This window comes from Asterias rubens, chromosome 5 (genome assembly GCF_902459465.1).
Source record: "Asterias rubens chromosome 5, eAstRub1.3, whole genome shotgun sequence".
Taxonomy (NCBI): domain Eukaryota; kingdom Metazoa; phylum Echinodermata; class Asteroidea; order Forcipulatida; family Asteriidae; genus Asterias; species Asterias rubens.
Window position 1 is genome coordinate 8,776,755 of NC_047066.1, and position 118,859 is coordinate 8,895,613.

Genomic DNA, 118,859 nt, shown 5'->3' on the forward strand with positions numbered 1-118,859 from the left:
GCAAATGTAATTTTTTAAAGTAACGTGTAAATTGAAGTTATTATGTACTTTGTAGCCTTTATTTTGCAACTGGATTGTACACATACTTTTAAAATTTAGAACTTATCTAATAATGTGAACGGACAAGGACAAGTCGTTTATTAAGTAAAGATCCGGTGTGGCGGGAGATTCTGTCACCCATACGGCAAACTGTGTACACACTACTTCTGATAGCGCCCTCTTTTGAATAATCCTTCTACAACCCATGTTAATTCCCATGGGGACAGAATCCCCGGCGGACAGATTTCCCTTGGACACAGTGGTGTACGGTCTGAAGAGGCGACTAAGAATCTGAAAAGCCTTTGTCGATTGATTAAGTGGCTAACTTGAGTGGCTGATTTGAGGATTGATTATTAGGTTTGATTGGTAGATTGGTTAATATTAGTCGATTGTGGATTATATTTTGATTGACTGATTGATTGGTTAGATTGGTCATTCAACACAATTTAATTAAATTCAACATATAATCCTATGTTGCAAAATGTACGTAAGTAATTATAAAGACGGTCTATTAATCAAAGCTGTATATTAGAAAAATAAATATATGAGATATAACTAAGCAGAAGCAAACAATTATGAAATACCAAGCCTTGTAGAAAAAATGCCTTTATACAACAAGATACGCCTATACTTGACTCATAAACCTAAATTAACTGTGATAACCTATTCACGTTTAAATTACTTAAAATTGTTGTTGTAAAAATTTCAAGACAAGCTTTTGTCTAATGTATTTTTATGATTAAATTGTACATTGGTGTTGACAGGGCAACATTAAAAATTACAGATAAATGTAAGTGGATACATCGTTTCTAATCAAATGTGTGTTTTAAAGGCAGTGGACACTATTGATAATTGTCAAAGACTAGCCTTCACAGTTGGTGTATCTCAACATATGCATAAAATAACTAACCTGTGAAAATTTGAGCTTAATCGGTCATCAAAGTTGCAAGATAATAATGAGAGAAGAAAACATCCTTGTCACACGGAGTTGTGTGCGTTTAGATGTCGAGACCTCAAGTTCTAAATCTGAGGTCTCGAAATCAAGTTCGTGGACAATTACTTCTTTCTCAAAAACTATGGCACTTCAGAGGGAGCCGTTTCTCACAATGTTTTATACCATCAACCTCTCCCCATCGTTACCAAGTAAGGTTTCGTGATAATAATTATTTTGAGTAATTACCAATAGTGTCTACTGCCTTTAAAAACACTGGACACTTATTGGTAATATTGTCAAAGACCAGCCGTCGATTTCACCAAACTCTTCCTAGCTTAGGATTAATCTTAGGACTTATGTCGAGTTAAGTTCCGTATCCATCGATGTTAGGACGCATTGAACCCATCCTAAGTTAGGACGGGTTACTCGTCCTAACTCAAGATAGGATTAATCCTAGCGTTTTGTGTAATCAGCTGCATAAAATAGCAAACCTGTGCAAATTTGAGCTCAAATTGGTAGTCGAAGTTGCGAGATAATAATAAAAGAATAAACACCCTTTTGTGCTTTCGGATGCTTGATTTCGAGACCTCAAAATCTAATTCTGAGGTCTCGAAATCAAATTCGTGGAAAATTATATCTTTCTCGAAAACTACGTTACTTCAGAGGGGGCCGTTTCTCCCAATGTTTTTTACCATCAACCTCTCCCATTACTCGTTTACCAAGTAAGGTTGTATGCCAACAATTAGTTTTGAGTTATTACCAACAGTGTCCAGTGGCTATAACCTTGTGTTATAACTCCACCTCCCCTTTGCATGGAAAACCTGGATTGGAATTATAGTTCCTACAATGTCACCTTTTGCCAGAAAAGGAAAGGAAGTGAACATGATCTTGTACACCATTTTGATCAGCCGTAAATAATCTGTACCAGTAAATATACCTAGACAGTTTGCCATAGGGGGGAACAGAATCTCCGGTGGGGGGGGGGGGGTGGGGGTGGGGGGGGGGCAGAGTCTTCTGCCACACCTGCATCCCCAACCTAGTACCTGTGCCATCCTCGGGACCACACTAGCTACATTTCGTTTGCTGGTTGGCATGATATGATTAAGGGCCTCTCGCACGACGAGAACGGGACTCGAATCAAGTCTAACACTGTGCACAGAACACATTTTAAAGGAAATGAATGATACTATCGCATTACACTGACCTTCACTTTCTCAACCCATTCTACGTAAATATTTTTAATATTTATTCAAAACGTTTAGTGTGAAATGAGTTAGATAAAGAATTGGTACTTTTTGTTTATACGACGTCATTGCTGCAGACGGAACCCTTTATAAAAAAATTAATCCATTTATTTAAAATAGCACGCTGTTCTATTTTTATTTCATCAGGAGACTGATTGGAAACTGCAAAAACAAATTGGGGGATCGATCCCCCCCACACACAATGGAAGGTTTAATACAACATACCTATGTCTTTGGGTAGCTGGTATATAAAACTTAATCAACAGAAACAGACTATATTTTATGACAATTTTAATCTCAACAAATTATTCAACTCATCCAGTTTTGATCAAACTGTCTGGTTCTAAGTTAAGTCGCCACATATCTGCTTTACTTTCTCAACAAATACTATTTCGACAATCAGTATAATGCACCAATAATGTTAAACAAGAAAACGAAAACGAAAACGTGATGCAAAGAAAAACAACAACCACGTCTGGATGACTACAATGTCGGTTTCGTTTCCTCTGTTTCGATTTCCACGCAACTTATAAGGAAAGGGGTCACGTTTAATATAGTTCGGATAAGAAAATGTGTTTAACCGAAAGTCTTTTTGTTATGCAGAAGTGTCCCCCGTTTGTTAGAAACCATAAAAGTAGATGTCCACAAATAAAATCTCCAAAGATCGCCGCTAGGCGGCCTTTGGATTTTGTGGTGTCCGTTTGAATGCTGCCCTCAATACGGTCAGATAATGCGGTTGGCACCCGCTAACACCTCACACGTGGGCGGATACAGCAAGCTTGATGAAGTCCTTTCAGTTCTTCTGAAGACGAGCAGAGTATACTGTTCGAAACGTCGAGACCACACAGGCTCTGTTCAGGGCCAATTAAAACTTCCCTCGACAAGAATTATTACATGGTTGTACCTGCAAGTTTACTATTATTTACAGTTTATTCTTTGTACTTGTTGAATGTGACAGATTTTTGTTGCTATTTTCTCAAAAATATATACCTTGTTTTCAACTGAACAGTTCAGATGTGACTTTTACTGTGTCTTTCTTTGTTCAACCCAAAGTTAGTATATAATTAAGTTAAAATGAACTCAGTCTGTAATCTTTGTGGCTTATTACTGAGTAAGTTAATTTATCTTTAAAGGGACATAACAAAATTGCTTTTGCCAACAAAACAGTTGCTGGTATACTTAAACTGACAAACCTAAGATCGATCGGCCATCTGGGTCACGAGAAAATAGTGATCAACCGAATACACATGATAAATAAATGAATAACACGCTCTCTGAGTGATAAATGGTTTTATCAAATATGACATTTCAGACAAAAAAATTGTTGCAAGGGATGTTTTCTACTATCATCATCATCATTAAACCGTGTAATTTTATGCAAATCTGTGATCTTCGACGTTTTTGTTTCTCAACAATTAATTCTGTAACATTTCTTTAAATCAGCAGCATTACGTTGACAAAAAACCCAACGATGACCCATCTTTTAAAAATGATTTCGTAATTTGATCTGTCAGTCCGAAGGCTATGCGGAACTATTACTTTATTGCGTTATTTGTGCAAGAAATAAAGTGTTTTGTTTGTCAGCGTCGGTTTCCTTTTGGGAGAGTCCACTTGCCCCAGAAACAAAAACAGTTCACTGAAAGGGAAAGTTCATTTTAGGACTAAAATAATGGTCACGTTTTCGCAAAATAAAGATTATTGTTTTTTGAGGTTTTGTTTCCGCACCTTTTTGTGTCTAAACCTTTTTAACGGCAGGGTACGTTTTTGATGTTTGCCAGTGACAAGTATCCTCACTAACTGTATCCCAACACATTCATACAATAAAAAACGTATGGACATTCAGAATCAATTAGACTAAAAGTTTTAAAATGCACTGGACACTATATTCGGTATTAAAGTCAAATACAAGTCTTCTTACTTGGTGTATCTCAACATATGCATAAAATAACAAACCTGTGAAAATCTTTACTCAATTTGTCGACGCAGTTGCGAAAGAATAATGGAAGAAAAACACCCTTGTCGCACAAGTTGTGTGCTTTCAGATGTTTGAATTCGAGACCTAAGCTGAGGTCTCGAACACAATTCAAAAATTTTAGTGACAAAATAACTTCTTTCTGTTATTTCAGAGGGAGCCGTTTCTCATAATGTTTTGTACTATCAACAGCTGTCCATTGCTTTGTACCAATTAAGTTTTTATGCTAGCAACTATTAAGTAATTACCAATAATGTCCAGTGCCTTTACGGAAATAATAACAAAAATAAAACCCCATTGTTGCATAGAATTGTGTGCATTCAAAAACCTGAGATCTGCTTTATGCATAAAGCTGTTCTTAAATTCAAAATTATTTGGTCAAATTACCCTTTCTATAAAACGACATACCTTTAAAGACACTCACAAGGTTTTATATAGCTGGAACCCTTAACCGCATACATTCTGACTCGGTGGGTTTGTTTGCTCGTTTGCTCGTTTTTTTATTTCTATTCATACTTTCACACATACAAATAAAGATAAGTAATGAATAATGATCAATACAACAGGTAGTATGAGTTAATTGCATTTGTCGAGTGCATGCTCCTAGAACAATAACATGCAGGATCAAGTCCCCATCTGAAAAATTGTCAAGGGCGAAGAAATAGCCCCATGAGAACTCACTCCATTTGCCGTTAATTATTTCGCTTGCTGCCACCAAAATAAGCTTGCACTCGGAAAGTGCACACAATCCCTGATAAAACAATAAGGCAAATCGTGATGAGTTCTTTGCAACGTGACCTCGCGGAAATTTTCAAGGTTGTTGAGACATGTTGTGTTTGTGGAAAGTTACAAAATGGGAACTCCTCAAACAATCAAAGAGAAACTATTTTTGTTCAAAGTGACATTTCACTTTTTGGATAGAACTATAGCCTGGGCACAATTTCATGGTTCTGGTTACCGTAAGCAAAGAATCGGCGCTTGCAGAAGCAGGGAATTGTGCGCTTACGTCACCGTATTATTTACGGGTTAGCGAGGAATTATGGCTTATGCTCGTGCGCACACTCTATGTTACTATAGGCATTCTTCGCTTTATTACAAAGCTAGCGCAGAAATTCGGCACTTGCGTATAAGCAGAGAATGGTGACCGTAAGCGCAGAATTCGGTGGTAAGCAGAGCAATGGCATTGTGCACATAGCGCAAACAATCTGTGCTTTCACGTTAGCGGAGAACGGTGACCGTAAGCGCAGAATTCGGCGGTAAGCAGAGTCTTGACATTGTACCCTGGGCCCAATTTCATAGAGCTGCTTAAGCAAACATCCTGGCTTAGTAAAATCAGATTACCGGCCAAGACTCCACTCAATTGTTAGGCTAAGTAAACAACAGCTAAATACCAGTCACAAGCAATGTATATGGTATGAATTTTTGGCCAGTAACATGTGTAAAATAAGCAAGCTATTTTCGCGCTTAAGCACATTTTTTACTTAAGCAGCTCTATGAAATTGGCCCCAGATAGCAATCGGTGCTTGCACGTGAGCGGAGAATGGTGACCGTTAGCGCAGAGTTCGGCGGTAAGCAGAGCCATGACATTGTGCCCTAGTCTCAAACCCGGAAATAATATCAGATCTTTGGAGATTGCGACAGATGAAGTAAACAAAGTTTCCTGCATGGGTGTATGCCTTTCTGTTAGGTTTATAGCAGATCGAGTGACCTGAACACATCAGAATACTGATTGGTACTAGTTGATGGTGGGTGGTGTTTATTGTACGAAAAGTTTTAAATCAGTGAGCGGCGTATAACCGGTACCAAACAAAGACTTCACAGATATAATGACCATGGCGTGGACGGCACAAACGGGACTCGTACCGAGGATAGTCGTACTAAGTTTGAAAGTGTTCATTGTGCTGATGTTTTATACTCATGAACGACGTGGCATTTGTACTGCACAGCCGGGATCTGTACTTCCAGAAGCACTGCAGGAGAATCGTCATCAAATGATTGCGCATTTCTGTGGATCGGGGTAAGTCCTGAGAAGGCTAAGTGTAGTTGTTGTTGTCATAAACATACTAACAATGAGGACTTTATGATCTGACCGTAAAATCATTAAGATCATTCTTGACCGAACGGGATGGTGGCATATTGACGCATTTTTTTTTTTTTACAGCGTTGACAAATATTGTTCTTGAGTGCACAGAACAATATATTTTGCAAAGCCATAATATTTTGTTTATTTATTAAATCAAAGATGCTTATGGGAGTCATATACGATGGAGTTGGATAGTCTAAATTGTGAACATGCCCAACAGTCGCCAGTTTCCCTGTGCAGTCAGATCTGCCATGCTGAAGCATGCAACGTCCAATGCTGGAACACGGGTATGTTTATCAATTGATCAAAAAATCAAGCAATATTTATTTTGGTTTTACACATACACACTGATGTGTGTTAGCACTGGACGTATATTCTTTTTGAGTCATGTGAACAAAATTACAAGCATATTACTCGGGTGGGATTCGTACCCTTGGCCTTGTAATTTTCAAAGCAGTGTCATATCAATTAGACCGACAAGATTCGAATCCTGTGTTTCAGCAGCTGGTACTGCAAATCAAGCACAACATGAACAAATCTACCAATCAACCAGTCAACATATTCAGCAACTCAAAAAACAAGCCAATCAAACAACCAGTTTGTCTATCAATCAGCAAGCCAACCGAGATCAACCAATCAAACATTACATCAATTAGTCAATAAACAATGGCGCCATGTCATCATTATTACAGCGGTTTGTGATGATGATACACAGCAAAAGAAAGATTGCAACCATGATATGAAATTGCAATTTAAAACAACCAAGCATGCACTGTGGGTACATGTGTGATTTCAGATGCTTCTTGAAAATATGAAGTGAATCAGCAGGGCGCAGAGACGGGGGGGGGGGGGGGGGTTATTCTATTCAAAAGTTTAGGGGCAACAAAAGGGAAGTGTTTTTTTAACCGGTAAGTAAACCACCAAAACCGTTAAACCAATCGACAATGGCCTCTATAGTTCGTAGTTAACCCTATTGAAGGATTGGTGTGCTACTGGATTTTCTGATTGGTTGAATGGTTGTTGCTTTGAAAATAAGCTAACATGATTGGTAATTACCTATGTCATTATCAGGAACAATTTTAACACCACTGTTATCCATAAAATTTTCCCGCTCATATATATTCATGTGATGGATACCTAAACCTATGAGTGTACGAATTCGCATACAAAACTGTACAATGCAAGCCAAGATGGCCGCCGAAGTGGCCGCCAAGATGGCCGCCAACATGGCCGCCAAACTTTTTTTTTTTTTTTTTTTTGGGGGGGGGGTTAAACATAAAATGTCTTTATCTTGATGCCAAAAAGGATTGTAAAAGAAGTAAGTTAGAAAAAGGTATCCATGGAATGCATGTGACCCCCCCCCCCTTCTCACCTGAATATGCTGTTTTGGTCACATTGAATGAACATAGAAATTATACTCTGGTTGATAAGACACTGCTGTAGAGTTGCAAAGATCGTGGGATCGCATCCCACCCGAGTAATATGCCTGTGATTTTGTTTTCACAGAACTCGGGAAAATGCTGAATATACAGTGCTAACACACATCGGTGTACATGGGTGTTATAAATCAAAATGAATAATCGTATACTCACTCAATATTCTAATGTATTTCTGGATAAATTCACCCCCCAATAACAATGCATGTTTTAATTCCTTGTATAGCTACTTCCCTCTGCAGCGGAAATCAAACAAAAATCTGTGGTTACAGCAATGCCGACGTTTGCGAGGAAACCATTAATGGGGACAGAACAAGGATATGTGTGTACACCAGGGATGCCTTGCCAGTTTTCTGCATCTGTCAGAGTGGATCTGGTTCGCCGTATACCAGGTAAAAGCTAGACGTCAAATTTCCTCAGTAGTCAGTATAATTTGTGATTTGCTCTGACCGGTCGAGTCGGGGTGGCGCTGGTGTCCGGAACCGTTAAAGGGACATTGCAGGGAAAAAAATAATTTTGTTATGACTGAATAGTTCATTTTGTATGACTTTATATTAATTACCACCCAAAATTATACCGTTTATAAACCGATAAACATGATATGTATCACACAAGCATAACTTGTTTAAGTCCTATGACTTAATTTTTGTCAATGCATGCGGCGAATGCACATTTCTAGGACCTGCTAGTTTATATTGTTATACAAATAGTACCTCTATAGGGGCCTAAAGCAATGACATAACCCATTCAGCTAATTCTTAGTCAGGATCTATAAGTCATTAATGACTAGAACTTTATGCCTTTTTTTTCATTTCTCATTGCTGAATAATCAACTGATAATGTTTGGAAAAATGTATAGCTTTTTGATTGATTGAGCGACAATTAATTAAAAGGCAACATAAAGCTTTAAATTATGATTTTTTCCTAAAAGGTTTCCTTTTTAAGACAACCGTTTGGAGGGTTTTAAAAGCTACTATAGGTAGAGAAATTGAGACACATACTTAAAGTTCGGAGTTTTGTCTTTTTGTGTATCGTTAAGATGTGATCCACAAGCCACTACGCCACAAGCCACTACGCCACAAGCCACTACAGAAAGAGCCACTACATCACAAGCCACCACAGCACAAGTTACTACAATACAAGCCAGTGCAGCTGCAGCACCCATCTTTACGATTGATCAACCAAAGAACGTAGTAGGTATTGTCTTTGGGACTATGTTTGCTGTTCTACTCCTATTTGTGATCGTCGCTGCTGTGGTACTCTATCTCCACCTACAAGGGAGACTACCTTCTTTCGCGAAGCAAGCGTCGTAAGTTTAATTGACGTCTTCCACCTTTTCCTGGGTTATTTATACCAACACTATGAGATCAAGAATGTTGATTAAGGTTTGGTTGAGGATATTGTTATAAGAAAGATACGGAAAAGTATACGTAAAGAAAAACTAAAAAGAAAAGCAGCAACAGTAACAACAATAACAGAAGCAGAAGCAGGAACCTTTTACATCAACATCAACGAGGACGACGACGACGACGACGGCGACGGCGGCGACGGCGGCGACGCCGGCGGTGACGGCGATGGCGACGACAACGACAACGACAACGACAAAGACACGACAACGACAACACTAACGACAACGACAGCACTATACTATAGCAAACAAAGACTAACTTCCGATTAGGAATTGATCAGTTTTGAAACTGCTCGTGAATTCTATCTCACATCAAACGGATAAAACAGACCTCTCTTGAAAACGGATTGATTACAAGGAAAATGCGGAGATTTCACAAATGTCATGTTTACAGAAACAAGAATAAGAGAACGAAGTAATCATTATTAATAAATCAATGGACACCCAATATGCTCGCCAGAAGTCTGTTGAAACGTCTTTTTTGCCCATTTTCCCGAAACAATCCTGAGCATTTTTTGTCTGCACGAATTCATAACTCTGTCCTTGCATTTGTTCAAAGTCAAAGGTAGGGTCAAGCAATTGTTTGCGGAGCACTTTGATAAGCTAGTTTTACAGCAGGTGCATATGGCCCACAGAGGGCGCTCTGTTCAGTTGTTCAGTTGTTTATGGAAGGACTAAGTTAAATAATCTAGCACAAAGATACTAAAGTTTTTAATTATTTTGTTTTGTTTTAAGGAACCCAGATGATTTGTCAAGCGTCGAGTCAGAAACAAGTAAGTAGTGTGGATCTAGCTCACCAAATAGTTAACTATGAATGGTTGTTGCTAATGTCTTTTTACACGGAATCTGAGAAGTGTAATAGACTTTTGCGAAGAACATTGTGTAAAAGAATAGACCTACTGTGTAATGATGTCGAAATCCGTACCTGTATAATATTATGAAGTTTTTTCTAACCTTTTGTTATAAACTTTTGGTTCATGTTTGTTGTGTTGTCATTAAGCCTTCGAGAAAGACTCTGCTTTGGTCGAAGCGTTAGGATTTTAACAATGTTTTTGCATTGATATCATCGGTCCTTTTGGTTTCATGTTTGCAACAGCTAATTCTATTTTCTGATTTTTTAAATTATTATAATAGGCTGTACGAGAGTACTACCGCCTGAACCGCCGGTACGCAGCAGTAGCATGGATTATTTGTACGCACAAGACCACATACCAGCGATGCTTGGTGCAAGGGCAGATCCTGATGAAGATGGTCCAATTTACTGTTCCGTAGGTGAGGATACTCACAGAAAGGGGAACCCCCGCTATGTCTTTGACGGGCAAAGAAATATGCCAGCTACCAAGGAACCCGAGGTATCTATGGGCAATGCCAAAGACCAGCAATACTTTGTGCTCAATAGGAATGCAGGGGGCGATGAAGTGGGACGCTCAGATGGGGACGAGGTGACTGACTTGTCAACAGGAGCGCAGGCTACAGCGGACATCCTCAAGGAATACACTCCATTGGTGCTTACTGGAGACCCACGGTCACGATCTGAACCATTTAGAAACGAGGTTGCTGTGTCGTTCAAAGAAACTACCCCGATCGACTCGCCGACCAAAGGGGACCCCGGTACCTACTTTCCACTGATCCTTTTTGCAGAACCAAATTCCCCTGTGAAGCAATCTGGACACGAAGATGCAAATACATCCATTTCAACCTCGCCGACAGAGGCACAGTCTAAAAGCTATGACAATAACACCGACACCCCACTGATCCAAACTGCAGCCCCAAAATCCCCCGTGAAGCAATCTGGATACGAAGATGCAAAGATACGCACTTCAGAAAGTCACATCACAACCTCGCTGACAGGGGTGCAACCCGATAACACCTACACCCCATTGGTCCAACCCGTGGTGGAGCCCAAATCTCAAAAGGTACCCTCCGAGTACGAGGCTCCTGTAATAAACCAGTGTCCTGGTTTGGCAGCCGGCGGTGACGTCACGTCCCCCTCGCAGCCATACGACCACTTAGACAGAAAGGGAGAGAAAAGGTCAAAGGAGGGCGCCATGTCATCAACCGTGGCCCACGACGACTATCAGCAGTTGGTGAATAAAAAGTAGGGTCTCATGTAAACTCTAACAAACAATAACAAATCTAGCAAAACTCTTTTTTTTTTTTTTACAAACGATAGTTTCTGAAAGAACTACTGGTACACGAACAAAACCCATTAAGGCACTGGACATGTTTGGTAGATGTCAAAATCAACAATATGCATCAAATAACAAATCTGTAAAGTTGGGCTTCATTGGTTATCGAAGTTGCAAAAAATAAAATAAAAGAACCACGCCCGTATTGCGTAAGGTGTGTGCTTTTCGACGCATGAGAAATATCTCAGGCCGGAAGTCGTTCTCATAATAAAGTAACTTAGTGAGAAAGTACCCCTTTTTCAAAGAACTAGTTTACTTCAGAGGAGGTCGTTTAGCTCCTATGTTATACTAGTAAAAACTCCCCGTTGATTAATTGCATATAGTGTCCAGTGCCTTTACCACTAATAAAACCTTTAATATTATACTAACTGAAATCAACTGGCATTATCTTGCTTGATACATGTCTTGGACCCGCATTTTGGGAAGTTATATTCCTTGTATGTAAATACTGTGCAGCGTACATTTTCGCTTGGTTTGAAACATCTTGTGCACTAAATCCCCAATATAGACAGTTTACACGTGACGTCATTGACCACCATCTTTAAATGAAAGGTTATCGTTGGCTGAGCGTAGTGCACAGCGTGTTCACAAGCGCACTTTTACAATGCTTCTCATCAAAATGGCGGTCGATGACGCTTTGTGCAATCCATCTATACTTAGGCCGTGTCCGAAACGGCGACTTCGGCTACACCTCTGGCTACATCAGCGCTATCATTCAACACTGGTAGACGCGCTGATCTAGCCGTAGCTGTAGCCGAAGTCGCCGTTTCTGAGACGGCATCATCCAGATCATAAGCAGACCTTACCCGCGTGTGACGTCATGAGTGCAGGGAGTCCGTACAATCAGGCAGCGCGCTCTGACTATGTGCAATTTTACGTCATTCAAAAGTAAAACTGACAATCTCCTTTTATTTGGTGCAACTTCATAGGAGTTGGACAGAGTTCAAAGATGACACAATAATGCAGCTCGTTTGATATGTTCCACACCCTTGAGAGAACATATTAACCCCATCACTTCATTGGCTATCAATTAGAGAAGGAATCAATTTTAAGATTGCTCTTTCTCGTTTTTAAATGCTTTGACAAAACTACACCTCATTATATTTACTTTACTGTCACATTACACTCCTCCACGATTTCTTCGATCCACACTTGACATCACTCGCTTGAATGTTCCCCGCAAACAAAGTTCTAGGTCGGAAGGCTTTCAGTGTGGCTGGGCCCATGATTTGGAAAAATCGCCCAACTGCCATTAGGGAATCTAATACTCTATCTGCTTTTCGTAAAGTCTTAAGACTCACCTATTTCCAAGTTAATTTCTTTCTAGTGCGCTATGATCTTGATGGAATAGCGCCTTATAAATTGTAATTGTTATGTTATGTTTAGTCAGAAGAAAACTAATTTGGCTAGTCTTACTTACGGACAAATGCCACACGTTAAATTACCTTTGTCAAACAATTAGTAAGATGTGAAGCTTAGGCCTCTGAGGTAAAGTAAGAAAGTTATGTTACAACCATATGGGTAAAACGATTGTGTGTTTTTGGTACTACTTGCATCTACATTATCCAAAGATGAAAACAATTTGTTTCGAAACCATGCGAGTTTTTAGTTAATGCATGTTTAGTAAAAGAAAAAAATACTAACACCACTGGGAAATTTTAAAAGAGAAACTATCACGTTCCGCTGTCTACAAAATCAACAAATACACTGACGAACACATACTCCCTGCTTCAAAAAATACAGCTTCCTAAAACCACACTGTACATAGTACTTTCGATATTGGCCGATTTCTAAAACCACATTGTACATAGTACTTTCGATATTGGCTGATTTCTAAAACCACATTGTACATAGTATTTTCGATATTGGCTGATTTCTAAAACCACATTGTACATAGTATTTTCGATATTGGCTGATTTCTAAAACCACATTGTACATAGTACTTTCGATATTGGCTGATTTCTAAAACCACATTGTACACAGTACTTTCGATATTGGCTGATTTGTTAGTATTTTAAAGGGGCTATGTCGTCTGGATCACGTCGACTCTGTGGTGGCCAGATATTGAATTCTGAACTCTCATGGTTTAATAATAAACGCGCGCAATAACGATGGAACACTTTGACGCTTTTTGAATCCACGGCCTCGACTTTCGGCTTCAGGCTCCGTTCTCTCGTCTGAAGCCATATAAGCACGTACAAAAAAGCACGCGCAATGTTCAAAACAAGTGACCACGGGGCCAAGCTATCCTAAAGCCGATTCCAAAGCCGAAGCTGTCGTTTCGAAAAGGTCCTCTGAAGCTTTCAACTGAAGACGTCAACGCGCGCGCGTGTAGTTACAGGGTGAGAGGTCATGTTTCCAAGCCGAGACCCAAGTCATGATCACGACGAGACAGCCCCTTTAATGATTATTTTGCAGTTTTGTAAATAGTTATGTCTACTGCTACAGCTGGACGAACAAGTTTTTACTAGCATTTACTGCATTTTATTTTCAGGCATGTTTATTTTGAGTTTGTATATTATTTGTTTGTAAATATCTTCCCTTTAAAATAAAACTTAATTAGAACGGCTACAGGGAATTGCAATTTATTTATATTACCAAAAATAATAGTCAGTATAAGTTGCATTAAGTTATTGATAATAACAGTCAAACTTATAAAGTCAAAATAAAATATTATGATCAGTAATGCAAGAATTAAAATATTTAAAATTTACATTGCAGCTAGCTGGTGACATGCGACGATACTAGGGTAGAAGTTTGGTCCGTCCAATTTAAACTATAGTTTCCGTTTTAAATTTAATTATTAACAATAACCTTTTCAGCGCTCTTTTCATAAGATTGACTTCTTTTTGTATAAAGCCATAACATTTTAATTGTACGCGTGTAAATGAAAAAAACTTACAAAATGTAAGACCTGCTGCCGTCGATTTCACAAAACTCTTCCTAACTTAAGACTAATCTTAGGACTTAGGAAGAGTCACAACCCTGCACTGTAGCATGCAGACCTTAAGATTAATCCTAAGTTAGGACGAGTTACTCGGATGTCAAGAAAAAGGCCCCTGCACTGCAAAAACTGGGGTGTTAAGACATCTTGGGTGTGTGTCTCAAACCGAACAGAAAATCAGCATATAGTGTGTTAAACTAAAAAAAATTGATTGTTTTGCAGAAACTAGTGCTATTGTAACACCCTATGATGTAATTAGATTCTTCTGGCAACCAATACCCATGGTGTCATTTTAAATCAACAGGTTTGTTGCAGTGCAATTTTACATAAATAACATTGTAGTGTTTATTCTTCATAGAAATGCAACATCGTGACTGCGTACCGGTGTCGCATGCAATTATGTCCTCTATGCAATACTATCCACAGGACGTTTTTGCATATGCAATCGTGTCCGCCCGGACGCTGTTGCATAATGCAATTGTGTCCGCGCGCATACAACATTTGCATATGTAGTTGTGTCCGCCCCGTACAAAACCGTCCTTGCAGTAAGTTAAACGCCCTTGGTCGACGGAACACGTTCGCCATTTTTGTTTTACAAGCTAAGTGCATGTCATGAATGACATGGGAAATGTTCGGCCCTTGGGTATTCGCTGCAAATAATGCTGCATGTACGTAGGTTCAGTGCACGCACGCACGCTCGCTTACGCGCGCACATACATGTACAGATATGTACATGTCCTCCGGACGGTTTTTGCATAGCCCGGACACGATTGCATATGCAAAAGTGTCCGGAGCGGACAGTATTGCATGGCGGACACAATTGCATCTGACACCGGCGAATCAGTCCGACACTCAAATTGGTCGTTAAATTCCAAGATTTATAAGAAATTATCTCAGTGTTAAACATCGCCATTAAACATCGCCTATATAAGTTCATGTTGTCTACCCTAATTGTTTACAAAATTCGAAACAGGTTTCTGATAACGGCGAATCCTTTAAAAATGTAGTTGATAATTAAAAATTGAACTAAAAATAAAGCTGCATTATAGAACCCTATGCTTGCAAATCGAGTTGATTTCCTGTGTTGACTTCCTTATTAACGAGTTTTTCCCTAGTGGGAATAATTTATTATTGTATGTGTTATTATAGATTAATTTCGAAAGAATAGTTCCCGCTGTGCGTGCTTTTTGTTAGCTTCCATAAAAAAAGCACTGGGCGATATACACGTAGATATGCGTACACGTTTGTGTTTGTTGGTGTACGAGTTTGGGGCACACTGGTTGACCAATTGGCGTACAGGCTGTCATACTACACCTATCCTGGGTAGAAGGTAGGATATCGGCAGAGAATGTTACTTTCATTCTTCCACTTTTGTGGATCAAGGAGACAAGTCCTGTACTAAATGTTATGTTTCCCTGACATCGTCAACAAACATGGGTGCATTTGATTAGCTTCCCTGGGTCGACCCCGATGTGGCGTATTCTATTTTTTTTCCAGGACGAACGTGGGCACATAATTACCCCACGTCCGTCCTGGAAAAGTCGCCTATTTCGTTTTCCAGGACAAACGTGTGCAGATGTTTACCCACGCTCCACCTTGTATAAAAAACAGACACATCATCACGTGAGCCTTCCCGTGGTGACGTCAGTGCACCTCGGACCAGCCCCAATAGCCCCGCTTGTGGGTATGTTCCATGTACGCGTTTCCAAAACAATGATGACCCCCTCCCCCTTCTTATAAAGCAACCCTATGGTGAGTCTCCATCTCGCTCCTTAACAAAGCATTCAGTGAAGCGAGACGTGCTACACCCTTCGAGGATCCGGGTTTGGGCTGTCTTCATTTGTAAACCTGCTTAGAAAACACCGAGGGGTTTTCTATACAGTTTGGTGTATGACAACACGATTAGACCCTTAAAGACCTAGACACGTGTGGTCATAATTGGCAGAGACCAATATTCTCACTTAGTGTATGCCAACATTATGCAAAAATAACACATGTGTGAAAATGTGGGCTCTATTGGTCATTGAAGTTGCATAAGAATAATAAAAGAAAAAACACCATCGTTGCATTACGTTGTGTACTTTTATGTCACCACTAAAAGGTTTCAGCTAAAGTCTTTAAATTTATTATTTGAGTGAGAAATTACCCCTCCCTTTCTCAAAAACCATGTTACTTCAGAGGGAGTTGTTTCACAATGTTTTGAATGCCTATTAACCGCTATCCATTACTCGTTACCAAGAAAGTTTTTATATCTTAAAAATTATTTTTTGAGTAATTAACAATAGTGTTCAGTGCCTTTAAGTTAAGCCTTTCTTTCCTCATAATGGGTGACTGACCTTCTTCTTCCGGGTTGTCTGCCATCTTTGGACTGCGTCACATAAGATACAGACCGTGGAAGAGCTTTCACAAATCCATCCTCCAAAAGACTAGTTGGTCTTCAGAGAATCGCATGTTTACGACTGGGATATCTGTTGGTAACTTTCCAACCCCAAAGCAAGACATTTCTAAGACGCGTTTATACGATGGGAGGTTTGATAGTGTATGTTTTACCTCGTCGTTGTGTTTTGATGATGACGACACTGTTGTTGCTGAATACGATTGAACCACATACGGCTCAGCCTTCGGACATCTCGCCATTATTTCCCAGAGAGTTTGTCGATTTGATACGAGAAAAATTCTGCGAAGGGTAAGTGTTAAAGCACATAGCATATGGTAAGACATGTGCATGTGGTTTTAGAGGCACTGCCGTCGATTTCACAAAACTCTTCCTAACTTAGGATGAAACTTATGACTTAGGACGAGTCCCAACCCTGCGCTGTAGCATGCAGACCTTAAGATTAATCCTAAGTTAGGACGAGTTACCCGTCCTAACTCGAGATAAGACGAGTCATAATTCTTTGTGAAATCGACGGCTGGACTTTAACTGTTAGCATAAAAACTTACTTGGCATTACAAGCATTGGAGAGCTGTTGATAAAGCATTGTTAGAAACAGCTCCCTCTGAAGTAACGTAGTTTTTTAGAAAGAAGTTAATTTCCACTAAAATGTTTGAATTTGATTTCGAGACCTTAGAATTAGACTTTGAAGCCCCGAAATCACGCACCTGAAGGGCAGGCACACAACTTCGTGTGACAAGAGTGTTTTTTTTTACCCATTATTATCTCGCAACTTCGACGACCAATTAAGCTCAATGTTTACGCAGGTTTGTTATTTTGTGCTTATGTTGAGATACACCAAGTGAGAAGACTGGTCTTTGACAATTCCAGTGCCTGAACTCTTTACAAGAAATATTTTATTTCCAGTTATCTTGACTAGCCTTCTTCACCTTTTCATCCTTTACCTTTTCGAGTGTTATCCCCACAATGGGATACACTAATTAAAGCTGACAACAACCAATCTCTCTTATACAAACTTTGTTTAAACGTCTATGATTTATGACTTCTACAAATACTAGCCAGTGTAAAATCATCGGTTAGCTTGGGTAGGCTTCGAACCCACAACATTGTGATTGCAAGTCGTTAATAACTTCAGCACGGTAACCGTAGGTGACAACGTGCCCCTGGTGCTGACATTATGGTTTGGGTCGATAGCCCAAATTTAAATCAATTCGATTCAAAGTATCATTTATTACAACATTGACATGCATTTTTGTATTTGGAGGATACAATGATAAATCATGTTCCGAAAAAGTAGGGCTTGTCATAGAACAGCCTTCAGGACAGCAAAACCTGAAGTACTGACAACAAACAACAACTAGACATGGGTTGACCAAACAATGTGTATACATGTACTCGGTTAAACAAAGTAATAATAATTGAAATATGAATAGTAAATCAAGAAACAATAAAACGCTGTGAAACAAAAACCTCTGTAAGAAAAAGAACACGGTTAAGTTTAGCCCCAATTTGAAGTGTCAACCCGGCCGATGTTTTGAATCGGGCCCTTTTTATGCAAGTCGCCAGACACACAAGGCCTGAAGGCAATTTCAAGGAGTGGGCTACAATTATTTTTTTCAAGCGGCCGTTGCCACCTACTCTAAGAGCTGAAACAGGGTTACCCCTTTTACAGTCCATACAGATGTAAGCTTGGGTATCATCAGTCCGAAGCCTGGCCGGTAGAGCAGACAGCACTACCTCCCCCTTAAGTAACTAATCTTAATAATGTTCTCAATCTTCTCCTTTGTTATTTTACAGTTGCCCAACCAACGGGGCCCCGTGCATAAGCGGCCTGCAACCAACTCTCTGCCAACATGCATGTTAAAATGAAGGTTGCCTAGACGAGCAGTGTCCACATATCGACGGTACGGTACCTCGGCAAAAAAAAACATACTCAGACTAAAATGTTTCCAAAAAGGTTGAGGTTGAACTTATCTCACATACCTGATACTTTAACGGGGGCAAAGAAGGCGATTGCCTACATGCCCCCTGGTGATTGCCTTTGTGCCCTTGAGTGCTCAAGTAACAATTTCCCCTTCGGGTGCCCAGTGCACCTTGGAGAAATGCCTCGGTGCACTTAAAAAAAGAAGAAGCAGCAGGCTTGATCTTTATCTATAAGCACTTACTTAGTCATGATCTTTAATCATCTTTGAATCATAACTTTCAGTTCTTATCAGAGCTGAAACCACAATAACTGGAGTAAGTTGTCCATTATATCCCTAACTTTGATAATGTATTTTTTTTAGTATATTGTAAGATACTTGCGTAACAAAATATTGTACGAAAGCGTTATGATAAAAGTTTGCTTCTATTTTGATGTATTTTGTAAACATATTTGACGTTGCCATGTGCAATTAAGTTGTAAACTTTGATAATGCTTTAATAAACTATTTATGAATTGAATTGAATTCAGATGAATTGAATTGCATTTTGGATCTATGCTTGGTCTTCTCGTAGCGATTATGTTAAACAGTGAATGAGTAAGACACTACTGAAAATCACTAAAAGGCCACGAGTAGAACCATTTTACAAGACAATCAAGTTACCAATAGTAGCATTGTAATTTATGTCCCTTCGTCTTCACAGATTGGTCTATGGAATCAAACATCTCGTGTACATATTTCCAAGAAACCCTTTGCATCTTTGAAGACGCAGTCATCTGCCAAGACGCAGAGGATAAAGGCGTCTGTGTTTTTAAAAAGTTGGATGAATACGGAAATGTATCCTTCTGCAAATGTAAAAGCCAACCAGGGGCAGAGGATGATTACCTGCAGCTCTGGACAAATAGGTAAAGATAAACTCTTGGTGGCAGTAGACAGGGGCGGGGGGGGGGTTGTTCAGAGCTGTATATCGAAAGAGTATATCCAGAGAGTTGCGACCTTTAATCTCCAGTAATATACTAGAGATCAATGGCTACAAAAACGTGCGATTAGAAGCCATTTTAGGAGATGTATATCGAGAGAGTTGCGATCTTCGATCTCCATCAATATACTAGAGATCAATGGCTGCAAAAACGTGCGATTAGAAGCCATTTTTAGTTCTAAACAATGCATGTGCGCATATAGGGTGCCAGACTAGACTGCACAATGGGCTGTGCTGCAGTTGGACAGAAAGTGGCGTTCATCAACCAAGTGACCGGATACAATTTGTTTCACCATTTGTTAACTCTCTTAATACACAGCTCTGAGAAATAGTTGTTATTTTTATTACAAATCCAACATCACAATTATTCAATCAGGGGATGAATAGAAAGTGGAATGAATTTGTTCGTAGTTTTATATGATGTGAGGTAAACTCCACATTGAGAAAAACCACGTATCTTCAGAAAAAAACTAATAAAACCGGGGTCCGGTCCGCAGAGGTAACAAGGCTTGGTAAAGAAACCTCTAAGCCACACTTATATCTTGTATGTTTTGCTCTAACGCATATTAACTATTTCTGGTGATGAAACCAAGCGACCATCAATGTAAACCATAGAACTGACGATTTGTATGTAGGGAACGGGGAAGACATAATTCCGTTTTAAATGTGTGAGAAGAACACAAAAATGTCACGGCGTTATTTGATAACAACTACATTGACGTGATCTCTCTTAATGAAAAAGAACTTAAAATAACACTCGTTTTGTCCCCACCACTCTTGCAAAGAGCCATATAGCGGACAACTCTTTAAAGAGAAAACGGGTACATGTACTTTCATCACGATTTAGAGTGAAGTTCGTCTAATTTCACTATAAATTGCAATTGGCTTTCACTCTCAAAGGAGCAAAACTGACACCCCTTTGTGGATACTAATTTTTTGTGCATAGTAAACTTTGATATTATTTATTTTTTATCTCTTAAAATTTGGTCACTTAACTTGTTTTTTTCCCCTATCACTCGACATCAGTTGCAATGAAGATGAAGACAGACAGCCGTATGGAGGTGACAACCAAATTACTGAGCCTCCAAGCGATGGAAAACCAACTCGTCCAACGATCAAAGTACCACCGATGGATTCAAGTGGCGGGAAGATCAACATTGCAGTCCCTATTCTTTGTTCTCTGTTGGCCGTTGTGGTTGTCGTGCTTCTGGTGTTAGGTGTGAAGCTATGCAGGCAGAGAAGTGGAAACCCGGCTCTCTTGAACAAAAAAACTCCGTAAGTTTTAGTTAAAGGCAGTGGACACTATTGGTAATTGTCAAAGACTATCCTTCACAGTTGGTGTATCTCAACATATGCATAAAATAACAAACCTGTGAAAATTTGAGCTCAATCGGTCATCGAACTTGCGAGACAATAATGAAAGAAAAAAACACCCATGTCACACGAAGTTGTGTGCGTTTAGATGGTTGATTTCGAGACCTCAATTTCTAAATCTGAGTCAAATTCGTGGAAACTTACTTCTTTCTCGAAAACTATGGCACTTCAGAGGGAGCCGTTTCTCACAACATTTTATACCATCAACCTCTCCCCATTACTTGTCACCAAGAAAGGTTTTATGTTAATAATTATTTTGAGTAATTACCAACAGTGTCCACTGCCTTTAACGACTTTATTTAAAACTCGAGCTCTCAACCTTGACGTAATATGGGTGATTACGTAACGGAGATTTTCGCGAATCTCTCGAAAAGCGCTGGATAAGAGTATTCGAAATGAACAATTTTTTTTCCACAATTAAAATCTATTTATATTCATATGACTCGATTTCCTGATTGATTGAAAACATTTTAAATGAACTTCAGCAAAGTTCACGACTTGACATTTTCGTTCTAGCATCGTCTATTGGTGGTTTTAAAAACATGTATACACAAATTAATTTGAAAGTTTATTTTAATCCTCTTTGTGTTTTAACATCTCTAATAATCTTTTTACTCTGACTGCACGTACATTTTTAAGTAATGTTTTTCTTTATTGTAATTTTGAAAACACAGGACTTATAATAAAGATCTTGAAAACAGGTTAAATTAACGGCCAATTTAACCCCACAAAATTGAATAGATGTTAAATTGGCATCGGGGATAAAGAAAAAATTAACTTAGGTTTTACCCATATAAAACAGATGTGTGTTAGTACTGTATACTCTTTCGTGAACAAATTCGGAATCTCAAGTTCATCAGCCATGTACATTTTTTCATGTTTAACATGTATGATGTGTACTGTTTATCGCATAAGCTAAAGTTGTGTTTTTCTTTCTTTATCTATCTGTTACTAAAACGCTCAATCCATGTTCTTGTTAAAGAAAAGCAGAAAGGTATATTTATATGTAGAGATGCGGCACTTTGAGTAGATTGTATCACTCCAAATCGTTATGTGGAGTCACCTGGAAATATAATTTGTTTTTTCTTCAAACATTAGAGTATATGTTAATGAACAATAAAATAATTGTTTGAGTAATTGTTTGGAACGATTTATATGTTTAAAAAATAGATAGAGTTGTTTGGGGGGTGACTCCGCCTACCCCTTTTGTGACTTTACCTCGATCGAACATTGAACACACGTACGTGCAAGTACATGCAAGTCCTACACTTTGAGCCGCCGTGCTTCAAATATCGCGCCTCGATTGACGTCACGAAAAGCGTCCTCTCGGGTCGGGCCTACTTTTAAATTTGTTAATAAAATGGAAACTAATTTTTTAGAACTTTAGTTAACTGTTTATTCATATTCTACTCATCAAAACACATATTTTAGTGACAAAAGCTTTATCTTGACAAAATACCACTTCCAGGTGACTTTAAGCCTGATTAATTAATTATTTATTTGTATTTTGTGTGTGTGCAGGAATGGAACAAACAACTCAACAAGTGTAGCACTTGAACCAAATAGTAAGTTGTTGCAGAAACCACAATAGACCTTATGCATTGACGTCATCCAGCCGCCATCTTAGAGGAAAAACGGTGACGAAACAATCGAGACGCACAGATTTGTACGCGCGGCGCATAGTATTGGCCAATGAAAAACCTCCTTTTGACATCTAGGTGAGGGCGCCCTACTGAAATGACGTCATGTGCATAAGGTCTATAGCTCCTTAAAGGCACCGGACACTAGTGGTTATTGTCAAAGACCAGTCTTCTCACTTGGTGTATCTCAACATAATATGCACAGAAATTTGAACTCAATTGGTCGTCGAAGTGGCGAGATAATAATGTGTAAAAAAAAAAAAAAAAAAAACCCATTGTCACACGAAGTTGTGTGCTTTCAGATGCTTGATTTCGATACCCAAAATCTAGTTTTGAGGTCTCGAAATCAAATGTTGAGTGTTTACACTAACATTTTTACAAATACATGTATATCACTTCGGACAAGATGGTGAAACCTGTTTTAATTTCTCTTTACGTCAATATTGATACCCTCTACAGTATTCAAACGAGCATCTCAGGCTTTACCTCCGGTACCTAGCGAGTATCCACAGTCGTGCACGGACGACCACACGTATTACTCGTTAGATCATGACGTCAAAGATGAGGGGAACTCCCGCTACGTGGTCCACGAGAAAAATAGTGCGCCATCTCAGCCCGACAAAGTCGTAAGTACGGAGGATGCCGACCATGAGTATTCGGTGCTAGAGAAAACACAAAGTATTGAGAACATAGGAGTGAGCGACCCAGATTACACAACCTCTACAGCTGAATCGTTAATAGAGGCTCCTGTTGAAGCGGAAAGCGACCGTTCCCCAGTGCTGATGATGACTGAGGAGAGCGATACTCCACTCAAGCGGTCTGGATATGAGGTTGCCGTGGTTGCGCCACCGAAGGAAAACATTCGTTCTCCGGTGAACAAGCCTGCAGAGAGCGAGACCAATACCGTTCAATCTGGATTCGAGGTTGCCGTCGTTGCATCTTCAAAGGAAAACACTCGTTCTCCGTTGGATAGGCCTGCAGTGAGCGAGACCATTAATGTTCAATCTGGATACGAGGTTGCGGTCGTTGCACCTCCAAAAGTAAACAGTCGTTCTCCGGTGCACAAGCCGGCAGAGAACGAGACCGCTAGTGTTCAATCTGGATACGAGGTTGCGGTCGTTGCATCTTCAAAAGAAAACATTCGTTCTCCGGTGCACAAGCCTGCAGAGAGTGAGACCTCTAATGATCAATCTGGATACGAGGTTGCTGTCGTTGCAACTCCACCTGCCGACCCAAGCGACTCTGCCCTCTACGACCACTTCGACAGATCGACAAGCCGGCTGTCGAGTGTGGGCGACCCTCCTGATCAAGAGAACAGCGACTACCAACATCTAGTGAAGGTTTAAAAGTAAAAGTGGTCTCCAAATCTTGATCTTTTAAAACTTTAAATCGCCCATGTTTCATTGTATTCAAACTGCAGTCTCAACACAGGGCCCATCCCCAACTGCATAGAGCTGCTCAAGCACAACATATTGCTTATCAATTTTCTGCTAAGCAGAAATGAGCAGGCTACCAGTCCTACTTGTGACATGGTAGTTTGGTTGATAACCTTATTCCTGAGAGTGTATTTTGTTTATTTTTGTTCTTAGCAGCTCTGTGAAACCGGGCCCAGGTTCACTAGGCTCACCCATATAACTTGTTACATGATTGTATACATCGTTCCACACGCCAGTAGGATCGTAAGTCAGTCATTACCAACATTGAATATAAACCATGGTGTGGTTCTGATATGAACCATAGAGGGAGCCCTTTACATACACAACTCTGTGTACAGTCAACATGTGGACGCTCCTCTTTTTTATATGTACAAAGGCAAAATCGTATTTGTTAATAATGTAAATAACACTGTGTGGACGTGTATATTAGTCCACAGAGTTTTCCCAAGTCCTCAAGTTATGTGGACCTCTTTATAGTTCTCAGGTCCACACTTCGCATGTAGCATTTAAACACACGCACACGCGGTGGCCCACCAAGGGTTTCGAACCCTTAGGGGTGAGTTACGTATTTCTCTAATACAATATAACTGCTGCATATTGTGTTATACGATGGATCAGTACCATTTTCTTAACAGCAATAAAATGGTTCTAGGCCATGTCACGTAGTTGTGTACGCCTTTCATAAGATATAAATATGATATAACAACCCTCTTAAAGTGGTATTCAACATCAAACCTTGATGGTCCAAAGGTACCTACTATTGTTGTTGTTCATACAACTTCTTGCATTTTTGCAAACTTTTGTTTGTTAGTAATTGTTCACAAATTATTTAATCCAGAAGTAGTTGTCAAAAATCATGTTAGTTGAATCTCATACACGTACATGCACGAGCTGTAATATAAGACATGTAATACCAAAAATAAAATAAATAAATAAAATTGTTCAATTTCAGAAAGCTGACGTAGTTTGCTTCACAATATTTGTATTGTTTATGGTCTTTGTTTAGAGACTATGCACAATACTTGTATTGTTCATGGCCTTTGTCAAGAGACTATATGCACATTGCATGACCAAAGTATTGACAAAAACTGCACCTGCGTGTGGGCATGGTCTTGTCTGGGTGTACATGCAAACCATTATTTACACTTGGTATAAGAATAATGCAAGGACCGCTAAGCAATCATTATGTACGTACATCCATTGACGTAGGCACCGACCTTGGGGCGTAGGCATTCACGAATGTCACTGAAGCATGCCCAGCAACCCAAACGAAGGGCGTTTAGGTCCATGCAACTTTGAAGGTTGAAGACAATCAACCTTTAAAAGGTGTGATTTTTCCCAAATGTGGTATAGCTTGTTAATCCGACTGACTTACTTTAAAAAATGAAAGAGTTGAAGTTAAAGTTTAGTACCTATCGGTTGGAGGTGCCATCTTAACTGCTCAGAGAAATAAATAAATTAAATCTGAGTACAAGGGAAATAGAGCTTTATCACGCTGTCACCATTTAGGCTATGTTCTCTGTTTCCATAACAGTATTGAATTCTAACATTAATTGCTCAAACAGGGCATCAGACTATTATTAAGATGGCCTCACCGTAATATAGCACTATAGAGGCCTCGTTGGAGTTTAAAAGAGATCAGTGTTTACTAAGATTATGAAACAGTTCATTTCCATTATAAAAGGCACCGGATACTTAAAGTATTGTCTAAGACCATTTTTGTCACTTCGTGTTTATCCCAACACAATTTGTAATGCAAAAAATAACAAATCTGTGAAGATGTTGACTTAATTTTTCATTAAAGTTGCAAGAGAATAATATACATATAATAAGAAAAAAAAAAACCCACTATTGCACAAATTCGTTTCTTTTCACCTGCCTACTAAAAGGCTTCAGGCCTGAAGTCTTTTTAATATTTTGAGTGAGAATTTACCCCTCTCACAAAAACTTCTTTACTGCAGAGGGAGCTGTTTTCTCACAATGTTTTATAATATCAACAGTTCCCTAAATAGTCGTTACCAAGTAAGTTTGTATGCAGTCAATTATTTTGTGTAATTACAAAAAGTGCCCAGGGATGGATTTCACAAAGATAGTCCTAACTTAGGACTAGTCCTAGGCAATGCTAAGAGATAGGACCAGTCCTACGTTAGGATGAGTTACTGGTCCTAACTTAGGACCAGTCATATCTCTTAGCATTGCTTAGGACTAGTCCTAAGTTAGGACTACCTTTGTGAAATCGACCCCAGTGTCTTTAAAGTCTAAGTTTTAATCGGATATCCCTAAAGCAGTCAGTGAAAGGCTCACATATAAAGTCACATAGAAGAATTTAACTATTCCTTTTCGTCACGAGCTTAAAAAATTACACAAATTTAGCCATGTATTAATTTTTTAATCGTGTACTTCTAGTGTTCTGTATATCTTCCTGTAATTCGACGATTGGTCGCCATGGGAAATTAGCTTTTAAAGAATAAACTATGTAGTATTAAAGGCAGTGGACACTATTGGTAATTGCTCAAAATAATTATAAGCATACAACCTTTCTTGGTGACGAGTAATGGGGCGAGGATGATGGTATAAAACATTGTGAGAAACGGCTCTCTTTGAAGTGCCATAGTTTTCGAGAAAGTAATTTTCCACGAATTTGATTTCGAGACCTCAGATTTAGAACTTGAGGTCTCGAAATCAACCATCTAAACGCACACAGCTTCGTGTGACAAGGGTGTTTTTCTTTCATTATTATCTCGCAACTTCGAAGACCGATTGAGCTCAAATTTTCACAGGTTTGTTTTTTATGCATATGTTGAGATACACCAACTGTGAAGGCTAGTCTTTGACAATTACCAATAGTGTCCACTGCCTTTAACCGCATGTTTCTAATACGTAATTGGCTTCACAACCCTTTCCAGCTTCAGATTATTATGAATGAACTCATCATATGCTGTTTATAGTCAACAAACGTGTATGAAATGAAAGGTCCTTGAAAAGGCCTTGATTTAGATTCAATTTAATAACTTTCTATACTTAAAAAATAACAACAACAACAGGATGTCTCTTTAAAATTTCAAGTCCGGCCTTGACCATTGGATCTAAAAATAAAAATTGTAAAGACTCTACTTCATGTTGAACTCTTTTGTAGTCAGGCTACACCTTATATTCTTATTGTATATGCATTCATAACGAGTTGGTCATGCGTTGTTCATTCTGACGCTTACTGTGAGTCTATGGTTTAGGAATACGCTAGGGTGTGTCTACAAATCACAGTGAACTGGCAAGTGGAAACCATTTCAAGTTCGGGACACATAATGAGTCCATGACTGAGTTATACGCTAGGGTGTCTATACAGCTCGCAGTAAACGGCACAAGTGAAACTCATTTCAAGTTTATTAGCCATTAGGACACATATCGAGTCCACAGTAGACGAATACGCTGGAATTGTGTTTAGAAAGTGAAATCACTTCAAGTTTATAGCCAGTGGGACACAAACTGAGTCCGTGAGTGAGGGATACGCTGGGGTGTCTACAACTCGCAGTAAACGGCACAAGTGAAACTCATTTCAAGTTTATTAGCCTTTAAGACACATATCGAGTCCACAGTTGACGAATACGCTGGAATTGTGTTTAGAAATCGCAGTAAACGGCACAAGTGAAACTCATTTCAAGTTTATTAGCCGTTGAGACACAAAGTGAGTCCGTATTTTACAAATCGCAGTGAACGGTTCAAGTGAAACCCATTTCCAACTTAATTAGCCAGTGAGAACAGCTACTCTGCAGAATGGGTAGATCCACGCTAAGGATGTGGCATCTTGAAGAGTCGACACACAGATACTATGTAAATGCTATTTTCTATATCTGGCTTGGTGCTGGACTTCTAGCAACCAACAATTGTGTGGCACAGCAGACCACTCAGTCACTCAGCAGTAGCACACAAGTGACACCGAATAATGAAGAGGTAGACCTACCGACAGAATTTACAGAGCACTTAGTGAAACTGAAGAGCCACTTCTGCAGGTAATTATGGTAATGTTGATGTTTATAATTTACAAATTATTACATATCTTGGGGCGCATCGGAGCACCAAATATTGGTTTTTAACATGGTTATCAAAGCTGTTTGAAATGTGTCACCCACTAAAAGCACCTTCAAAACCCTGAGTGGTAAGGGTTTACAATGTGCTGTGTCGTTATCAGCCGCTACGGTTAAAAACTCCGCGTCGAATTTATTCTCTTCTTGAACACAACAACACTCGGGACACATGGCTTTGCGTCCACCACGAAGGACGGAACAGTAACTGGTAAAAGTATATCGCTCAAAGGCACCATGCATCTGCCACGGCCAGAACTCAAACCCACACTATATCACCAACCTGTAGATAACTTGTTTTCATTGTGTTAATTTGTAATGTATATACTTACAGTTTGTAAATTTTATATTCACATCTACTCTATTTTTATAATTTCGTAGTGTATACTTGCTGGTTTTTGATGTTTTAATGTATTTTTATATTGTAAACCTAAACACAATTCAGCCTTTTGGCTGCTACGTTTGATTTTTTTAAATAAACCAATAATAATAACACTGTTCTGACCTTGAAGGGTCTGTATATGTTTGGTAATGACTCTCACAATGGGAAACTTTAGACTATCTGCCAATCACCAAGAGAGGGCGCTCTTCACCAGGTAATGTCAACAACTTAGGAATAGGAGAAGCATGAGTAACGGTCACTGTCAGCAAATACCTTGTGTTTTGCGTGTTTTTGGTTTTGTATTTTAGATTTAGCCAAACTGTATTTTGTTTTTCATAACACATTGCCAGCATAAACCAAACTGTTCTGGAACAGGACGTACTGGACACGAGTTCCCCAAGGATAACAAGCGGTGTGCATGAGTTTTTGGGAGTGTTTCTTCATAGGGTAATTAGCAAAAAATCCAAAATGCTGACCTACCAAAAATTGAGAAGAAATCTGAAGTTTAGTTGTATGACAATGTATCTGATTTAACTTTCAAGAGGCTGAGAGACTTCTAAATATTTTTTGAGTATTTTTGAATTTTTAGCATTTACCATTGTTTGCCATAGGAGTTGTGCACCCTTACCTTGTAGGTCTGCTGCCCTCTAGTGGCAGAGCTTTCAAAAAGTCTCCCATTAATGGCAACAAAACGTGGTAAGAAGTATCAGAAGCTTTAGATATAAAAGGTTGAAATGAAAGGCCACTGGTTAAATTTATCAATTATACAACTACATTTTGATAGGATTCAAACAATCGAACGGTTCCAAAAAACCAAAGGTATACATAATAATAATAATAAATAATAAGACTTGTAATGCGCACATATCCACCCTGCTGGGTGTTCAAGGCGCGGTAAAGCCAAAAACAAAACAAAACACAAAACACAACACAAAGAAAAACACACACAACAAAATTAGTCATTGAAAATCTGTGACATAAGATAAGTTTTGAGAAGAGACTTGAATTTTGCGGTACAAAGACAAGATCGAAGATTAAGTTGCAGAGAGTTCCAGAAAAAAGAAGAAAAAGACTTGTCACCCCATGAGTGTCGAGACATGGGTTCAATGAGGAGAAGCATAGAACTTGCCTTTAAACATTACTGGAGCTTGGGTGCTTCGGTCTTGAATGCTCGGCCAAGACACGTCATTTGAACATTAGAATGAAGCTCGTTCTTTTAAAAATTATACATTCGCAAGGTATCCGAGTTTTCTGTTCTGAAACCAAAATAAACATCAAAACTTCACTATTACCATTATAGTTTTTTTTTTTTTTTTTTTTTTTTCATTCCCACTTTCTCAAACTTTAACACAAAACACCAAACCACCGATTGAATAAAACTTACTTCAGAGGGGTTCTCGCGAAACGAGAATACTAACGGTTAATGTACCCCGTTGACTTTGTTTTATTGACACCAAAGGCTCTTATCTGATGTTTCAGTCAATTTGAAATAGGATTATTTTCACCCCCCAAATTAACATGCTAATTATAAAGATACTTTCGAAAGCTGTTGTCAGCGAGTGAGTTTCTTTTATACGATGGTGATGTAAGATAACACTATTTAACGGCCATACTAACAGGCCGGGGCTATGCCTCCATTTTTTTTCTTTTTTTTCTTTCTTATATATATTTTTATATTAAACTTCACTTTCAGATTTTTCTCTTTTGTTTTGAAGACAAAAATAACGACAATTAAAAAGTGTTGAGCAACAATATCTCATCAGTTTGTCCATAAGATGACTTATTCATAAACCAATCTTCTTGTCCCACAGTTGCCCGGTAGCAAATGGTACCAATCCTCACAGCCTGTGTTATGGTTTGTGTTCCGACTCCGACTCCTCTACGGAAGAACTGGAATGTTTTGAAGGAGGTGAGATAAAGAAGATGGCTTCTAGACATTAATGAAATTATACGCCAACAGCATCGAGTACGGCGAACTTATGCTGCAACAATTTGGAAGTGGGTTGTGTGACATCAGTTATTATGTTTTTCTTTTTAGCAAAATAAAATGAAGTTGTTCTTATACTTTATGTTTAAGCCTTTTCTTCTTTGGGTCCACCATCTACTATAATCTTTGGCCAAGATTGTGTGCATCTCAAAGCCTTCCCGTTTGCTGCTTTCGAGTCTTCAAGGAAGCACTGCTCCTCAAGGGCTGAGTATCGTAGAAGGTGTAGCATATACTGGAGTTGATGAGCATTTGGTGATGTCATCATCGTCGGTAGGGCCTATGCCCCATTTATTTATTTTTGTCTTGCATCGTCCCACTAAACTATTGAAACCGTCAAACGCATACCAACCTGCAGTTACTGTTCGAGAGGTCACGCCGTTATTAATATAACCCACAATTTCTCTCCTTAAATGAATCACCCTTAGTGTATCAAATGAACCAAAGGAAACGATGTGGGATCTGGAGATATTGGTAGAACACTGGAAAGGATTATTATTATTTTTTTTTTTTAAGACACTGGACACGTTTGGTAATTATGAATGACCATGCTCTCATTTGTGTAGCCCAACAAATCTGTGAATGGTTGGGCTCGATTGGTCATCAAAGTTGCAAGAATAATGAATGAAAAAACACACTTGATGCACAACTTTGTGTGCTTTTAAATGCAAAACAAAAAACTATGTTACATCGCACTATTGACAGCTCTCATTGTTCGTTAACGAGTAAGTTTTTATGCAACTTTATGTATATTTGTTATAGTAGTTACCAATATTGTCCATCGCAAGTTTATTTAATAAACACAGCTAAATAAATCAATTAATTACACACAACCCTTTTCTGCCGTCACTGTTTCAGATCAACAGCAGTGGAAAACTTGCTGTATGTCACAGAGAGACACTTTGAAATTCGTCTGCGGATATCAAGATGCCATAGTGTGTGCTGATGAGGATCAGATATGTATGATGAATGCAACTCTTCAAGGCAAATTTAACCATTCATTCTGCGTCTGCAAGAAAGACAGTGCAGCAAACAATACCAATAAAGATGGCAGGTGAGAATTTATCTTCATTTATTGTCGATATCCAACAACGGATAGCCGCCACTTACCATTAAAAACTATACTCTTTCTTAATACACGATAAAATTCTGCTCATTCTCCTTAAGAAAAGCTGAGTGTACTGTCTAAAACGTCGAGACCGGCTCTAAAGGCCGAGACCACATCAGCTCTTTTCATAGCCAATATTTATAATTTATTCCTATGAACTCATGCAAAGCTTCGAACACTAAATTTAATATCAAAGTCTTATATAGCGAACGTATCTACCAACAAGGTACTCAAGGCGCTTAGTATCTACATTTATACAGAGAGATAGGTTGTTGAAGTGATGAATACTGAGACCCAATTATGAAGCATCTTATAAGGGTTTACAAGGTGCTACAACAGCGCATTCAGCAGCCACAGCCAGGAACACCAGGGCGAACCCCTTCTCTTTTCGATAAGTGCACTGGGTTCTTTTACATGCGTTACACAACACACGGTACCAGCGGCTTTACGCCCTATCCGAAGGACTCAGCAATGGTTAAGTGTCTTGCTTAAGGACACAAGTGTCACCGTGACGGCTTATGTTGTTTTAGACTGCTGGAGATCGTAGATTTAGTTCAACCACGAGGTGCACTATGCGAAAAGCAATGTAATGCTCTATAACCCTCAAGTGCGCAATAGACAATTTTGGGACCTTATAATGGGACGTTGTAATTTGACAAAGGCAAAATGCTTTAAGCTCAACCTAGGCATATACCGAGGGATATACTTTTCTGAAAGCAATCCCGCATTCTTCCTTATGGTTCAGAAATTGTAGCTCATGGTTCCAGGGGCGAACCCATAAATATTTGCAGGGGTGGGGTCTGCCGTCGATTTCACCAAACTCTTCCTAACTAAGGATTAATCTAAGGATTTTGGACGAGTAAAGTTTCGTATAAAACCTTAGACGTGAGGACGCATTGAACCCATTCTAAGTTTATAGGACGAGTTGATCATCGTAAGTTAGGATGAGTTTCTCGTCCAAACTCGGCTTAATTCTAAAGCGTTTCGTGACAACGGCTGCAGCCGTTGGACTCATCAACTTCTTCCTAACTTGAATTAATTTTAGGACTTAGGACGAGTTAAGTTCCGTACTCATAGACGTATCAGGATTAATCCTATAGCGTATCGTGACATCATCTGCATGCAGCCGTCGATTTCACAAAAATTCCACCTAACTTAGGATTGATCTTAGAATTTAGGATGAGTTCAGTTTCGTATGCAAAGACTTTCGGACGCATTGAACCCAGTTAGGACACAAAATAATTAATCCCAGCTAAATCGGCTGTTGGTGTGTCAAACAAATTTTTACTGCACGACAGACTTAAGGCTGTTTATACATTCCTCTAATACAGCTGCGTGGTGGATGAAGGCACATCACCCACTAATAATACTACAGTCCTGGTGATAGTGAGTTGTCTAGTGGTCGTTTTAGTCATTCTTGCCATCGTCTTGATCTGCTGCGTGTGTCGAAGGTGGGGGACGCGCTCCAAGAGACGATCGAGGTAAGTTGAGGACCACGTCTCGTCAATGCCAACCTGTTTGCTGGGGGGGGGGGGGGGGGGGTGGGGGGTCATCATTAGGCCCAGACTGATGTCAGTGAAATTTCTCCCCCGTTATAGGAAATTAAAGTGTTCCTAGGGAGGATGATTCAAAAGAGAGCGCTATCAGAAGTAATTGTACACAGTTCGTCGTATGTAGTATCCGGGGCACGGAATCTCCTGCCTTACCGGTGTCAGATGCAATTGATTGTGCCCGCCATGCAATACTGTCCGCTCCGGACACTTTTGCATAATTATGCAATCGTGTCCGGGGCTATGCAAAAACGGTCCGGCGGACATGTACATGACTGTACATGCATGTGCGCGCGTAAGCGAGTGTGCTGCACTGAACCTACCTAATGCAGCATGAATATTAACGTATTTTATGCAGCAGCGTCCGGGCGGACACAATTGCATATGCACAAACCGTCCGGTGGACATTATTGCATTAATGTCCTCCGGATAGCATTGCATAGAGGACATAATTGCATGCGACACCGGCGTCTCAGAGAATTGTGTCCGCCGGGGGGATTCTGTCCCTCATATGGGAAAACAACATGGGCTGAAGGTAGAGGATTCAAAAGAGGGCGCTATCAAAAGAAGTTTGTATACAGTTCGCCGTGTATGTAAGAACCAAATCGCCGGGGGACAGATTCTTCTGCCATACTAGACTGGCCCTTGTCAAGGATAAAGACAGGTACCTGCTACTCAGATCCAGTGATTCAATTGGATACAATGATATCATTGGATAAACGTGCAGTGACACGAGCTTTCCATGCCCAAACAGTACACTCCTGTCACGTCCGTATAATTAATTTGACTACGTATCTCTATGTGAAATGAATGAAGGTCAAAGGTGCTTGTACACGCCGGCTGGAGGTCGTTCTCTGGCGTTACTCACGAGCCTCGAATTGTAACGTCAGATGTTCAGGCTACCCACACTATTTTGTTGCCTATTAAAGTAAAACAAGCAACCATTGCCTAACCATCACCCATTTGTCCCCTCTCTAGAACTTCTACATTGAAGCTGGATAAACCAGAAGGTATGTGTTAAGCTTTTTCATTAAAAAATAATACTGGCAAGTTAAGCCATCATTACCACACGGAAAACGTTATAAAATATGGCCCGCTCTCGGTGCATCTCCAATGACGTTGAGCATTCCCACTGTATATAAAAATTATAGTAAAAGTGGGTTTCCTGTAGAGCTCAATCCGTCACTTAGCGCCGCTCAAGGTGCTTCAACATTCAGTATTTTCCTGCAAGGTATGCGGGACTACGTTTGGATTATAAAGCCTACTATTTACAAGCACCATGTAATGTTTTACAGGTTCTGTGGCGCACATATACAGCCAATCGTTTTAGTGGTAAAACATACTCGATTCATCACGAGTTTTCGTTAACTTAGTGATGAAGGCCGCCAAGAGTTGGTCACAACAACAGAAACTTTACAACCGTCAGAAGTTTTTATTTTTTGTTTTTTTACTTAAACCTTTTATGTTACCCGTTGTACAAATGGGGTAATTTTGGGACGCTAGGTGGTATCAGACTTTACAAAGTAAATCCATTTTTCTCGAAAGTGTGCACATGCTCAGAACTACGCAAACAACAGACCTTTTCGCAATATCCCCATTGCGCAAGCGCTAACTGTTGAAGGAGGTACATGCTGGTATAGCTAGATCAAACTTGATCAAACTTGACTCAAACCTCATTCCACGCCCAAAGCGCACGTACCGAGTATTTTAGATAAGGCCTAAGGAACTTTACCGGGTTAGTATGCCACCACTTAGCGTTTCAAAGACTCCCATTCAGTTGAAATTATAAGAGTTTCAGCCGTCTTTGCTCTACTTTTGGTGTCTTCACAGATCTTGAATACGCATACGCGTACGGTCACCGAGATCGACCACTAAGCGAGTTACAAGCGACAGATGACCCCGATCTCGATGCCGATCAAATTGACCATTACTACTGCCACCTTAAGCAAGAGGGACGGCCGAACGGACAGGGCAAAGGTCAAGACGACTCCGGACCCGGCCAGAAAGTTCTCACGCAAGACAGGGATGACAAAGAGTCTGATATTGCACACACGTATTTCGTGCGAGAGAAGATGTCAACTGATGAGCCTGCCGAGATGTGCGGTGATGTGGATGAGAAAATGTCACCAACTGTTGACGAAAATGACATTAGCCAGGGCTCATACAGGGAACAGTCACCGAAAACGGATTCTGGGTATGAGGTTGCTAAAATTATTGAACCGACAGACAAACCTAAAGCGCAACGGCACATCAAAAGTTCTGGGTATGAAGTTGCTAATGAGCAACGTCATGGTGACGTCACTACGACAGCATCCAATCAGGAGGAAGCACCCAAACAAAATCGTGACTCTGGGTACGAGGTTGCAACTGTGACGTCAACAGGAAATGGCGAAGAGGGAAGAAACGTCCCCGATCGTCACAGCTATGTCACATTAGAACCGCCGAACAGAGAACAATCACCGAATACGGATTCTGGGTATGAGGTTGCTAAAATTATCGAACCGGAACTTCAGGATGAATACGATCATCTTGAACGTAATGAACCTTTTAAACCAAGAGAGGGCGCGATTCCTTAAACAATAAAAAGAGTGGCAGAACATTAAGTTGGTAAACATAATGTAACAGCTTTGCACAAAATTGACTATAAAATTAATTGTCATTGTGACAAACAATATTTTTTGTTTTGAAATTACTGTTAAGAAACAATAATATTATAAAGGTTTGTTGTAACATTCCAAGTCACCATTAATGCTTTTATCGATTAGCCTAAAAATACCACGAGCACAACATCCTTGGCCCGTAAACGGAAATAGTTATTTTCATGAAGTTCCGAAAAACATTGAATTTATAGATGTACATAAATTTAAAGGTACAGGACACTATTGGTAATTACTCAAAATAACTGCTATCATAAAAACTTACACAGTAAAGAGCAACGAAGAGCTTTTGATTAACGGCTTTCGCTGAAGTAACGTAGTTTTTGAGAAAGAATTAATTTTTCAAAAAAATATTTGAATTGAAATCGAGACCTCATCAACTTCCATTTTTCTCTCGCAACTTCGACGACCGATTGGGTTCAAATTTGCACACGTTTTTATCTGATGCATATAAATATTGTTGAGATTCAAGTGAGAAGACTGGGCTTTGACAATTGCCAAAGATAGACACATAAGTTCTCCTGTTGTTTTCAATGTAAACAAAAACCACACAACCATGGAAGGAAGGCAACCAACCGTGTGTTACAAGAGAGAGAGAGAGAAAAAAAAACGATCAAGCAACTTTATCAGTGGTTTGATATGATTCTAAATGCACATGATACCCAATTGTATAAATGAAAACTGTTATATTACTTTGCGTTTCCATAAGACTATGGTGACGGGATAATTTGTGCTGTATAAAAAGGTTAGTACTGATGTACAATATAATTAAAGAACAGTTTCAAGGAAAGCAATTAAAAACACATCGACGCTGCAATAACAGTTACTTCTCATTCAACGGTCGAAACTCTCTACTCTTTGCAAAAAGTTACTTTTAGTTACATTGATAACAAGTTCATTTTGTTGTCCTCAGATCCAACGATTTCCACCAAAATGTTTAAGGACATTCTCTGATGTTTGCACTGAATAGTATAGATGACGTTGCATCACTTTTATTTAGGTAGGACTTTAAATACTTTAAGAGTTTGTGGAAACAGATTAGTCTTCAACCGGGGGCATATACTGATCACTCGACTAGGAAATGTGGTGTTTCATTCATTCAACTGAATATAAAATTGATAAACATTACTTTGTTCAGTTAGCTAAATAAACAAGCACGTGGCATAGGCTCTTTAACATTGGGGCCGTGAGTTAGAGCGTGCGATAGCCAATCCGCGGTCGCTCGCAGATAATAACTGCGATATCAGACTTGACATCAAGTCTAACCAGCAGACGCTGAGGTTTGAATGGGCTCGGTACTTGTTGTAACACAAAACACATGTCCACAGATTTACATTAAACTTACACAGTTTGAAGATAATGATATTAAAAAGCTTCCCTTCAAAATATTACTTGCTGAGGTCCTGTAGTTTTTGAGAAATGAGTAAAACAAATCCCGGCAATCAATGTAGCTTGTAAAACGTACTTTAGTGAAATTGTTTTACTAATAAAAAAAAATAAAAAAAAACCGGCACCTCAGCAAGTAATACGGGAAGCTAACTATTACAATTTTCTTCAAACTGTGTATTTTAATACACAGTTTGAAGATAATTGTAAAGCTTGTAAATCTGTGAACTTTGTGAAAGTACCCCTCCTTTAACAATACTAACTATTACGACTGTCAACTTTGTCATGAATCGGCTTGGTCATCGAGTGGGAGGTAAGGTTGGGGTTTCCTGCTTCTGGTTACTGGGTATAGCTCTACCATGGAGGAAGGAAATCATGGTTCTACCGAATTGAATGCAGTTTATCAGCCAAGAGTGACCCTTTCCTGTTTGTTATACTTGCATCAAGCTTGTATGTTAAAATCTAGTTCCTCATAACCTACATGTAACACTCAAATGTGTAAAAGCCTTGCTCTAAAAGTCACTCAAAACAAAACAAATTCTGACATGTTCGCATTATTGTTCCTTATTATCTGACTGGAAGTTCGTGAACCGTCTCTTTTTGGGGCACCGTATATGTGACGGATACACATAGTTGATTTACAGATTCGCCATTGCTAATTTTGGATATAGCTGCTGGTTACGGGTGTGCTGACGTATACTGTCTTTGAATCAAGGTAAGGTACAGTGCGTTGACCATGTCGACAATATTGTCATTACTGATATTAGTAATTTACTTTTGAAGGCACTGGACACCATTGGTAACTACAACATAAGTATACAAACTTAATTAATTGGTAACGAGCAATGGAGAGCTGTTGATATTAACTGTACAAAAATATTGTAGGAAACGGCTCTCTCTGAAACGTAGTTTTTTTTAAGGTAAATTCTCACTCAAATAATAAACTACTTCAGCTGAAGCCTTTTTTATGTACTGAAAGCACACAAATTGTGAAATAGGGTTCTTTTCTTTAATGATTTTTTTCTTGCAACTGCGAGGACCAATCGAGTCAAAATTTTCACAAGTTTTTAAAAATGTGTATGCATGTTGGGATACACCAAGTGGAATACTGGTCTTTGGCAAGTATTAAACGTGTCATGTGCCCTTAAAGGCAGTGGACACTATTGGTAATTACTCAACATAATTGTTAGCATAACACCTTACTTGGTAACGAGTAATGGGGAGAGGTTGATAGTATAAAACATTGTGAGAAACGGCTCCCTCTGAAGTACCATAGTTTTCGAGAAAGAAGTAAATTTCCACAAAATTGATTTCGAGACCTCAGATTTAGAACTTGAGGTCTCGAAATCGACCATCTAAACGATCACAACTTCGTGTGACAAGGGTGTTTTTTCTTTCATTATTATCTCGCAACTTCGATGACCAATTGAGCTCAAATGTTCACAGGTTTGTTATTTTATGCATATGTTGAGATACACCAAGTGAGAAGACTGGTCTTTGACAATTACCAATAGTGTCCACTGTCTTTAAAATACAAGAACAATAATATGTGTCTTGCTCCCAGACTCGTGAGGTGATGGTACAACAATACTGTTTACAGAAGAATTACAGAATATTATACAGAATACATGCAAGATGTAACAGGTCGTTCAGAATCCAGACCTAATAAAACTCTTCACCACAATATTTAATGAGGAAACAGTTTGACAAGTTGTACATGTTGGCTCATTTTGTGTGTTTCGTAAAAAGAGAGGATATTATTTTCTCCACCAGGAAGAAAATCGCCCATTATTTTTCTCGAAAATTATAGATACTTTTTCACCACAAGGACTTCATGTTTTGTTTTCAATTCTCATTTGACAAAACTATTGTTTCAGTTCTCCAAGTATCTTTACACATAGGGTCAGCGATGGCCAATATGACAATGAACATAAAGGCTTCATTGGGGTCACTTCAAGCAGCACGATTTGCTTGGTTTCTCATCCTCCTTCTCGGGGGACAATTGGTCCGATGCGAACATCACATGGGTACGAACGTGACCATTCCCTACGATTTGACAGACACTGCAGCGGAGTTAAAGGAATACTTTTGTAATATGTAAGTCTAACTTTCCATTCACGATTACTTGGTTTTTTCTCATCTGACTGGCCAAATTTCTGTTAGTGCCGAGTTACAAAATGTTCTGATCATAATTTGATTCCAGAATTTACTGCCATAATTATCCTGCTAATTGTAATGATACGTTATTTTTATTTGCTAGTTGATTTAACCGGATAGCCGTTAGTTATCTGTAATGCCTTCTTGTCATGCATCAACCTCATGTACTTAAACTTGTATCTCTACATTTTTGTTTGAATGTATTTCCCTTTGTCCACTTTGTTCTACCGTTATATATTTGGAGCTGCCAGTCTCCACGCCTTCGTTTACAGTTATTATGTTTGTATTCTACAATTAAGTGCTGTTTATCCTATGTTTTGTATTGTTGTAACGGGCACATACATCACAAGCTTTGGCTTTTAGGATGATGCCTCCACGTGCAATTGTGGAAAATATAAATGTTCCACTCGATTAAATTGAATTGAATTGATAGTCAGACCTAAACGTAGAGATATGCGTGTAACTGCTGCATACCCAAGGTTTTCACTACGTCCGGTGTACGTGCTATTGTTGTCTACCGGATCTCGTCTTCCTCCCATAATTCGACAAATTGTGTAGAAATTGCGTCTGTGAGCGCCCTCTTTTGACTTAACTTCCTTCATTCCACGTTAATTTCGTTGTGCGACACAATACTTGATCCCTGTCTTTATCCGCAGACGGGCACTGTTTTCCTAAACCAACTGCTCATTGGATACGATGATTTCATTGGATAAACGTGCAGTGACGTAAGCTTTCCATATCGGTGATTTGGTTGGTGGTGTTTGTCGGCTGCACTTTCGGTCGTGCAGCATACACATAATAACAACAAAATCAGCATACACATAATAACAACAAAACCCTCATAGGCTAAAAAAAAAAAAAAAAAACACCGAGAAAACAAAAACGAAACCCAAAGCAGAAAACGGAGCAAACAAAACTTATTGGTACTAAGTAGAATGCGTATGGCGATATCATAACATGTTTTAACTAGAGGACTCGAATCTTGTTCGGGTAATTAACATTCATTTTATACATCGTGTTTTTACCCAACCAAATTCTACTTTTCTTTGTCAGAATGAGTAAGTGAAATCTTATTCATTTTGTACATATTAAAGGCAGTGGAGTAACAAGTAATGGGGAGAGGTTGATAGTATACAACATTGTGAGAAACGGCTCCCTCTGAAGTAACGTGGTTTTCGAGAAAGAAGTAATTTTCCACGGACGAATTTGATTTCGAGACCTCAGAATTAGATAATGAGGTCCCGAAATCAATCATCTGAAAGCACACAACTTCCTGTGGCAAGGGTGTTTTTTCTTTCATTATTATCTCGCAACTTCAACGACCAATTGAGCGAAAATGTTCACAGGTTTCTTATTTTAGGCATATGTTGAGATACACCAAGAGAGAAGACTGGTCTTTGACAATTACCAACAATTTCAACCGACAGCTATCCAAATCAGTTAACAATAGTGTCCAGTGGCTTTAAATACAAATTTCAACTTTTATCATTTTAGCTGCAGCGACGTGATGGTGACACCATGTTTGCCTTTCGGAAGTGGGTGCACCTTTTGTCAGAAGCTATGTCAGCCGAACTGGGGTCAGAGAATGGAACTACCTGTATGTCAAAAGTACTATGATAGTCCAGAATGTAAGTGTGCCGTTATTATTCGGTTTTTCTCATGGGGGGTCAGAGACGAAAGATCTCCATTGAGGAGCCCTGAAAGAGGGATGACAAAATCAGATAACTGTCCATTATTTCCGTTATATTATGCTGAGCGTGCTTATAATCCCAAGAGTGTCTGTTAAAGGCACTGTACACTGTTGGTAATTACTCAAAATATATACTGGTAAAAAACTTACTTTGTAACGAGCAACGGAGATCTGTTGATGGTATACAGCATTTTGAGAAACGACTACCTCTGAAGTAACGTAGTTTTTGAGAAAGATGTAATTTCTCGCTAAAATCATATAAGACATTCTCCACAGAAGCATTTTTTTCTATCTGAAAGCACAGTAATTTGTACAATAAGGGTGTTTTTCCTTTTATTATTTTCTTGCAACTTCAATAACCATTCGATAATTTTTTTTTTACAGGCTTGTTATTTTATGCATAATTTTGATACACCAAGTGAGAATACTGGTCTGTCTTTGAAAATTACCAATCGTGTTCAGTGCCTTTAAGTCTGCTGCCACCTAGCATCACAAACCTCCCTAATATAGAATCAGTGATTTCATTGGAGACAATTATTTCATCGGATAACTGTGTAAAGTGACGTAAGCTTTCCATGTCTGTGTTTTGATTGGTCCAAGGTGATGTTTGACAGCAGCGTGCATTTGTTCTTTAATGTATACATACGCGTTGAAATTGACTGCGAATCTACATGTGAAAAGAATACAAGGTCAATGGTGCTTATGGACGAGGATTGACGTAGGCTCTAGGCAGATCTATAGCATAAGAGCCTCGGAATAAGACTTCATAATGTTCAGGCTACCCCAATTATTTCTTTGGCCGTTGTCTGGATTACTTAAAATGTCATGTTTGCGTTTAAAGACACTGGACACTATATTGGTAATTGTAAAGACCAGTCTTCTCACTTGGTGTATCTCAACATGCATAAAATAACAAACCTGTGAAAATTTGAGCTCAATTGGTCGTCGAAGTTGCGAGATATGAATGAAATTTAAAAAAACCTTGTCACACGAAGTTGTGTGCTTTCAGATGCTTGATTTCATGACCTCAAATTCTAAATCTGAGGTCTCGAAATCAAATTCCTGGGAAATTACTTCTTTCTCGAAAACTACATTACTTCAAAGGGAGTCGTTTCTCACAATGTTTTATACTATCAACCTCTCCCCATTACTCGTTACCAAGTAAGGTTTTATTAATTATTTTGAGTAATTAGCCTTTAATGTCTCTGTTATTGATACTTCTTTGTTATAGCTTTGTGTGATGATGATCAGTCGACGTACTGTACGTTCGGTTCAGAGGCTGAGGTGTGTATGCATGACGAGAGTAGGGAGCCATGCATGTATTACCGACGGTACCCCTCTGGTGACATCTACAGATATTGCGTATGCGGTTCGGTTGGAAGTAGGCTTCCAAGACTGGAAAGGAGGTAAACTCTTGTTTTGACTTAGACTGGCCCCCTGTCTTTATTCGTAAGGACAAATTAAGGATAAAGACGAACCATGACGCATAACTACCAGACTGGTGTGTGTTTCCATACAATCACTTTCCATTGTTGAGAATGTTGATATTTTCATTGTTGATAAAAACCAAGCTGGTTTCTGGCTACAAGGCTGACTGTTAATGAAACACTTAAACAGATATTTTAACCCAATTCAACATTTTTCGAACCCTTTGCTTGAATATTTGTGTAAAATTGTAACAAACAGTAATATCCGTTTTTGTTTTGGATTTATGGCTTTCCATAGTTTTCAAACCTCGGCAGTCAAAAACTCAGGCTGTGACGTTGCAACGGGAGACTTTTGGGCCGCTTGGGGGCAGCAGACTTACCAGTAAAAATCCATCATTCTCGATAATCTGCGCATGCTCATATTTACGTAAACAATGGAAATTTACCTGGTAAGTCTGCTGCCACCTAGTGTTCCAAAGTCTCTCTTCGAAAGGTCAAGGGTGTGCGATGGGTGGGATGGGGTTAGGGTCGTGCCCACAACATATTGTAAAACAACAACTTAGATATTTGATTTTTTCATTTATGACAATGCATTCATTTTGTACAGCTGTAGTAACCGAGATACGGACAGTACGACGGTACGAATGTCGACAGATATGCCGTCGACTCAGCCGCCCACTGTTGCGACAACAATGTACACTAGGGAGCCGCTCGCCTCTCCCCGTGTAGCGACAGCACCGCCGGGCGGGGAGCCTCTCGCCTCGGCCACTATAGCAGCCATCGTTCTGGGAACTGTTCTGGGGGTTCTTCTGATTGCAGTCGCTCTTGGATTACTCTGTCTATTCAGAATGAATAGATTAAAGTGTGGAGCGGGAACAGGGTAAGCTAGTCTTAGCATGGTAACAAAGTAACTTGGAATAAATAATCAAACTAATAAGTCGCCCCCTTCGATACGCAAGTTAAATCCGAACCCCATCTTGCAACTGAACAGCTTTCTATAATATGAAGAAACACAAATATGTACAGCCAATGCTCGTTGACTTTAATCTTCCATGACTTTTCTATTATATAACACAGTGTGGATCTTTTTCAGTAATTGCAGGCACACCCCTGATATTATAATTGTAGTTGTCATTTCAAAGTCATTTTAACAAAGTATATGCTTTCTTTATGTGTAGCGTGACCACTACTGATGCAGGTATCGAAATGGCACAAAATGGTAAGAGTATAGTTTTGTCGACTTTTCTTTTTCTGAGTTTTTACTTTTTTTGTGTACAAACACCACCACCATCACCACCAGAACCACGCCAGCAGCATCAGCAGTAACAACAACAGAAACAGCAGCATACATTATACGAAGCATCAGCATGAAACAACAGCAAACAACAGCAATATCAACTGCAAAAGCAGCTGCTGCTGCTGCTGCTGCTGCTGTTGCTGCTGTATCATCAACAGTTACAGCAAACAACAACATCAACAACTCAACCACCAAGAAGAATTTATGGAAGAAATCCGAAAAAACTTAAAACAGCAATACAGAAACAAACATAAGCAGAAGCAGCAGCCCATTACAAAACTAAAAGTACATCTAAAAGAAGTTTTAGCAAGTTTTAGCAAGTTGATCAGTTGATTTTGTTCGACAATGTATCTCCCGGTCTAAATTTGATAATCTATTGCTGTAACCATTTCTCTTCAACTTTTTTTCGCTATTTTGGCCGTTCAAATTCTTATAGTTTTAAACTTATTCAAAAAAAAGAATTTTATCATAATTTGATTAACCACTTATTTTCCACATCAGGCAATGGAAGCGTTCGAGGTCAAGGGTCAGTTGTTTCCACAAACGCCTATGAAGATACATCGACAAGAAGGGACGGCACATCTGAGCATGCGTACAAATCCTTACATCTGGATCACGAACAGAGTCATTACTACTCCCGGATCCCAGAGAAGAGTGGCACCCCCGGTGTTCGAACTACCCAAGAGGAGGTCACACCCTCAGCCCCGCCCATAGAAGGTCATGACCAAAATACGGAGGCTCAAGAAGGACATGAATATTTTGTCCTTGAGCGTGAGCCATCGAAACGATCATCAGAGACAGAAAACTCAAACCACGATTATTTTGTTCTAGAGAAAGACCAGGGGGAGGGTGGGGAAGATGGAGATACTCCTGGGAAGGAGGTTGACAGTGCCATTGTATCGAAACCGGCTGCCACACATGAAGGTTACGATCGCATAAAACTTTCACCACAACATAATACTGCTGAGAACACTTACAGTCATTTAAAACCTAACCCTGTGAAAGAGGTCGAGTATGACCATCTTGCTAGACCTGGACACACATGAGCGGTTGGGGGCGTCTTAGATCAAGAGAGAAGAGATTAAGGTCGTATTCGAATTGGCTATACGGCTACGATTGTTGCAAGAGATGTTTCTAAGGAAGCCCTAGACTTAAACGCATGATGACGCGGATGTCTAGCCGCAACCCTAGCTGTAGCCGCTAATTCGGACAAGGCCTATCACGTAGACCGTGTCTAAAATGGCGGATATGGCTACTCAAAAGTTTCTCAAAATGCATTATACTCTCAATTGCTACTGTACTTCCTATAGATAAAGTAAGTTTTTATTGCCATTAGGGGCCTAATGTTCAGATACATTAGCAAACGTAAACAGACGCCTTTAAAGGCAGTGGACACTATTGATAATTACTCAAAATAACGATCAGCATGAAACCTCACTTGGTGAGAAACGAGTATTGGGGAGAGGTTGATATAGTATAAAACATTGTGAGAAACAGCTCCCTCTGAAGTGACGTAGTTTTCGAGAAAGAAATAATTTTCCACAAATTTGATTTCGAGACCTCAAGTTTAGAATTTTGAGGTCTCGAAATCAAGCATCTGAAAGCACACAACTTCGTGTGACAAGGGTGTTTTTCTTTCATAGTTATCTCGCAACTCCGACGATCAATCGAGCTAAAATGTTCACAGGTTAGTTATTGTATGCATATGTTGAGGTACAGAAAGTGAGAAGACTGGTTCTTTGACAATTACCAATAGTTTCCAGTGTCTTTAAGTATTGAGTTTTCAAAATAATGTGGACATTGTGTTGAAAGTAATGGTCTGAATTCCAGATGAACATAAATCGAATTCTATAAAACGAAGAAGACTTTCAGTTTTTTTCAGAACCGAAAGTTTTGGAAGAAGTGACCAGTATACAGACAGATATCTTCAGTCTTTTGTAGAACATTATGGAGCTTATATACTGTAAATATTATCGATTTTTTTACTGCAATTCCTTGTAGTAATTTACTGTTATGGGCGTTCAAAAAAGGAAAAAGGGTAACAAAGAAATAATATATGATTTTAGGCGTTGCACAGTGAGGTATTAGAACATTGGTTTGCGGTAACACCATGTTGATACCGCAAACTAAATAAATAAAGAAACAATAAGAAGTAAAATTAATGTTTCTGTCAAAATTGATACTTTAGTACTTAATTAATTGATAAATTGATGTGTGAATTTGTGGTTTTCATTTCTGTATTACATAAAGAGTGTATATGTAAATGTAAAACATCGAGTTAGAACAGAATTTATATTTTATTAAAATAGCTGATAATGTATATAATTCCCCCCTCTGTTTTGTTTAGGGAATTTGTTCCTCGATGGAGTAAGCTGCAACCAAATTAAAACAACGAAATATTGGAAATTAAACGTGACAACACCTAGAACGTGTTAATTATTACATTTACTGCACTCTTGGTAAAACTAATGTAGCCGTGTTATCACATGAAGACGCCAGAAAGAATACTATTGACACAGTGAATTTGAAGTGCATTTCAGTGAAAGAGGACAACCAATGGGAGACAATTGAACGCTAGGTGGCAGCAGACATTTCAGATACATTTCCTAATATAGTTCTGAGCATGGTCACATTACCCAAGAGTTATGCATTAACCTGGTGAGTCTGACTACACCTTGATTCCCCAACAGTCTCCAATTCTGCTAAATCAATGATTTGGGAACAGATAATTGATTTCAGCCTCTTGGAGATAAAACAAATCAACTTAATAGACAACACCGTCCTAGAATTGCAAGTCATGGGTTCGAATCCCATCCGGGTAATATACCTGTGATTTTGTTCACGGAACTCGGGAAAGTAATGAGTATACAGTGCTAACACAAATCGGTGTGAATGGGTAAAATCAAAAATGAATATTCTTTGTCCTCGATGCAATTTAACAACTATTATAAGTAACGTGTTAATCGGGAGTTCTTCAAGTTAACACAGTACACAAAATACACACTTGTGACGTCCAAGTCTCTTACAAATTCTATTCCATTCTTATTCAATCTCAACATCATTGATATAAATGACATTGCAGTAAATCTTTATCCTTCAAACGAACCATTGATATAAGAAATAAAACGCCGCGATCAATATTTACACGGGAGCACTACGACCTTTATTATATATAAAAAAATCAGAAGACATTCCAAAGAAAACTATGGCAACTTGAGGAGCCGATTACTTAGTCCAATCGAACTTTGAGACCGGGAAAGGGCAGAGACTTCACCGAGCGCGAGTAGAGGGGTCGCCACACAGCCGTTGTGACGGCACACATATTCAGCTCAGAGAAGCGGACGTCCTCAGAGTCCACGCACGCCGACGGGTTGCATGCAGTGCTGATTAAAGTGACAGCTTGGCTTGGCTCGCTCGTTCCCCTAGCCTCTCAAGTCGGGTTGTACGTTAACCTTCTTGTTTGCTCAACTAATAAAACATGAAGGGTGTTTTTTTTCTGGAGATGACAATTCTGAGTAAAATTCTTTGCTGTTGTTAATTCTATCATGCACAAACCAACGCTTTTCCACTCCTCAGTCCACGTGCAATATGACGATGGCCAGCACTTTGATGTTTATCTGTGAACTTTGAATAGCGGTAATGGCATGATGTTTACGATTTTGGCAGTGAATCGAGTGTTTCTTCCCGGAATTGGAAGCATGTAATCACTTATCCCGGGTCCAGAATTAGTCTTAAAAATGCTTTGGTATATGTTGGCCACACATTATCTAAGGGTGCTTTAAAAAAAACTGCACGCTATTTCCAGTTTTCCAGTCAATGTTACCACACGTGCCACCCGCATGCGAAGCTTGGTTTTAGCAGAGTTTAGACTCCCTCAAGTTGAACCCCGATGACCAACTGCAGCATGAACGCTACATCTGATGACCAACTCTTGAGTTTTTCGACCGGGTCGACAACACCATGCGACCCGGGCCAGGACCAGGACATGGACGGTGAACTACCGTACCTCACCCCCGTGCAGGTCGCCGTACGCGTGACCACTCTCTCGGTCATCTGCATCGTTGGTGTCTCCTTCAACACCTTGAATGGGTTGATGCTGCTTAAGTCCAAGAAACCAAGATCCACGATGCACGTTCTGATGTTGAATCTGGTGTTGGCTGATCTAACCATCTCTCTTACGTGCATACCAATCTCTATCCTGTTTGAAGCTAGTAACGGAAACATCTACATACCCAGCGGACTCTGCAAGTTTTCTGGTGAGTGTCATAAGTCACCCTTTTGAATTTGGTGAGTGTCATAAAATAAATTTGGTGAGTGTCATAAAATCTCTCTTTTTGAATTCGGTGAGTGTCATAAAATCTCCCGTTTTTGAATTTGATGAGTGTCATAAAATCTCTCCCTTTTGAATTTGATGAGTGTCAAAAGATCACTCCCTTTTGAATTTGGTGAGTGTCATAAAATCACTCCCTTTTGAATTTGGTGAGTGTCATAAAATCTCCCCTTTTTGAATTTGGTGAGTGTCATAAAATCACTCCCTTTTGAACTTGGTGAGTGTCATAAAATCTCACCCTTTTTAATTTTAACTCAAACAATATCTTGTTTGCTCTATCTTCATCTTCGTTTACGGGTGTTTATTTACTTTCTTTAGTTTCAATGGGTGGAGTAGGTCCACAATAAGTACTTGAGAACACAGATTGTCACATTTCGTGATAGAGGCATTATTGAAGGTTGAGGTTTGTGTCTGGTTTTTTTGACGTCGTATGAAATTGAAATTTAAAAACACTGCATGGACACTATTGTCAATTGTAAAATACCAGTCTTGTCACTTGGTGTATCTCAACATACACATCAAAGAACAAACTTGTGAACATTTGAGCTCAATTGGTCGTCAAAGTTGCGAGATAAAAATGAAAGAAAAAACACCCTTGTCACACGAACTTGTGTGCTTTTAGATGGTTGATTTCGAGACCTCAAATTCTAAATCTGAGGTCTCGAAATAGAAACCTTGCTTGTTGCAAACTATAGCGAAATTATATGAATGTTCTCGTCCATTATTATTGCGTGTTTTTTATTCCTCGAAGTTATCAACTAGTGTCAGCAGTGAATGATGAACCAACACTTTAGATGAATAAATTAAAACAGAAAAACAGTATAATAAATCTCAATCAGGCCTACAATCAAATTACATTACAAACTCCGTAGAAAAAGTTCATTCTCCCAAGCCATGATGTTTTACCGTGGTAACTGCACGTTTTACCGAGGTTTCCCATCAATAATCCCGTCTAACTCAACTTCATCCGTCAGCTATTCAAACAACTTTTAGACGAATTGTGTGTGTTTTAGACGCTGGTGAAAGGCCTCATGCTTGAAGCCACTCTCAGATAAAAGTTTGGGTGAACAATTACCTCTTTCTCGAAAACTTCATAACACCAAAGGGTTCGTTAACATTGTTTTATAATAATATCAACAGCTCTCCAATGCTCATTACCGAGTAAGTTTTGAAGTTTGTTTCCGAGTAAGTTTTGAAGTTCGTTAAGTTGGTTGAGTACTAATACCAAAAGTACACACTGATTTAAAATCATGGTTATGGCTACCTCTTAATGGTGACACTTTAACGAGACCTTTTATGAATTCCGATGAACCACTATGCAGTCAGGTCACCAACATTTATTTCCTACCGCTCTAGACTTCTTAAGATATACGTTTAGGAAATATTACATTATAAGCAAAATAATAAGCACAGGCTGTCAGATTAAGCAATGGCTTGTAGAAGACAGCCTAGACGGACAAACTACTAACACTGAGACAAGACAAACAGGTAACAAGAATTGTTTTTACAAAAAACAGACTGGGTTGCTATGAGAGAAATATGTACAAGCTAGCAAGGTACAAGCAAAATAGCTAATGACATAATGTAGGAGCCAATTTCACAAAGCAATCAAATCCATCGCAAGACAAACTGTCAGTAATAACAAAAGTGATTTGTATTGTGACATCACAACTATACGATTGATTTGCAGTTATGATCAATATTAACTCTTTGTAAAATCGGCCCCAGAACTAAAAAATAAACATGACCAGTGATTATTTGTTGTTTTACACCAGGTTACCTGCTCCAGACCCTTCTCATCGCATCCCTCCTGACCCAGTCGGTCATCAGCGTCATCCGCACCGTGGCCGTTACCCTGTCCGAGGCCCTCAAACAACGCCTTCCTAAAATCGCAGCCTACAAAATCGTCATCTTTGTGTGGTTGCATGGTGTCCTGACACCACTGTTGCCTTTACTTAGTCACGGTAAGTGTGTGTGGAACAACCGTAAATCTGAACTCATATTAAAGGCACTGGACACGTTTGGTAATTGTCGAAAACCAGTATTCTCACTTGGTGTACCCCAGCATGTGCATAAAATAACAAATCTGCGAAAATTTTGACTCAATTGGGCATCGAAGTTGCAAGAGAACAATGAAAGAAAAAAAAAACACCCTTTGTTGCACAGATTGATGTGCATTCAGAAATCTACAACCAGTCTTTAAATTTTTAGTGAGAAATTGCCTCTTTCTCAAAAACTACGTTTCAGAGGGAACCATTTCTCAAAATGTGTTATACCATCAAAAGCTCTCCATTGCTTATTACCAAGTAAGTTTCTATGCTAACATTAATTATGTAAAATAATTACCAATAGAGGCCAGTGCTTTTTGAGTCAATTTTTTTTTCGAAGTAATGTGGTTTGTAAAAAAATATAAATCAATTTTATGCCCCAAAATATGACCACGAGAAGCGTTACTGTCAGTAACGTTTTTCATTTAGGGATTATTCTTCATGTGCGGGCATAACCGCTCAGGATTTTCGGCAATATCTAAAAATCGGGACCACTTTTGAGGGATTTATTCGTCTCAGGGATTGGCGGCAGCTTTGATGAAGCCCTTCCGGAGTGACACTATGACCAGTGGGACCTGGCGTGAGGGAGTGGTTAAACTTTAGCCAACGGTCACGATTACTCGTGTTGCCAAGATTAAAAAGTAACCTCCAGTTTACCATTGGTAAACAGTCCAGCTTCTTCTCCGTTAATATGGATTGCAAGATTAGAATCAAGAAACAGTGTAGACAATTTTTTTCTTTTATTGGGTTTGCGGTAACACCATACACATGTAATGATAACATTTAATTGATATTTAGTGGTTCTGAAAAGAACCGTAGGTTAAAATTTGAAGTTTTGATCAGTTTTCGAAACGGAGATGGGTATTTGATTCTTGAAAAAAAAGTCCAGAAATTTAGTTTATGATTTGAAAAGACAACAGCCTGCACTTCTTATTTTGCTTCATGATTTTTGTTTTGTTTTTTGTACAGACCACGGTTCAGAGGATCTGTTCATCTACCACCCCCGGTTTATCGCTTGTACAATTTCTGACATGCACACCACCCCTATGGGAGGTATGGTATACGGAGTGGCGGGCTTCCTGCTCCCCCTCTTGATCATCTGCATCAGCTACATCGTCCTCTATTTCTCCCTGAGGAGACACCTCCGGAAGACCCTCCTGGTCCAGGACAAGTGCAGCCGACACATGTACGCCGTCCAGATGAGAGTCCACGTCAAGGTGGGCTGCCTGGTCATGCTGGTAGTGTCCAGCGTGATCCTAATCTGGGTGCCGTTCTACATCGTCAGCAGCCTCTCCCTCTTCGACGACGTCCATGTGACGGCCTTGAAACGCAACGCGTCCGTCTGGCTCATCTACGGCGCCTCGTCGGTCAACCCCATCATGTATGGATTCATGAACAGCTCACTCCGCCAGGAGTTTAGGACTTACATGGGAGCGAAACATCCTAAGGTTGCCGAGCACTTCAGTCGGTTGAGCTGCTGTTGCTGCGGTAGGAAGAGAGCCAAACTAGATTCTGTCTTTGTCATCCCTGCAAAGCAACTCAATACTTCATGTCAAGACGCAGCGGTAAAGGGAAGCATCTCAGGTGGTCAGAAGGTAGTAGTTCAGATAAATCACGAAGTCAGCCTGAAACACCAGTCCGTGTTCTCAATAGAAAATGTAGTAGCAGAACCCTCGGTAGTCGCTGCTGCAACTAAAAATCAACCAAATAACCCAAAAGTGGCCCGAGACTCCGTGCCCCCACTTGTGAAGAGATGCTCCTGGTCCAAGTCACTGGCAAACAACGCGCGTCGGTTAAGCGACAAGGTGTCCAGGCGACGAAGCGGTTCTGAAGACTTGGACGGCCAGGCGCTGCGGCAGCTACCTCTGCTGGATCTGAACGCCGTCACCCAGCTCAGGGAGGAGAGCAGTCACGCTCCATCTCCCCGGGATTTCTGGACTCTCTCCGGGGATGAGCTTGAATTTGGATCTGATGAGGTCTTCGAAAACAACACAGAGGAGAGACTAACAAAGTACCATACACTCTCTGTCCCCTCACCGTCTCTGACCAGACACCGACTAGCGAGTGGAGATGGATCATCAGTCGTGACTGTCTCGACGTGCATTAAGACACAGCCAGCTTACAGGGATATTGTAAAAGTCAGACGGGTATTCATTGAGGAAGTAACGTTTGTAGCTGGTCTGCATGGTTCAAGTACACTCAGTACAAGTGAACAAGTCAGGTATCCAGCAGCAATGCACACGGGAGAACATGTTTCTTCAATCGGTTCCCAATGTGGCAGGACGATAGCGGCAGCCATGGACGATGTACAAGACACAATGGCAATGCAGCTGCCAGGATGTATACAGACAATGGCAGAAAGGTAGCAATCTTGGTTTTCCGTTAAAAAAACCCAAAAAAACATTTGATTGGTTTGTTTTAAAGCCAGTAAGATATTGACACCCGAACCGGTATCAGTTGAAATAAGCTTCTTTCTAAGTGTTTTCCCAAAATTTTCCAAAACTAGCTCAAATTTGAGGTTACTAAAAAGTATGTTTACAGCGGCTGTATATAATGCCGTTAAATTTGTGTCCAGGCTCCTTCTAACCAAATCGCTGTACCATGCTGATTGACACCCCTCTAGGACGTGTGGCATGGTCCATCGTAGGATATCGTGTCATATGAGCTCACCAGTGTGTATGATGTGGTAATACAGACAAGGGAATTATTCAACAATGTCAGCAAAATTATGCTGGCAGCAAGTTTTAACGAACGTGAATATTATGGAGTTCCACGAGTGTCATAGCAATTACCCCAAATATTAAATACCGCCCTAGGTCGACTTATGACTCTTCTGACCGTGATAGTTTTTATCTGCCAAGTCGACCCACGGTACATGAAAGGCCGAGCTGCCCTGAGTTCCCAAATGAAGTCGACTCAAAGAAATGCCACACCTTTTCCATAGGTCCGTAGGACTCGCAATCGTTTAAGGGTTGCACGTTTATTATAAATTCTCGTATGACGCAGAACATGAACAAATTACAGCTCTGCACAACCTACTCAGTGAGCACGAATCACAATTTTTAAGAAACAATTTAGGCCTTCTCCCGAACATCAATTTGCGACCACCAATTACCCACGAAAAGCACAAAACAAAACTAGGGCAAAAAAACACAACCAGAAAAACAAGTTAACTCATACATGGAGATATTACCCCGATTGCTGGTAAATATTAAACCATCTTCATGTATTGTTGATGCTGCATTTAATAGGAAACCGTTGATTTGTTTGTTTGGTATCTCTGGGAACGTGTTTAACCACCTCGTACGTTATAATATAACATGGCGTCAAGGTGGAGGTTTTGAACACACGTGTGCGGGCATAAATTTCAAAACCGACGGTTGAAAAATTGCTTCGGCCGAGATTTTACATTGAGTTCCAGATAAGATTGAAGTTAACAGGAGTGCGGTTTCTTTCTGAATGGTTAACGGGGATACCAAACAATTCAACCGGCTAGTAATGTCATATTGGTTGGTAAGGGATTGTTTACTTCTATTTCACAGCTGGTTATTTTAAAAAGAAAATCAAACTGTGTGATTATGCTTTTCCAGTGTATATTATGTTTTTGTTCTAAGTTAAATTCCTTTCCGTATGACTTATTCATTAACTGTAATTTATCCTTCCAATATTGTTACCCTCCCCAGGGTTATTGGGTCTGTTCCAGTTTGGAATAAAACATGATGCAATACAACACAATAAATCGTCTTCAAATCACGTAAATCATTGATTTTTTCAAATAAATTTAATTAATGACTGATTCATTTATTTTAGAATATTTTGACAAACTTTTTTTTTTTGGGTAGCATTCGAAAGTGCTGAATTGAGCAGAACAAGAAGAAGAAGAAAACACAAAGTATGCGCATTCGAAAGTGCTGAATTGAGCAGAACAAGAAGAAGAAGAAAACACAAAGTATGCGCATTCGAAGGTGCTGAATTGAGCAGAACAAGAAGAAGAAAACACAAAGTATGCAACCGGCAACTTTAGGAAAATAACGCCATGAGAAATGCCTTCCCTTAATGATGTGTCGATGAAAATAGCCGACCAGATTAATTTCTCAATAAATTCTTAACTCTGCTCCGGATACAAAAACAGTAAGCATACTTTAAAGAAAACGGCGTATAATCACTGTTTTAAGTTGATCTTCCGATCTTCCGATCTTCCGATCTTCCGATTTTTTTTTTTTTTTAATAAAAATAATATTGCATGAACAAATCTAGTTGGTTTCATGTCCATGTTTTGTGACGATTGTATCTTCGTTCAGTTAATAATTTTGAGTTTATTTCAACAAAATAATTACAACCAGTTTTTACGGAACGTTATACAATCTTATCTTTAAAGTGACACGTCTTTGAGCAAAACACCTCTCGCGGTTGTTTTTTACAATAAAACCGGGTCTTGTTTGGTTTAAACGCTGGTGACAAAAAAGGCTTTCCTTGATTGAAAAACATTTTACACCACGGTCGACTTAATTCAAGTTATAGGAAGCTCTTCACAAACAACTTTATAAAATATTGTTTTTTTTCACTAATCGGTGTAGGTAGCCTACTCAACTCAATAGTATAAAATAATGGTACATCGTATATTAGGTATGGCCTACTTTTGTTATAGACTGCTCCCTCTTGCACTTTTCAGAGGTGAGAGTCATTACTAACGACAAAGTTTGAAACATGGATACAAATTCGAAGGTAATGATGTCATTTCTACTGTTTGGTAACCCCTGGGGTTATAGATTCCGAGGAGCATTTGGAAACAGTATCCAAAGCACCAGAGAAGTAGACCAATGAGCAGGATTTCTTTATGTGTAGAATAAATATTGTCTGATTTTCTTCACTAGGCCGACATAAAAAGTCTGAATTCAGCCAAAAGTCTGAACAATATCTCATCCCTGACTTTTAATAATAAGTTTACGGGCAAGATTGGACTTCGGCCTCCCTGCGTTACTTCCTGTACGTAATAACCCACATCAAAACAAGTATGGACAACAGGCATGTTAATATAATTGCGTCCTTACCGAAAGGTTGGTCATTAATGAGCAGACGATACAAGCTGGGTACCCCGTCTATGGCCTAGGAATCTTTCATGATATCTTAACAGATTCCCAGTTCGTTGAATAAATTGGTCGTTTTGATAAAGTTATACTGTTGTGGACGTAGTCAATTGTAATTCTGCAATTTGCAAACTCTAATAAAATAATGTAAATTAATTTTAAAGACGAGAATATTCAGTTTAGCTGTTCCCAAACTGGTTACCGATCCGGCCTATGGTAAAAATGCACATTTAATGGTTTGACGTTTTCGACCGTAGAGTCGTTCTCAAAGGCTGAAGAAGACAACACAACATGAACCACAACCTTCATGTCTGCATTAAAGATGCTATGTCAGATTTTTGGCCCCAAACATTAAAAAATAGATTTATTTTGAGTGAATGGTATTTCAAAGAGTATCACCCGCTCTAACGAAAACAAAGTTTAACTTTTACTTTTAATGGTCAGGAACCATGACAAAAATTTAAAACGTTTCTTATAAAACACATAAGAATTGGTCACGTGATATATTATCGGGATCCCGACAAAAACTAATTTCGAGCACTTTATTTCACTGCTACTAATAATTGGCGGACTTTTTCGAGCAACGGCTCAAATGAAAGCTTGTAACTTTCTCGACCCACAAAATACCTATTGAATTTTAAATCGAAACTTTTAGGTCAAATCGACCAAAAATCTGACATAACCTTTTTGAGTAATTACCAATAGTGTCCACTGCCTTTAATCAACAGCTCTCCCACCGCTCGGTACCAATTTAGTTTCACTGCTAACAATTATTTGGAGTAATTATCAATAGCGTCCGGTGCTTTTAATAATAAAACACAGTTGTACGCGATTTGTAAGCAATGTTCTCATTTGGGCACCACTATAAAGGCAGTGACGTAATGCATAATGTGTGTATAGAGAGAGATAGGCCTATCAGGCATGTGAGTAATTATCCATGAAAAATGAGGGAAAGAGAAAACCGAGCGAGAAAAAAAGAGTAAAAAGGTATCATTCCTATACTTTTGGACACAGTATGTGAAGGAAAAAAGAGAGGAAATTAGCTAAAAAGAGGAAGTCTCACATGCCTGGCTTATAGTGCTGGTAAGTCCACACTGTATAGGCCTACCATACGAACGTGTGATACCTTTCAAGGTCAAAGTTTATCCACTAATAAAAGGCGGTTTCTGTGCCCCTGTACGAGCCAAAGAGAGACAAGCGTGCGCCATTTTGTTTTTAGGCTCCGCTAGCGTGAACATCTTTCTGACGTCACACTTCGAGGTTCGTGAATTACGGTGGAGATCTACCTTAAACCTACGTCAATCCCCGTCCATTGACCTCTCATTCATTTCGCATTGAGGTTCGCAGTTAAATCCTACGCACATGTCCACACATATTAAACAAAAGCACACTGCTTTCAGACGACCAAAAGGGCAGCTGCCAAACATCACATCGACCAATCAAAACACCGGAAAGGAAAACTGACGTATACGTCACAGCACGTTTATCCAATGAAACCATTGTATCCAGTGACATCACTGCGAACAAAGACAGGGGACCAGTCTATAGCTCCGCCCAACCATGCCATGTCGAGATGACCCATCAGTAGACATACATATGGTAAACGTGCCTTGCTTATTCAACTTGACGCACACACATCCTTAGTGATTAGTCAATATTCTACCCCCTCTGGTTAAATAAAGCTTTTGACAAATCTAACCTCATAAGAGTGAATGACATAGAAATGATCGTGAATGCACTTTACTACCTTCGAAATCAAGCAACGATTAATAACTGTTGTGATAACACCTCTCATCAAATCACGTACTTGCAGCTAGAATTGAATACACAAGTAATTTCATGTGATGGGCCTATAGTTAATCAAACTCAAAGTACATTGTCGCCTTTCTCCAAGGCGCATCAGAAGTTCATTTTTTTTTTTTCATAAACATAATTAATGACACCGGTTAGATTTTATAAAACCGCCAAGAACTGACAAGTACAACGATTGTAGACAAACATTTAATTTTGTTAATGAAAATAGTGTCAAAGTCAAAACAATTGCATTTAACAGGCATGTGAGTAACTATCCATGAAAAAAGAGGAAAAGTGAAACTGGACCAAAAAAAGAGGAAAAGATACTATTCCTATACTTTTGTACACAGAAAGTGACAAAAAAAGGAAAGTCAAAACCCCAAAAGAGGAAAATCAGCCGAAAAGAGGAAGTCTCACATGCCTGATTTAAGTTATTGTTATGTTTTCCTCTGCAATGTGAACTTTCATGATTGGGAGGAAACAAGAAGAAACACACATTTTATTGCAACCAAACAAATTTTCATTTATTAATTTTTATTTGCTTACATGTTCTTAAAAGGACTACATGTTTTAAATACATGTAACCTTGGGTTGTGACAATGAATGCCTATGTCTATACATGAAGACATACATACACAAATTAATTCAATATATCAAGGGTCAAAGTAGCGTCATAATTTATTCAATATTTATGTCATGCATAATACAAACATGACGTATTGATTCATACTTTACATGTAATTATACGACTTATGCTGTACACTATAGACAAACTTCTGTACGTAAACAATAAATATTTGTACACACTACATATCAATCTTGGCATTTCCTTAAAGGCAGTGGACACTATTGGTAATTGTCAAAGACTAGCCTTCACAGTGTATCTCAACATATGCATAAAATAACAAACCTGTGGAAATTTGAGCTCAATCGGTCATCAAAGTTGAGAGATAATAGTGAAAGAAGAAAACGCCCTTGTCACACGAAGTTGTGTGCGTTTAGATGGTTGATTTCGAGACCTCAAGTTCTAAACTTGAGGTCTCGAAATCAAATTCGTGGAAAATTACTTCTTTCTCCAAAACTATGGCACTTCAGAGGGAGCTATTTCTAACAATGTCTTATACCACCAACCTCTCCCCATTACTTGTCGCCAAGAAAGGTTTTATGCTAATAATTATTTTGAGTAATTACCAATAGTGTCCACTGCCTTTAAAGGGTTTTAACCCTAGGTTAGCATAAAGAGAGAAGAAATATGCATTAAAACCACCGACAATTTTCAGTTGTTTGGTCTTTTTTTTACCCAAAGGCACTTCTTCCTTTATTACTTAGCTAACTGACAAGCCCAGCAAAACCGAACCGTAGAGAATATGGCTTAGCAATTTCTGCTCAGCACAAATAAGCATTGATACCAACCCTAAACTGTACTTGTGAAATGCCAGTTTGGCTGGTAACTTTATGCTGGTAAGCCTAATTTTGTTATGCTTAGCTACTTTTCACGCTTAAGCAGCTCAATCAAATTGGGGAATTGGGCCCTGCACTACAGCCTTCTGACACACAATCATAAATATATTGTTAAAGGCACTGGACACCCTTGGTATTGTCAAAGACCAGTATTCTCACTTGGTGTATCCCAACATGTAAATAAAATATCAAACTTGTGAAAACTTGGGCTCAGTTGGTCAACGAATTCGTGAGAGAATAATGAAAGTAAAAACAACTTTGCTGCACAAGTAAGTCTGCTTAATAAAAGGCTGCAGGACTTAAGTCTTTTAATATTCAGTAAGAAATTACCTCTTTCTCAAAAACTAGATGTCTGTTACTTCAGAGGGAGCCATTTCTCACAATGTTTTATACTATGGGGAGCTCTCCATCGCTCGATACCAAGTAAGTTGTTATGCTAACAATTATTTTGAGAAATTACCAATGGTGTCTAGTGCCTTTAACGACAAATATTCCCACAGCATTGTTCCCCCACTTGTCATCTCGACCGATGGTTGTCTCCCGCCTCCATGCAATATCAGAACGACCAAGTCCTTCATCATTCGTCAACATTTCTTATCCAAGACGATCCTACCGTCCTTATCTTTGACTCGGATCCTGCCCGTGGAGTATCTCGTCTCTTGGCGGCCATCTGGGTAGACTGTCTTCACCGTACCGTCGGGGTACTCTCGTCTCTAAAACAAACAAACCCACGATAGCAAAATTAATAGCTGTAATGATTAAAAAGAAAAAAAGAAAAGAAAAAAAAAAGCAACAGAGAATCTGATAAAGATTTTAGAAAATACGTCACAACACGAAGCACTTGAATAGTGTTTTTGTGTTTTACCCTACATCAACTAGCCTACGTGTGGACAACAGTGTGCACCATAATAATCATAATATCGAAGCCTCATATAGCGCACGTATCTACCAAACAAGGTTATTCAAGGCGCTGAGTATATACAAACTTTCAGAAAGGTAGGTAATTGCAGTGATGAATTCTGAGACCCAGTTATTTAGCACCTTATAAGGGTTGACAAGGTGCTATGGCACACATACTAGTCACAGCCAGGAACACCGGGGTAAACCCCCTTCTCTTTTCGATAAGTGCACTGGGTTCTTTTACTTGCGCAACAGAACACATGGGACCAATGGCTTTACATCCCATTCGAAGGACGAAGCAATGGTTAAGTGTCTTGCTTAAGGACACAAGTGTCACGGCTGAGACTCAAACCCACACTCTGCTGATCAGAAACACCAAAGTTTGAACCCTATGGAAAAGAGCTAGTGTGGGATTTGAACCCAAGACCCCCGCCATTCTACAGCAGAGGTCCTACCAGGTGTTTGATAGTCAAGCCAACCCAGGGACAGGAAGTCAGTTCCAATCCTATATGTCAGGTTCGGTATAAACCATTTGTGTAGGGTAAAACTAAACACAACAATAATTTAACCTTGGATTACATTACATCCATTAACTAATTTGTTAACTTACTAATTATTACACTAATTAATTAACTAATTGATCAGCTTACTAATGAATAACAAATAAAGCACCAACAAAGCACTTATTACTTAGTTACTTAATTAATTAATTAACTAATGGAGCATTTTAGAAACTTAAGACTAGGCCTGGTTGCTTGTTTAAGGGTACACCATAGTAATTTATTGTATAGTAAAAAGGTCTAATAGTAGGCCTACAGTAATTATCACTGGTTTAAAATCGAATCTGCTCGTCCCTGGTTTTGTTCTGCCAATTGGCTCATAGAAAAACTCACTATTTCTAAGATCAAAGAACAGAGGGCTATACATGTACATGTATTTGTTTTGAAATAAGTTCAACAGGGATATTACAGGGAAGAAAATTATAACACAAACAAATTCATCATGATGTGTCACACATGGTATTTGTGTGTATCTCTTTGCTTTTTATAAAAGCCAGCAACATAAAACTTAAGGCCCCCAGGCCACAGTTATTAGGTTAACTTGATTATTTCCTTACAAGTGACTCTATTGTATGTTCTAGGGTAACTTTCATTTTTGTCTTGCTCTGTGTTGTTTGATTGCATTTTTGACTGAATGCCGAATAATTAAATAACAATAATAATAAAAAGATTTTTAAAAATTTTTTTTTACACAAACACAGCAAAAACAACACGACTCAACAGTCAATTTTAGCATGAGTGATTGTGTTCTTACATGTAATGTAGGTCATATTTATAAGAAGCAGATGGTTTTTGAGAAAAATAAAATGCTGTCTTCCGGGCAAAAAATCTAACATCTCCTGAATATCACTCAAGACGATGGTTCTCTGACACATTTATCAATTTTGCTTCTTGTTTGGACAGATAACCACTTATTCTTTATTGACATAAGCTTCTTCATGTTAAAGTTTTCTTGTCACTTATTAATGAAAGAAAATGTACTAATTGGATTAACTCGTTCTATGGCTTTAGAAGCCAGCTAAGAGGAGTACATGTAAACGAGGTAGTAAGACAGGACAGGGTTTGGTTTAAGGGCTGCTTGCTTGCTATTTATTCATATGTTCAAAGATTTGTGCTTTTGTTGCGTTGTTTATGTTGTGATATTTATTGTTTTTGTTGCGTTGTTTATGTTGTGATATTTATTGTTTTTGTTGCGTTGTTTATGTTGTGATATTTATTGTTTTTGTTGCGTTGTTTATGTTGTGATATTTATTGTTTTTGTTGCGTTGTTTATGTTGTGATATTTATTGTTTTTGTTGCGTTGTTTATGTTGTGATATTTATTGTTTTTGTTGCGTTGTTTATGTTGTGATATTTATTATTTTTGTTGCGTTGTTTATGTTGTGATATTTATTGTTTTTGTTGCGTTGTTTATGTTGTGATATTTATTGTTTTTGTTGCGTTGTTTATGTTGTGATATTTATTGTTTTTGTTGCTTTGTTTATGTTGTGATATTTATTGTTTTTGTTGCGTTGTTTATGTTGTGATATTTATTGTTTTTGTTGCGTTGTTTATGTTGTGATATTTATTGTTTTTGTTGCGTTGTTTATGTTGTGATATTTATTGTTTTTGTTGCGTTGTTTATGTTGTGATATTTATTATTTTTGTTGCGTTGTTTATGTTGTGATATTTATTGTTTTTGTTGCGTTGTTTATGTTGTGATATTTATTGTTTTTGTTGCGTTGTTTATGTTGTGATATTTATTGTTTTTGTTGCGTTGTTTATGTTGTGATATTTATTGTTTTTGTTGCGTTGTTTATGTTGTGATATTATTATTTTTGTTGCGTTGTTTATGTTGTGATATTTATTGTTTTTGTTGCGTTGTTTATGTTGTGATATTTATTGTTTTTGTTGCGTTGTTTATGTTGTGATATTTATTGTTTTTGTTGCGTTGTTTATGTTGTGATATTTATTGTTTTTGTTGCGTTGTTTATGTTGTGATATTTATTGTTTTTGTTGCGTTGTTTATGTTGTGATATTTATTGTTTTTGTTGCATTGTTTATGTTGTGATATTTATTGTTTTTTGTTGCGTTGTTTATGTTGTGATATTTATTGTTCACAGTCACCTACATTGTAATGTAATTGTACATAACCTGCACATGTCTTTGTAAAAACCACCATCATGAAATAAGCGTTTATTGATCTAAATTGAAGTCACAGATTAGGATTTAGGGGTTTAGTCCAGGGGGGTACGGACTCATCAATGCTCGACGATTTTTTTTTTACTTTTTGTTTTTTTTATTCTGTAAAAACTTTTTTTGTAACGAGATGAGGGGTATGTTAATTCTGCTTGTGTCAAACCCACATTCACTGCGACCATCAGCCAGTTTCTCCCCCACCCAACTCTATTCTTGTTGACCCCTCCTTGAGCTGGTAAAAGCCATTGCGGATCTGGGTTGGCACACCACCGGGCAAAGCATGGCAGATAGGTCTGCGCTCTATCAGTTTCTAGAGAACGTCCCAATCCTCGCTGTCTGTGCGGCATAGTGAAAATGGAAATCACACATTGCTACTAATTTAGGTTTCCCAGCAACTATGAAGAATGGGTTGTGTACCTGAGAAATGCTTTCTTTTGATTGAAGATGTTTCCATTAACCTCTTCTCTTCATTAAAGTCTCCTAAATGTCACAGGAAGGTGACTGGAAACTCTAGGCAGACAAACTACCTGACTCAGAATGGTACAACGGTGGTATGTTGAAACTGAACTTCATTCATTTCAAATTTTTATTACGTTGACGGTTTTAATTAATTCACATTCCCCCCCTTCTTTTTAACAGGGGAGCGAGCTCATTTTCCGTCTTTTTAGGGCAGAGGTTTCTGTGATTTGACCAATTTTTGTTGTTGGCTGGTACAGGTAGCAGGCTCTCCTGAGCCACACCTTTTGTCTGGGCTTAGCAGACAGTTGGCTTTAAGTAGTTATTAGTTCAGGCCTGATACTTCACAGAGGCAATGAAGGCGATTGCCTCCATGCCCCCTGGTCATTGCCTTGGTGCCCTTGAAATGCTTAGTAAAAACTTCAAATGTCCTCATAATAGAGTGCCCTTTAGCTTTACTCAGGCCTGATACTTCACAGAGGCAACGAAGGCGATTGCCTCCATGCCCCCTGGTCATTGCCTTGGTGCCCTTGAAATGGTCTAATAGAAATTTGTAATTACCCTCATAGGGTGTCCTTTACCAAGGAGAAAATGCCTCGGTGCCCTTGCTCTTTCAAAAATGAAGCAAACAGGGCTGTTAGTCCCTTTTATATTATCGCTAAGCTGCCTCTTGGAACTATGTGTAATCAATGGTGAAATGTGATATCAAAGATGTGTAAAAACGATACAGTTCCTGCAAAGAAAGTAGTACAGAACATGCAATCAAAATGCATCACACCAAAATATGATCAACTTGTAATGCACACAATGATATGAAGCACATTATTTCAAATAACAAAGTTCAAGTGGGTGTTGTGGCCAAATAATAACAAAACCAATAAAACAAGTGAACAGTAAAACAACATTGAAGGAAAGAGAATTAATGACAAAATAGCAGATACAGGAATATAATTAAAATGACACTGTCTACATGTACAATGGGTTTTAGCAAATCAAATATAGTATTCAGATTGTAAATTTGCACGAACAGAGGAAAATACCAACATTTCCCTCAAGTCTCTAAAAAGTATGCTGTTTTGGGACGCTCATTTTCCTTCTTTCAAAGGATTTGGGTACTTTTTGTAACACAAAATGCAATGTCAACAAATTTACATTAAACTTACACCGTTTGAAGATAATGATAGAAGAAAGCTTCCTTTAAAATAATACTGGCTGAGGTGCTGTAGTTTTTTTGAGAAATGAGTAGAACATCATCACAAAACTACATTTTACATGCTAGAATAATGTTCATCTTCAGAGACTTGTTTTACTAATTTCTTAAAAACTACAGCACCTCAGCAAGTAATATTTTAAGGGAAGCTTTCTACCATCATTATTTTCATTATTTTCAAACTGTGTGAGTGTAATCTGTGGACATTGTGTTTCGTGTCTTACAAAAAGTACCAAGACCCTTTAAAGGAGCTGTGTGGTTACAAATGTATGACCAAAGCACGCCTGTGTGGCTGTTCATAGAATTATGAGCGCACACCCTCAACAGTACGTGTGCTTATTTTTCACTTCCTTATGAAGACCAAGGTCAAAACAAAAAAGGGGAAAATAAAAGGACTCCATAAGGAAATTCTAAAGACATGGGTGCCCCACAAGGAGTTTCGTGTACAAAGTCTATGGGAAGATCTACAGTACAGGTAGAATGGAAAGAACAACAGGTGTTGCCACAGGGAGGCAAAAAAGGGAATGTGTGCGCCCTATGAAATTGGGCCCTGATTATTTTCGTTATGGTAAACTTACCTTATACTGGGCAGTATGAATTTCCCTCTGGCCGTTAGGGAACTCCATCGTTCTCTCTCCGTTGTTGTCGACTCGTAGCACCGTCCCGTCAGGGAAGATGCTCTCCTCGTTACCGTTGGGGAACAGATATTTAATGGTCTGATCGGGAAAAGTGATCTCTTTCGTTCCGTTGGGGTAGTGCTTCTCAGTTTGGTTGCTGGGGAAAAAGAAAAAGTTTTTTACAATTATTATTACAAGTTCTTTCGAGATATTGTGACAAAAGTAATTAAAAATCGTCGAGACGATGACTAGAACAAGCTAGTCAAAACGTTGAGACCAATATTAAGAACTTGCTCCGCGATAGTGAAGTTAATAACAAGAAGTCCCTTTGATCCAGTAAAGCTAAAGTAGTAGTCTTGGCCGATTTTCTACCTTCTGCCCAGGTAGTAGTTATAAAGCAGGGGCAGTTATTTTCAGAAATGAGAAGTCTCCCACATTCCGAAAATCTACTCTGCAACAGTCAATTAATATAAAACAAGACAACCTCTAAAAAACCCACAATCTACCTGCAAATAAGATACACACATGGAGTTACCGCAAACCAAAAACATATTGATACCTCACCATGCAATGCCTCAAATCCCATTTAATAATTCAACAGTTTAAATTGTGCCCCTTCATGTAGCATGATCACAAAACACTATGAAAAGACAAAACATTGATAAAGATCTAAGACGAAGCATTCACCAGGCTAGTTCCCAAATTGCAGTACCTTATTACTCAAAACATAGTCCTACATCACAGATCTTCTACAACAACGTAACATCAGACCAGGCCTTAGATTGTCATCATCATCACACATACTCTATGTTCCCAAAACTCGCTGGCAAGTTACAGAGACCGTGCCTTTTTCCAGCTGCGCACCGCATCTCTGGAATCCCTTGCCAAACACAACCTCAAGACTCATCTGTTCAATTTGTCGGCTTGCTAGCTTCCGGCGCCTTTGAGTGGTACCATTCAAGACACTGTGTGCCTTATACATTTTATATTATTACTATTATTATTAACCCTGCTTGCAAGAGCAAAGCTTGCAGCTTTTTCTGCAGGCAGATGCCCCTACACTGACAAAGGTAACTTATTAACTGCAAACTTTGTTTCATTCAGCAGCTGTCTGAAACAAATTTCTTGAGGTTAAAGGAACTTACTTGTTGAACTGTAGAATTTCCAGCCCATCCGGATAAGTGGTGTGCGTCGTCTGTGTTTCAGAGTAGTAATACATCTGGAAAGACAAAATGAGAAAGAGAGATTAAAATGTTATGGCAGGATAGTGAAAGCTGCTGTACGTCTAGCCAAGTTTATTTTTAATTATTGCCATTACCAAACGTATACCTTCCCTTTAAAATAAAAAGCAAAAGCAAATTTGTCAATTAGCTAGCCTGGTACTAAATAAATGTGACATAATACCATTATCTACAATAAGTAAAACAAAAAATAAACATGGTCATTATCAATTTCAATTTTCACTACTTGTTTAGAATTAGAATATTATGTAAACAAATTGTTACCACTCTTTGGTCCGGCATGATCTGTTTGATATCACCATTGAAGAATGTAACGATGACAGACTGACCATCGGCGCTGATCTCCTTTCGGGTCTGGTTGCCGTAGGTGATAACTCGGCTACCGTCACCACGAATCTCCTCAATCTATCAACAGTTTCAAAATAGCATCATCAGGGAAGATAATTTATATTTCTGGTGTATTTATCATTATCATCACTGAAAAAGGTGACCCAAAGACTAAAAAAAAATCATTAAAATATAACAAAATTAAAACAGTAGTACAAATCAGTGTAATACTGACAATAAAATAATGTGGATAATTTATTATTATAAAAGAGAAAACTATACAATATTAAAAGAAGAAAAAATCAGTGGGGAAAACAGAACAAAAACAGTGCATATCTTTGTCATGTGTAATCATTATCAAGAGGAATGAAAGATGCACACAACGAAAAATAAGAAAAAAAAAGAAAAAAAAATGCATTACAAATCTTTGTCTCACAAATAAGTTACTAAAATCAAACATGCACACAATAAACTGTACAAAAAAGATATCAGAAACATATGATGCACCGCAATTCTTTGTCAAACATGAACACAAAACAAAACTGTGGAAAAAGAGCATGTCATAAACAAATGCACTACAATTCTTTGTCAAACCAGAACACATAATAAACTGTGGAAAAAAGCATATCATTAACAAATGTACTACAATTCTTTGTCAAACATTAACACAATAAACTGGAGGGGGGGATTGAAATAGCATATCAGACATGTCAGAAACAAATGCACTAGAATTCTATGTTGAAAGACTGTTGAATATGAACACAGAAAACTGTGGAAGAAAGAGCAAATCAGGAACACAAGTGCTACAAATAATTATTTGACAAAGACTCATCAACGTGAAAAACAACATGTACATAACAAAGCACTGAATAAATATTTGACCAGCAAGCTTGAACCCAGTTTCATAAAGCCTGTAAGCACAAATACTTGCTAAGCACAGAAAAATATTGCTTAGCAAAAAAAAACAGATTACCAGCCAAAATAAAGTTTACACTTGGGCCCCACTCATCTTTTGCTAAGCAAAGAAATTTGTCTAGCAGTAATTTCTGCTTAACAGCTTCATAAAATTGGGCCTTGGTCTGTTTCTACAAACCAACCTTTCCATTCGGATGGTGAATCTCTTCCTCATCCTCCTCATTGTTATTATTGGACGACCGGTTTACCCCCAGGACTCCCATTCCGCTGGGACTGACCGCAGCCTGAAGCGATGTCGACGCCACCCCTCTAGATGCTTCCAAACGCCCCTCATCACCCCTGACTGGACTGAAGAGATCCATGGACTGGTCTGCCATCCCATTGTGGGGCTCATTCTTAGGGGAGTCTTCAAAGTCAAACCTCACGGAGCGCTTTCGCTGTGATGGTCTACGGGGCTTCGAGGAGAGTGGCATGTCATCATCGCTACTGCAAAATCAATATTGACCAAAGAACTACTCAAGGCTGAGCCTCACATTGCGTATCTGAAGACTTTATAAAGTCAAATTTGAGACCTTTTAAGACCTTTTTTAATGCCACCCTTAACAATGTTTAAGACTAAGCCAAATAAAGTAAATAAAGCAGGGTAAAACAACTTAATGCACTCACACTTTATGGTATTTGTTTACACGAAGGGTAATTGGGCTCTTTTTGAGCTGCAGGAAATTCATTACACGCTGCATCTATTTTTATTTAAGAATAACTTAATTTATAACTTTTAAATGCTTTTAATGCCCAAAATTTTAATAAATCAATTTTGGACTTTTCATTACTTTAAAGGATCCGTTCAAATTCTGTAACAGTGTCCATCACAAACACGTTAGCGAAAAATGTATCGTAGCAGAGTAACAATCCAAAAAGACATTCAATATCCGCATTTTTATTTTCATTTTAAATTTTACTGCATCTTGGAATGAACCCATTGGATGTTCAAAAGCAAGGCTAGGTATCCCGTAGATTCTAAGATACTGTGAAGCCTGCCCGTTCAAAATGGAACATTGCATAATCATCCTTAAAGACACTGGCGCCTTTGGTAATTGTCAAAGACCAGTCTCCTCACTTGGTGTAACTCAACATATTCATAAAATAACAAACCTGTGAAAATTTGCACTCAATTGTTTGTTGGAGTTGCAAGATAATAATGGAACAAAAAACACCCTTGTCACACAAAGTTGTCTGCTTTCAGATGCTTGCTTTCACACCTCAAAATTCTGAGGTCCAGAAATCAAGGTCTGAAATCGAGGTCTTCTTTCTCGAAAATTACGTTACTTCAGAGGGAGCCATTTCTCAGTGTTTTATACTATCAACAGCTCTCCATTGCTTGTTACCAAGTAAGTTTTTATGCTAACAATTATTTTGAGTCATTACCAATAGTGTCCAGGGCCTTTAATCAAGACCTCTCAAACACATGTACCTTGCTTCTACAGCTGGTTTTACGCTCATACTGTCCGACCCTAAGTTTGGGTGGGATGTCTTCAGGCCCTCATGGTCTGATCTTTGATGTGGGTGAGACATCTTCACCATCTGGCCATCTGATCTCGAAATGGACACCCCTCGGTGAGTCGACTTCAACCCTGGATCGCCAGACCGTGAATCCGATGATTTCACAGCAACACCATCTGATTTTGAGGTGAGAGGACGGGTTGTTGGAGCAGGGCCAGCTCTGGGGTGTTCTTTCAGAGAGTCTCCTCTTGGACGTGATGGATCCACGATGTCTTCCCCCTCTGATGGGTCCCCGATGATGGACAAGGGAGGCATCTTTTGTTTCATGATCACAGGAATCTGCTGCTTGGGCTTTTGAAGGTTTGCCTTGGCCTTCAATAACAGAAAAGATGGGCATAACAAATAATTTGTATGCAAATGTTCTGAAAAAATGCAACCGGCAAAAAGTGAAAATAACTAAAAGTGCGTTTCACTTTTCTGGATATTTCTTCCACATACAGAAACGAATACAGTATCTTTTGAGACATGCCAAAGTTTACCATAGTCACTAAAGAAACCAAATAGAACTTAAGTAGTGCGGTTGAAGGATTCTCAGATTTTCATCTGACAAGGACGGTAGGACCGCAACGACCTGGAAACCATGTACGACCTGGAAACCATGACCTGCCATGCTAGAGTCTGTGTGGGGCACTGAACGGGACTTGTGTAGTGACCCCATAAGAAGAAGAATGAAGAAACATTTTTGTCTTGGCCTCCAATTAATCCAAAAATGGGTAAATAGGACAGTTTTATTGCCGACACATTACACAAAATCCAGGCAAAAAATGCACAAGGCGTAGGATAAAAATCAACTGCCACCAAGGGCTCATTGCTACATACATGTAGGCTTTGGGCTGAAACAGGGTTACCCCCTTCACAGTCCATTAGGATGAAGGCATGGTTATCATCCACTAGAAGCTTGGCTGGTAGAGGAGCAGTATGCAATACTTTCCCTACTTTTTACCGAGCAATCATGGTTGCTTCAGGGCACAAGCTTGGAATCCAACTCACACTGGCAATGACTCCTCCAAAGGGAGTAAAAACACATCCTACAATACCTTGGCTCTCTCATCTTCTCTCTTCCATGCTTCAAGTCGCTGCTTTTCCAGCACCTTAACTTCCTCCCTCAGCTCTGTACTCTCATTCTCCAGGATGTCGATGCGATCTCTGAGACGAGTGGAAGACGCTGTCCATCTCGTCTCTCGTCTACTCATCTCTTCTTGGAGATCCGACAACTGCAGACATTGGGCCATGCCACAAAAATATTTTAGAACGAATGCTCAACCTAATTTGAATGTTGATAACGTGCCTGTGCTGATAGCGCTTTACATGTTTAAATTTATAGTTTTTTAAAACTGGTGGAAGCAAGATTTCGCGACGAATTAACCAGATCCATTTTAATGGGTTTTGATAATTTTTAGCCATGACATGACCCCACACTCACTGTGAATGAAGATGTGCATGTATGTATTCCTTGCAAGACAATTACAGGTTTATCTTTCTTGAATTGCGAGGTTGTTCTTTCTATCAATGGTCAGAAAAAGTAATCATAATTACTTGTCCTAACTTAGTACTAGCCTTAAGTTTTGAATAACCTCTAAAGAGTCATAGGACTAGTCGAAAGTTAGGACTATCTTTATGAAATTGACCCATGGTCTTGTTAAGAAAAAATAAAAGACACCTCCTTATAACTAAGAACAATCTTGTTGCAAAATAAAGGGAAAAAAGAAGAAGGTCTAAGGTTTACCTGATTCTTCAGCATCTCAATCTCCTCTCTATCTTTCTTGTCCGGAAGAGCTCTCGCAGCCTTCTGGTATTTCTCAAAAGTACGTTTTTCTTTCCTGCGGAAGAAGTTAAAGTTTCTCAAAATCAGTCCTTGAAACTAAATAGCTGAAATGCACAATATCTACTCCTGACAAGAAAAACCAACTGACAGCACTGAAAGTATGCAAATAAAACATGCATGCTTATTTATTATGCATGAATATTTAAATTAACTAAAGCAAAGAATTACCATGAAGTGCCATTTTACAGAAATTATCTCATGCAACGCGCTTCCCAGCCATCCTGCAAATCTAACTTAAACCTTTCACCCGCCTTGGGCTCAAATTAAGAAGCAAAAGCCAGGCAATGGGCCCCAGGCAATGGACCCAAGGCAAACCCATGTACACATCAAGCATGTGGATACATAGTTTACAAAACACTACATGATGTACACGTCACGTACACGTCAATGCATCCAGACGGTCGAAAGTGCAAGCTGATATGTACGTCACCTTGGACCAACCATAACACAGATATGGAAAGCATGAGTCACAGCACATTTATCCTATGAAACCATTGTATCCAATGAAGTCATTGAGCCTGTAAAGACCGAGTCACACTGCAGCGATAACGGAAACGATAACGATAACGACGCAAAGAGAACGCATTATATTGGTTGAATTGCTCCACGCAGCATACGCCCACGCTTATTCAACCAGTGGAGGGCGTGCATTTTTAATGTTCTCGTTTTCGTTCTCGTTATCGAGGCCTGAGTGACCTGGCCTTAAGACCAGTGCCTGTATTTATCCAAGACAGAGGACCAGTCTAGATTGTGGTCACCTATCACGCCTATAGGCAAAAAGGCCTCTTAAGGGAGCTGAGGGAGTTAATGCTGAATTTGCATACATGCACATCATAAAGTGACATCATGTTTACTACATGCATAGTTCAATAAAGAACATTCAAGACAAAACATAGAAGCAAACGATATACAATGGATCTATATAAATTACAAAATATGACCCACACACATTTGGGCATTTCTCGGAAATAGTTTCAGGCAAAAAGATGAAGATAACCGTAAAAAAAAGTTGTTTTTTTTTCACCATGAAAATAAAAACCAGTGAAAAGATCAGAAGCTGACAGCAAGTGAATGGTGACACAAACGACGAACCATAGAAACTTAGTGTTGTTCCAATTTAGGCGTTGAGTTTAAAGCTACTTACCATTTCTCATCTACGAAGTCATGTTTGTAAAAAGTTTAATAAAAACGATAACATTTTATAAGTTTTTATCTCTGATTAAAACAAAAATTCATAACAATATCTTTTAGGAGAAAAAAAAAGGAATTTTGGAGTGCCTTAACACTGGACACTATTGGTAATTGTCAAAGACCAGTCTTCTCACTTGGTGTATCTCAACATATGCACAAAATAACAAACCTGTGAAAATTTGAGCTCAATTGGTTGCGAGATAATAATGAAAGAAAAAACACCCTTGTCACACAAAGTTGTGTGCTTTCAGATGCTTGATTTCACACAGGGAGCCGTTTCTCACAATGTTTTATACTATCGACCTCTCCCTATTACTTGTTACCAAGTAAGGTTTTATGCTAATAGTTATTTTGAGTAATTACCAATAGTGTCCACTGTCTTTAAGCATCACTTAGTGACGCACATGAGCACTACGTGTATATCAAAAGTCATTATTACTATTATTATTGAAAACATATTCTCAAACAATTCTGGAACTTCAGACAAGAAAAACACTCCTCACCTCAATTTCTTCATTTCTTCGTCTTTGTATTCCTGGAGGCTGTTCAGCTCTTCCGCTTTTAATGTCTGAAAGTCAACGACCTCTTTATCCAAAGCGGCGAGTCCCTGACAAAAGAAATGGTGAGAGTTAGAGAAGCGGTTAGACACCATTGATTTTGTTTTTTTGTATTTCAAACCTCTTGTGGTTCAACCTGCCCCCTCCCTCTACGCCCTCATCGTGCCACAACCAGGACTCGAACCCACACTCTACTGATTATCGACATCACCAGATTAGTTGCCAGTTGTAATCGGGTTCAGATGTCTTAACTACTGAAGCCATCCGTAAGCTTGATTGGTAATGAGAAGCAAGCTTGGTTTAAAGGGTTTTTATACCTTTTGTAGATCGTAGATCCAAGTTTTGGCAATGACATGAATCCCTACTCATTGTGAATGGAGATGTATTCTAATAAAGTTTTTAAGTCGTCAACTAAAAAGAAAAATTTAAAATCAGAGAGTAATGTCTTATGAAGAGTCGCGTAAATACATTTGCACATGGTTAAATAAATTTTGTTTCCTGAGACGTAAACATATTTTTTGAGACTTTGTGTCTTGTGTTGTACAAAAAGTACCCAAACCCATTACGCGGACATCACTCTTGCATCTCTATTGTTGCTTTCTTACCTTCTCCCTCTCTTGCCTCAGCTTGGCCAAGGCTGCGTTCTCTCGACGGAATTTGGCAATCTCCGCCTCCAACTCGCAAAGTTTCTCCTTGAGGAGTTTTGACTGGAGTCCCTCAGACGGTGAGGGTTCTTGGGCTTTTGGCTTTGCCGTTACCTGCATTTAAGAAAAAAAAAAATAAAAAATTCAACGGAATCATGATATCCCACGACACCAACTGCAGTTTTTAAAATAATAGTGGCTTCTAATATACATGTACATGGAGAGCACATATCGGTCTCTCAGTGACGCTCCTAGCGTTGTAACATACAGTATTTCCTGCAAGGTATGTGGGACTACATTTTAATTATGAGTCCTAATCCTTAGCACCATGTTATGGTTTACAAGGTGCTTTGGCGCACTATAATGCCAATCAAACCAGGAACACCTGGCGAACCCCAGTGCACTGGGTTCACATCGGTTAACAAAGGCACCATTATAAGTGTGTTGTTAAGTATTCCACATTATAACACCCAAGCAGATCCTTGCCATTTGATTGGAGGATTGTCCGTCACTTGTTAGCAAATAAAAGTACTACTGCACGCTACGCCACTCAGGGTGCATTTTTCGTTCCATCCGAAAAGTACTATTAACATCACTGCGTGCTCGTGTCTTTGGTACGGCAGCAGTGTTACTACAAGGCACACACTAGGATTCGGCACCTGCGTGTCTCAAAATAGCTGTACAGAATGCACATTGTCAAACAGGCAGACCCCCAAAAGAAACGGGTGTAATTTTAATTTCACAATTAGAAATTGTAGGCCTACGCTTTGTTTATTTTGAAAGTTGTATCCTCCAATCAAAATGACAAACATCTACTTGGATGTTATATAAAACAAATAATGAATGTTATTTAATCGTGCAATAGTGCAAATATGTTCATTCATTGAAAGATGGAATGTTACATTCAACACGGCCTGAGCCTCGTTGAATAGAACATTCCATCTTTCAACTCATGAACACATTCGCACCATTGCACTCATGAACATTCATCATTTGTATACTAATCAGCCAATAAGTTTTGAAAACAAATTTTAAATCATTGGCCCCCCCCAAAAATGAAAACAACTAACAGAAACAAAGACATGTTGTTCCGTGGCCGACGTACCTTCTCCTGACTCTGCTTCTGTACTGGTTTGAGCTTTGGGAAGAGTTTGGACACCAGACTGGATGTTGGAGGAGAGGCCATAGCATCTTGATGTGACGTTTCTCCTGATGATTCTTTTCGTCCATCGAGAATAGACCTGTGCCCTAAATTTCACACAAACAACACACAAAGTTAATAATTTTCAAATTCATAACACACAAATAATTGTGGGAAACTATGTCAGTTTACAGAGCCTTTGTACAGCCACAATGAAAGCATGCCTCAACCACAATGCAAACAGCAAACCCGTAATATTAACGTAATAAAAACTGCTCATTTGGGGCACGGGTCTATTCATATGAAAAAATGCCTGACAAAATTTTGCACTTAAAAATCTCTTTCATCTCCTGAAACTGCCTCTATTGAAATGTTTATTGGTCCTGTGTGAAACCACGTTATTGACTTTTACTCTGTTAAATTTTCTGCAAACACATGTTTCTGTTTAGGGCTTCAAACTGTCAGGCAAACATCAATCGTATGCCAAAGCAAATTTGTTTTTTCCGTAAACAGAAGAAACTGACATTAAAGGCACTGAACACGTTTGGTAATTTTCAAAGACCAATCTTTTCACTTGATGTATCCCAAACATAAGCATAAAATAACAAACCTGTTAAAATTTGAGCTCAATTGGTCATCCAAGTTGCGAAAAAATGGTGAAAGAAAACACACCCTTGTTGGACGAATTTGTGTGCTTTCAGATAGGAATAAAAGATTTTTGGCTATTATTATTTTAGTGAGAAATTACCTCTTTTCAAAATCTAAGCAACTTAGCAGGGAGCCGTTTCTCACAATGTTTTATACTATTAACAGCTCTCCTATGCTTGTAACAAAGTCAGTTAATATTTGTTTTGAGTAAATATCAAATGTGTACCTTCCCTTAAAGTTTGCTGTCTTTTATGGTGTTACATATTATTCCCATGAGATAATTTCGAACCTTTTCTGAACACTGCTGGTGGGGGTGTAGATGTTGCTGAAGGTGCTCCTGCAAGAATGACGCTAGCATCATCATCCTCCTCTTCCTCCCCATCATCCGAGCTCTCAGACACAACCTCCCCAAAGTCTCCCCAACTCTCATCATCCTCAAAGTCTACATCAACTGCATGGGAGGAGGTGGCAGCTTTCCTCTGCATCTCTCGACTCGGTCTCTTGTCTTCATCCTCCATATCACTGTCTTCGTCTTCGCTGGCGTCTTCTCCGCCCTCTTCTGCAGCATCCCCTCGTTCTTCGTCTTTATCGCCGGTGTCAGCAGATTCCTCATCACCTTTAAGAATCTTCTCATCTTCATTTCCGGTTGCTGATTTTAACTGGTGTCCACCAGATGAACCTTGAGGGGCTAATCTGACATTTCCTTGTCTCTGAGACATTGCGTCAGGTATTTGCTCGATTTCGTCTGAGTCTTCTTCCGTTGCACTTCCACCCGTCTTCCATGTTTTTCCTTCCTTGACAGGATCTCTCTCTTCCAGGCTGTGTCTGCTGTCATTATCGGTTAGCGTGCGATCTGCGTCGGCATAACTTTCATCATCAACCTGGTCATGTGCCCTGTCAGTTGACACTGGTTGAGGCGTAGGAGCAGATTTTATCAAATTGGACGGTCTGATTGGTCTCTGATGGGAATAAATTCAGCAGTGTAGAAAACAAAATTACTTTCAATTACTAAATGGCCCGCTGCCAATGGCATAGTCTTGGTTCAAGACTGTCCAGTTTTTAATATCTCCCCATGATCAATTGCCACAAGAGGGCGCACTCTCACCATAGACAGCTAGGTTCTCGGAACAGGAGAATAGGGCCCTCTATTGGAGACGCTGTCAGCGACAGAAATTAACAGCGAGTGCCTTGAACCAAGACTACACATGGCAGTGAGGCTGAGAATAACTGACTAAGTTTTTGTCAAAAACTAATGAATAATCTTTTCTATTTCTCTGACCACAGACAACACGCTTCTTCATATGAAGAAAAGAAAGAAAGGATGTTCTGCTTTACCTCCTTTTGCCGGAAGACTTGCTGCAAGGTTTTGACAACGACAGACGCATCACTGAAGAAGGAAGCGTTCTCATCTGCCGCTTCCTCAAGTAACTCAAACAAGTCCAGCTCATCCTTCTCTACCTACCAAGCAAACCACAAGACATAAAATAGAACAAGAAACTATTAACGAGACAGTTTGATTAAAAAAAGTTTTAAATGGATGAGTTTAAAGACACTGGACAAAATTGGTAATTGTCAAAGACCAGTGCTCTCACTTGGTCAATCTCAACATATGCACAATAACAAACCTGTGAAAATTTGAGCTCAATTGGTCGTCCAAGTTGCGAGATAATAATGAAAGAAGAAAAAACCCTTGTCACATGAAGTTGTGTGTGTTTAGATGGTTGATTTCGAGACCTCAAGTTCTAAGTCTGAGGTCTCGAAATCAAATTCATGGAAAATAAAAAACTACGTCACTTCAGAGGGAGCCATTTCTCACAATTTTTTATACGATCAACCTCTCCCCATTACTCTTCACCAAGTAAGGTTTTATGATGATCATTATTTTGAGTAACTACCAATAGTGTCCACTGCCTTTAAATCATCTATCCAGGGGTACTTGAGCATCATTACCCCTAGTCATACAGCTATTTAAATTACAAGGACCATATCTGCTATCACTGACTCATACATCTAGCTGCATATTTATCCCTAGGTGAAGAGAAGCAATTATGGTTCATTATCTTGCTCATAAACACAAGTGTCATGACCGGGATTCAAACCCACATCCTGATGACTTAGCCACCAAAGCTCGTGTCAGATTAAACCGCTTGGCCATGACACGCCATAAGACAAAATCAAAGTTAGGTGCGTTTCAAGTAACTACAAAAGAAATCACTGATAAATGTGTGAGAGACAGATATAAAACATGCCTCCAGTAATTTTTGGTTTAATAAACTTCTTAGTCAATTCCTTTAACTAGATCTTTTGATATCTAAATGAAATTGAGTGCCATCCACGTCAGGTTTCCTGGCTCATTTTTTGTTTCAATTCAACTCAGTAACGTTTATTTCAATGCTCTCATCCGAAACAATAATGCAATTTTTTTTATAAATTACAAAATCAACATAGTTTGAGGTATGATTGATGAGGTACACAATGATTAAATAACCAGCAGCAATTTAATGACAACATTTAGGTAGAAAGGTTAAGCGAGATGCTCTTGATCCCTAACCTATGGACAGACAAACACTTAGTACAACTGTGGTAAAATATGGTAAACGTGGAGGTAGGACAAATGAAGCAGACAATAAAAGTGTGAAACAAGGCCAATAACTTAAAATACACCGAAGTTTATACTTCGAACAGATACATAGAAAAAAGAAGTTTACTGATCCTCAGTATCTAGGAGTGTCACATAAGAAACAAAGCTCATTGTTCGTTGTACAAAGTAAATAACTTTCTGAGAAAAAAAGATGTTTGAAAAAAAAATAGAACCCACCTCCTCATTGTGCTTCCGTTCCTGCATCCGTATCTGGAAGGACATCTCGATGGTATCGTCGTGGGCGGCGCCCTCTTTTGGCAAGTCGTGGTCAGGCATTTCCTCATTCGGCACTGCGTCCACTGTGATTGTAGGGTTGTTGCCTTGTCTTGCCATATCAGCAGAAGGCTTTGGCTGATTGGGTAGCTTTTCCCTGGACAAGGGATCGTGATGGCTGGTCTTTGAGGCTAAAGGAGGTTTAGAAGCCACTTTGCGTGCCATCTTAAAAAAACAAAGTGGAAACTTGTTCACCTTAACATCTTGTATGGCATTTATGATAAAATTGTTTTTAGCCAATATAGGCCTACACAAGTATTGTGTGCCACCATACGTGGGTAGGCACTATCCCATACATCTGAGGCTCATTTCTTTCACACATCACAAGTTTATGTTGACGCAACTTTGATGTACTCCCAGTGCACAAATACAGTGCCTAAGTTATATGCAAGCCAGTGCATGACACTTCTTTGATTAATTGTGCCCCAGCAATGAGAACGGAGGTAAAGGACATAATGACCTTTTAAAAACGGATAACAACCCATTTTTTGTAAGGTCTTTTTTTAATATTCGGCTACATGACTGTTTATGTTTTTGAAGGTTTTCATGATCAATAAATTATTACAAGTATTGTTATTTTTTTCATTTGTGGAAGGGTATCAAACACAGTAGTGATGTACACCGTTTTAACGTGAGATTACAGACTTCGAACTTGACCTTGACTTAACATGGTGTGCTATTACAAATCAATTTGCCTAAAATAAAGAGTATGAAAAATCAGCCATTTTAATCGGCCTTAGACACTGATCGATTCTGAATAATTATGAGAACAGTTTTCAAGAAGTCATTTTTAGGGAAACGTTTTTCACACTGCACAGGCTTGTACTTTTTATACTTTTTATAATTGCACATGTGACTCTTGCACTTTACTTTTATCATGCGAGCAACATTGAAGAATAGGTTTGGTTTCCTTTTCACATCCTCAGATACCTGGACAACCATCTTAACTCACCTGAGGTGGCTCTTCTTTCCTTTCTCTGGCGCTCCTCTTTTTCTTTTCATCACCCTTCTTCGTCTCCCGCGTCTCTGGCTTCAGCAAGGTCAACTTCTTTGAGACACCGGATGCCTGCTTCTGGCGACCCCCAGCCTCGACTGGCTTTGCAGACCATTCATCTCTACCATCAGTCTTAGAAGACTTATTACCGGGAGGCAATGATGATGGACCTCTTTGGGCCGTTCTTGAAGATGGAGGTCTGGGTGGTTTCTTTGAGACGACGCCAAAGCGGGCTGTGCCTGAGCCTTTGCGGAGGAACTCACGCCTGGGGCTGTCACATGGAGAATCTTGGGGATGATTTTGAACAGCAGGCTGATTCTGAAGGGAGAAGAATCAAATTTTTTGTTGTTTTAGAAATCTTGATGATTTTATTGTCATCATTGATAACCGCAAACCGACACAAATCTGTCTCTCAGGCAGTAAGCATGGTTCAAACATTTGTTGTGGGGTGTCCTGGTCGTGCAGGGGACTCAAGTTCAGTAGTTTAAAAGAATGTGGGTTCGAATCCTGGCCTGGTCAGTCACAACACCTGTGTTCTTGATAGCAATTTTATTTTATAATAATTGCATCCCTCCACTCAGGAGTACAAATGCATACCATCAAGAACTGGAAAGTAACCTGCAATGGATTGGCCATCCTGTCCAGGGGGAATAGACAAATATTTGGTTTGCGGTAACACCATGTGTGTATCTACTTTCCGGGTAGAGTTTGTTTTTAGAGAACTGTCTTTCTTTATTCTACGCCTGCAGAGTAGATTTATCAGATGCTCCGGAGACTTCTCAGTTCTGAAAAGGTATGGAAAATTGGCGGGACTACCACTTTAGCTTATAGGATCGTTATTAACTGCACTACCGCAAAGTGAGCACTACGTTGACAATAACTATAAATGGTGATCCTGCCTTTAACTGAAACACTAATGGAAGAAAAAGCTGAATAAATACCGTTGACTCTGATTCTGCCTTGAGCTTGAGTTCTAACAACTCCTCAAACGTCTTAGCTCTAGAGCCCAGTGCTGATTGAATTGGTCTGTCATCGAAATCTTCAGCTGCATCTTGTTGTTGACTCTTCGAGCTCAGCTTTGAAGAAAATTAAAAAAAGTTCATCTATGTAGCGCCAAAGAAAAAAAAAACACAGACAGACTTAAAGGCAGTGGACACTATTGGTAATTACTCAAAATAATTGTTAGCATAAAAACTTAATCAGTAACAAGCAATGGGGAGAGGTTGATAGTAAAAAACATTGGGAGAATTAGCTCCCTCTGAAGTAACGTAGTTTTTGAGAGAGAAGTAAATTTCCACGATTTTGATTTTGAGACCTCAGAATTAGATTTTGATGTCCCAAAATCAAGCATCTGAAAGCACACAACTTTGTGTGAAAAGGGTGTGTTTTCTTCCATTATTATCTCGCAACTTCGACAACCAATTGGGTTCAAATTTTCACCGGTTTGTTATTTTATGTATATGTTGAGATACACCAAGTGAGAAGACTGGTCTTTGACAATTACCAATAGTGTCCATCGCTTTAAAGGAAAGCTGCTGCCTGTGATACACTACTTGGTGATTCGTTTTTGCGTAGAGGGTGAACAATTACAAGCTGTTGAAACCACACCTTATTATTCAAGGAAGCAGCATCTTGTAAGCTGTCGTCTAAAGAAATCTCCTCCGTCTCAGTCTCGTCTTCCTGCTCCTCCTCCTCTTTATCTTCAAGCCTCGCTGCATCGTCTTGGTCCTCTATGTAGCCATAGCTGAGTTCAGAGGCTGTCTTGGGTAGAGGGTACACCCCCTCCTCTAAGACGGAGTTTGCCATCTCACTCAAGGAGTCCACATCTTGCTTCTGGTTTAGAAAAAAAAAAGTATTAAAGGCAGTGGACACTATTTGTAATTACTCAAAATAATTATAAGCATAAAACCTTACTTGGAAATGCATAATGGGGAGAGGTTGATAGTATAAAACATTGTGAGAAACTGCTCCCTCTGAAGTGAAGTTGTTTTTCGAGAAAGAAGTAGTTTGTCACAAATTTGATTTTGGACCTTAGAATTAGATTTTGAGGTCTCGAAATCAACTTTGTAACCATGGTGTGACAAGGGTGTTTTTTTCTTTCATTATTATCTCGCAATTTCGACGACCGATTGAGCTCAAATTTTTCTCTTGTTATTTTATGCATATGTTGATATACACCAACTGTGAAGACTCTTCTTTGACAATTACCAATAGTGTCAAGTGTCTTTAATGAAATTGGGCCCTGATGTCTTACGTTCCATGTCATAAGGCGTTCCTTATTGAGAAAACTTTCATAACTTAAAACACTTTGTAAACCATTCAATGGTGCACTGCACTGTACATGTTGTAAATAAATGGGACCAACAAAGCTCAGTTTTTTTGTTTTTGTTTGGTGCTTAAGGCCTGGGCCCAATTTCATGGCTCTGCTTACCGTAAAGGCGTAAGCACAGAATCGGCGCTTACGGAAGCAGAGAATTCTGTGCTTCTGGCAAGCATATTTCACGGGCTAGCGGCTAATTTTGGCTTCTGCGCGTGCGTACTTCACATTACTAGGTATTGTACGCTTACAAGGCTAGTGCAGAAATTTTGCGCTTGCACGTAAGCGGGGAATCGTGATCAGAAGCGTAGAATTCAGCGCTAAGCAGAGCCATGAAATTGGGCCCTGGTCACACAGTCCCGATAACGAGAACGATAAAAATGCACTCCCTCGATTGGTTGAAATGCTCCACGCAGAATACGCCCACGCTCATTCAACCAATCGAGGGCGTGCATTGTTATCGTTGTCGTTTACGTTATTGTGGCCTGTGTGACCGGGCCTTAATCCTTCAAAGAGAAAACTTACTGAATCAGGAGAGCTCGCATTATCCCTTTGTGCACTCAACAGCAGTGGATTGAGTACCATCGGGCCTGCCGTCTGGGATAGTGAAATGGGTGCTCTGGTGAGGGCGTCTCGAACACTTGACCCATGGGGGCTGGAGGGCGGACTCCTAGGTTGATGGAGACCAAGGCGAGGTCGAGGTGGCGACTGCTTCACCTGTTGAATTCCTTGGGTTGAAATTGGACAAAGCACTTGGTCATTATCTCCTCGTCAGATGGGTTGCACCAAGTGTCTTCGACCGCAGTATTTGATGATAAACGATAGCAAAAGTGCAGGCGTGTATGCGCGGCGCCCAACTCTCAGTTGACGATAGGCTTTAAACGCGTTCACGTTTCGTCAACGATGGTGGTCAATGACGTCGTGTGCAATCCATCAATTAAAGAGGGATTCCAAGGTCAAGTTCAGTTTTTTATGCACCCATTTTTTTAATTGATAAAATCCTTACGAGTGGAGACAAAATTACAAGTATTTATTTGATACTCTTTCGATGTCATGCAAAATGTGTAATTGTGATCCAGATGGCAGATCGCTCTTAAACTTCTACAGGTTTGGCATTTCATGTATATGGTGCACTACATAAAGTGCTTTAAACTGCCAGCACAATTCTGTAATGTTCCTTTCACTTTTTGTTGGATATTGTTGGAGAGAAAAAAGTAGCTGAAATCTTGTGTATATTTTGACCTTTACCTCCCCACTGCTTCTGCCGCTGTGCCACCAGTGTCTGCTCCACCCTCTGCTGTTCCAGCTGGAGCATCTGGAGCTGTTCTTGCTGTTGAAGCAGCAAACGTTCTTGCTGCTGGTGTTGCCATTGCTTGAGCTGTTGGAAGCGCTGCAGCAGTTTCGCCTGCTCCTTCGCTTGGTGGTGCTCTGCTTGATCAACAACGGCATCTGCTTATGGACATTTTTTTTTCAAAAGGAGAGTTCATTTGATTATTTCCCTCTATTGTTTGGTGCTGTTTTAATTTGCCAATGACCCGTCCCCATTTGCAAAATATTGGTTAGTTTGACACGGAAAGAACCAGCATGGATAAACGCATGCAATTTCCCTTCTCTCAAAAACCGAAATTCTAATTAATCTCAAATATTCTCATTACTAGAATAAAGTGGTCTTCATACTTATTAGTTTATTCTTGTCTTTTCATTGATACTTTTTATGTATTGCACCCATCCTTTTTTTTTTTTGGGGGGGGGAGGGGTGCTCTGTGTTTACTGCAATACCAAATAAAGTTTGGAACGACCCAACTTTAACACTCAAGTTGGGACCAGCCCAATACTTGTGGCAATGGTCAAGTTGGGGCGGAACTGAGTTCTACCATGTCTACTCTACACACTGAGGTGTGTGCCTCAAAATTACACTGTTGTGGCATACTGAGGTACATGTATGGGTTGATTGTCTCCAGAAACACACGGATAGTAAAAGGGTTAAATTGAATCGTTGAAACTTGTACAAGGCTCAATGTCAACTTACCATTTTGCAAAAGTGCATGTAGCTCGGGCGGCATCAGTAAATGTTCTTGTCTCGTTGGTGGTACATGTACCCCCGGCTGGTTTTGCTGGGCATGGTCTCCGAAGACAGGGTCTGGATCCAGAACCACTCCGGCTCGGTTCACCCAAGCATTGGTTCTTGAGGTTGCATCCGTCCTTGTATTGAATGTAAAGGGCTTCTCGGTTGCCATGTCTCAAGGCAGTGTGCGAAGGATGAACTGCAGCAGTGGACAAACAATCAATTTGTGATATTCTTAGCAACTTAAACTGAGCCTCATTTCTTCTTCTTCTTCTTCCTTATATAAAGTGCAGCCTTCAAATGGTTGAAGATGTACGCACTGCGTGTGAGCGCATGTGTTGACTTAGGCAACAGGAATTTGTGTCAGGTGCAGATAGAATTATGTACAGGTGCGAGTAAAAAGCTGGAGATGAGGTTTACTTCAGCCGGGGGTCCCTTAACGCCAGTTTGAAAGCATCATGGCTCTGCTTACCGCTGAATTATGCGCTTACGCGCAAGCGCAAAATTCCGATGCTAGCTGTGTAAGCATAACAAGAACATGCCACAATCTCTCGCAATGTAAGACCAAAACTGTTTAGATTTTAAAGCACAATGAAGTGCAATGCAATTGCAAGTGTTTTGTTGTAAAAAGTTTTGATACTGAAAAATAACTGATAGATAATAAAAAAAATAAAAAAAAAATTATCTAGGGACTGTTTACATCGCGCACAGAGGTAAAAGATTTACCACGATTTTAGGGACACCTCGAAAACAGGACCTCTGGACCTCCTATGATACAATAATAAACATAAACAGTCAACACGCGTAGATCGTAGGAGGTCCTATTTTCAAGGTGTCCCTAAAAATCGTGGCAAATCTTTTACCTCTCTGTGCGCGATGTAAACAGTCCCTAGATAAAAATTGTGTAGTTTTATTTGCCAAGCAAAGAGTCTCCTCTCCCTTGACCAAAACTTAGAAACACGTAAGGCTCCACTGGATATTTGCACTTGTAAATGCAAAAAGTTTGGTATTTTAGGCATTTCTACAAGGTACAAAAATATGTCATAATGTTGAGGCCATATAAAAATATTTGCCCACCGAAAAAGTTTCATCAAACACTATTTCAATTCACAAATCATGATGATCAAACCGTGTGACTGAATATTTTGATGAGCATTCTGGAAAAAAAATACAGAGGCTTAAAGAAGCCATGTGCCTTAAATCATTTTCTAATATTTTTTGAGATTTTTTTGTTTAACCCTCCGATCAATATTATTAATATTAACATTTAAACGATCATCTTGTTGATTCAATTATCACTGTTTATTTATACGCTTTATTATAAATTTTAAGAGAAAAAAAAGGGGGAAAAAATAAATAAAAATCAGATTTGAAAGCCAATGATTATTACCACTTTTTTTTTAATTACTTATTTTTGTTATTTTTTGCAAATTACCATGGTAATTTTAAAATTTCATTAAAAAATATTTGGGGATCTTTCCGTATGGCGCCACCACTTTTTCACTCATTTTTACAAAAAGGGATATATCAATCAGGTAAATAAGTTCCTATATTATTTTATATCGAATGAAAAAGTGGTGGCGCCATACGGAAACTTTTCCAAATATTTTGAATAAAACAAAGACAACTGCTGGCTATAGAGTAATACACAGAGTCTCAAAGAACACTTGTAGTCACTGTAGATGTTTCTTCCATGTATGGCTTCACCGGGAAACTATGCTTTCTTGTTTGCCGTGAAAACAGGAAAAACTCAAAACAAATGGGGCCAGTTGAAGTCATCGAAGATCGGTGTGTAGACTGTAGTGTGAACATTTCAACATGTTCAATGTTCATCAAGTTTTAATATATGTTTGCATACTTCATATTAACAAAAGAAGGTAATTAGGGCATCGGTTGATATAAGGCATCATTATTTTTTTCTCAATTCTAAGAAAAAGGCATAATAGCGTGAAAACTGGTAAGGGGAGGATACACGTACACGATCATCCATGGGGCACGGTGACTAAATGATAGATCTGAGAATCGACTTATAACGATAATACCGTATACGGATTTCTAGCATTATAATCGTAGTCCTACATATGATAAAAAAGTCTTACCTACGCAGGAAGGTTCACAAAACAGTCACCATCAAGTACTGACCAATAACACTAACACTCAGACACAGCATGAACAGTAAAACAAAAAACAAAAAAACCTAAACGTGAAACTGAAACACACACATCAACATGATGAACCGCGCCATTTTGTTCGAACTCAGTCCTCAACACCTCGTACTCAGATGTATGAATCCCCCTCGTATTCGAGTTAGTACGGGGTCGACTACATTGATTTGAGAATGAGAGGGTCTATGGTGGCCCCGAAGGGACGTCAAAAAAAATAATAAAATAAAAATTATCGGCTCAATGCACAAGCTTGCTCAGGGAACCATACCCTTACAACCCTTATTATTCATTTAATTAATCTTATCAAACAACTATTTATTTCTTTATTTCCAACTTACATTGCCTATGATTTGATACTGATTGTGATTTTGAAACTGTGGAAATAAACTGATTGATTGATTGATTAAACCAAAATCATAAAGAGTCCATCCATAGGTGGCGCTGTTCAAACACATCGCAGTCTTTGCAATTTGCGATGTCGCAATAATATCTTTGCAAATATCTCTGCAAATAATTATTTGCGATGTTTGCAAATATCTTTGCAAATTATTGCAATGTCGCAAATATCTTTGCAAAGCAACTAGATGTTTATCTTACTGCGACCGTAATTGCAAATTGTTTTGTAGAGATACTATTTTTGACATCGCAATTGCAAACATAATTATTGCGATATCCCTCATAAGAGGGACACAGTGAGGCATATCACTACGAAGGGTGGATTCGGACAGATTTAAGAGCCCCTCCCCCCGCCCCCCTAAAGAAAGAAAGGAAGAAAGAAGGGTTTAAGGAAAAAAAAAGTTCCCACAGTGACCTTGGAGTTACCAACTTGCTGTATTGGATGACACAAGGGACCCAACAAATAATAGTCCTAACAAAATTACTGAGAGGCTCCTACATTGACATTTCTCTAAATTGATGCTGCGGATCGCCGTTTGGGGAAAAAAAGTATTACGAAATTTAACGTTTCTCAAAATGCAAGATACTGTCCAAGCTGTTGTACTCCTCCATGTTCTTACCAAGTATGTTTTGTATTGCCATTAATTACCAAACGTCACTCAAACCCTTTAAATAATAGACAGAACTAAAGCGATAGTCAAGGTTAATGAGTTAAATTTTTAGGATAGCTTCAAATTAACCGTTAAGTCATTAGACTACTTTACGAACCTTGGCAACGACTAACAGAAAGGGTAAACAAAAAATGTTAAATTAAAATAAAACAACCACAAGTCACATCACTTTTTAATTGACGGCAAACAGCAGAGACCCATCTAGACTTGATGTCAAGTCTTAGATCTCATCTCAGCCACGAACCCCCCCCCTCCACAGCTGATATAGATATCATATTAGTATCACGCGCCTCTGTATAGGCTAATGACGGAGGTATAGTCTATAACAAGAGGGTGCCTATCGGGTAGACTAAAAGCCACGATCGCAGACTTGGAACCAAGTCTAAAACCCATCCGGTGTTTGTTCACTACGAGCTTGTCTCTTCGGGAGGAGAACATTTCCACACGGAGCTGTTGAAGATGGGGTGGTCACTATTTGAGCCTTGTGACGTTGTTCGTAGAGTACTCCAGTTGACGGTGATACTGGTATGCACCCTCCGATTTGTGCACAGTAAGCTGATAGGTAAGTCATTTTTTGCATCAATATCAATATTATTATTATTATCATTTTTTTTTTAATACTGTTTTACTTGTAAGTTCGGGTGAGATGCACCAATTTACACACAGGTATTCTTAAAAACATTACGCCCTCCACATTTTCAGTGAAACCATATGCAATGGATACTATTGGTAGTTTCTAAACATAATTGTTAGCATATACGAGCTTACTTTGTAGTGAGCCATGGAGAGCTGTTGATTTTGTAAAACATTGTCAGAAACGGCTCCCTCTGAAATAACGGGTGCGTTCGTTTAGCTGCCCTGGGTCTTCCCCGGTGTGTGGCGGTTTTTCTTTCCAGGACGAACGTGGGTAATTTTCTGCACACGTTCGTCCTGGAAAGAAAACACGCCACACGACGGGGTCGACCCAGGGAAGCTAAACGAACGCACCCAACGTAGTTTTTGAGAAAGAGGTAATTTCTCACTCAAACTAAAAACACTTCAGACACGAAAGCCCTAATGTTTCTAGGCATTTTCTCGGCGTGACGTGAAGCACGACATTTTGTGTAAAAGTGTGTTCTTTCTTTCATTAGTTTCACCAATTGAGTCCAATTGTTGACAGATTTGGTTTTTAGGAATTGTACGAGACTGATCGTTGACACCAAAGGTGTACAATGCTTTTATGCCCCTTCGGTTATGGGGGCTTCAAACAGAAGACAGACCCTCATCCTTATCAGAGGTCCGAGCGATGTTTTTGAGTAATTCTCAATGGGTGCATTCGATTAGCTTCCCTGGGAAAAAAATAAAATACGCCACATCGGGGTCGACCCAGGGAAGCTAATCGAATGCACCCATAGTTTAGATGAAGGTGACGTCATTGATCAAAGTGGCTATTTTGAAAAATGTGCTGTTGTTGGTTTTTTTTCTTGTCAGTTTTTGTATCAAAGAAATAAGTCGTTAAAGGGAGGGAATTCCTTTGGTAAGTTCTCTCAAAAATGAAGTACGATATAAATTGATTTCGTTGACGCACTGTGCAGCTGCTGATAATGTCTAACATTTTGATAAACTGTTCCTTTCTAAAAGAAGACGGTTTGGGAGAAAAGGTTTCCAAAGCACTTCAATCTGATAAAAGTTAATGCTAGCTTAAACAGTAACACGAAGTTTCGAGAAAATTTGCGTCGGAAACTTGTTTTCTCCCCCGGAAACTTATTTACCGTCCGCGCCGCACGTTCAGTTTGTAAATTAAATAGGCCACATAAATTTGCGTTCATTTCGGCGAAAGTACGGCGCAATTTTGGGATGATATTTGGCTTTGTTAATCAGCGTTTGGTTGACAATACGGGTTGCTTTTTAATAACAGAGCGTGATTTGCCGAACGGCTGCCGCTGGCCGTGGGGGCTCTTCTGGCCTGACGGCCCCCGGTGACAGTTCTGTGAGCACACACTGGACATGGACGGCGCACCCGCAGGTGTTCAGTGCGCCTGTGCAGTTGCCGGTACTCGTCAAAGCCTTTCAGCAAGAACGAGGTTTGGCTCAGTAATGTCTCAGTAATTAACGTGGCTAACGATTTTGATTGACCGTCTTTCTGTGGTATTTTTCATCATACTTTTCTGGTAATTGCGGTTGCGAAAATCATAAGCCCTGTCCATATCCTTTTTTTTCATCTGTGTGCTGAGTTTGCCTCAACTGGGTGCCGAGTTTGTATTTGTGCATGTGCCGAGTTTGTATTTTGTGCATGTGCCGAGTTTGTATTTGTGCATGTGCCGAGTTTATGGGTGCCGAGTTTGTAGGTGCCGAGGAAACTTGATCAAGTCCCGTTCTCTTGCGAGAGGACCCAACTAATCATGTCCTCAGTCAAAGGTCAGCTGTTGTGGTCCCACGACACAGACTGGGGGAGTTTTCAGATGATTAGGCAATGGGACTGAACATTACTATTACAGAACGGGGGTACGACGAGGTTAGTATGGCAGAAGGATACTCGTTTCCAAACGCGTGTAATTCAAATTCATCCTTCTCACAAACATATTTTTTTGATATTTTTTTTTGAAATTTTTGTGCCGTATTTTGTATATGTTCTAGTTTGATTTTTATTTCATCGTCTTTTCTCCCGTTGTTGTGTATGTATTTTTGACATGTTTTTTATCCTCACAAATTAAAATCAAATCAAATCAAATCAAATCTAATCTAATCAAACAAATCCTTCATTTAATTATGTGCCCACGGACCTCAACGAAATCCAATGGTCAGGTGTGGAGTATGGAGGGTGATTTGTTGACGAGTGATGAGCTGGGGAAACAGTTTGGATGCAGAGTTGTGAATACGCGGAGCTTGGTCAAGGATGTCTTCATAAAATAACATGTTAATGTAGTTTTTCTCTATCTTTAAAGCCCTGGATGTGTCTGGAAAATCAGCAACGCAGAGGAGTACTTATAGCGGTTACACAGCAGATCAATGCATTGACGGCAACGTAGAAACAGCTTGCGTGTGTAAGGTTCACAGACAGTTTATTGATGTCATGTTAAAGATGCTATGTCAGATTTTTTGCCCCAAACTTTATTTTTTTTTGAGTGAATGGTCTTTCAAAGAGTACGAGTATCACCCGCTCTAACGAAAACAAGTTTAACTTTTACTTTTAATGGTCTGGAACCATGACAACAATTTAAAACGTTTCTTATAACAACACATAAGAATTGGGGTCACGTGATATACTGTCGGGATCCGGGCCGACAAAAACTAATTTTGAGCACTTTATTGCACTGCTACTAATAATTGGCGGACTTTTTCGAGCAATGGCTCAAAAGAAACTTGTAACTTTGTCGACCCCCATCAAAATACCTATTGAATTTTAAATCAAAATGTTTTGGTCAAATCGGCCAAAAATCTGGCATAGCATCTTTAAAGGACTGGACACTGTAATCACTAAGAATAATTGTTAGCATAAAAGCTTACTCGGTAACGAGCAATGGAGAGCTGTTGATAGTATAAAACATTGTGAGAAACGGCCCCTTCTGAAGTAACGTAGTTTTCGAGAAAGAAGTAATTTTCCACTACAATATTATTTGAATTTCATTTCGAGACCTAGATTTTGAGATCCCGAAATTAAACATCTGAGAGCACAAAACTTCGTGTGATGACAAGGGCGTTTTTTTCTTCCATTATTATCTCGCAAATTCGACGACCAACTGAGTTCAAATTTTCACAGGTTTCTTATTTTATGCATACATTTATTATGCTGAGATACACCAATTGAGGAAACCGGTCTTTGTCACTTACCAAAGGTGTCCAGTGTCTTTAAAGGTATGGCCACCATTGGTAATTATTCAAAATTTGTTATTTGGTAACGAGCATGCATTGGAGAGCTTTTGAAAAAATAAAACATTGTGAGAAACGATTCCCTCTGAACATAGTTTTTGAGAAAGAGGTAATTTCTCACTCAAATAATAAAAGACTTCAGCCGAAGCCATGTATGCATCGGAAAGCACACAAAAGGAATGCAACAAGGGTATTTTTTATTTTCATAATTCTGATCCCAAATTTGCACAGGTTTGTTATTTTATGCATATGCTGGGATACACCAAGTGAGAATATACTGGCCTTAGACAATATCAAACGTGTGCATGAGAGCCTTTTTAAAGGATCACCGTGTCTTAAAATATTGTGGCCGTCTCCAGCTTAACCTATTTTCTGTTTCGGTCAGCACTTTACAGATCAAACAAACCGAGGACAACACAATAATGAATGTTGCATAAAAGAAAAAAATAAAAAAAATTCGCACGGCAAAAGTGCGACAATTAAAACGAATCGGACAAACGTCAATAGTTTGCCGCAATTGCCGTCAATTTTCAACACCCAAAAATAAAATGACGACGACACAATTAATATGCCTCGAAATTGCATGGTTTTCCTTATACGTCGTGAAAAAAAAAACCGTCATGCAATTTGTCCACAAAATAGCCGACCGTAATTGAGTTTAGAAGTAAAAGGAAAACCACGCAATTTGGGCATCATCGTTATATTCCACTTTTAAAACATGATCGTCATGTAAACCATGATCTTTCATAACAAACGGTTTCAAACACTTTGAATAGACAAGCTCGCCCAAATCCAAGGCAACGTATCCCTTTAATAAACTAACATTAATATAATTTGTTTTTAAATCACCTATTAATACAGTGCGAGCCGACAGGTATCCATGGTGGATGCTAGATTTGGGTGGCGAATACTGGATAGGGGAGATTACCATCACGACTAGGATCACAGACGGAGGGAAACTCACCTCTGCGATCATCAGGGCCGGCAACAACTCAAATTACAACGAGAACCAACAATGTGGTTCAACTGTCACATCGGCCCAGGCTGGGGACGGAGCAGTAATAGAGTTCCGGTGTGACCCGCCACTGCTGGCGCGATATATCACCGTGCAGAAACATTACTCCGTGCTCTCCGACCAGGCGATCCTGCAATTCGCCGAACTGACCCTTATGGAGTACGTGCCCGGCGAATGCGGTAAGATTCAAAAAGACCACAGAGTCTGGGTGGTGGCAGGAAGAATTCTATCTCCCCAAATGTAGCCTTTAGTCAAGGCGCTCGCGTCACCCCCAGCTGTCAGTCGCGACCCCAGCTTGTACGAAAAAAGACCAGCGCGAGCGGCGGAGCATCACGGCTTAGCCGCTCGCGCTGGTTTTTGTTTCGTGCGTGATGTCTGGGAGCCTCCGCCGCGAGCGCCTTGATTTAAGGCTACATGAAATATGAGTACAAACTGTTTTCTTCTAGCGCCCCCTTTGAATCGTCCTCCTCCATACCATCTTAAGATATTTGAAATAATCGCAAATAATTACTATTCGCAAAGATATTTGACTTTTGTGATAACATCCCTTCAGGGCCACCAGATTTATCTTATAATTGTTTATTTATAACCAAACATATTGTGAACACCCTTTTCCCGTGAGAAAAATGAAATGGGGACAACATTAACCCTCTAGTCACTGCACCGCCCGAGTTTCTGAAAACCAATTTTTCAAGATTCTTGCAGTAAACAACTGGAATCGTAGTTCAATTTTTAACAGATAGCTTAATATTTATGCACAATTTGTTACCCTTTCGGTAATGTTTTTATAAAAGTACAAGCTCCCATTGGGAACAATAGTCGGCTCTCGAATATTTTTTTTTTGGTACGGATAAAATGGACACAATAGCTTTTCAAGGCTTTTATCTGGCTCAATGCTCATACTAATTAAATGCGAAGGCGATAGTTTTCGACAATATCATCATTAATGATGAATAAATACAGTTTCCATTGTGTTTACTAATTGGTATGAGCTAAATTATTTCATCGAAGCTAATGACGATGAAATAATTTAGCTCATACCAATTAGTAAACACAAGGGAAACTGTATTTATTCATCATTATATCTTATAACTATATTATTACAGAAGGTCATCGTGCGGTAGATTCTGGGTTATTTAAAGTTCTCTGCAAGGGATACCTGTTTGTGAGCGACAACCTGGACACCAAGGTGGCGACATCTCTCCAGGAGTGTGCCATGTTCTGTGTCGGAAATACACGGTGCAGGGCCTTCGACTTTGGATCCCAGAACGGCATCTGCCATCTGCACACTTCAGTTGATGCTGAGTGTATTCTAAACTCCGAGTTTTTCGCATACAGGCGTTAAGCCACTTTGAGGTATAGTGGATACTATACTTGAACACAGGTTTGGGTAAATTTGTCTGTAAATACCCAAACCAACAGTGTACTTCTGTATTGTCAACCATTATTACCCCAAAATAGCCTTGCTCAAGACAGTTGAAGTATTCACTCCGAAAAAAGACTGCCGCTGTAAAAGCCCATCCCTATACACTGTGCGTAATGTGTCTACCGGTAACCACATCGCACGACACGACGCACTCCCCCCCCCCCGTATGCTATTCGCATGCGTCGGCCGTTAGCTAGCGGCCTCTGCATGCGGATATACGAGTGCGGATGGCTTGTGCACAGTAGTCGTACAGTGGGTGTCGAGCTAGCTATGTGACAGTGTATACGGTTGGGTGGTGCGGTGCGATTACAGTGATTACACGCTAAGCACAGTGTATACGGGTGGGTTTACAGCGGCGTCTTTTCGGAGTGAATAGTATGCGACTGCCTTGAGCAAGGCTAACCTCAAAAGGACCAATGAAGCCATTTTGCGTGTAAAAAAAACAATCATGCTACCGCCGTTGGCTGCCTCAAAGTTTGCCAGTAAAAAGTGCCTCATAATATTCATGCATGACGTCGCAATTCTAACCCAAATTGAGGCAATCGGCGCACGTCACGCCACCACCAGTACCAGCCACTCGATCCTAACCTCGTTCCCAGGGGGGAACGACCTCGCCGCGCCATTTTTTTCCAGCATGCCTTGCTGGCTCATAACGTTAGTGACGAGAGGTATCGATAAGGCGCGCTGCCCATGGTAGCGAGGCTGACTCATTCAATCCTACTGCACCGATGGCTCGTTTTGGGTTTTAGAATGGTGACGTCATGCATGAATATATAAAGAGGCGTATAAAACAAATATTGAGAGGACAGGGTCCGACTTGCAGGCTACGGCTACAGCTACGGCTATGGCTGCATCGCCACGTCATAGTGCTTTGAAGTATAGCACCTCCTTAGCAACAGTATAGTAGCCAGAGCCACAGGCTCTGATTCAACAGTTACTGTTTAAGCTTTGCAAACCACTTGGTTTTAATCTTAAAGATCGTATAAAGGGTCAGTATGTGTGGTTTTAACGACGAAATAAGTAGTAGTAGGCCTAACAGAATATTTTCACCCTTTCTAGACCGTAGGCACATGACTTCTTATGAATAGGGCGCTTTCGCCTAGAGGTCAAAGGCAGGTCATATTGGGCAAGTCTGCGCGCTGCGTGTACAAAACTGCGCATTTTCATTGTTTTGCTCTCTTAATGTAAAATAGTAAACATTTCACTCTCTTGTCCGAGTGGTGTCAGTTTTGCTCTTTTGAGTGAAAGCCAACACGTGTCACTCTTTTTTGAGGGAAATTGGAACAAACTTCACTCTAAATCGAGTTGAAAGTACCTGTTGTGTCTCTAAAGAGTTGTCCGCCATAATGGCTTTTTGCAAGAGTGGTCTTGGGGACAAAACGCGCGTTTTTTCTCTCACTCGTTTAAAGACAGCATCATCATTTTACAATTAGCGTAATTGTATGTTTATATTGTTTATGATCAATGTTGTTAGGCTAGTATTTGGTATCGACTTAGCTTGGGCTGAAATACGACTCCCTCGTTTTTGTACGTATCTTTTTTTTCTCTTGGTGTTTTAAAATAGATTTTAAGCATTTTTAAAGCAATTTGTAAGCAATGTTTTACTTTTTTGCAAGTATATTTAATCCAACCGTTTTTGTATGGTTGCAAAAACAACCTGCTATTCAAACTGGATGGATTCGAACGACATTTTCATTTTGGTAAGTAGTTTGCAAAAAGCTATCAACTCGTCACATTGCCAAGGTCTCATTCTGACAGTGTATATGATAACGAACTTCACTCTCAGCTCTCTGCCATACCCATGATAGTAATGGATAATTCATTTTTTATTTCAAGGCTGTAATTTTAGAAGACGTCTACTAAAACATCCATCAGATTAATTGCTTTAATAACAGACGGCACTTGGCGTTAATCCTCATGGAGTCTGTATTTGCGTTTGATAATTACTCTGACAATTAATGGCAATACAAACTTTGGTAAATACAGGACAGCGGCTTTTGATAGTTCCTCAATATATTTTGAGAAACATTTTCTTCCGAGTGCTACGGTTATAGATTACGATATCACTTTGACTCCCACAAAATTAATAAGAAGAATATTACACCAGTTCTTCGTTCTCTACACGGGCTACCTATTCTCAAGCGGATTCAGTTCAAAATTATTCTCCTTGTTTACAAGCAATACATTGCCTCGCTCCCACATGCATCAATAGTCTCATCCAACAAAAGTTGCCTTCTTCATCCATGAGCCTTCGATCAACATCCAACATCCATCTTCAACTTTCTAATGGTTCACGCACGAATACCCGGTAAAGCTTTCTCAGTAGCTGCACCAACTTGCTGTAACAAGCTCCCTCTTCACATCCGTGACTCATCCTCAATCAGCGCATTCAAGACTCGGTTAAAAACACATCTTTTTAGACAATGCTAAAGCGCTTTCAAACTCCTGTGGAAAGCGCTATACAAATGTTATTTATTATTATTATTATTATGATTATTATTTATTATCACCGCGGCACACTGTCTTATCAGATTGAGTACTCCTATAGGGATTATTCTTATTGCGTGACCATTATTCCTCGGCGATATCTAAAAAATGCGACCAATTTGAAATGGAATGTTCACAGGTTAATTTGATTGTATACAACTAAAAGAATTGTATCTCCCGAACGCAGGTATTTACCCGTGAACATAAAACGCCTTTCTTCAATCATATCTAAAACAATCGCACGGCTCCAACAACCAAAGGTAATCGATGCCTTTAAACAATTCTACAAGGATACCGAAGGGAAGCGGGCGGAAGGAGCTTTATGTTTACTGGTAAAAACACGTGTATGACAGACAAAATGTATTTTTTCGAATGGTCTAAACAAACAAATAGAAGTCCCTGCACACGAATACCGATCACTCTAGCAATTTACATATTGTTTTTTTTACTAATTAGTTTAAGTACTAGGCCTGAAGGGTTTAGACTGCACACTTTTTGTTTTCGTAAAGCTCATAACCCTCTAGTCCCTGCACCGCCCGAGTTTGCTGAAAACTAATACTTCAAGATTCTTGCAGTTAATTACTGGAATCGTAGTTCAAATTTTAAAAGATAGCCACAGCTTAATTATATGCACAATTTGAACCTTGATATTTGTATAAAAGTACAAGTTCGCATGAGAACAATAAATGTCTCTCGTTCAACGGCTACGGTAATTTCTATGGCGAATATTTGTTTGTAAGGATAAAATGGACACAATAGCTTTTCAATGCTTTTATCTGACTTAATGATTATACTGATTAAATGCGAAGGCGTGAGTTTTCGACAATATTATCATGAATGATAAATAAATACAGTTTCCTTTGTGTTTACTAATGAGCGTTTTGTTGGGGTAAGAGCTAAATTATTTCACCATCATTAGCTTCATTAGCTTAATAATGACTATCGAGGATTCTTTTGATGTTCCTTTTTTTCTACAAACACAAGCTAGCAAGGTTTCCTCCTACCACATACAGTATATCGATAGGCGGCTGGGCGGTCCAGTGGCTAAATGGTTAATAAGGGCATGGCTGAGCCTAAACTTCCCAAGGTCTGTAGGTGATCTCTGATTGAACCTATCCCCAAGGGTCACTATACTATCTCAAATAGGGGTGTTTATTGAAGTTCAAAATACATTTCAGTGGAATTGACTCATATTATTATATTGTAGTAATTACAGAATTATGAAACGTGTACTTCCCTCGCACCCTTGGTTTCCCCGAGTGTTTAAAAAAAAATAGGGTGCACCCCTATGGCGTTTGCCAACCAGTAGTGTCTATTATACGCATGCTTGAATGTAATTAGCACATTTCATGGGAAGGGGTAAATGCGGGTAAAGACAGGCGGCCAGTCAACGTTAGTAATTTCAGTGTCCACTTTATCGTAAAGCCTGACTGAGCGATGAAATTAGCATAGATGTGATCTGCTGCCACCTAGCGTTCGAAATTTATCCATTCTCAGAGACAAACAAAATGTATTTATATGATGTCATATCGGGCTTATCATAATTGCCGCAATCGGAAAGAAGCAAAGACGACATCGGTGTGCTCAAATGCTATTTCGAATTTGGCAGTATTTTAGACGGACATATTTCTCTGCTTCAGAGGATCAATCTGTAGAATCAAATGTGTAATCAGTAACGGCTTCAGAATGAAAGTAAACAATGTACCAATAATTTGACTATATCCTTTATGTGTTCAAATGTATTCAGTGAGGTGAAATTATTAAAATGTTTGATGACATACACCTTTAAGAAGTTTATGACGTGTGTTGTGCATTTAAGAAGACTTTCTTTCAGATCAACACCCCCACCCGCCGAAGATATACCACTTTCCCCCAGTTACTGTTTAAGCTTTGCAAACCACTTGGTTTTAATCTTAAAGATCGTATAAAGGGTCAGTATGTGTGGTTTTAACGACGAAATAAGTAGTAGTAGGCCTAACAGAATATTTTCACCCTTTCTAGACCGTAGGCACATGACTTCTTATGAATAGGGCGCTTTCGCCTAGAGGTCAAAGGCAGGTCATATTGGGCAAGTCTGCGCGCTGCGTGTACAAAACTGCGCATTTTCATTGTTTTGCTCTCTTAATGTAAAATAGTAAACATTTCACTCTCTTGTCCGAGTGGTGTCAGTTTTGCTCTTTTGAGTGAAAGCCAACACGTGTCACTCTTTTTTGAGGGAAATTGGAACAAACTTCACTCTAAATCGAGTTGAAAGTACCTGTTGTGTCTCTAAAGAGTTGTCCGCCATAATGGCTTTTTGCAAGAGTGGTCTTGGGGACAAAACGCGCGTTTTTTCTCTCACTCGTTTAAAGACAGCATCATCATTTTACAATTAGCGTAATTGTATGTTTATATTGTTTATGATCAATGTTGTTAGGCTAGTATTTGGTATCGACTTAGCTTGGGCTGAAATACGACTCCCTCGTTTTTGTACGTATCTTTTTTTTCTCTTGGTGTTTTAAAATAGATTTTAAGCATTTTTAAAGCAATTTGTAAGCAATGTTTTACTTTTTTGCAAGTATATTTAATCCAACCGTTTTTGTATGGTTGCAAAAACAACCTGCTATTCAAACTGGATGGATTCGAACGACATTTTCATTTTGGTAAGTAGTTTGCAAAAAGCTATCAACTCGTCACATTGCCAAGGTCTCATTCTGACAGTGTATATGATAACGAACTTCACTCTCAGCTCTCTGCCATACCCATGATAGTAATGGATAATTCATTTTTTATTTCAAGGCTGTAATTTTAGAAGACGTCTACTAAAACATCCATCAGATTAATTGCTTTAATAACAGACGGCACTTGGCGTTAATCCTCATGGAGTCTGTATTTGCGTTTGATAATTACTCTGACAATTAATGGCAATACAAACTTTGGTGAACACAGACAAATACTAATTAATAGAAATGGGTTACCAGTCAAAATTACATTAAGTTTACATTGTTGTGACGGGTGTCCCACTAAGTTTGTGCTGAACAAAACAATAATTGTGAAAGCATTACTTTCTGCTTGGGCCAAGGCTCAATTTCATGAACAAGGCTCATTTCATGGCTCTGCCTATAGTAGGCAAATAGTCGGCGCTTATTATAGAAACGGGGATTTATGTGCTTACGTCAATGCTTACTTCACGGCTTGCGCCTTCATCCCCAAATCTGTTGTCAAATAAATTTAATAAAAACACTTTGACAATCCCGAATGTTCTTGACAATCAAAGCTATATTATATATAACCCTTACATCACCGAAGTTCACACTAAAAGGAGAACAAGGCTAACAATTGATTTCTTTCGTTAGGAATGTGTTTTTCTATGAGGTCGCAGTATGGGCCAACTGATTTGAATAACAACGCTTATCTTCATGGAAGCATAAGTACTCACAGTCGGGGCGATGAACGCAGCATTTAAGCCACTGGACACATTTGGTTATTGTCAAATACCAGTCAATTCACTTACTATATCTCAACATAGGCATAAAATAACAAACCTGTGAAAATTTGAACTTAATTGGTCGTCGAAGTTGCAAAAGAACAATTTAAGAAAAAACCCTTGTCGCACAAGTTGTGTGCTTTCAGATGGTTGAATTCAGGTCTCGAACACTAATAATAATATTGAGTGAGAAATTACTTCTTTCTTAAAAACTACGTTGCTTCAGAGGGAGCCTTTCTTTCAATGTTTTGTACTATCAACAGATCTCCAAATAGGTCTTTGCTCGTTACCAAATAGGTTTTTATGCTAACAATTATTTTGAGTAATTACCAAAAGTGTTCAGAGCCTTTAAGTAAAAATTGCTTAGGGGGAACTTATATGAAAGGTTTCTGATAGGGTTGAATGTTTTTTTTCATTTTGCAAATTTTACCCTTTTGCGAGTTTTACCATACGACGCCATTCTCAGCCCAGATTGTGGCAAAAGGTTTCGCCACCATCGTCCCCGGAAGAAGCAACGGTACAGGGATCCTCCTCCACGGTCTCCCCCTCAGACCTCCCCGTCTCCGTCTCGGTGTTGCAGTCTGGGATTATTATCAGGCCTCGACGACAACACTGCTGCCTCAAACCGATCAACCAGACGTTGGCGGAGCGGAAGTGGATTTTCTGCCTGTGTCGATCAGTCTGCTTATACCAAGAATCAAGTCAGGAATGGCCGTGACCAACTTGCTAACTGTTGGAGTTCTCATCCTGATGTCTGCAAACCACGCTATTGCTCAAGGTAAAATTCCATCCGTGTATTATTTTTACGCATTGTGGCAAGAAATATCTTGTTATAAAATTGCATTTAATTGTACATTCCTAAATGAATAATCCATAAGTTAAAAAAAAGAAAAGTGTTCTCTATGGTTGAACAATTGAAACACGGAATAAACCAGTCAGGAATCTTGGAAACACGGAATACAACAATCAGGTTTTTCTTGGAAACTCTCAATCTAAGATAATAAGTCATCTTGGAAACTCGGAATTCTAAGACAGGGTATTTTGGCAACACGGAACTCAATGAAAGACATCTCGGAACTACGGGAATCGAAGGTTTCCCTTGAGACTCGGAATTCCGAAAGGTGTATTTAATGGAAATGCGGAATTCAATTTAGGTATCTCGAAAACTCGGGATTTAACGATCTCAGAAACACGAGGCACAACGATGACGTCTCTCGAAAAAGTTTGGGTCAACTCGGTCTGAAGTTTAATCGGTCTGAGGTCACGAGGTCAGCTCGGTCCAAAGTCATCTCGGTCCTAGGTCAAAAGGGTCAGCTCTGTCCAAGGTCATATGGTCAGCTCGGTCCATGGTCATCTCGATCCGAAGTCCAATGGTCAGCTTGTTTGTTTACTTACGTATTTAATTGTTTTTTTTATTCACTTAATTATTTTTTGAATATTATTGACTGACTGATTGTTTGTGTAAATAAATAACTTATTTATTGTTTTTTCAGTAATTTGTCTTTTTTGTTTACTCATAGTGTTTTGTTTTTTCCCCTGACATCGTTGCCTTGTATTTTCTGTACTTGGTCAGTGAAGTCATGTCCGTCTAAGGTCAGCTCGGTCCGAGGTCACAATGTCAGCTCGGTCCGAAGTCATCTCGGTCCAAGGTCAACACGGTCGAAGGTCATAAGGTCATAAGGTCAGCTTGGTCTGAAGTCATCTCTGTCCGAAGTCAAATCGGTCCGAAACGTGGTCCGAAGTCGATTCGGTCCGAAGTCAGAAAAGAGAGTCACATTATTTGTTTCGATGTGTTTCACATATACTTTAGAAAGTGCATGTTGTGAAACTAACATCGTTGTATGGATAAAACATTACTATTTTATAATTTAAATAGTCCTGGGTTTGAACAAAGAAAAATTGACTGAATACGGACTTGAGCCATTGACTTCCTAATTGACGCACCAACTCGCTCCAAATTTAGCTATCCAGCCATGCTGACCTTTCATGTCCTGACCACAACTATTTAAAATTCTTAAGCAAACAGAATTAGCTTTTGCTTCCTTCTTAAACAACTAAAATGCTTCCATTGACGTTTATTTTGTAGAACCGCTTGTTATTGTGTGCCCTGCAAGTAGGACTGTTGATGCTGCTGATAGTCAAAATATAAGACTAGCCGAACCAACCGTTACTGGCGCAGTTGGAACTGTGACCTTTACATACTTTGTAGTGGGCCCCTCCGGAAGTCTTGTACCAGTTAACAATCAAGTGCTAAGTACAACAGCTCCATCTGTGACAACCATCGTAACTATTGTAGCAGACCAGTCTGGGAGACAATCTGTGCTTTGTTCATATATGATCACTACCAATGCAGCAATAAGTAAGAATAACTCTAGAGCAAGATTTACTGTGCATTAATGAATGGCATCCCACTATAGTGTTCCGAGTCTGGACTTCCTGCAGGCACAAAGTGTACACGGAGTATTGTTATACCTCGGTAACAAACTGTGAAGTTTGATTGGTCGAGAACCAATCATGTGACGCGCAACAAAAACGCAAGTTATGCCAGGAGTCCACTGGGCCAGCGCCAGTTGGTGCCAGTCTGCGCCAATACAATTTACTGTGGCGCCTACTGTCGCCTAAAAGATGCCTAGTGGCGTGTAGTGGCTCAAACTGCCCCCCCCCCCCCAACTGGCTCGTGGTGGCCCATAACGGCATCAAATTTGAATGTGGCGGCAAGAAAATTTCAAAATGTTTGACATTTTCGTCGCGCCACTTGCATCGAGCAATCAGCGCCAAGTGTCTGCCAAGTGGCACCAAATGGCGCGAACATATCGCCCTTTGGCGCAAACAATCCGCCTATTGGAACCCACTGCGCCAAATAAATCCAACAGAGGCGGATAGCCCGCCAAAGCGCGCCAAATGGCACCCGATTGGTAACTACTTCGCGCCAAATGCCACCTGGTTGCCCGCCATTCGGCGCCACTTGCCGCCTATAAAAGCAGGGCGGCATCGCAGGACTTCCTCACACAACTTTCAAGATTCGACTCGACAACACCTCCAAACAGTTTTTCCTTCACAATTTCTACAAGATTTCACACAATTGTCAACGAAGATGCAGCTGAGGAGGGTCTGAACCAGAACGCCGATGGCCGGTATTTATATAGTCGGCAGGTAGCGCCAAGCAAGTTCAAACCAATTTGGCGACCTTTGGCACAAACTAATCACCAAGTGGCGCAAAGTAGCCGTCTATTTAGCGAGAATGGCGCCAACAGGGTGAATTTTGGAATCAAATGGCCGTGTAATGGCGCGAACTGGCGCAAACTGGCGCAACATTTTGGAGCAAGCCGGATGGCATTTGGCGCACTGAAGTCAAATAAAAAGCATAAGTTGTGATGCTAATCTGATCTACAGAAACTCATACATCTGTTTTGGGACAACTTTATTTCTTGGACTGAAAGTTACTTAAACTTAGAGATTTCATTGACATTACTTTCAACCATACTGAAGGCCAAGTCACACTGCTGATAACGAGAACGACAACGATATCGTCGAATAGAGAACGCATTGTATTGGTTGAATGGCTCCCATTGATTGCTCCACGCAGAATACGGCCAAGTTTATTCAACCAATCGAGGGAGTGCATTTTTATCGTCCATGACATGGGGTCTAAGTGCGATTGTCCATGTGTTTCAATGAAGGTGTATGTCAGCTTTCTGGCACTACGTTCACCTGCCAGTGCGCGACTGGATTCACTGGACAATTTTGTCAAACGGCTGTCAGTACGTATAACTTCAGTGGAAAGTTTACCATAAGTGCGTTGAATTAAGTTTTTTTATTTGGCTGTTCGACAGTTGCCTTTATGCCTAGTTAGGTACTTTTGTACAAGTCAAGAAATTAGTCAAATAAAAACCATAAGTTGTGATGCTAATCTGCTCTAGAGACTTTAAGAAACTTATCATATTTAAATAAATGTACACCTGTTTCCCTTTTTATCATCTTTATACACACAGCTGATGACCACCAGGCACCCAAAGTAATAGGCTGTCCTGATTCAATCAATGTCAACTTGGCACAAGGCAATAGTGATGTGGTTGTCACATGGACTGAGCCATCTACTTCTGAAACCATTGGAGTATCTATGACTAAGACTCACCAACCTGGATCAATATTCACCGATGGAGTTACTACAGTGCTATACACCTTCACTGATCAGGCTGGCAATTCAACAATATGTACATTCAATGTCACAGTGTCCAGTGAGTAAATGTACTTTGTTTTGTAATTAACAGTTTCACGTCAATTATAAATTTAGTCAAATGAAAAAACAAACGTTGTGATGCTATAGGCTGCTCCTACAAAAACTTATGCATTTGCTTTGAAACAATTATGTTTCTTAGATTGAAAGTTCCTTGAATTTTGATTTAGTTGAAGTTTTGTTAACATTACTTTCCAAATACGTACGCATGACACAGATCCATGTGCGAATATCAAGTGCTTTAAAAGAGCGGTGTGTCACATTGTGGGCAAACACTTCGAGTCATAGCGAATACTGATCATACTTTTAAATAGTATTTGGGTTGGAAGGGAGAGAGACATAGAGACATGACTGCAATAGTATGTAGGTTTCCCAAATAGATTTACACTCGTCATGGTGGATATGGGGAACTTATACTGAATCCTCTTTTATTTCACACAGCTGATGACCACCAGGCACCCAAAGTAATAGGTTGTCCTGATTCAATCAATGTCAACTTGCCACAAGGCAATAGTGATGTGGTTGTCACATGGACTGAGCCATCTACTTCTGAAACCATTGGAGTATCTATGACTAAGACTCACCAACCTGGATCAATATTCACCGATGGAGTTACTACAGTGCTATACACCTTCACTGATCAGGCTGGCAATTCAACAATCTGTACCTTCAATGTCACAGTGTCCAGTGAGTAAATGTACTTGTTTTCTCTTTTAATTAATGGCATTTTCTACAATTACATGGATTGTAGCCCTTATCTGGTAATAGTACAGTCATTGTTTTACTTTTTAGAGACTTTGATAAGTTTGTATTTTGTTGTGCCTCACACATCGCATTCTCTATAGCTCAAACTTCCAGCACCCCAGCCGTTGATTTCACCAAACTCTTCCTTACTTAGGAATAATCTTAGGACTTGGGACGAGTTCAGTTCCGCATCAGAAGACGTAGGGACGCATCGAACCCCTCCGAAGTTAGGACGGGTTACTCGTCCTAACTCGAGATAGGATGAGTCCTAGCATTCCGTGGCTGTCTTGGACTTGACTCTTTTTTTTCTCTATAGTACGTAAATTAATTTTATATATACTGTTTTGTGTTTTGCAGCCACGATTGGAGGTGCTCCAACAGAATCGTTTACACGTACATTTATCATCTGCGTGATCATCTTTGTCATCGTTCTTCTGTTTGGGTGCATGTATTATTACTTTCTCAGATATCGAAAGAGAAAACACCAGCATTCAAAACCACAAGAAGTACCAGCGCGGGACCAGCAAATGGTAAGAACACATCTGGAGAGAAAAAAAAAAAAAATACTGGATATGTTCTTGAATATTTTTTTTTAAGCTACACAACATTGTAAAGTTGCATTCACACCTTGGAAAACATTGATAAACAGCCATCGAAAACGCCATGAAATAGTTTAGACTCTGACTGATATATCCTTATTAACTCATGTTTTGCGACAAAAACCTTATGAGTTGTCGCTTCTCTTGGGCTACAATAATGTGATTTGTTTTCGTTTGTTTATGTATAATTTATTTGATAGGGTGAAATGGTCGGGAAAAGGCTTCGCTCATTCAGCTTTTAAAACTTGTTTCCCAAAAATAACCTTTAATAATTTATAACATACTGTGTAATGTTGGGTCAAAATATATGTCACAAGAAAAGGCCTACTCTCCCCACAGACCAGTTACAAAAATGAAGTAACACCAGACGATGTCGTTCACACAACTGCACTTGACTCTGTGCCTGTTGTTCATCAGAACCACGCCTCTGCATATGAGCCAGTTCGAGATGTTCACTTATCTCCAACCTACGAATATGTTAGTTTACCTACATGGGCAGAACCATGGAATGTATTGTGGGATAACTTTATTGTAGGAACAAAAGTACTAAGGAAGGGGCAGTTTGGTGAGGTGTTGTACGGTGGAGTAATGATTGCTGGAGAACTCTGCAAGGCTGCAATCAAGAAGCTGCAAGGTAAATAAGCATTGCTTCACCATAAATCAATAGCAGTTAATGACAGTAACGTCTTCAAAAGTGTTGTACTTTACGATCCTCATTTAGGTCGCTTATTATAAAACCCTGCCATTTGACGACTGGCAGCGCTTATACATGTATCAACATACCAGCCATAAAAGGATAAACTAACTGACAACAACTCCACCGTCTTCCAGATGGAGGTTGTATTTCACCATTCCAGGGGCGGATCCAAGAATATTTGTACTGATGGGGTCAGGTGTGTCAACAATAGTCATACTTTTAAACCACAGACAACTATAGGCTTGCTTGTGTGTCAATCGGGAATTTCCTTGAGACAGTGGACTTGTCTATGGTGTACAAAATCAAGCGGGTAAACGACCTTCGAGTGTGTTTCTCCAGTGTATTCTCTTAGGGAAAATGATATTTTAGTTAAATTCACCTGAAGAGTAATACATTAATTAACTAACCAGTTGATAATTGGCAGTGTTACCCAGTATATTAATGGTGTTAAAAAGTGGTTTAAAGATACTTGTCTTCAACACAAATCATAAGTTTCACGGCAATTTAAATTTCAGAACATGCCTCCCCAGCCGAGAGAAAGATCTTCCTTGATGAATTTCTGTCCATGACCAAGATTGGACAGCATCCAAACATTGTCATGCTTCTTGGTGCGTGTCAACACGAAGGTAAAACCATTCACAAGTTATATTGCGTCAGTTACGAGACGAAACAGTTCATTTATAAATATTGCTCTCTAATTGAGTTTAATTATCTAATCGTTATTTAATCGATACATCAAACATGTCGAAAAGAATTGATCTTTAAACTCATCTCACTTTGTAAAAACATCAGGTGAATTATACGTGGCCACGGAGTATCTTCCCAATGGTGACCTTCGTTCCTACCTCAGGAATGCTCGATCAATGGATAGTGAAGCTTCTATTTCTTCTGACTTGCTCCAGTTTGCTTTGGATGTCGCTAAAGGAATGCAACACCTTGCTGCGACAGGAGTGAGCGTTCTATAGATGGAAGGAAACCCACCTAGCATTGTATTGTTGTTTAAGCCAGTCAGGGGACTGGAATGTACCCAAAAAGGAACCATACACGATTTGTAAAACTGACCAACTAGTCGCAGATAGTATTCATGTTTTGTGTGATCCATCATGTACACGAAATAACACATTGGTCCAAATTTGAGCTTAATCCGTTGCGTGAGTCAGGTGAAAATAGTGGGGAAAACATTCCAACATCTTAACACATTGCCCGAAATATTTACTGGATAACAGTACACAAAACGAGTAGGACACCAATCACAAGTCGCAACAATGTAAACTTTATGGAATGCTGGTTGGATTGTTTTTGCTGAGCAACTTTCCTGTGCTTAGCATGTTTTTGTGCTCACAGGCTATGTGAAATTGGGCCATGATAACAAATATGGCGACCCATTATTTGTCACGGACTAGAGTATCTGAATAGTACAAAAGTCAAAGTTTTTTCCGTAAACTTCGATACTTTTTGAAAAGCATGTTGCAGTCACAAAGACCGAACATGAAAGAGAGAAACATTACGAATCTTTGAACATGACAACAAAATGCTACTACCGTGTTATCAATAAATGGTTCAATTTTTTTTAATAACAGAAAATGTAAACTTCTTTTCGATTTGTGCACTGACTCTTACATCCATAGGTGATTCACCGAGATTTGGCAGCAAGAAATATCCTTCTGGATGAAAATCTGGTGGCAAAGATTTCTGATTATGGTTTATCACGAGGAGAAGATACCTATGTGCAGACGTCAAAGGTAAAAACAATTCTTTTGGGACATTCATAGTAGGAACGTACATGAATGTCCAATATCCAATATTGATGTACAAGGAAGACATTCACTGTAGAAACGTACGTGAATGTCCAACATCCAAATGCGAATGCCCAATATCCAATATCGTTGAACAAAGGTAGACATTTACTGTAGAAATGTACGCGATTGTCCAATATCCAATATCAATGTACAAGGTAGACATTCACTGTAGAATTGTATGCGAATGCCCAATATCCAATATCGTTGAACAAAGGTAGACATTTACTGTAGAAATGTACGCGATTGTCCAATATCCAATATCAATGTACAAGGTAGACATTCACTGTAGAATTGTATGCGAATGCCCAATATCCAATATCGTTGAACAAAGGTAGACAATTACTGTAGAAATGTACGCGATTGTCCAATATCCAATATTGATTTACAGGGCAGACATCAATTGTAAACATCTATGAGAATGTCCAATATCAAAAATATTAATGAACAGGGTAGTAGACAGTACAAATCTCTGGGAATGGCCAATTTTCAATATCGATGTACACGCTAGACATTCACTGCGCAAATTTATGGGAAACTCCAATTTACATAATCTTAAAAGCAACATCATTATTCGCTGTACAATAATAAGAAGGTTCAATATCCAATATCAAATTAACTTTACTGCTAGTATCTTTATTGACTCCCCTCAGACTCGTGTTCCTGCACGCTGGTTGTCTTTGGAGTCCTTGGTCAGCAAGACTTACACTACAAAGAGTGACGTGTGAGTTTACAGTTCAATATTTATTCATCCCAAGTTACCATTTTAAAGTTCTAGCATTAGTTTAGAAAACACACTGGCAAATGTTAGTAGGACTTTACAGTTTGGCATTTTGGTACAAAAATAAAAAACTATTGTTTTTAATAAGGAAGTTGAATTTACAAGTCCTTGGTCAGCAAGACATACACTACAAAGAGTGACGTGTGAGTTTACAGTTTAATATTTATTCATCCCAAGTTACCATTTTAAAGTTCTAGCATTAGTTTAGAAAACACACTGGCAAATGTTAGTAGGACTTTACAGTTTGGCATTTTGGTACAAAAAATAAATAAACTATTGTTTTTAATAAGGAAGCTGAATGTACAATGAATCAAAATAGTTCAGCAATGTTTAATGTTTCAGACAAAACCTCTCACTCGAAATTCTTTCGAGTTCACAAAGTGATGACCTAAGATTGTTGTACATTATACCAATTTGAGACTATGGAGGACTTTACAGATGGCAGCAGACTTACCAGGTTAATCCATTGTTATTGGAAATGTGAGCATGCTCCGAATGACGTCAACCTTGGGTGCGTTCGTTTAGCTTAGGGACCATGGATAAATTATGTCACGGGAACGACCGCGTCGCGACGCGTTCCTTCGCGTGACAAATCGAACAAAAGAAAAACTACGGAGTGGAACGCGTTCTCCTCAACCACCGGGTCTCGAGGAAGACCCACTGTATAACAAAGGAACAATGGTGTAGGCCGAAAACCACTGTGTAGTTATAATCGGCTTATCTGGGTAGATAAACCCAAGTTGTAGCCCTTTTCACACAATAAGTCAAAACACAACCGCAGATTAAAAAATAAAAAATACTACGTCTTTGCACGACCGCCATGCAAAATAATCCCCCAAAGTAAAACAAAGTCAATAGGAAAAACATCTTACATTAAACAGTAAAACTATACTCTTTGTTGTACATCCAAGGTGTCCAAAATGTTTCATGTTTGAACAATGAAGCCAACACGTTATGAAGTTTTTCTTAAACACGCTTAATATTTCCCAAGGAACTGCTGAAAATTCACCACGTTGCCCAAGGTACCAGCGACGGCGCCAATGTTGTATGAGTTTAGCTCGGGCACCAACGCTGGTTAGTATTGCAATTTTCGGACACCAGATTCTCCCGAAAGTCTTAATCTCAAGGCGGTTGAAACTAATTTCGTAAGCTGTTGCGCAATTTTTCCAACGGAGGGCGGCTCTCCCGCTTTCACATTGTTTAGGAAAGCCCTCTAGCGTTCAATGTTTCTTGCATTATAGTTTGTTGCACGCAAAATAACAAGACTACTAGGCCTGAATATTGAAAACACTGTGTGTGAGTGTGTAGTTAGATGGAGTGTTTGTGTACTACGATGTAATTTTGCGTTATGTTTTGTGTGATTGCGAGCCGGTCAGCATGATTTCGCGGTACCTTTATGAACGAATCTTGTAAGTGTAATCATCTCTGTAAACACGGGTCCTAATGTAACAATTAGATGTAGATACAAAATAAGTTGGCGATGATTTCAAATTTAAGAATAATAGTTACCACTTCAACTTGTTATGGCAGTAGCATATTATTGTATTGGCTTTGGCAAACTTGAGGGTTGGCTGTACATGGACATCTCCAACCCATTGTCTGGTGTATACCTGAGCTAGACCGCAAACACTAATCCTTCACCCCTTCGTGGCTTACTTGCAAGCTGTCTTGTCCATGTAATCTGAACAACAAAAGGCACCAACAATAGAGTTCGATAATGAGGGACCTTAAAAATCAGTGAAGCGCTTAATCCATCTTGGGACGGGCGCGTGACAATTTTGGGACGGACTCGTTCTAGAACGAGTCTGACCGCGGGCGGCCGCGTTCTTAATTTATCCATGGTCCCTTACCTGGGTCGACCCCGGTGTGTGGCGGGTTTTTTTTTTCAGGACGAACGTCACACACCGGGGTCGACCCAGGTAAGCTAAACGAACGCACCCAAAGAAAGTTTACCTTGCTGGTGAGTCTGCTGCCACCTAGCGTTCAGAAGTATCCCGTTCCTAACTGTAGGGTGCTTCTCAATGATGTGTTACTGAACATTTCTCTTTTAGATGGTCTTACGGAATCCTCCTCTGGGAGATTGCAACTGTTGGTAAGACATAACTTGTATTTGCTAAATCTTATTTACTTTAATAAATTTGTAGTACAATGCGATGATTTGCTTTGCGTTCAATTTATAATGTAATTGCCACTCTGAGTTCAATATTTCAACACTTGGAAAGTATACTTTAACGTTTGTTGAGCCGTTGGGTTGTTTTAATACAAGATCTTTTACAATAAAAAACCAACCCGTGAACATTTCACTTCAAAAGAGCTGTTTTGGATTACACATTGAGAAACGCTAGTGTCAGATTGTTTCTGACAGTAACGCTTCAAATGGGGATACACACTGATATCGTTAATCAATAGCCTTATTTCTTCATGATTCTTAACCTGTTTAATATCGAAAGCTGTTGTACTTCCAACCATGTAATGTAAGTGGTCCCATCAGCTTTAAGAGTGATTAGCAAACGTACACACGTAGTTCCCTTTAAAAAAATAGACAGGAAACAACAAACGGCCGCCAAATCATCGATATTACTTTCATTTTTTGCAAATAACCTTTCAGTCTATAAGTATATTCTAAGATTATGAATGTGTTGTGAATTTTTAGTTGCATTCCGATACCTCCCCAACTAATATTTTTTCAAATATTGTTTTTCAACTTGTGACAACAGGTGGAACACCATACCCGGGCATACAAACTGGTGTCCTAGCGTCCAAATTGAAGAATGGATATCGCATGCCTAAACCGATCAACTGCGATGTCAAGATGTACGTATTTATGGGATACACGACTTTCATACAATGCAACTTGAAATATCTCTGCATTTTAAGTTTATCCTCCTCGCACAATAAAAAGTTGTATTTATTATCAATAAACTGTGATTTTTTAGACTGTCTTCTTGTCTCCACTTTTGTGAGGGTGGACTCTTTCTTTTCTCGTTCAAGAAACTGTGTGTTGTATGCTCCAAAGAGTAAAATAATGATCTGTGTTCAAACGCCTCATCAAGACTCACAAAACCATCCTAACTTACTCCTCTTTTTGTTCTGTTCTCTTGGTTAGTCGTTGGATCGTTTTTGTATTAGTTGTTTGTTTATTTGTTTCCCCTCCTTTATTATATAGGCAATCTGTTCGTTGCATAGTGCCTAAGAAATGTTTTTTATTATTTTACTATTATGATTCCCAATCAATTTTACAGCTACGACGTGATGCTGAAATGCTGGCGGGAAAAACCAAACGAGCGTCCTTCCTTCAAGAACATCGTGTCCGTTCTTACCACAATGACCGAGAACCAAGATGATCAGGTATTGTTATTCAACAACTTAAATAAAACAAGAGAGCCAGGTGTGGATTTTGAAACAATTACCAATGTAACTAGTATGTTTTACAAAGCCATTTTTGACATTCCACACTCATCAGCACAAATGTCTCGATTGATTTGTTTAGATGAATTCCTCGAAAAGACACAAATAATCCAATACATGCATGCATGAATTGCTTGGACCAATTTTTAAGTTTCAATCTACAATTCAGCTGAAATATATTCAACAGCATACATGGTAACATAATGATTTTGAGAGCCGGGTATAGATTTTGACTACACTTCAATATTTGTTTGTTTACAAAAGGTTTGTTATTGCACAACCAGTGACATACGTGCCTCGTTCGTTTTGTTAAGATAAAATCAACAACAGTCTTGAAAGGTACATACATAATCCAATGCTTAGCCTTAACCATTGAGTTCTAGCATGAATCTACACCCCAGCTTTAAAACTCCGCTTTGGAAGATTGCATCTTTGAAACCGAAAAATAAAATCATATAAAAACCAGAAGTACCAAACTAATAATAGACAACAAATTAATAACACATGTTTGTATTTTTCTCTCGCAGATATACATGAGCCTTCTACCAAGATCCGAAGAGCACGTCGTGAACATAAACCCAGAGTTTGGCGACAACTAGCGTTTGTTACGGAGGGCGTATTCATCAGAAGCATTTTGAGGATTGGGACACATGTTTTTTTGTCGAGCTTCATAGGTTTTTAAGAAAGTGTACACAGTTGAAAACTTTCTTTTCAGTGTATCTTTCAGGTCTCTGTAAGCCTGAACCTCTTTCTGTAGTTCTGTAACTGTTGTCAAAGCTCTCTTATAATGAGGTTCATAATTGCTCTTCATGTAGGGAGATTTTCGCTGGCAACGGATAGCTGAATCAAAATGGTCGCAGTCGTATAAGTATAATTTGGAGAGCAATAATAGCAATTTACTCAAACAAGTAAGACGTTTGTCTAGCACTGTAAATAAATTACTTAATGTTATAAAACTGTTATGTTTACTCGAGAAATATAAGCGATACATAAGTATATTTATATAAATGTATTTTTTAATTCCTGCATTTTTGTTTTATGAAATCATATGCAAAAAAACGTATTTTACTGATATACGCATGCGTGCATGTAATTTGCAGAATATTTTGTGGGAAGTGCTATTTGCGGAAAAACAGGTGGCCAGTCAACGTGTTGACACAGTGCCTAAACCCCCGCCCCACCTCCATTAATACCAACAAACTGCTTGAGCAATGATTACAAACAAGAATTAAAATTACGTCATACTATTGTAACACTCGAAGAAAAAAAAAGCAAGTGGCATTTAAGAACTTGGCAGTATTCACGGTGGGGTGGGGGGGGGGGTAGGGAGGGGATGGGATGGCGGTGTGATCGAAAACACCAACTGGTGTTTTATAACGCCTGTGATGCAAAAGGCAAAAGAGGGGAAATGACTTGGTAAAAGAAGCCAATGACCTCCACATTTGGGTACGATGAGATTGATGGTAAAATGCTAAATTACCGTGGCTTATTCTGATTGCCGCAATCAAAGTAAGCCAGGAAATAAACGAGCGCGAAATTTACCTGATTTTATTTTGTGTACTTTGATGATTTGATATCTTGTGATCGTTGTAGTTTCGTTTTGGATTGATTTTGACACTTCTGTTTTTGTTCTTCTGTGGTGTGGTGTTTCTTATCATACAAACATGTAAGGCCTACTGCTACATCACAGCTTGAACATATATTGCACAGTATTATAAGCACTCTGTGTGTGTACTTGCCTAGACTTGACTCAAGTCCCAATCCCGTGCCACCGCCATCAAACTACAGTTATGTGACGCTCTGCATTCCCCAACCTGTTCGGGACCACATTTTGACGGCGAGCGCGCACTGTACTTTTTGCTACGGTTTGTTTGATAGTATTAAGTTATATGCTTAGGGACCTCTCACACGAGTTAGGACTTGAATCAAGCCTAGTACTTGCCATACAAACATTGTCAACACTACAAGTTGTGCACTACTCAGATATGGAACATTTGAGGTTAGTCTCACATTTGTCAGTATTTCACATATTTTGTAGTTAGAATAGAGACATTTTTTCCAATATCGGTACCAACAAACAAATGTATAGTTTAAGCGTTACAAACCTACATTACATACCAACAATAAGGCGTAATTTCCATTTTGCGTATTTTCACAGGACCTGGTGTACTTTTTATTAAACCCTTTCTGTGTAATTTTCTTATGGGATTTTTACTGCTATGGATGCGCCCTCGAACAGGCTGGTCCTGGAGAGAGCACAAAATAAATACAATTAATTATAATTTTTACTACTCAGAAAATAAGCATTTTCCTAACAAAGCAGTATATACGTTGGAATTTACAGCTTAAATAGATTCAACATGTCTTGCTTGGGATATAAGCCCTGTCCATAAACTAAGTTATCTATATTTTTTAAAAATTAAATTCACACTTTTAGATACAGTCTTGTTGGGCAGTCAACGAATAAAATGTGAAGATATAATTACATGTTTTCAAAATCATAGGATTAAGTTTGTGTGCACACAGTAGGATTTGTGTGTACATTATGATGGGTCCATATTTTATAGACTAGTCTGCCAATCACAAAATTCCTCCAGCTGCACCCCAACTGCCTTTGTTCAGGGCCTAATTTCATAGAGCTGCTGAGCACAAAAATTTGCTAAGCATGAAATTTATTCCATGGTAAAAACAGTATTACCAGCCAAATTTCAATTTATTGCATATTCCTTGTTATTGGTGTTCAGCTGTTGTTTGCTCATCCTGAAAAATCACGTTGAAATTTGGTTGGTAATCCTGTTTTTTATTAGGGAAGAAATTTCATGCTGAACACATTTTTGTGCTATAGCAGCTCTATGAAAATGGGCCCAGGGCAGATGGTTCCCCGGCGTAAGGCCGTCACTATTTCCTACATACATCGGTGTTTATGGGTACGAAACAAACTGAATATTATTCGTTGTCCCCAACACAAATTTAACATCTAAAAATTGTTTGCAGTACCCGCTGCTGAAAAGATAGGATTCGAACTGCCTCTAGCTACCGGGCAATCTCGGTTGTCTATGTTTGGCTTTACTCTAGAATTTCAAAGGTCGTGGGTTCAAATCCCACCACTACAGTAATATGAATTGTTTAAGTAGTGAGTATACATTGCTATATTATGTATATGGGGTAAAAACGAAATGAATATTCTTTGTCCCCGATTCAAAATGTAACTGTTAAATTTGCATCGGGGATTCTATTAAATTTCCAACATCCTGAACTATTTAATTTTGTGACTCATGTACAACATGCAGTTTGTTATTAAAACATCTGTACCCAGAAATGATTGGTCAACTTGTTGTCTTTTGTCCTTCAACCGTATCTTCCCAATTAACAACATCATACTTGCTTCGTCGGTGCACGATTTGTATTTGTTTTTCACCGTTATCTCATTTAAAGACAGTAGACACTATTGGTAATTGTCAAAGACCAGTCTTCTCACTTGGTGTAGCTCAACATATACATGAAACAACAAACCTGTGGAAATTTGAGATCAATTGGTCGTCGAAGTTGCAAGATAATAACGAAAGAAAAACAAATTGTCACACGAAGTTGTGTGCTTTCAGATGCAAGTTGATTTCGAATTCTGAGGTCTCGAAATAAAATTTTGAGGAAAATTACTTCTTTCTCCAGAACTACGTCACTTCAGAGGGAGCCGTTTCTCACAGTGTTTTATACTATCGACCTCTCCCCATTAATCGTTACCAAGTAAGGTTTTATGCTAATAAATATTTTGAGTAAATACCGATAGTGTCCACTGCCTTTAACAAACAACTAAAATACAAGACAGAAGTGCGTGCTCAATCTATAATTGAAATCACTTGGGAGAGTTGCATCTTTGTTGTTTTAATAGAAAAAAAAAAATGAGGTGAAGACGGGTCATACAGACACCCAGCATGAGTTATTTATTAATGCACTGATGTTTGAAGCAATTAATTGGTTCGTGTGGGTTGTAAATTCTAGGTTCTGTAAAACAAAATATATAATATAATAATAATAAATAAAATAAACAAGAAAAATAAAAAATTATCATAAAACTGCTCACAGGTGTTGCCATGGGAACTGAAATGAAACATCCAATTTGTTTAGATATGACCGGATAAATCTTGAAATTATTGTCCTCGAAGCAGGGGATTGACCGACCTTTGCGTGTTTTTTACCCCATTTTAATAATAATGAAAGCATATTTATAGACCTTGATGATTTTAAGACCTTGATGATGTAAAAAACGGCGACCAATTGAAGACAGGATACATGTATTGCAATTTCTAAAGGCACTGGACAATAATGGTAATAACTCAAAACAATTGTTAGCATAAACAACTTACTTTGGCATTATTAACGAACAATGGAGAGCTGCTGATAGTATACAACATTGTGAGGAACAGCTCCCTCTGAAGTAACGTAGGTTTTGAGTAAGAAGTTATTTCTCACTCAAGTAATAAAATATTCAGCTGAAGCCTTTTCACTTAAAATTCTGCATCTTAGAGCACACAATAGTAATGCAACAAGGGTGTTTTTCGTTATTCTCTTGCAACTTTGATGACCAATTGAGCCAAAAGTTTCACAGGTTTGTTATTTTATGCATGACGGGATACACCAAGTGAGAATACCGTTCTTTGACAAAATACAAATGTGTTCAGTGCCTTTAAGGCATTGACGACGAAAAACGCCGACCAATTGAAGACAGGATACATGTATTTAAATATTAAACGGCACTGCTCGTCGACGCACTACATTCTCCTTCTTCCACTCCCCGGCTTGGATGCTGGCTAGCCCCCGCACTATAACAAGCAACACGACACACACAATAAGTAGACACGGATGATCTCGACCCGTGAATTAAACCGTACACATTATTTCAGCAAGATAGGATCTAACTGAAAATAAAAACATTCGAAAGATTCAACAATGAACGCCACTGTACGAACAAGCTCCCCAGTTACCGGGGCCCGGGATTCGGATGCCGGTTGGTCGGTTGGAGGCATTGAGGATAGCGCCATAGTCCGTACAGCATACGGCATTATCAGCATCACCGGTATCATAGGAAACACTCTCATCTGCTTAATTCTACTGCGTTTCCGTCACATGCGCACCAGCACGAGTTACTTCGTGGTGCACCTGTCCGTGGTAGACCTCCTGTCCTGCATTATGGTGGTACCGGTTCACCTCTTCCCGTCGCCACCATCGATGGCCGGAAAGTTTGGCGATTTCGTCTGCCGCTTCTACGTCAGCAAGTACGTCATGTGGACCTGCATTCTGGTGTCTGTGGGCAGCCTGGTGCTCATTAACCTGGAGCGCTTCGTGGCTATCGTGTACCCTCTGAAATACAAGAGACTGTACACCACTCGTAAGATCACCCTGATGCTCATGGCCTGCTGGCTCTACGCCCTTGTACACAACTCCTTTTTCTTTGCCGTGTACGAGCTCAAAGGTCCGGACGTCTGCCAGTACGTCGGCTTCCCGAGCTTGCAGGTACAGATCGTGTACGCACTCTACCACCTCTTCGTGTATTACGCCGGGCCGCTAGGGTTTATGCTGGTCAGTAATTGGAAGATGGTCAACAGCCTGAGAAGTAAGATTTCCCGCCTTAACAGTCAAACCGACCGTGCTGGTGAGTTTTTTGTATTCATATATGTCAAATGCGATCGGTAGGCCTACCCCTTTTATAATAACATTAACACCAATACAAGGCTGGAGCGTTTTATCACATCCCTAAGGCGTATCAAAGCGCTCAGTATCTTGTCCTGCAAGGTATGTGGAGCTACGTTTTGAAGTACGATACCTATTACAGCACACGGGACCAACGGCTTTACGTCCCATCCGAAGGACGAAGCCATAGTTAAGTGTCTTAAGGACACACATGTCACGACTGAACAGAAACACCAGAGTTTGAAATCGGTGCTCTTAACCGCTCGGGCACAACAGTTTCAGAGCGTGTTCATTGCTTTAGAGGAAATGAAAATAATAAAACTCCAATGAAACTTTGGCTACTCTGTTTACTTTTTGTGAACCAAGAATAAGAGTGCATAAGAGTGCAAAGAAAATAATTATAATGCACTGCTGTGTTTGTCGAATGATACTGCGGTGTGCTTATTATATGTGTTCTACTGCCAAGCAGCACCCACATTAACAAGAGTAGCCTACTAAAATAGTTGTCACAGAGAACTGAATTGTCCTTCCGAACTATTATAAGAGGGCTAGTAATGATAAATATACTTACGTTTGGTGCTTGCTGCATGTATTACTGCGACCTCATCCAGTTCTCGAAAGGGTTCAAGTGAGAGAGAACATGTGTGTGCAGCCAAATTTTATGTTTACATGCTTGAGTAGAGTCAGAGAAAATCACCCGGTGTTGCGTAATCAAAGGAATGCATGGGGCCGCCTGGGCGATTTTAATAGAATAAAGACAAATGTTGGAAGGTATTTAACATTCCCTCAACAATTACTCGAATCCAGGGTTTGAATAATGTGTTAAGGCCACAACTGGTCCCACCAAAACTTCAACTTCAGGTAAATACGGCAAAGCAAGGATACTGTACAAAGCATGTCCAGGAAATCACAATAATTTCACAAGTCAATATCTAACAATCTGGGACAGAATCTCTTTCTGGTCGCACCAACTACCATACTGATGATCGTAGACTGCAGCAATTGTATGTCCTTTCGGAGTTGGCATCAACGGGAAACCCTTTAGTTGCGCGGTTTTTTTTTTAATACACCGTATAGCGATGTTACAACACTTTTTGGAGAAAAAAATCTTCCGGGGTGGGGGGGGGGGATGGGGGCGATGTAACCCATTTTTTCCCCTTTATGAAATAGTTCTCCAATAGGGACCATGTAAACCGGCGTTATTAAAAACGTAGTCTCATCTCAGGACAAAACTTGGCAGGGTCACTTTACAAAACCCCTCGTTGTGGCGTAACAAAATAACACGCACCGCGGACAACGTCATGTCACCATTTCTACCACCACCACAACCACTACCAATGTTCCCTCTCCCCTCTTTCACCTCTAACCCCAGACAAGAAGAAACTGTGGCACGCCCAGGCCGCCCACGAGCTGCAGAAGACCCTAGTCCTTGTCGTCATCACCTACGGCATCTGCTGGGGCCTCAACCAGACCATGTTCTTCTGTTTCTTGCTGACCGTTCCAATAGACTTCACCCAGCCCTACTACCACTTCGGCGTCATCCTCGGCGTTTGCAACTCATGCGTTAATCCACTCATCTACACGGTGAAGAATAAATCTTTCCGTAATGGTCTGAAGGCGTTGGTATTGCCGTGCAGGGAACAGCAAGTACAAGATCTTCCTACGGCAACCACTGGTATTTCTCTTGCCGTGTCCAACGAGGAGCAGGGCGTGGCCAATTGTTAATTGAACTCAAAATCATGTCAGAAAAAACACTAAAACGAACGCACCAACTTGCAACTTATTATACCGAAACCCTCAAATTCTAGTCGATGGTGCAACACAATGTTGACTGGAAAAGCGCAGATGGTTTTTTTTTTCGTTTAGATTTAAAATAAAACTTTTTTTTTTTTTTTTTACATCAGTCTAATAATGTGCTTATAACTATAGGAAGTTTCAGACAATAATTTGCGGCTTCGTTTTGAAAGAAATTGTTCCTGCCATTTTGTAAAATCTGGGTCGTGGTTTGGAAGATTGTTGTTGTTGTTGTGGTGGTGGTGTTGGTGGAGTTGTTATTGTTGTTGTTGTTGTTGTTGTTGATGTTCTTGTTGATGCTGCTACAGTTGTTCTTGTTGTTGCTGTTGTTAAAATTCTTAGAGTTGCACGAGTTCCTTGCCTTACCTTTTAGTGGTTTGTGATCAGAATTATTAGATTGTTCGCACATTGTCACAGAAACCAATCTATGGAATTTGGCTGTTCCATTTCACCGGGCTTCGCCCAGTGATATAGATTGCTCCAGATTTCTTGTTGTGGTTGTATTGTGCCAAAGTTATGCACTCTGTATGCATCCATTTCCAATGAAAAATATTGATTGAAAGCAGCGGACGCTGTTGGTAATTACTCAAAATAATTATTAGCATAAAACCTTACTCGGTAACGAGTAATGGGGAGCTGTTGGTAGTACAAAACATTGTGAACAAACGGCTCCCTCTGAATTAACGTAGTTTTCGAGAAAGAAGTATTTCGAGACTTCATAATAATATATTTTGAGGTCACGAAATCAATCTGAAAGCCTCTGAAAGCACACAACTTCGTGTTGACAAGAGTGTTCTTTCTTTCATTATTCTCTCGCAACTTCGACGACCAATGAGCTCAAATTTTCACAGGTTTGTTATTTTATGCATATGTTGAAATACACCAATCGTGAAGACTATCTTTGACAATTACCAATAGTGGCCAGTGTCTTTAACATGCTTCTTGTCTC

General features: G+C 39.3%; 8 protein-coding genes and 1 long non-coding RNA gene across 14 annotated transcripts; 8 read left to right on the top strand and 1 right to left on the bottom strand.

Annotated features, from left to right (window-relative positions):
• The first annotated feature begins 5,843 nt into the window (after positions 1-5,843).
• LOC117290799 lies at positions 5,844-11,278 on the top strand. Its single transcript, XM_033772358.1, has 6 exons — positions 5,844-6,206; positions 6,432-6,559; positions 7,935-8,100; positions 8,748-9,017; positions 9,852-9,889; positions 10,251-11,278. Exons 1-6 carry the CDS (start codon positions 6,016-6,018, stop codon positions 11,216-11,218), a joined length of 1,761 nt encoding a protein of 586 aa, XP_033628249.1. The 5' UTR covers positions 5,844-6,015; the 3' UTR covers positions 11,219-11,278.
• A 5,625-nt stretch (positions 11,279-16,903) lies between these two features.
• Positions 16,904-25,353, top strand: LOC117290775. The gene is made up of 6 exons (XM_033772322.1): positions 16,904-16,935; positions 18,442-18,548; positions 19,270-19,471; positions 20,572-20,820; positions 22,441-22,484; positions 23,019-25,353. Exons 3-6 carry the CDS (start codon positions 19,278-19,280, stop codon positions 23,903-23,905), a joined length of 1,374 nt encoding a protein of 457 aa, XP_033628213.1. The 5' UTR covers positions 16,904-16,935; positions 18,442-18,548; positions 19,270-19,277; the 3' UTR covers positions 23,906-25,353.
• Positions 25,354-27,297: 1,944 nt separating this feature from the next.
• On the top strand, positions 27,298-36,804 carry LOC117290763. The gene is made up of 6 exons (XM_033772309.1): positions 27,298-28,002; positions 30,268-30,365; positions 31,299-31,494; positions 32,880-33,029; positions 34,077-34,108; positions 34,929-36,804. The coding sequence occupies exons 1-6, from the start codon at positions 27,767-27,769 to the stop codon at positions 35,672-35,674; spliced, it is 1,458 nt and encodes a 485-aa protein (XP_033628200.1). The 5' UTR covers positions 27,298-27,766; the 3' UTR covers positions 35,675-36,804.
• Positions 36,805-37,333: 529 nt separating this feature from the next.
• On the top strand, positions 37,334-40,927 carry LOC117290764. 2 transcript variants are annotated; one of them, XR_004519072.1, is made up of 3 exons: positions 37,334-37,856; positions 39,019-39,238; positions 40,793-40,927. It is a non-coding gene; the product is annotated as an uncharacterized LOC117290764 (long non-coding RNA). The 2 variants fall into 2 exon arrangements; XR_004519071.1 differs by having other exon boundaries at positions 39,043-39,238.
• Positions 40,928-41,808: 881 nt separating this feature from the next.
• LOC117290118 lies at positions 41,809-45,144 on the top strand. Its single transcript, XM_033771374.1, has 5 exons — positions 41,809-41,815; positions 42,220-42,394; positions 43,023-43,295; positions 43,594-43,634; positions 44,214-45,144. Exons 1-5 carry the CDS (start codon positions 41,809-41,811, stop codon positions 44,756-44,758), a joined length of 1,041 nt encoding a protein of 346 aa, XP_033627265.1. The 3' UTR covers positions 44,759-45,144.
• A 2,457-nt stretch (positions 45,145-47,601) lies between these two features.
• On the top strand, positions 47,602-52,456 carry LOC117290119. Its single transcript, XM_033771375.1, has 3 exons — positions 47,602-47,968; positions 49,818-50,006; positions 51,060-52,456. The coding sequence occupies exons 1-3, from the start codon at positions 47,602-47,604 to the stop codon at positions 52,454-52,456; spliced, it is 1,953 nt and encodes a 650-aa protein (XP_033627266.1).
• Positions 52,457-58,843: 6,387 nt separating this feature from the next.
• On the bottom strand, positions 58,844-84,945 carry LOC117290801 (centromere protein J-like). Of its 2 annotated transcripts, none has more exons than XM_033772360.1 (21): positions 84,791-84,945; positions 82,656-82,890; positions 81,875-82,075; positions 81,152-81,354; positions 79,918-80,142; positions 79,251-79,385; positions 78,268-78,627; positions 77,220-77,480; positions 75,737-75,859; positions 74,691-75,360; positions 73,718-73,860; positions 72,574-72,726; positions 71,915-72,018; positions 70,122-70,215; positions 69,433-69,609; positions 68,307-68,707; positions 67,018-67,321; positions 65,858-65,998; positions 65,498-65,571; positions 64,314-64,509; positions 58,844-59,145 (listed from the first exon to the last, which is right to left on the bottom strand). In XM_033772360.1, exons 2-21 carry the CDS (start codon positions 82,861-82,863, stop codon positions 59,017-59,019), a joined length of 4,302 nt encoding a protein of 1,433 aa, XP_033628251.1. In that variant the 5' UTR covers positions 82,864-82,890; positions 84,791-84,945; the 3' UTR covers positions 58,844-59,016. The 2 variants fall into 2 exon arrangements, with proteins under 2 accessions (XP_033628251.1, XP_033628250.1); XM_033772359.1 differs by having other exon boundaries at positions 81,875-82,078.
• A 13,550-nt stretch (positions 84,946-98,495) lies between these two features.
• Positions 98,496-111,743, top strand: LOC117290572 (fibroblast growth factor receptor 2-like). Of its 4 annotated transcripts, XM_033772025.1 has the most exons (14): positions 98,496-98,944; positions 100,253-100,525; positions 102,159-102,404; positions 102,845-103,090; positions 103,505-103,677; positions 104,086-104,380; positions 104,959-105,069; positions 105,236-105,393; positions 106,072-106,185; positions 106,893-106,963; positions 109,072-109,112; positions 109,738-109,834; positions 110,263-110,368; positions 110,956-111,743. In XM_033772025.1, exons 1-14 carry the CDS (start codon positions 98,569-98,571, stop codon positions 111,025-111,027), a joined length of 2,379 nt encoding a protein of 792 aa, XP_033627916.1. In that variant the 5' UTR covers positions 98,496-98,568; the 3' UTR covers positions 111,028-111,743. The 4 variants fall into 4 exon arrangements, with proteins under 4 accessions (XP_033627916.1, XP_033627917.1, XP_033627918.1 ...); XM_033772026.1 differs by lacking the exon at positions 102,845-103,090; XM_033772027.1 differs by lacking the exon at positions 100,253-100,525 and having other exon boundaries at positions 98,497-98,944.
• Positions 111,744-115,375: 3,632 nt separating this feature from the next.
• Positions 115,376-117,841, top strand: LOC117290120 (neuropeptide SIFamide receptor-like). The gene is made up of 2 exons (XM_033771376.1): positions 115,376-116,078; positions 117,489-117,841. The coding sequence occupies exons 1-2, from the start codon at positions 115,376-115,378 to the stop codon at positions 117,839-117,841; spliced, it is 1,056 nt and encodes a 351-aa protein (XP_033627267.1).
• Positions 117,842-118,859: the final 1,018 nt, after the last annotated feature.

Excerpts from the sequence above, each read along its gene's own strand:
- LOC117290799 (XM_033772358.1), top strand. The coding sequence starts at position 6,016 with ATGACCATGGCGTGGACGGCACAAACGGGACTCGTACCGAGGATAGTC. Across the intron at positions 6,560-7,934 it reads CGTCCAATGCTGGAACACGG|CTACTTCCCTCTGCAGCGGA; the intron begins GTATGTTTATCA and ends TTCCTTGTATAG. Across the intron at positions 9,890-10,250 it reads AAGCGTCGAGTCAGAAACAA|GCTGTACGAGAGTACTACCG; the intron begins GTAAGTAGTGTG and ends TTATTATAATAG.
- LOC117290775 (XM_033772322.1), top strand. The coding sequence starts at position 19,278 with ATGGAATCAAACATCTCGTGTACATATTTCCAAGAAACCCTTTGCATC. Across the intron at positions 19,472-20,571 it reads CTGCAGCTCTGGACAAATAG|TTGCAATGAAGATGAAGACA; the intron begins GTAAAGATAAAC and ends ACTCGACATCAG. Across the intron at positions 22,485-23,018 it reads TGTAGCACTTGAACCAAATA|TATTCAAACGAGCATCTCAG; the intron begins GTAAGTTGTTGC and ends TACCCTCTACAG.
- LOC117290763 (XM_033772309.1), top strand. The coding sequence starts at position 27,767 with ATGGGTAGATCCACGCTAAGGATGTGGCATCTTGAAGAGTCGACACAC. Across the intron at positions 30,366-31,298 it reads ACTGGAATGTTTTGAAGGAG|ATCAACAGCAGTGGAAAACT; the intron begins GTGAGATAAAGA and ends TCACTGTTTCAG. Across the intron at positions 31,495-32,879 it reads AATACCAATAAAGATGGCAG|CTGCGTGGTGGATGAAGGCA; the intron begins GTGAGAATTTAT and ends CCTCTAATACAG.
- LOC117290118 (XM_033771374.1), top strand. Across the intron at positions 43,296-43,593 it reads AAGTGTGGAGCGGGAACAGG|CGTGACCACTACTGATGCAG; the intron begins GTAAGCTAGTCT and ends CTTTATGTGTAG. Across the intron at positions 43,635-44,213 it reads TATCGAAATGGCACAAAATG|GCAATGGAAGCGTTCGAGGT; the intron begins GTAAGAGTATAG and ends TTTCCACATCAG.
- LOC117290119 (XM_033771375.1), top strand. The coding sequence starts at position 47,602 with ATGACCAACTGCAGCATGAACGCTACATCTGATGACCAACTCTTGAGT. Across the intron at positions 47,969-49,817 it reads CGGACTCTGCAAGTTTTCTG|GTTACCTGCTCCAGACCCTT; the intron begins GTGAGTGTCATA and ends GTTTTACACCAG. Across the intron at positions 50,007-51,059 it reads GTTGCCTTTACTTAGTCACG|ACCACGGTTCAGAGGATCTG; the intron begins GTAAGTGTGTGT and ends TTTTTTGTACAG.
- LOC117290801 (XM_033772359.1), bottom strand. The coding sequence starts at position 82,863 with ATGGCAACCGAGAAGCCCTTTACATTCAATACAAGGACGGATGCAACC. Across the intron at positions 75,860-77,219 it reads AACGGAAGCACAATGAGGAG|GTAGAGAAGGATGAGCTGGA; the intron begins GTGGGTTCTATT and ends TTTGCTTGGTAG. Across the intron at positions 68,708-69,432 it reads GAGAAGATGAGAGAGCCAAG|GCCAAGGCAAACCTTCAAAA; the intron begins GTATTGTAGGAT and ends CTGTTATTGAAG.
- LOC117290572 (XM_033772025.1), top strand. The coding sequence starts at position 98,569 with ATGTTTTTTTTCATTTTGCAAATTTTACCCTTTTGCGAGTTTTACCAT. Across the intron at positions 103,091-103,504 it reads CTTCAATGTCACAGTGTCCA|CCACGATTGGAGGTGCTCCA; the intron begins GTGAGTAAATGT and ends TGTGTTTTGCAG. Across the intron at positions 106,186-106,892 it reads CCTATGTGCAGACGTCAAAG|ACTCGTGTTCCTGCACGCTG; the intron begins GTAAAAACAATT and ends GACTCCCCTCAG.
- LOC117290120 (XM_033771376.1), top strand. The coding sequence starts at position 115,376 with ATGAACGCCACTGTACGAACAAGCTCCCCAGTTACCGGGGCCCGGGAT. Across the intron at positions 116,079-117,488 it reads CAGTCAAACCGACCGTGCTG|ACAAGAAGAAACTGTGGCAC; the intron begins GTGAGTTTTTTG and ends CTCTAACCCCAG.